At 40.0% G+C, this 134,930-nt stretch overlaps 4 protein-coding genes across 4 annotated transcripts; 3 read left to right on the top strand and 1 right to left on the bottom strand.

Annotated features, from left to right (window-relative positions):
- The first annotated feature begins 9,405 nt into the window (after window positions 1-9,405).
- LOC139715460 (uncharacterized) lies at window positions 9,406-20,994 on the top strand. Its single transcript, XM_071627033.1, has 7 exons — window positions 9,406-9,412; window positions 12,964-14,007; window positions 14,638-14,764; window positions 18,602-18,766; window positions 19,557-19,705; window positions 20,309-20,400; window positions 20,749-20,994. The coding sequence occupies exons 1-7, from the start codon at window positions 9,406-9,408 to the stop codon at window positions 20,992-20,994; spliced, it is 1,830 nt and encodes a 609-aa protein (XP_071483134.1).
- Window positions 20,995-28,633: 7,639 nt separating this feature from the next.
- On the top strand, window positions 28,634-34,402 carry LOC139715459 (uncharacterized). Its single transcript, XM_071627032.1, has 5 exons — window positions 28,634-29,348; window positions 29,693-29,819; window positions 30,567-30,731; window positions 32,142-32,293; window positions 34,260-34,402. The coding sequence occupies exons 1-5, from the start codon at window positions 28,634-28,636 to the stop codon at window positions 34,370-34,372; spliced, it is 1,272 nt and encodes a 423-aa protein (XP_071483133.1). The 3' UTR covers window positions 34,373-34,402.
- A 10,725-nt stretch (window positions 34,403-45,127) lies between these two features.
- LOC139715458 (uncharacterized) lies at window positions 45,128-62,186 on the top strand. The gene is made up of 8 exons (XM_071627031.1): window positions 45,128-45,218; window positions 56,503-56,637; window positions 57,193-58,233; window positions 58,565-58,700; window positions 60,396-60,560; window positions 60,803-60,948; window positions 61,407-61,504; window positions 61,947-62,186. The coding sequence occupies exons 1-8, from the start codon at window positions 45,128-45,130 to the stop codon at window positions 62,184-62,186; spliced, it is 2,052 nt and encodes a 683-aa protein (XP_071483132.1).
- A 6,519-nt stretch (window positions 62,187-68,705) lies between these two features.
- LOC139715523 (HEAT repeat-containing protein 1-like) lies at window positions 68,706-128,829 on the bottom strand. Its single transcript, XM_071627089.1, has 44 exons — window positions 128,685-128,829; window positions 127,690-127,906; window positions 127,119-127,260; window positions 125,460-125,561; window positions 124,593-124,877; window positions 123,947-124,032; window positions 121,816-122,061; window positions 121,026-121,133; window positions 119,884-120,001; window positions 119,446-119,551; window positions 118,781-118,872; window positions 118,226-118,314; window positions 117,469-117,680; window positions 116,289-116,395; window positions 113,404-113,607; window positions 111,592-111,817; window positions 110,388-110,551; window positions 109,234-109,426; window positions 108,083-108,267; window positions 107,452-107,679; window positions 106,803-107,039; window positions 105,931-106,062; window positions 104,766-104,857; window positions 103,856-104,023; window positions 103,045-103,160; window positions 102,168-102,289; window positions 101,565-101,693; window positions 100,661-100,906; window positions 100,045-100,168; window positions 99,326-99,513; window positions 98,693-98,745; window positions 98,008-98,131; window positions 79,230-79,373; window positions 77,579-77,794; window positions 76,574-76,701; window positions 75,745-75,844; window positions 74,834-74,989; window positions 73,626-73,760; window positions 72,952-73,056; window positions 71,959-72,124; window positions 71,059-71,219; window positions 70,115-70,273; window positions 69,190-69,298; window positions 68,706-68,794 (listed from the first exon to the last, which is right to left on the bottom strand). Exons 1-44 carry the CDS (start codon window positions 128,827-128,829, stop codon window positions 68,706-68,708), a joined length of 6,654 nt encoding a protein of 2,217 aa, XP_071483190.1.
- Window positions 128,830-134,930: the final 6,101 nt, after the last annotated feature.

Below are 134,930 nucleotides of genomic sequence, written 5' to 3'. Positions count from 1 at the left end.
TAGGTACAGCCGTACCTAGTTTTGCCATTTTTTGCTAGTCCATCCTGACAAAGTTACTGGTCTGACAGTGATTTTTACTGGTCAGGGACCGTCAGACCAGTGTCAGTGTGCAGCATTGGTTAAGTTGTCATAGTGATGGAAATAGCGTCTGTGTTGAATATTTCGAAAAGAAAAAAAAATGTACCCATAACCGTTGTATGTTCTAGTATGTCTTCCATCTAACATAGTGTAACATTGTAGAGTCTTTGTCTGTCTACCTCTGTTAAAAGATCTATAGTAGTACAGTATGTGTATTCATGTTCTGTTAGGTGCACAGCTTTTGGGTGGCTTCATGGTCATCTGGTATTTGCACTGTCCTGAAAGGCGAAGCTGCTAAGTAATTGAGAAAGCAAACAGTATGAGTAAATATGTGGAAACTTTGGATAAGGAGGTCCTTGAGGCAAGGTAATTTGGTCCTCACATCAGACATTTTATTAGATCATTATCACAAAATCATTCTGCAGTCAACTGCGAACAAGTCGAACATTGGCTGAGTGGATGAAAAGTTTTACCCCTGATGGATGTAAACATGTGTTAATGGTGCTATGTAAGTCGAAATTCTTGTAAGTCGAAAGATTTTCTGTGGTCCCTTTTGATTTGACGAAGGGGAGCTTGACTGTATGAAGACCATAGAAAAGAGCTTTTTTTCATGGTTGTGTTGGGAGGTTTATTTGCATCAGATTTCTGTAAACAGAGTTTCCATTGTACATGTGATATTGTGTGATTGATGTCAATGGTTGACCGCACAGTTGTAATGTATTGAATGTATCATGCGCACTTTTTGCCATACTCCTGTATTAAGATTTTGTAAATTTTGAAACTTTGATGAAAATGTGCCAAATATCTCAGCAGTTTTGACTAATTTTTATTTTTGCCTTCTTTTTTAATGGGGGAAATAGTGTGTGGATGGAGATAGGGGTAGGGATTGGTGGGACAGAGCGTGTTATGTTATTGGGCTAGCATGCTATGTGGATGCCTTGGGTCGTCAGGTTAAATTATAGTACAGTGTAGTGGCATTTCAAGAGATCACGCCAGGCACCAAAAACCTAAAAAGAAATGGTGTAGACAACACAACAGTTTATTACACCAATCTATAATTGGAAATTATGCCACGTGCACCACATAAATATTCCTTCTGTAAAATCTTCAAATTCTCAATAAATCCAAGAGACCTAGTGCAACAAGCACCATATACATTGTACATAGCCTCCTCAGTACAAAAACCCAATTTTCTTCTCCCTTTCACAAATACCACCACCAATGAAATCGTATGGTACTATGACCTAAACATAAACAAACCGTCAGGGACACTACACTTTCCAATTCAATAAAATGGGATTTAACCACCCACCTTACAATCTCATAGCGTCTAAGTGTATAAGCTAATACGATTTGACCACGTATGTCTGTGAATCTTTTTCATGAGCCAAAATAACATCAACTGAATAATTTTCTCTGTGTCCTGAAATTGAAAACATAATTTGTATCACAAAATGATAAACCTGTTACATACAGTGTATTGCTCAAGCACATAGAATGGAATGGTCATCTGTCCTACATGCACCTACTTTGTGTACGAGTCAGCTAGCTTAACAAGAACCATTACAGTAGGTAGAGAACATCTCTGTTTCCAGTGAGAATGCACTGCCAACGGATTGTTACCAATACCCTTTGATTTTGCTTGTCTCCATGGGTGTTTCTCACAGAATTCTGCTCCAACCTTATAACTCTGAATTTCTCAGAGCGCATGGATTTATTGCTATTCTGCTTTTCTAGATCTCCTACAGTGCTATTATATCTTCCAAATAAAAACATATTTTCCTCTAGTGTTGCGTAGAGTATCCTGGGTCCTCTCTAGAGGCCAGTGATGGTGTTTGATCTCCTTATGATGTAGGACCCTCTCCCTTTGAAGGTGATTGTGGACAACACACACTGGCCGGCCAGTAAACAGTTGCTTTGTTGCACAGGGCTACGGAGAAAGTCCCATTCTGTACATCTACCAAGCACAGAGCAACAGACATTCCAGGGAAAACTTTACCGCAGTGCTCAGGCTCAAGGACTGCCTCATTGGACCCGCTGACTCCACGACTCTGAAATTCTACAACTACCATCTGCTTGGCCATAGTACATGGGGGGGGGGGGGGGGGGGGGGGATCCCGTCTCAGATACGCCTTCCCCACTGCATCTCTTCTCTAATGGGTATGAATAGCCGGAAGTGCCTTTTGCCATACTGGACCCAGGGTGGGCCAAAGTATCTTATTCACGTGTTCCTGCTCAACACCTACTAACTGACCCCAAACCTCCTGCAGTATGTTCATCCCCAGTGTCCCTTAAATGGAATTCTGGCCGCGCCTCATGGCCATGTCATCTGTCAAAACCAAGACAATCCTGGCAGAGATTCGATATCCCAAGACAAGACATCAACCTCAAAACATCCCACATATTGGATATCCCCACTTGCTGAGACCAAGGAAAAGGACACTGGTACATCCTTCATCCGAATGCCCGCCATGCCAGTTCTAACTCGTCATTGAAGTATGTCTCTTGTATGGTGGTTCCTTGAGAGCTGGGGTCCAGGAGACAGGGCACGGTGACACCTCCAAACTTGACGTCTGCAGAATACTCTCCAGTGGCCCTGGACATGAACCCGTGCTCCACTCTGGTAACTGGGGACGACCTCCATCTCTGACACATGTCCAATTGGAGCTCCAAAGTCATCCGGCCTTGCAGAGGGATCCCCTCATCTGATATGGATCCACCACCTGCATGATCTGATGGACTCACATTCCTCTGGGTACTTGGGGTATCGGATGCCTTAGGAGCTTCCTGTCCACTGGAATCAGGTTGTCCTCTGGGCATGTCTTGCCTTTCTGGACTTCCAATCTGCTCTGCAAAATCAGGATGACCCCGGTACCTGTCTGGTCCTCCCTGGAGGTAGCTCATTCCTGTTCGTGGGTGAAAATCCTGCCGTCTACTGTCTCTGCCATTAGTCCAATGTGGATGTGGTGAATAGTTCCTGTTCGTATGCATCTCGTACTGAGGTGCACCATGCTGTGGAAACCAGTCCTGAGCTGCCAACTCTGGTCAGCAGGCCGAAACTGTGTCCCACAATAATCCTTACTTGGGCAGTCTCTAGCAAAATGCTTTAAATTCCCACATGAAAGGCAGGCACTCCTCTGCTACCTCAACCATGAGGGTTCCCTGTTTGAGCAGCTGGTGGTGCTGAGGGAGCCACGGGCATCACATCTCGGACAGCTTGGACAATCTTATCGCCCATCTCCTGAATAGTTGTTAGAAGATCTGACAATTGAGCTGGATGTTCATCCTGTCGAGCGCGCACGTCAGCCTGACTTGCACCCTCATGATCCCGTGTGCACCATTCCTCCTGCTCGTATCTGTCCCTACAAGCACTTCAAAGGACTGGGTCCTCTATCCCTTCAATGAATTGTTCGACCAGGATCCCATCAGAGTCTGCATACAGCTTTACTTTATGTCCACAAAGCTGGATAAACCTTCACTCAAAGTTGACAGCAAAGTCATGCCTGCAAGGTCAAGCCTGCTTCCGCGAGCCGCCGCATCACGCTTTCCAAAGCATGGAGGTGCTCCTCCCATGTCTCGGAGTACACGAGAATGTCATCAATATAATTGACAACAGTTGTCAGTCCCTCTAGCACGGTGCGCATGAGCCTCGAGAAGACGGCTGGGGCGTTTACCATCCCAAAAGGCCACACCGTGAATTAGTACAGTCCATCGTCCGTCACAAATGCAGTTTTCCCTTTATCTTCTTCACGCATAGGGATCTGCCAATATCCCTTGCTCAGATCAAATTTAGAGAAATATCTCCCCTTGGAGAGTGATGACAAGAGATCATCAGCATTTGGGATGGGCTCCGGATCGAACACTGTGATGACATTAATCTTTCTGTAATCGACACAGAACCGATTTGTGCCATCCTTCTTACGCAGAAGCACAATGGGAGATGCATATTCTGAAACTGATTTCTCTATTACTCCCATTTTCAGCATGTCCACTTCTTTTCGAATGGTCTCGCGCACAGCCTGTGGCATGGGATACGGTTTGCTGACAATGGGACTAGTAGTTGTCAGTTTCAGACCGTATTCCGCCATGTTTGTCCTCCCAGGGATGTCGCTTAGCTGTTGCTCATAGCGTTTCAGCACCTCGAGTGCTTGCTCGCGTTGTGCGTCGCTCAAATTTGTGTCGAGGCAGATATCTTCGATATTCTCTGTCTGAGAGAGCGTTGGCATATCTATTCGCGCCTTTGCTATGTCGGGCTCCTCATTTCTGTCTTCGAAGACAGTCGCGGCGCTTGCTTGAGCCACAGTGGCTTCGCGCTCCACGTAACCTTTTAGTAAGTTTGCGTGGTAGGTTTTCAACTTCCCTTCAACATCAATGCGAAAATCGCATTTCCCCACCTTTTGTTTGATCTCGTATGGCCCTTGCCACTGCATGAGTAGCTTGCTGCTGCTGCTTGGCCTAAGTAGAGGTACCTTCTCTCCGACATTGAAATGCCTATCGCGCGCCTTCGTGTCATAGTACTTCTTGTAGCGCTTCTGGTTTCGCAGCAGTTCATTTTGCGCGAGTTCGCATGTCTGTTCGAGCCGTTCTCGAAGATCAACTACATACTCATAGGTGGTCTTTACTTCCTCGTTTACATCAGTCCCTTCCCACATTGTCTGTACGAGAGAGAGGGCCCACGCACCGTCCTCCCATACAGCAGCTCAAAGGAGCTGAATCCGAGGCTAGCTTGCGGCACCTCTCTATACACGAAAAGGACTGCCGCGAGGTATCTATCCCAGTCCTTCGGACGCTCGCTACACATTCTCCGCAGCACTGTTTTGATCGTGCCGTTGAATCTCTCCACCATGCCGTTGCACATGAGGTGATAAGGGGTCGTCATGCGTTGTTTTACGGAAAGCAACCGCGCAATTTCCTTCATTAATTCTGACGTGAATTGTGCTCCCCTATCGCTGAGGATTTCCTCCGGCAACCCGAGTCTGCTAAATATCTCTAGCAGGGCCTCCGCAATGCGCTCTGTTTCTATGCTTCGCAGCGCGACCGCCTCGGGATAGCGCGTCGCATAGTCTACCAGGGTGAGAATGTATCTGTTACCGCGCTCCGTAATTGGATCTATGGGCCCTATCAAGTCGATCGCCACTCGCTTGAAGGGGGTGTCGATGAGAGGCATCTCCCCCAGCGGTACCCTCGGCATGCTGCCCTTCTTTACCGTGCGCTGGCAAATGTCGCAAGAGATGCAGTAACGCCTGACCTCACCCATCATCCCTGGCCAATGAAACTTGGCTTGTAATCTGTCTAGGGTCTTTTGAGTTTGAGGTGCCCTGCCATTACCCCCATCATGAGCTAGGGCCATCAGCCCATTTCGATACTTCTTGGGTACCACCAACTGCCTAACAGCTTGCCCATGATCAACTTTGGGAGATTCATACTCTCTGTATAGCAACCCTTGCTTGCACTGCAGTGTAGTGGGTCTCACTCACCTTACTCGTTGTCTTACTCCGCCCCTGCCTTGCATCCTCCCACATTAGCAAGTGTTTCATCCCCCCTTTGGGCGTCGCTAAACTCCTCCTTGTTGGATGCCAGGAGCATCGCTTCAGATACTGTGAGGGGCTTAAGAGGTTTTTCCCTCCTGGCTTTCTGCCCTCGGGTTTCTACTGCCCCACCCCTCTCACTGTCCATAACGGACTCGTCCCCTCCCTCCTTAGGAAAATCCCAATTTGGATCGGGGTCTCCGGGTGCTCTGACCCGCGCTATTTTTCCCAGAGTGAGGTCTTATAGCGGCTTACGCATAACTAGCGCATCCACCTCCCCTTTGTAATAAGGGGTATCTATATCGCTACGCGTGCGACCGGCACCTCGCGCACTGTCCCGTCGAGCAACACACACCTCTGTATCTTGCCCAGCAGTTGTCCTGGTGATGTCAAACTTTCTTTGACCACCACTGTGCTACAGCCACTATCACGTAACACTGAGGCTTCACGCCCCGAAACCACTCCCTTAACTACAGGCATGTTCCCACTGGCACTTGAGTGAGCTGCATTCACCACTGGCAGCTCACCCCCTGATGCTAACTTATTATGTGCCAGGGTTACGTGGTACATCATATTTGACGAGGGATGCATGTAGGCATGCAGCCCCCGACTCAGCACTCTTAGTGTTATCTACCTCTGCCTTTGTGTCGGTTTGCTTTTGCTGTAGCCCAGCTGCTCGGTTGAATTTGCCTGTTTTGCCTTTTGCTCGGCAGTCTTTTGAGATATGCCCTAGCTTTCCACAATTGTAACATCTTGGGGATGCTACTACACTGACCCCATTTTTGTTTTGGGTCTGAGTGTTTTGTCTTTGCTGGGAGTTGGGCATTGGTGAGCTTCGCTTTGAGTCGTGTTTCATTTTGGGATGAGCCTCGTGGTACTGTTGGGCCAGTGTGATAAGACCCTCCAGTCCATTTGGCTTTCTCTCTTAGATGAAGAGTTTCATTTCCTTCGGGCAGACCTTATACATCTGCTCAATGATGAACAATTCACAAAGTCCCTCAAAGCTCTGTTCAACTCCAGCGAACTCCACCCATCTTAACAAATACCTCCTCAGTCGTTCCGAAAACTGGCTGCAGGTCTCGCCCTCTTCAAGCTGAGAACCACGAAATTTCTCCCTAAACCCCTCTTCTGTGAGTTCATATCTATGGAGCAGTGCACTTTTAAGTTTATCATAGTCATGGGCATCCTCGCTAGGCAAACGTGTGTACACTTCCAGAGCTTTCCCTGTCAGGAGAGTACTAAGTGGAAGTGACCACTCTTCTCTATCCCACCCCGAGCTCTGGGCATAGCGCTCAAACCGACACAAAATGAATCCATGTTGTCATGCTTGTCATTAAACATGGGTAACCTTTGCATTCCTACTGCGCTTGGTCTCTCTGCTCGTGTTTTGCCTTCGGTAGCGATCTTCAATTCGATCTCTTTGAGAGTCTGTTGGTGCTCTCTTTCTTTTTGTCGCTCATCTCTTTCTCTATCTTTTGTGTCAACTACCTTTTGCCGCTCCTCCCGAGCGAATGCCAACAAATTCTCTCCCGAAAGGCCTACTTCTTTACCCATTTCCAGATATGGTTTCAAATCCATTTTGAAAATATCGGGCCGAAAATACCAAAACGTTATAAACACGAGCTGCAGCCAGTAGGATAGCTTTACTAGTTTAACACGTATAGCTATTACAATTACAAAAACCACATTTGTTTCCTCTCAGATTCAAGCCTTAAAATTTCCCTCTTTACTTATGGGCAGGAAATTTCACATGCCCGGGTTCTCCACCGAAATATGTCAAAGGGCGCTGCCGCCGCACCGCCCCGTAACTGGATCAAAGGCTTTCTCTTCTGAGAGTCTACAAAGTAGGCGAAACAAATGCTTCTTCAGTTCAATAATTGCGTGGTTTATTGTACTGAATTTTGAAACGTATTTACAACATTGAAATAAAAATGGCGATTAACAATCATTGACAAAACTGTTGCCAATTAAGAGATACATTTAGTTAATGTTATCGCTAAAGCCAGTTGGTTCTTGTTCTCGGGATGAGATCATCTGCCCTCGCCCATGGGTCCTAGTTTCATCAAACTTGAGTACCCCCTTAGACGGAGTCCCCTCGATCCCTCTCTAGTAGACTCTTCATTCCAATACAGTTGGAGTTTACTCCAGCCTAAAACTCCTTGCTCCAACATTAAACTCGGATCCTTGCTCCGACATTAACCGCCAACTTTCGTTGGCGTTTCTCCCCTTTCTGTGCAAGTTACTTTCTCCCTGGCCCCTGCCACAACCTCCTTCAGGTTGATGAGAGATTTCCTCTGCTCAGACTTTCAAACGTACTCTCTAAAAAAAATCGAGTGAATATATTCACTCTTAAAGGAATGAATAAAAAGAAAAGAGTGAATTTCGAGTGAATTTCGAGTGAATTGTGAGTGAAAATGTTCATTTTCACTCATTTTGGAGTGACCTCAGGGATCACTCGAAGATTTTGGAGAAGAGAGAACATTTTCACTCGATTTTTTTTAGAGAGTACACTGAATGTGGACTTTTGCCACCACAACCTCTTTCTCCTTGTTCCAAATTCATCTACCAAAGGGCAGACCAGTATGTCGGCGACACTGATGTTCACCGAACCCTCCCGACGAACTGGATACACACGTAGTGATTTCACAAACAATTTTGTGCTCTGGTCTGAAGAATTTTGGGTTTTGCATCCCGGTTTTGTTCTTCAAAATTTCCTTCTTAACTACACTTGTCTATGTAGGACCAATCACTGTATATTAATTTATTAAACAAGTTATCTTATTGGAGGAGGGGGTGAGATGGTTCAGAAAACTTTCTACCAGTTGGTCAGAATGGACACACCCCTATGAGTGACTTTTCCTTAATTTCAAAGAATTGTTTTTGAACATGATTTCCAAAGAAGGAGGATATTCCTCTGACGTGAGCTGACCACTACAGCTGGGTGTGCCTATCAATTTCTTAACCTATGCCTCTTTTGGGCTGTCCTCCCACTGTGGACATTTGGCAGGTTTATGACCCTCGCTCCTGGTAGCGGTCTCCACTTGGTGTGAGTCACCCTCTCCCTCTATGTTACGCTTTATTACACTCGTGCCCCTGACGTAATGAAGGGCTGAGGGGTTACTGCCCTCGTGCTTCCTGTGCAGTGTAAACTCATTTTAATGGATGCCTTGCACATAAACATAAATTTGATGTAAAAGGGCTGATGAGATTATCAATACCATGTCGTGTCAACATATACAGTACTTCTATTTTGTATGAAGGTTGACAAAAAAAAAAAATGTTCCTGGTACAATGTTAAGTTAACCTTTTATGAATCAAATATACTTTTGCATATTTTCCTAACATATTTTCTTACATTTGTGCTTAATATGGCGTGTTATTCGTTTATGTCAATATTTTGCGGAGTATGAGATTGAATTATATCAGTGTGGTCAGTCGCACAGACTTCTATCACCTGTCTGTGTGAGTGAAATCTTTTTAATTAATTACATCCAGAAGGTGGTGTCCGTCAACTATAGTCCGGTCTCAGAATATGGAATGATTATGTCTGTCCGTCCATTTCTATATGAGCACTTCATGTATTTGTATTATGAGGGCGATATTGACACGCATGTTATTATGCCTCTTGTACTTATGTACATGTATATGTTTCTATAATGCCTCCGCCACAAAGTGGCGCCGGAGGCATTGTCTCTTGCTTTGTTTTCTTTGTTTGTTCGCGCTTTTGTTTTGTTTGTTTGTTGTTGTTTTTTTAATACTTTTTTTTAGGGGGTGGGGGTTGGGTTATAAAGGGATCGGCATGCCAGGTCAGGAAGAATACATTATGAATGAGAAATAGCCCGCAAAACATGATTAAAATTGTATGTATATATAGCATACGCTCTTCCTCACCTCCCCCCCCCCCCCTTTCTTCACGCCCGATTTGCTAGGACTCATTTACTGCTAGGACGCACGAGTGGCTTTCCTGCGTATACATGTATTTCACGTTCCCTTGCCTGTCGTATAGAATAGTCCGGTAAGGTCGTGTAAAAAGGGATTCTATAATGATCACAACTTAATACGATCTCAATTTCCTTATTTTATACCACTCCTCCCCTTTCTCATGTGTCTCTCGTGCTCAATTTTAGTTTATAGAATAGTGACATATCATCAATATCATGATGATACCAACCGTCTGCGTGAATACTATGGGATAACACAATCCGCATTATAACGCTTCGACCGGATATTTTTAAAGAGCAGACGAGGTATGTCAGCTCTATTCCGAGGGTATTTGTTTACATTTCCTTTCAAAAGCATGTCAGTGATTTCTTGTGTTCCATGATATCACTGTGCATGTGTTTTCCCTTATAATGGCTAATACTGCAGATTCGCCGGGGCTTTCTGCCTCATCGCTGCCAAATTATTTCCATATTTTCGTCATAATGCACCAGGCGCTAAGATTATTGTCTGTGTTCGTGGCAATGGTTATATTGATGTAGCAGAGTTGGTGCGTTGTAGCTTCATGGTTGGTGTTTCCGAATGCGGAGGCGAAGTATTTTTGACGTTGTTTACGGAGGTCAAAAGGTAGCCTCTTTGTGTCCTCCCGGCGAACTGGGTTATTAGTCGGGTTCAGTTAAATACATGTATAGGCAAAGTCACTGAGGCTACGAACTCGGTAGCAGTATACTCGCTTCGACAGACGATCGTGAACATCATTTTCACAAAGGCATGTTATAGCCTATATACATAGTTGTATACTTCTGTATACTCGACCGCTGATTCGATCCCTGTGCAGTGAAGGTCTGTCTCCGTAATGTTTTTAGCCGGACGCGCGCTGTCCAGCACCACCTGCCCACAATATCATACATGTCGTATCATCAATGCTGATATGAAAGACTCTACTGCGACATTTATTTACTCTTAGCTATACAGGGGGATCTCAGGACATGTTTGGTGCATCACGCGGCCTACTTTTTGTCAAAGGCATAGGATGTCACAGCTTGTGATAGTCGGAAAGGGAATAAGGATCGCAAAAATCAACTGGCAGCTAGCGTAATTCGGCGATGGTACAAGTATGAAATCATCTGTATTGAGTCCATATCCACATTTTGATGTTGCCGAGTGTCAGGAAGTCAGACTTGTGCACATATGGGAACAGTGTTCGCTTCTTGTCGTGAGTCAACTTTGACCTTCATTAAGCTCATCACTTTGGAAAGTGTCGCTCCTCAATCTCGGCTCCTCGGACGTCAGCGTTTGCCGCACTCTAACAATGTCTAAAGCACTACCGGAAATTCAATCAGTATTATACAGTATTTGCGCTTCGAATATTCACAACTAAACACATCTCAGCCTCTCGATAATAGTTTGGACATTAAGTTATGCTCGTAAGTACGAACACACTGTCCCGCATTATAGTATAGTGACATACACACACACACGCACGATGAGGCCTCAAAGCAAGCTACGAGTTATAGGAGTGTCATGCGTATTGTTGTTGGTGATGATATTACACCGTGCGATATCGACAGGGGAGCTGCCCCTTTTTCCAGTGCTATGTTGGGGTGAGTAATATTTTTAAAAATATCTCGCAATCATAAAATGAAGAGACTACTATACTATGCATGTGAGAATTTAGGTCGCATGCATATTCTTTCCTCAAAGGGACATGAGTACATGTATTATGCGACCCCTGCAATGTATGCCTATACAGTATATGCCGATAATTAATGTATTATTAATGATAATGATACAAATCAAATCATGACATAATATGCGTATGACGCAATGTTTATTTTCTGTGATATATTTGCACGTTGCACCGCGGTCAAAGAGACGAAAACGCGATATAGTCGAACATGTGGCAAATACAAAGTTTATACATACGGTATAGAACGCTAGAACAAGCAAGCATGTACAATTCTTAGAGCCTACTATCATTCCTCAATATCTCCCCTTTACATCTGTAAAGTGATGAATGCCTTAATTGTTTGTGAATGTTAATTAATCTACACAGAATGCGAAACGGTGTGCTGGCTGCTGTGATATCTAAGTCTCATATTGGTATTGGCTTGTATTTGCTTGTGCTAAATAAAATCGATAACTGATACAGTCCGTTTTTACCATTATTATGAAGGATTCGCGTTTCAGAGTCTTTTGGGATGTGATAAAAGTAAAGTTCCTATAATAGGGGCGGGGGGGGGGGGGGAGGGGTTAGGCCCAACATGGAATCTATTCAGCAGATAGTATTTGAGGGGAGAGTTTCCGTGAGGAATGTATGGATGGAAAGGATAAATGTACAAGGCAAATCGGAGCTGCGGCATAATATCGCACAAAAAGGAGCGATGTACACACTGTAACTTCCTGCATAGTCCATGATTCTCACCTGCTCCATGTCAGTGTGAGCTGTCTGTAAACTCACTTCAGGAGCGATGAAATATTTGGAAGAAAAAAGTGTCACTTTGATAATCTTTTCATTTGAAAATCATACGTCTGAACTCACTCTTCCTCTTTCTGGTATGGATAGGAATAAGACTAGCTTTCTGGTTTTTATTTCATTTGCATCTCCAAGAAACGAACCAACGAAACTAAAGATTCCTGTTGGCGATCGCAATCAACGATCAAAGGCGACGAACGCAAGCAATGGTCAAATCGTTATATTCTCTGCAAAGTATATTTCCCCATCTTTCTCTCTTTTTGTTATGTATGTGTGCGTGTGTGTGTCTGTATCTGTGTGTATAACATTTCTGTCTGAACGTGTGCGTGTGTTGCGGGTTAGAAAGGGGAATCTTATGGTGTTCATACTGGGATTTTATCATCACGGGCACTGGAAAAGAGTCGATAGATGGCAAATTGTAATTTTTAAAACAAGTTTGCGAGTGTGTGTAAGGATATATATATATATATATATATATATATATACAAGTTTGCGAGTGTGTAAGGATATATATATATATATATATATATATATATATATATATATGATGTTGATAAGGTAGTCACGTGTTGGCAAGATAAAAAGATAAGTAACAAAACTGCAACAAAGTTCATGCTGTATTCACCAACGGTTTATTTCTTCACACAAATTTTCGAGCGTCTCGCCGCCCTTTCTTTTGCGATGATCTTCTCCGTAGCTCGTCTTTGCTGTATCAACACTTGAGAAAGGGCGGCGAGACGCTCGAAAATTTGTGTGAAGAAATAAACCGTTGGTGAATACAGCATGAACTTTGTTGCAGTTTTGTTACTTATAGATATGTATGTATGTATATATATATATATATATATATATATATATATATATATATATATATATATATATTAATGGTTAAGAGACACTGGCAGTAATGCTCACTATGTTTTCCCCCTATGTTGTATGTAGGAATATTGGTCGTCTGGTTAGCTGTGCTGGCGGTAATCTTCCTGGATATTTCTCATCTTACCGCCACTCCCTACGCAAATACAAAGCTTCTCGTCAAACTATACCTGTCCAACAGCCTCTATGAAGTCGTGGGAGCCTACTTCGCCCGCCGAAGGAAATATGATTCTGAGAATTTTCAGAAAGCGCAAGAGACATTCCTCATTAAGCTCTTGTCGAAAACAGCAAAGACGAGCTACGGAGAAGATCATCGTTTTAGCGCTATAAAATCAGTGGCAGATTTTCGTCTGCAGCATCCACTCACGAAATACGCGCATTACGCGAATTACGTGGAGCGCGTGGCGCGCGGAGAAGAGAATGTGCTGGTTGTGGGAAAGCTGAGTAGGATAAGCCTTACGTCAGGAACCACCGGGAACCAGAAACTCATCCCCGTCTCAAAAGAGAGACAGCTGGTGTTTCTCTTCAAAATCGGCGCCCTTGTGACGCATCTCGTGAGCAAGCGATTCGCTCGCGAGAGAAAAAGTTTGCAGACGATCTGCCTCCTTTACGTGCATTCCGAGCCGAAGACTTCCAAAGGCAGTATAACAATGGGCCCAATTTCAATGATGACGATATCGGATAACGTGTGTCGTCTGCTATTCAGTACTCCTCCGGCTGGGATGAAACTCAAAGACGAGCGTCAAGCGATGTACGTCCATCTCTTGTTTGCCCTCCGCGACCCGACAATCAAATGTATCTCCGGCTTTTTCTCCGCCAACATCTACCGCTTCTTTTCCCTGCTCGAAGAGCACTGGCCGACGTACGTCGAAGATCTCCGCAATGGTCGGATCAGTGATCACGCTGGACGACTTCCCGAACACATCAAGTCCGCGTTGGAGGCTGAGCTGCGACCAGAGCCGAAGAGAGCCGAAGAGCTGGAGGAGGAATTTCGGAAAGGTTTCGTGGGGATTGCGAAGCGCATCTGGCCTCACATGTTTTGCATGTACGGCATATCTTCTGGTGCGGCATCTGTGTACGCCAGGCGGCTAGAGAAGACGTATACACAAGGTAGAACATGATTCCTACCAACTGTCGAACCTAAGCAGCACTTTTATTTCACATAATCTGAGACAAGATAACGCGAATGTGATTACAGTCAGTCACGCCTAAATGCATCCCCAAGCTCTTATTTGTCTGGGTTTTTTATTCTGTTGTGTGATTCGGACATGAATTTACCATTTAGAAAGGGGACTATGTGCTTATTTTGTTTAAGAGAGGTGCTCGTAAGGGAAAAAATTGAGAGATCTTTTGGCATCAACCGCCCCTTTGTTATTTTTGTTTTAGATCGTTATTGCTATTTTTCATCCACGACGAAGTTTACTCCATTTTGAAAGGGGAAGACGTGGAGGGTAGAAATATATAAGCATGTCTCTTTGATCTGATGTTGAACCTACCCTTATACCATGTGACTGATCAATGTGTACTGAAGTGTTTGAGATATTTTAAAGTACTTGAGTGTCAATAGTAAGCACGCACAGTTGCTCTCGAAACGAGTGTTGCATGAAAGCATTCCAGCTTTTGAACCCGTTGAATTTTATGGAATCCACGCTCATATATAGCTTAAAGTGAATAATTTCTATATGTCAGTCACTTGAATTATTTTCCCCCCTTTCGACCCTAATTCTTTCTCTCTCTCAGGTATACCTATTGTTTCCACGATGTATACGTCAACGGAAGGCGTGCTTGGCACCCTCTACGGCGATGACCATCAATACGTGCTCGACGCAGGCAACATGTTCTACGAGTTCATTCCAATTGACCGTTGGTACGCATGATTATAAGTATAAACAATCAGCTATAGATTCGCGAGATAATCTGTTTTTGATTCTCCGATTGTCAAAGTTGACTATTATAATATCATTTCATAACTTTAAACCACTTTCCTGTTTGCATTGGAAGTTTGCATTAGAATAATTATCGCTATGAGGACGCGGTCCTAGCGATTATAGTATACATATACCTTGTATACCGTCAGAATTCTGAGGCAAGTCTTGCTTGATTAATGATGTAATACATGTAACTTACTCAGGCGATCCTGACCTCAAATCATTCTTGTTGTGATCATAACTAAATGAAATGCTTTATCCCATTTTTTATACTTTGGTGTATAAATGGGGAATTGGCAATCCTGTCCCCATTGACAATCCTGATGTGTAGTCAGGTTAGCATGTAGGACACGAAAAGGAGCAGGGCGCCAACATGGAAGAGGCTTGCCTTCGTTATTAAGACCATTTCATACTATTGATAATGTTGTAGTTATTCTATCATTGCCGTCATCATTACTAACACCTAACTGTCATTATTGTCTCATCACTATCATAATTAATTTTCATACAGTGTAGTTGTTATTGTCATATATAGGCAGAAGTGGCAGAAGTGGCAGATAAATTCTGATAGAAGTGGCATCATTGACGTCATCAACTCTGTTATTGCTATTAGCAACCTCATTATACGTAAAAAACGAAGGCATTTCGAGATGGTGGTCTGATTGAATTTGCGACTGAAGCTCTGCACAATGTGTTGTAGCCAACGGCGTAGCCAGGATTTCATCTTAGGGGGGGGGGCGGTAAGTCTGCGAGGGAGCGAAGCGACCGAGCCCGAGCGAGCGGAGCGAGCGAGGGGGGGGGGGGGGAGGGTGTGGGAGGGGGGTGTCCCCCCTCCCACGGTAAGAACTTTTTGCATTTTGATGTTGTAAATGGTGCAGTTTGATGCATGTTTTTGCGCGTTTTATCGACGTGAAACAGTCCCACTTGTTTATGGTAGCAGTTTATTTTGATGTAGATTATTATTGAACAATTTGCCTATAAAAGGGTTTAATTTAGATACACTTCTTGTATTAATTCTTTTCACTGAATATCATGAACGCGACTGAACCCAAGCGATCGGAGCGAGCGGGGGGGGGGGGGGAGGGTGTGGGAGGGGGGTGTCCCCCCTCCCACGGTAAGAACTTTTTGCATTTTGATGTTGTAAATGGTGCAATTTGATGCATGTTTTTGCGCGTTTTATCGACGTGAAACAGTCCCACTTGTTTATGGTAGCAGTTTATTTTGATGTAGATTATTATTGAACAATTTGCCTATAAAAGGGTTTGATTTAGATACACTTCTTGTATTAATTCTTTTCACTGAATATCATGAACGCGACTGAACCCGAGCGATCGGAGCGAGCGGGGGGGGGGGGGGGGAGGGGGGTTTCCCCCCTCCCACGGTAAGAACTTTTTGCATTTTGATGTTGTAAATGGGGCAATTTGATGCATGTTTTTGCGCGTTTTATCGACGTGAAACAATCCCACTTGTTTATGGTAGTAGTTTATTTTGATGTAGATTATTATTGAACAATTTGCCTATAAAAGGGTATAATTTAGATACACTTCTTGTATTAATTTTTTTCACTGAATATCATGAACGCGACTGAACCTGAGCGAGCAGAGCGAGCGAGGGGGGGGGGGGGAGGGTGTGGGAGGGGGGTTTCCCCCCTCCCACGGTAAGAACTTTTTGCATTTTGATTTTGCAATGGTGCAATTTGATGCATGTTTTTGCGCGTTTTGTCGACGTGAAACAGTCCGGCTTGTTTAAGGTAGCAGTATATTTTAGTGTAGATTATTATTGAACAATTTGCCTATAAAAATTAATGATATAATTTAAATACACTTCTTGTATTAATTCTTTTCACTGAATATCATGAACGCGACTGAACCCGAGCGAGTGGAGCGAGCGAGGGGGGAGGGGAGGGTGTTGGAGGAGGGTGTCCCCCCTCCCACGGTGAGAACTTTTGGCATTTTCATGTTGCAAATGGTGCAATTTGATGCATGTTTTTGCGCGTTTTAGCGATTTGAAACAGTCCCACTTGTTTAAGGTTGCAGTATATTTTAGTGTAGATTATTATTGAACAATTTGACTATAAAATGGTATAATTTAAATACACTAGTCTTCTTGTATTAATTCTTGCACTGAATATCATGAACGCTGTCTGTTCAGTAATCAAACAGAAAAAGCATGCACACGAGGGTGTAGATAGGGGCATATTCCCTGCCACACGAATGTGATTTTGCGTTTTCAGACCTGAAATTCAGCGATCTGGTGCAAATTTTTGGTGCAATACTCTTTCATCGAAGTGTTAAAATCACGGAATTTAGCTCTTATTCCGAATGTGCACCATCAACAGTGTGTATGTATAAAGTCTAGTGAGATAGAGCTTATAGGGGAAGGGGATTCCCCCTCCCGCTCGAGGAACTTTTGCGTCTTTAGAATTGAAATAAAGCGATCTGGGTATAGCCACAGTCTACTTCTATGCATGGCGGGGGGGGGGGGGGGGGTTGGCGAGCAGGGAGAAGGCGTGGGCGAGTGTTATATCCACCCTTCCCTTCCGATGGAGCTTTTGCCTTTTTAAGGTTGAAATTGAGATATCTCGTATACGCATATTTGATGGAATCAACATTTGGGAAATCACCAAAAAAAAAAAAAAAACTGATGGAGGGGGGGGGGCTGAGGGAGGAAAGGGTCGATTAAAAGGGGAAATCCCCCTTATACATGAGGGAACCTTGAGTTTTCGGAATATAAGTGATAAGTCTTGTGCACTCAGAATTATTCATAATTTTTTGTAAATCTAAAAAGTGTACTTAGCTAGGGAAAGAGGCACAGAGGGGGAGAGATTTTGCATATTTTGAATTGAAATTCAACGATCTGGTGCACACTTTGAGTGAAATATTCAAAAAAAGTATCTTATTTGATGAAAGGTTGCAAAGGAGACCCGCTTCATGTGCATGCATACAGTATGTATACACGCATTTTTTTTCCCGCCTCCCAAATCCCCGGTCCAAATCTTAGGGGGGGGGGGGGGGGGGGCGACCGCCCCCATCGCCCCCCCCCCCCCCTGGCTACGCCAGCGGTTGCAGCTTACACTCGGTCTGAACATCATCTGCCTCCTCTCCTTCCCATTTTAAATTGCCATTGCAAGAACAATAATATAATTACCTCCGCTTGTTTTGCGGTGATAAACGCTGAGATTACCGACATCGGTGATTTTATGCATCACTCAATGAACCCTTTTTGACCGTAACCCAAAATGCGTCATGAAAACCAGGTAATTGATAAATTACCCTGCATCGACGTAATTAAGTGCCGAGTCAAACAGTGTTTATTAATAGTTATTGTGACAATAAAATCATGGACATACAACCTAGGGCCGGATCCGAACCAACCACCTCCTGATAACCGGACAGCCGTCTTTTCTATCCACCAAACCACCGGGCTTACGCCCGACAGCCACTGTGCTGGTTTTGTCCTTATAGTGTGCAGAGGTTACTGCAAATTTATTCAAATTGGGGAAATTCTTGCGTCGAGTACTTTTTTTATTGCAACTGAGTGACAAATTGCCTTATATTGATGGAGGGCAATTTGTCAATCAGTTGCGATAAAAACAACTCGATGCAAGCATTTTGATTAATTTGAACAATCGCCTTTGCAATATTGTTCGACAATCACTTTCGCATAAATCATGGTGTGAAACCGAGGGACAAAAACATCTATGAGTACCCATGTACCTTTTGTTGTTGCTGTTGTTGTATTTTATTGCCCTGAACGGTGTAAATTCTTGACCCCAGTGACGAGGATCAGCCGGACACCTTGCTGGCGGAGGAAGTGGAAGTCGGGGAAACCTACGAAGTCGTCATCACGACTATGGACGCCCTCTATCGGTACCGTAACGGCGACGTCGTGAAGGTGACAGGGTTCTACGGAACATGCCCCATCGTCGACTTCCAATACAGGTATTAGAGTGGTAGACAATCCATGAAACTAATTTCTTCTAATGTACTAGAATAATCTGCAGACAGTCTGACAAATCAGAATCATCAACATTTCCACCTTAATCAGTGACTTATATGCTGTTTTATGATGAGTATGGGTAGAATACACTGTAAGCATCTGAGATGAATTAATGTTTTATACGCTGCAACGTGCTGGATTCTGAGCGAGTAATGCGTTGGAAGTCACTTTGTTCATGCTCATCAATAGCAGCAAAGACTGCTATGACACGGGATAAATCATAACAGTATGTTACTATCATCCTATGACACCATAATGATATACCATGCCAGTGGCGGATCCAGAGGGGGCGCACCGGGCGCGCGCCCCCTCTTTATTTTTTCTTGTTAAAACAAAAGAAATAAAAAGAAAAAGGGGGGGGGGGGCGTGCGTGCCCTTTATTTTGTAAATGCGCCTCCCCTTTACTGAATTCCTGGATCCACCTCTGCATGCGATGGAACATGAGACGAAATGGCCTTTGCTTTGGTGATGTGCAGAGTTGAAAATGAAGTAGCTACAAAAACTGATGTTTGACAGACTGAAGTCAAGGATAACATGAAGGTCAATACAAAGGTATCATGATTACACACGAATCCCTTCCTCTGTGCAATATCTATCAAGCGATTTTATTAATTTTGTTCTAAATCGACAGTTTTGATGTCCCTTTCTTCGATGGCTTTGATGGCGCTGATTTATCTTAATCCTTATCGTTGCCTTCTCAACTTTTGATTATCGTTACTTTTAATAACTCAGATCCGGAGAGTTTCTCAACTTGAAAGGAGAGAAGACTCCGGAAGTCAGCGTACGCACAGTTGTCATGGAAACGTTCTGTGATGACTTTCAGAGTGCTACACTCGTCGACTACGCATGCGTAGAAAGCGTCCTTTTCGAAGAAGCCACAGGTGAATGCGTTGATCAGATTATATTCGCTGCTTGCATGATATTCTTTTCCGTTTACACGTAATAAGTATTTTACGTAGATACGTGTCTACTTTTTCCTAATAACACTTAATTTTACTGTAAAACACGTTTATGAAATAAAAGTACATACAATATTTCATGTGATGTGATTAGAATTTAATGTTGGTGCAAACTTTTATTTTAAAGTTAACTATATCAGTGAATTATGTTGATAAGGGTGTTCATCGCACGTCGTAGAAACAGTAGAAGGACATACATATATTTGTTTACCGTGCAACGGGGAGTGATATCATTAACTTGTGATGAAGATGATAATTGAGTCAAACGAGCCTGGTGTGAACTTTCCATCCTAGCAGAATCTTCGTCAGAGGCAAAATGATAAACATGCAAGATATATATTCGAAGCGTTCTGGACTGGTTGGTGAATGGTCTAATAGTACATTTACAGAAACTACAGTATATGCTTTGATCCCATTGATTCGCCAGCCAGGCATGGTAGTGTGCATGCATTCACGTATTGCACAACTCACTCATTTTACAGTTGTATGACTGTGTTTATTCATGTAAATCATAACTGTGCACAGGTCCGACAAAACTAGGGCAAGATGCTTATTACGTCATCTTTATTGAAGTGGATACAATGGACAACTTCAGTGTCATCGACGATTTGGAGGAGGTACGAGAGTAATTAGAATGTACGCGTTTTTAGCTTTGAGAAATGTGCTTTTTTTTCCTAACTCTCCCGGAAGAGAGGTCACATAATATACATACTGCAATGTATTCGTAATGTACGTTTTGAATGGATAAGTGTAGAGCGCTTAGGGAACATTAATTTGGAACGCGCTATAGAACCCAATTGCGATCTTATTAACAAATATCTCTGTTTGATTGAATATTAAACGATCGACACCGAAATCACGCCTTTCTGTAAATGAATGACCTTTTAAATTCAAATACAATATCATTTTGCTTCAGACAGTAAAAAAAATCTTTGTGCTTATTTGTCCGATGTGTCTTAATACAGATAACAGCCAGTCTCGACACCAAGTTACGTCAAGTGGCGGCGGGCTACGACTATCAGCGGAAGCGCAACGGAATAGCGCAGCTGAGGCTGGTCTTCGTGCATCCGGGTTCTTTCTCCGCCCTGCGCTCTTACATCCTGGCGCATTCTGAAGCATGCGCGGTCCAAGTGAAATCTCCGAAGAAATTAGACCGTACTCAGTGGATTCGCTTTCTCGCCGAGAGAGAAGTGAAGTACGCCAAGATATAGCGGAGATGCATGAGTAAGGCATTGTAAATACAACCTGTATGACTCACTGCTACCTTCAATTACCTTCAATTGGCTCGACAAAGAACACGACTTCTAATGGGAAATTCTTAAAAGCTTCGTCTAACTAAGGGAGATGACCGAGCAGAGAGGTGCGATATAGTCACAAGCATACATCAGTCATGATAGGGGCATTTTGGTTGCATTATTCAGCTCTCTTTTGTTCTTTTACAACTTTAACCACCACCACTACTTTACTGCTCTTATTAACGCTAACTTCGGCTAAACTACGAATTCAATATCCAATAAGCCAGCCTATAAGAGCGTATTATTGTGATTCCCTGTGATGGTTCGTCGCCCCTCCCCCCCCCCCCATGTTATTTTTTTTCTTTACCTAATTTGCGTCATTTTCTTTCAAAAAGCTTGATCAAGGTTTGCAGGAATCATTCTCTGGAATATAGGTTATGCAGGGGTAGTCAAATGGTAGGGCGTGGTTCGCATGGGGTACGAGCAATAATTAACCCATCACAGGATGGCAGAGACCCCTTTCCAGGTCTGGACATGTATCTTTTTATCAAGAGTTTTACCATTCATGATCGCTGGTATCTACCAATTTCTTTAAGGTAGAATAAAATCTCTTATCTTATAGGCCCCATTTTCGTTGTAATTTATTCCAAGTTGCCAATCTGATGGGTACAAGCTAATGATTTCTGCAGGAAAATTATCCTTGGACGTGAAGGGTTAATATAAGGACCAAACCAGATTCCAGTCATCATAATTATCCTCTGTACCTCCCGGACTGTATATCATTATAGTATATATTACAAGTGTAGTGTATGTATAAATACTGGGCCCTCAAAGGTAAAATATTGCTTGTATTTGACCCCTGATGAGGTGGTCACATGTTAATTGATAACATACATGTACTCTCAAAGGGCGCCAGCTATAGGAGACTGAGGTCGCGCTAACGTTGAATTGCTCGACGTGGAGCGTAAGCCCACCTGGGGCTCTTCACTCTATAAGTACGGAATGCTACTGAGTTGGTGTGTTATATAATGGTCTACAAATTATCATTGTCCTAATACTTTCTGTCATCACATACCGTTGTCGTGTAATCGGGTTATTATCTTTTGTTTGTTTCAATCATGACTGCTAGATTCTACATTATGTTAGTATTATTTTGTTGTGCATCCAAGCTTGATGTCATGCATCATTCTATTTTGTTGTATCTAGGGTGGGGGTTTTTTTCGTTGTGAAATATGGAAATAAATTGACATTGAATCATCAATGAAATTGCCATTGTCATTGATCAGTTATAATCTTAATGTTGGTGTTATTTATTACGTATCTTGTATGTCAGTGTTATAAACATGTTAAAATGAAAATGACCTTCATAAGTCAATGACGGCGTGAAAGTGAATTTCATGGATTTTTCCGTCCTTCTGAGAGATGACGATGTTAAGTCAAAAGAGTCGAGTCACGTTATATCGCCCGATCACAGAAATATCCCCGTTATAGTCGACTTTATACACTGGTAAAATTGAATCATGGATATAATCTCGATTAAGTATACAAATCTGTAATTGCACATGGTTTACATAGAGACGCGTGACTCCTAGGGCAAACCACCAATATTAAGGCCTTGGCATACAAAGTTTATCGTACGAAATATAGTGCTTGTTTGTTTTATAGTACAAACGCCAAAGTTGTTTCCTCTCGCACTTTCAGTGAGAAAGAGATAACATGACGGTCATTACTATATAACAGTCGTCTGTCATTTCCTGAATTAAACTTTGAAGATCACATTGACAACCTGGTGGACCGTCTCGACACTGGTTGTTTTGAGGTAAAGTTACTTTGAGACCAGATAAGAGCGTCAGAAATGAAATACAAACATGACGCGACTGCCGAAGTTTATTCATTGATAGTGATCAGACATGGTATGATCAGAACCTGTAGAGTTGTGGTGCAAGTTATTTTCCCCCTATCGGAAAATCGTCTGCCAATGTACTTGAGAGTCAAAGTGCTGACGAATCATTAAAAATATGTCTTATTTTTGTCTGTCTAGAGATACTCAGGGGCGAATCCAGGAATTCCGAAAGGGGGGGGGGCGCAAAATACAAAAAAAAAAAGATAGGATCATGCGCCCCTTTCATTTTTCTTTTAATTTCTTTTTTTTTTAACAAAAAATAAAAGAGAATTGTATTTCTTTAAATGTAAACACAAAACACTGACACACACACACACACGCAAGTGGCGTTTTCAATGTGCATATCTCCATGGATATCATTCTCTTTTCATTTAATTCTTTATATGCCCGTCTTCGAGGGAGGTATTCATATGCATGACGTTTATGTTTAAACGTTTCCGTAAGCATATAACTTCCAGAGAAATTTTGGCCCACGATCAATTTTGCGCGGTGATTTCAGTCAATGTGAATTTCATATCGTATGAACCCTGCCGAACTTAATTGCTTGTCGAAGGAAAACATACCAAAAAAAAGAAAGTAAATACACTCACTCTATTTGCTCACAAGCGATTTAGTGGTGGTCATAATACTGACTCTGCTACTTTTTTTTTCCGCACATGTGAATGAGTAAAAAACGGACTTTGCTCACACTAGCCTGATGCGGTTGACACTGACGCTTTGAGCGGAAATGGAGAAGTACATGCATTTCAATGACAGACTGTTACCCGTTCCCATGCTTTCTGTGTACTTTATTCGGAGTGATGTAGGCCCTACAAATGTAGATGCAAAAACGGATAAGTATTTGCTGTGCTTTGATTGTTCAATAGGAGAAAATTGGCTTGGGGTGTATCCATATGAGCATGAACTCTTTCACAAGCTGACAGTATCTCTCGCATGTAAAAACATTTGGTTTTTTTTATTAAAGTAATCCTACCGTATGCCTCAAAGTTCTGCAAATCTGTCAAGTGTCAACACCGCAATGTTGTAAGCGATATCAGGAAGGTAATAGAATACTAGTAACGGTTGGCACGCAGATAATTGCATCCCCCCCCCCCTCGCGTGCACGTCAATTTCATTTGACCTTATTATATTGTATAGGATAGATACTTAAAGGGCCATAGAGTACATGATTACAGGATAACAAGGACAAAATTTAAAACCAGACACACTCGGAGAGAGCAAAAGTCTACAAAGGTCAAACCAAGGTTCACAACCCCCATAACATTATAACTATGCTAGCACACACACACACACACACACACACACAAATGTATACACAAATACATAAACGAGGCATAAGCCAATTGTCAAAGCAGGGAGATGGAAGAGAAGTCTCTTTTCAACCACCCATTCCCCCCCCCCAAAAAAAAAAAAAAACAAAAACAAAAAAAAAACAAAAAAAAACATGGTCAACGGCCCTCGATCCCACTGCAGTAATTGCAGGAGGAGCGAGCAGACGGTCGTCATAGCAACGCGACACCTCCATTTGCAACCTTTTTAAACGTGAGCGTGATTTCATTTTGGGAAACAGTGACCTCCCCCCCCCCCCCCCCCCAAAAAAAAAAAAAAAATAATAATAAATAAATAAAAAAAAACAATATATATATATATATAATATATATATATATAATAAAATGAAATAAAACAAATTAAAATACCCTGATATCCTAGTACAATATCATTACCCTTTTGTGCCTACTCATGATCCAGGCACAAAGAGAGCTACATTCTTCAGAAGATTTGGTCGAGTGGTCTGGGTGGCGTGGCTGACAAGCCATGCTAGGTAAGCCTTTGTCAAGGCAGAAAGATGGAATGGATGGGAGGTCTCTTTAAATTTCAACTCCATACATGGTCAACGGCCCTCGATCCCAATGTAGTAATTCCAGGAGGAACGAGCAGACGGTTGTCATTGTAACGCGACACTAGACACCAACGAGAGTGTAGACCCAGCGGGAGGGGGAAGAAAATATCGTCTGTGCAGGAACTGTCCCCTTTGAAGTAGAAACATCATTTCTTCGTCTGTAGCCTCCCCTCTCCATTACCTCCCCTCGGCTTTCCCTTCCTCTCCACCTGCCACTCCGCCTTCCCACCCCAACCCCGCCCACATTGTCCCAGCTCAAACCTTTTTCAAAAGGCTAAGCCTTTTTCCAAGGCCCTCGTCACACACTCGAATTCATCTCGAGATCTGAAGCTCAAACCCCGGGTCATATGTTCCGTGAACTCTTCTATTGTTGCTGCTGAAATAATCCCTTGTTATTACTTGTACTCTATACCCCTTCTCTTTTTTTACGTCCCAACACCACAGTGGCTTGACTATTATGGCCTCTAATTTACTGTTTTATACGTAACATACAACACACATAAAAATGAAAGAAAATGAGCTTTGGTTGTTATAGTTTGACAACCTTCAAAAACAACCTTCACGTTGAACCCGTCCCGGTATAATGGAAGGTCAATAGGCCACGGCAGGCCGTCACTCGACTTTGATCTTGGTTCCGTACACTCATGTGGGAGAGACAAGTGTTCAGACGTGTACACTGTAAGCAGAACCTTGTGTCGGGGTATTATAACCATGACCATGACCATGACGAGAGCTCAGGTGAAATTACGCTTTGCTGGCCTGGTGAGTCTTGGCCTGGCACTGGCCATTATCCATCGCTGGACACAAGTCCAGGACTTGTCTCTCACCTCGACAGTCTTACGGGGTAAGAACGAAATCTGTAATGTTGTTCGTCTCATTTCGTTGACTGTACAATTAAAGGGATGGTATAGTACTGGTGGAGATGAGAATAAGGCTTTTAAGATAACAAAACAAAGATACCAAGAAACCATTTATGAAATAATACAGATCATATCATTTTTAGAGAAACTCAAAGTTTATTACATGAAAATCGGTTTTGAATGGCTAAGACTTCCAAAAACAGAGTAAAACAAGGCGAAAAATCCTCATAAAAGGTGGGTCTCATTATTTTTATATATACTTCACTATATTATCTATTTCGGATATCTCAGCTATTTCAAAACCAATTTTCATGAAATAAACGTTGAGTCCCTCTTGGAAGTACATGCTCTTTCATATTTCATAAGAGGTTTTTCATTATATCACCAAAAGTGTTAAAAATCTGCAGTCAGGTCTCAACCAAAACTATACGATCCCTTTAAGATTGACTGATTTCGAGCCCCCCCCCCCCTTTCTCCCTGTCTTTGTCCGTCTCGCTGTTACTCTCTTCCAATTATACCTTTATGCAGCTTGCCAACATAAAGCTTGCCCATGGTTTCAATGTTTCCATTTGTTGTGCTGAGAATATAACAATCTGCGTCCATTTTAGACGTTGCATGCATGCACTAAACAACCGCAAAATTATTTTTGATGAGATTACACCAGATTTTATGTATAATAGGAACTTGATGAAATAAATTGAAAAAAAAAATAGAATATTCGACTTGATAGAATCAACATAATATTTCTTATGTGTTGATCTATTTTGACTAAAGCCTTAAGTTCTTTTGTTTCACTGTTTGTTAGGTGTACACCTGAGGACGGGCTTACTTTACTACAACACACATTTCCCGTAGACACCCGAGTATACTCTGGACTCGTCCTCAACGGGTTAAAACAACTCAATAAAAAATGTCAAATTACATACCCACTAAGTAAATAATCTTACACACGGTCTCAAACTTCACTGAAAAAAAAACCAACTGTTCCTTTTATATATATATATATATATATATATATATATATATATATATGAAATGTATTATATTATATTGTATTATATCATATTATACATTGTATTGTATCATATTATATTATATTATATTATATTATATTATATTATATTATATCATATTATATTATATTATATTATATTATATTATATTATATTATATTATATTATAACAGAGAGGGAGAGGGGAGATGGAGGGAGGGAGGGAGATGAATTGACATCTTTGTTGGTAACACTATTCTCATATAGGGCTCAGTCTCTCACAATTACCAAGAATGACCATCTAGGTACCAATTCATATCTGTCGGATCAAGACAGACCTATAGTTTGCGTAATGCATTTGTCAAAGGATACCAACACAATTCTAGGTTTGAGCTCGGGATCTTAATTCAATCCACATTGTACTCAGCTTTCCACCTGCCCCAGCAAAAGCTGCCGTCAGACCTTCTGTATTCTGTTGAAAGGAAGCTAGGGAAAACCATTAAGATAGGACGAGGGGGCTACATCTTATAGAAATTAGCAGACTCAGACATTATGTGCCGATAAATGCTACTCTTTTTAGTCAATATCACATTCGTGACAATGCATTAACATATATGTGTGCATATAGTACAAAGTACAGTACGCCCATGCAGCGGAATCAACTATAATAAACGTAATGGTGTGTGAGATGCATATTCTAAGCTTGAATGTGCCTTCTGTTATGTTATACAAGGACGCGCAAAGTTTACAGTAAAGAAGCCGTACCGGTCCTTGACCATGAAAAAAAAAAAAAAAAAAACTCACAAAGATTTTGCTGCGAGCCATCCAAAGCAGCAGCGTCTTATCCCCTGATCATCGCAAAGGTTGTCTGGCCAAATATTCATTCAAAGTATGAATACCATTCAGACCACACTTTGGCTAATATATGATTCACCATGCTCGATTCAAGGCTCAAGGGAAACGTTTCCACTTATACCAGAATCATATTTGAAATAGAGTCGTGGTTGATCCGCCTGGGAGAACGAGTTGAATCATTATAGGGAGAAGCAGAAAACGTGGCTCTTTGGGATGAAATCATGCTAGTAAGTAGGGAAGACAGTCGACTGTTAAATTTGACGTTTTATATGTCATGACGTCAGTTTCCATGCCAAATAAGTGGAAAACAATAAGTAAAGATAATAGACATCCGGCTAGGCGTAGAACTTGCTGAACAGTATAAGGCATACACAACCTGTGAATAAACTGACGAGAGATAAAGAGATGGGCTAGGAGCTTGTGAAGGTTGCATCACAGCATCTATAACACACAACTTCGTACACATGACGTCGAATTCTCTAAATAAAATAGATTGCCTACTCATGCACATTCGCGTATCAAATGTATAAACATTAAAATGAACATTTGTATATCAAAAATTACGTGGTGAATAATTACATACAAATTTGGTTTCCGCTTTGGAGGCATATCAGGAAGTTATAAATTGAGGCAGAACTTACAGATCCGATTTTTTTTTTTTTTTTTTTGTTACGAAAAAGACGGGTAAAACTTTGAAGTATACGTTGGGAATAAGAGTCTTGTTGGTTTCGCTTGACTTCATGGTTTAAATTAAAGGTTTATCCTGTTTTTTAATGCAGGTCTTCTCGTCTCCTTTTTGGCGATATCGGCCTTTATCTTCATTCGAGTCTCGCTGCTATTTGCGCCACGGTATGCTGACGCGAAAGTTCTTCTACTGCGATACCTGTATGTTGTGATAAACGACCGCATCGGGGCCTACTTCGCCAAATGCCGCGAATATGAGTCGGCACATTGCCATGAGACGCAGGAAAAATTCCTCCTGAATCTCCTATCCAGGCGGGCTAAGACGGCCTATGGAAAGGATCACTGCTTCGCTGACATCAAGTCGGTCGCCGAATTCCGCCAGCGGCACCCTCTGACCAAATATGCGCACTACGCGGAGTACATGGAGCGCGTCGCGCGCGGAGAGAGGAACGTGGTGACAGCCAGTAAGACGACCCGAATTGGCAGAACGTCGGGGACGACGGGGAAGCCCAAGCTCATCGCCGTCACCATGGAGAGGCAGCTGATCTCCCTCTTCAAAATGGGCGCCATGGTAACGCACCTCGTCGAACAGTGCCACGCACGGAATGTATCGCCTCTGCAGACGTTCTTGTATCTGTACGTCCACACCGACTCGAAGCTATCGGAAGGTGGAATCAAGATGGGACCTATAACAACGTTAGCCCTTCCCGATCTCCTCTTCCGTCTGGTGTTCGTAACTCCTCCGGCAGGAATGCGACTGACCAATGAGCACCAAGCCATCTATGTCCACTCTCTCTTTGGTCTCCGTGATCGCACCATCAAGTCCCTCGCGGTCATCTTCGCCAGCGCCCTCCTCTCCTTCTTCAACTACCTGGAAGAGAACTGGCCTAAATTGGTGGAGGATCTGCGCCAAGGTCGCATCAGCGACGACGTCGGTCTCGACGCGGAGATCAAAGCGGCACTGGAAGCCGAGCTAGAGCCGGAGCCGGAGAGGGCTGCGGAGTTGGAACGGGAGTTTCAGAAAGGTTTCGATGGCATCGCCAAGCGTATCTGGCCCCACATGCTGTACATCCTCGCAATTTCCTCCGGACCACAGGCGCCGTATGCTAGGAGGACGGAGAAGACTTACGCTAAAGGTTGGTATATGACACACATTTTGATTATCTATTGTTCGGCAAAGTATTCAGTTTGCTTTTGCTTTGGATTACCGTGTTGAGCTATGTTTTGTTAACCCTAGAAATCAATAAAATCAACATTCTACTCCGCGTATAGCATAGTTTAAAGCTCACACACCTTTGCAGACGACATGTTCCTTGAAGAGGGCATGTACACAATGCTAAATCATAACAGTTTAAAACTACAAGACAGATCAAAATAAACTTGCTCTCATCAATAATGGTTTGGTAGAAAATGGAACAGTAATCCCATACCCACTATACAGTATAGGGATCATTTGCTAATTTATCTTATGTTTCGCCAGGTTTACCGATTGTGTCTCAGGTGTACAATGCCACTGAGGGTGTCATCGGCACATATTATGGAGACGAATACCATTACCTCATCGATGTCGCTGATATCTTCTACGAGTTCATCCCAGTCGACAAGCGGTATTCAACAGCAAATATGTTCAAACCTGTCTTAGTGACCACGTGCATGATGCGGTCACCTACCCCCCCCCCCCCGATATAACGTGTCAAATACCCTAGCTATGCATAATGGCGACATGTCGGATAGCAGAAACAGTAGCCCCACATTTCAGCTTTTAATTGCTTATGGCGGCCACCAACGCCTTTTCCGGGGGCCAATCCGATGAAAAAAGAAAAAAATCAGCCCCATACATATCAACAACAAGAGGAACTGCTGAATTTCATAATCACCCGTTTTTATTTCCATGAAAATTAAATATCTGTAAACAGCAATTAATGTTGACAACATGCATGTACCCGTGCATTTCCAAGTCGTGCAGCAAAATTAAAATGGCCTCCAATCTGTCTGTATAGTAGAGGCCACCTATCTTTAAAGGCCACTCTTTCAGCTTTGATTGAGTGGCCGCTATTGACAAGTTCGAGTGTACTAACACCTTGATTAACATTTTCATCTTTAATATTGTTTTCACATCTGAAAACAGTTTAGTTCTCACTTGATTCTTCTTAAATTTCTTTCCATATTATACTTTTATAACCCCTTACTTTTACTGTTTGCTTGTGTGATGATGTTGAACTAAAGTCAATATTCTTCAACATTAGAGTTCACTTCTCCATGCCATCCATTTCCGAGAAAAGGGGAAACTTTAAGTTTTTTTTTTAATTAATGTTTTTCTTTTCTATTCCCCCCTTGTTACTCAATCCAATCAGGGAGGAGGACAAACCCGACACCCTACTGGCTGAAGAGGTGCAGGTAGGCGAGTCCTACGAACTGGTGGTGACGAATATGGACGCCCTCTTTCGGTACCGGATGGGAGACATCGTGAAGATCGCTGGCTTCCACAAGAAATGTCCAATCGTTGATTTCCAGTACAGGTAAAAGGTGAACTCGGCACGGTGACAGACTAACATTGCCTAGAATATGGCGGAAAACCAGATAGACAGTGGCGACTGAGACACCCCGACTGATATAGCCGTTTTCCAAGGACCTCTCGCTGTATGCTGGTGAGCGGATGGGTCGAATGAAGCTCAGCTGAGTTGGACTGCGTCGCGCTCGGCTGGATTCGCTTCGCTCGCACGTTATAGCCGTCATACAGCGAGAGGCCCTTGACAAAAGGCTACGACTAATATAGAGAAGGCATATGGGAATGAAAGTTAAGAGTTTGATGGGCACCAGAAAGTGTACCTTGCTTTACTGCTAGAAAATCTGATTCGGTGGTGATTTCGTTCAGTCGGCAGCGCGTCTGCCTCCAGAACCAAAGGACGCGGGTTCGATTCCCCTAGTCCAACTGAGCAGTGTTGTGCGTAATCCTGTCGTCCCCTCACGTCTTAAGAGGCGAAACCGTCTGTCCCTTGGATAGGACATAAAATGGAGGTCCTGTTTATTAGAAAGTCACAACTCGTGCACGTAAAAGATCCCTCTTCATTCATTCATCGCAAAGAGCAGGATGCATAACCCGAAGAAGTGGTCCCGCTTCACACCAATTGCAGCAGAATTTTGGCTATCCAGCCATCTTCTCACTAGACAGGTGGAAAAAAAATGAACAAGTTGTCCCGTTGTCAGTGGCTAGTTATCAACCTCTACAGAACAATATCATTCACATGAATTATACATCCCATACAATTCATAGTCGCCAAATTTCAGATTTTGGCAGTCGTCTTAGCGGCCATTTTAAAACCATGTTTGACACGTCTACCTCAAATTTGAATTATTTGCCATATCTTTCTGTTCGTAAGTGACACATTTTCATTGCTTAAAAAGAATATGAATCTCAAACTTTACAGTGCCCGTGAAAAAAAAAAATAAATATTTGTTATGTATATAGATATATACAGATATATTTTGTCAAGATAACCATTTTGGCTGGTTTGATGTAATTTGATATGTATTTTGCTTGAAAGAAGTGCGAAAAAAAAGAAGCTCTGGTCCCCTCGTTGGGCATAATTCCCCAAATCACTTTAGATAACAATACATAATTATAAACCTTTCACCCAGATTTAGCGGCCATTTTGGAGGTAATTGTGTTTTGTTTTGTTTTGTTTTGTTTTTAAGCATTGATAGAGTTTTGATGCATACTGATAATTTCTATAGCTAAAAAAAAAGTTAACATAATTTCGTAGTATGCTGCTGAACACTATGATCAGCTGATAATGTTGCAGCTGTTATTGTGTGTGATATTGTGGGCGTCGTTCTATGTGCGTGTATTTGTCTTTCTGTTGGTTTGTCTGTTTGTCAGTTTGGTTTTTGGTATAGCTTCAATTTATTTCGACCTATAACCCATGTAGATCTGGCGAACTGCTCAATCTGAGAGGGGAGAAAACCACGGATATCAACATTCGAATGGCCGTCATTCAAACCTTCGCCTCGGCTTTGGGCAATGACGCCTCGCTGGTGGACTACGCGTGTGTTGAGAGCGTCCTCTACGACGAAACAATGGGTAAGAATTTCGATTCGCTCCAGACCAAGTCATCTTACAGTCTGTGTCCTCAACAGGGCTCAAGAGATATATTTCTTATTCCAAAGTACAATGTATCTAAAATAGGAGAAAGTGTAATATGTTTCCTGTTTTCTCTCCAAGCAAAATGTTTTCTTTCACTACATTTTTCACATTCTTCCAACTGGGATTTCTTTTTAAAGGACACGTCCACCTTCATATACATAAGGATTGAGAGAATGCAGCAATATTAGTAGAACACATCAGTGAAAGTTTGAGGAAAATTGGACAATCCGTTCAAAAGTTATGAATATTTTAAGTATCTGCGCAGTCACTGCTGGAAGAGAAGACTAATACAGTGTATGATGTCACATGCGTACAACTACATAAGAAAAATAAAAAGAGAATTTCACAAAACTTTACTTTTTGAATAAAGTGCACAGTTCTTTGACTTGCTACTAACGTATGTTAAGGGTATTATTATTCCCCCTGCCTTCTGAAAGAGAGAAGTCGAGTGTTCTTTTGTTATGCTAGAAAAATGGAAATATGTTGAATTTTCTTTATTCTTTCTTTATATCGTTGTACTCATGTGACATCACAAGCTATAGTAGTCTTTTCATCCAGTCGTGACTGAACAGAAACTTCAAAAATTCATAAATTTTTAACGGATTGTCCGATTTTCCTCAAACTCTCACTGATGTGTTCTACTAATATTGCTGCGTTCACTCAACCCACATGTCTATGAAGGTGAACGTGTCCTTTAAACTCCACCAAGAGGTCTATGCGTAGACTGCGGTTTCAGCGGCCGTTCACAAACTTCATGATTTTTGTGACCCTATTGCGAAAGAAATATGTTTCCTGTTTAATACGGGTACCATGTTTGATTTATAATACCGAGCAGTTTGTGAAGGAAATCATAGACATCGACCACAGCCATTGCTCTGTTCCCGTGTGTATTTGTGTATGGGGGGGGGGGGGGGTGGGATACGTTCTGATTTATTTTGTTTGTGAAGAAGTATTATTATTATCATTTTATTATTATTATTTTCATCATCATCATTATTATGATTATTATTGTTGTTATCATCATCATCATCATTATTATGATTATTATTGTTGTTATCATCATCATCATCACCACTATTATTTACTACTACACGGCTACTCCTACCGCTGCTATCGTCACCATCTTCAATATTATCATTACTATCATTGTTGCCGTGGCAGATAATAATATTTTGTACGGTCCGTTTTGCAACTTGAAGCTAATGTGGAAATGAAGACATAATCATTGTTTCAGAAATTGAAATATTGCAATCGTAGCTCGCTCAAGCTGGGCTGAGATTGAGTCTTAAAAAGTTATCTGGTCTTTTTGTATTATTTCTTCCGCCACATCTTGTGTGTTTAGCCAACTCCCAGACGTTTACACGAAAGACTAGTCTGATGTCTGATTAAACTGGCGGTACCATGAGCTATTGAACTAATGACCCCCTCGATGTATTGACAGTAATGTTACGTCGTTGCGTCTCTTCGATGTTTTCTATCACTATACTGGGTCCAAGAAGTAAACACATCGCAGTGAAAGTGCTGTCGCGGAGAAAAAAGTCTAAATGCACAGAATGACTTGCGATGTTTTTTTTTCATGAATTTGAAGGTTCTGAATCTGAATTGAGAAGGATTTTACTCTTTGCTGAAGAGTTTGCTGAAAATCAGACAATTCGCAGAACACTTAATGCTCTGCATTACGCACGTGTGTTTAAATCTTTACTTTGATTCTATGTGAGAAAAAATTTTTCCAAGCAGTCGCTTGATTTCAGCTCCACTTAGCACCCTTAAAGATAAAAATCGAGAAAATCTGAAGCAAATGAATTCAAATCCACAAGAGCTATAACCATACTTTATAGAATTATAATGTCCACTCTAGCAGACAATAGTGTTATATGCATGTTTATAATTTTGTTTGTGATAGGATTATCAGCAACAGATCGAGATGCCTGCTACGTAATTTTTGTTGAGCTGGATCGAATTGTTGACACCTGTAAAGGGAAGAACAAAGAGGAGGTAAGATCGTCAATTGAGTAATTTGCGTGCATATCGATGGGAAAGGTCATTTGGATTTCAGAACAGGAGCAAAATGTTACATGGAGGATCTTATGCCCCCGGCATGTGTGTCGAAGTCATCGTATGAAAAGTGCAAATAGATTATTTATGCAGTTTCTTATTGTGGCTGTTACTCGTCTATTTCTTATTCATATTCATATTCTTCTTCTTCTTCTTCTTCTTTTTAATCCTTGTCGACCTCCTCATATTTTCTTCTGATTTCGCACGAGTGATATTTTTTTTTTAAACGAGGAATTTTTTCAACTCCGAAACTTTTTCACATCACTGAATCGCAGGTTTCCCAAACGCTTCTGATGGCATGTCATGTAGGTACAACCATCATGTGCTATCATGGCAAGACATATCGTAACAACCAGTTGCAGTCAATATTTTGCATGATTATGACGATAGATAATTAATGTAGGCCAACACGTCACTCTTTCTTCACACTTCGTATAAAAAATTTGATATTTCGCTTCTAAAATGTAAAGGCATGTCCATCAATTAAGTTGGTTAGACGCGCCATTTAATGAAGGGTAGGATCCGTCTAATCAGTGATATATTTATTTTCGAATACATTTTTTTTAGGCATGGATTTGAAATATGTCGGTAACTTCATTGTTGGCGTAATCACCCCCCCCCCCCAAAAAAAAAAAAAAAAAAACCACACACACACTTTATCAAGATAAACTAAATTCCCAAACAAATCTGAGAAAAGCGAAAGATCCATGGTTGATTTTAAAGAGGTCGCACAGTTTTGGTTGAGACCTAATTTCAGGTTTCTACCATTTTTTTTTGTGAAATAATGAGAAACCTCTTATGAAATATGCAAGCGCGTGAAATTCTATGTGGAATTCAACGTTTATTTGATGAAAATTGGTATTGAAATGGCTGAGATATCCAAAAAAGAGTGATTCTAATAAAGTGTGGGACCAACACTTCATTACAATCTCTTTGTTTTACTTTGTTTTTGGATGTTTCAGTCATTCCAAACCCGATTTTCATCAAACAAACTTTGAATTCCTCTTAAAATGGTATGCTCTGTACTATATCATAAGTGGTTTCTTGGTATCTCGCAAAAAGTTAAAAGCCCAATTCTCATCTCCACCAATACTGTACCATCCCTTTAAGCATGTGACGAAGCCTTGGGAAAGAAACAACCGTCAGTACTAAATGTTCCCCGTAAGTGATCAAAACAGTCCCCTATAACATTCAGCCTCAGGAATTTCAAGTGGAAAATAGTTCATTTTCCACACACACGCACACACAGACAAATAGTTTTGTATGTTACTGAAAAGGAGTTACAAAAGAGGCTGTTTGTCATCTCGTCATGTCTATTTTTAGAACATGCTTTGCCTTTGTCACGGCGTGTTTTGTCGGAGGTCTCTTTTGTTATGTGGTCCTTGTTTTTGATTGGAGGAGGCTGCAGGTATCAGCCTCACCTGTAGAAGCATGTATTATTGTGATAAGTGTCCTTTCCTTATCTTCCTTTGAAAATGTGTGGGTGTGTCGTTTGTCTTGCTTAATAGTTTTAATGTTTGTGTTTTTCCCACTGTTTTATTTTTTAGTGAATCCATGACGACTACTGCGGATTAATAGCCTCATTGCGTGTATTGTATCGATGCTGTGATGTGGAGGGTGTAAAATGCAATTTACGACAATGATACATATATTATTGATGTATAACGACCGAAGAGATTCCAGAATTTGAATGCTTACCGCAATGAGAAAATGTCACCCCATATTAGCTCTGACTTTTATAAACGATCTCGAAATGGAACGAAACTAATGGCGGTTGCGATTACATTCGAATTGCATAGGAAAAGTTAAGGAATGAAAAAGTTTTGCGTGATTCACAACAGAGTGATATTGGCGAATTATAAGAGGCAACGACGTCATATTCTCACGAACCTCCCGCTGATATGCTAACAAAAAACCTTGTGAAAAAATTTATGAAATATGTCTGATTTTATTATGATATTTTTGGATCACCTAAATGTATTCCCTACCAACTACAACTCTGTCCCCTAAAAGTCTCCAGTGCTACTTAATGATAACCGTACGTTATGTACATTAACTTGATGGAAAGTAAGAATCTATGTGCAGGTTAGTGGGGAAATGCATGTAGCAACGGTCATCAAATTTGCGTTGGTGTGCTGATGATGAAAATGACAATTACTGAAAACATTGTGATGCTTTAAACTGTCATAAAACTGCGAAAAATGCTGACAATTTCGTTGCTTTTCTACTAAAGATCTCACGGGGTAGGTCGAATTTACATGTACAGAGACGGAACTAAAGCAGCATACCCCCTGTTTCAGAAAGACAAAACAGCGTCACGACTTGACTGTTATCAGCCTGGCACACCACTTGATATTTCCTTCCGATAGATGTAGGTCTACAAATTTTGTTCGAGTTTAGAAGTTCGACCCCCGCCTGGCATCGGTTAAACCAATGGACCACAAAGACGTTGACATTTTTTTTTGCGCATGATTTCATCTATCTGTCTCTGTTATCTGAATGAGAATGCACCTTCCCCTCGGTATCATATTTTTTTTTTCGCATTTCGCTCTATTCACTCCTCTTTTTTTACAGTTTCAAACGTTTTCCTGTCATACATTGTGTTTTCAGTTTCCTTCATAAGCGTAAGTATTAGTTTTCTTTGGCAGATGTGCATTGTATGGCTAGGTAGGCCTACATCATCATGACGACTTTTTCCCCCCTATATTGACAGGTGGCGTTGAAACTGGATGAAACTCTACGCGCCATTGCGTCTGGTTACAAGTTTCAGCGCAGCCGAAATGCAATCCCTCCACTCAAGCTGATCTGCTTGCAGCCGGGTTCTTTCGAGGCCCTGCGCGCATACGTGCTTGCGAATTCCTCGGCGACCGCACAGCAGGTCAAAATCCCGAAGAAACTGCTCAAAGGCGAATGGATTCGGCTTCTTGCGGACAGGGAGGTGCAGTGAAGACGTCTTTAAATCTTCTGAAATCCTCTCTGACAATGCGTGTTTTTTTTTTCAATTTTCTTCTGATCAGCCTGTTTCATTTCTTGCTTGAGAAACCAAGCAAACAACGCTGCGATACCATACATGTACTTGAATTATCACAAGTTTCTCTCATGCGTATAATGATTTTATCATTCAGGGTAAGAACAATAATTTTGTACAACTGTATGATTTTGTATCCAACTATGAATCCCACTTATCTACTATATATGTGACAAGGGAGTGCGTTTGTTCGTGTAGTGTAGTTAACAAAACTTAAGTTAAGTAAATGTATAAACCTTGCGTATGCATCTGTGAGAATATAGTCTTCTACCGCATGTGATCTTAGCAAAAAGTTGGCCGAAAATCGGGTTATTAATCATCATCTGATTACCTGTTGGTGTCTATCTCGGCCCTATATATCTGCCTATCTATCTATCTATCTATCTATCTATCTATCTATTTATCCATCTATGAACTACATATTATACTCCTATCGACATCTCCCATATCTCCTCCCCCCCCCCTCTCTCTCTCTCTATTTCTCAGTATACAGTATCTTTCTTTTCCTTTTCCTTTTTGAGTCTTTTCCTGTGTTCAGACAATCGCACGTAATCATCACTGCGTTTTATGGAGTTTTGGAACTGATAGGTTGTAAGTGTTTTATGTATATACAGTAGACGTTAAGTAATACATATCAATCGCAAGTGTTACAATAGCTGCATGCATATTGAGTTATTCGCGGGAAATGATATATGGTATAATATGGGAGACAAAATGGGCCTACATCCTTTCGAGAAATCCCAGCAGCTGTATGAAGTAACAAAATGAGTGGAACTCTTATAGTGACGTTCTTCCTCTCACTGAACTGTCTAGCCTTTGACAAGTACCATTCGTCTGTGTTTACTTGACGACTTAAGACACGTTTTTTGTATCTAAGGAAATAGATGATGGGTTCTGACGGATTATGATATAGTAGCAGATCTAATCTGTTTGTCTGGTAGTTCAGAGAGAAAACCAAAAACCTGGTTGTATTCCATGTATTAGAACTGTCGCATAACGTCTGCTTGCTGAGATCTTGCGCGGGCATTGAGTATAGATGTTGCATTTGGGGCCTTCAGCGGGAGTGAAGAGAAAACTTAAGGTAGCTGGCTCCTGCATTTTTGCCCTTTTGTCCTTCGCAATGATAGGGCCATAAATCCCTACTTTTTTCAGATGATGAAGTGTATGTCCCTTACAAAAGTCATTGATTTATGATGTTACAATTATGTAGGAATATACTTTTGATAATATTCACCTTCCATTAAATGCGAAGCGTTTATGTTTACATATTGCTTGTGTAAAAGATGACATTCTGTCTTTTAACTATTCTTACCTGTGATGTATGTTTTGAAAGCCTCCCTTCCCGAAGAAACAATTTCAGATGATGTTTTAGGATCTTCTACCATTGTCACATATAATTCTTATCTTAATTTGTTTGTTTATTTACATGAAATAAAAACGAAATGTTTGTACATGCACTTCACTTCAAATATTGTGGAGGTATGATTGTTTAATTTCGTTTGATTTGATTTCATTTATTCATTTATATCAATGTTTCACTAATGAAGACACATTTAGATAATTCATGCAACTGAATAGGCTCTACTCTTATGGAGCGTTTGAAAAGAAAAAGAAAACACCGTCAATGACATGGAGATTAAAGTTGGACTCTCGAAGGAATATGAATTAGCTACGTCATTGACGAAAAACTGAACATTAATGCTGTTTATGTGTACAAAACAACATAAAAAGCGTGAGATGATGACATCTCTTGGAATTAGCTTCGGTCGTTACGACCAATTATAACTATACAAAGAACTGCTGAAACATGCAAAGCTGCTAACCTGCCACATCATTATTTTTGTCTTAATTTGTTGAAATTTCTACCATACTGCTGCTTATTCCACTGTGTGTTAAGGTAATGAAATCGCCGTAGAAGAAAATGGATGCGTTAATCAACAGTTATGTTGATTGATTATTGTAGGTTGGATTTACAATCCTTGTCTGTCAGCTGTTTTCGTGACAGAGTGGAGTAAAAAATAAATCATTTAACGTTCAGAAAATAAGACACAATGATTGTTACTTTTCGTTTCGTGATTATCTGAACTGCGGCTGGCGTTACGAAGCCGAGAGCTTATCTGGCCTGGGTTTTTGTCCGTCATAATCAACTTTATTACTTTCTGCAGCGCTATTAAGGATAAACGATGGAACAATTCAAGCCACACAATAGATGTTCTGTCTCGACTTTTCAAGAACAGTCCTACGTTCACACAAGCACACACACACGCACACTTTTTTTTTCATTGATCTTTATTTATTTCATTCACATCATCCATGGATTAACATGTGAATAATTCTTAAAATTTGAATGTATCCTCCACTTCAAATCAAATTCCAGTCCCACCAACCCACTCCGATTTACCCAAAGCCAAAAGCACATATTCATCAATACACACACAAACACACACACACACACACACACACACACACACACACACACACACACACACGCCGATGGCATATTCATTCCTGATAAGCCCCTTAATGCCTTAATTTAACTTTCAATATTACACAAAAAGAGCGCGCGCGAGCGCGCATACACACACACACACACACACAGAAACACAGGAAGACAGCAACAACAACAATCAAACTTTACAGACATTCTTTCTGCTTGTGTACTTGATGTACCAATACTTCTGCAAAGAAATAACAATAAATTGCCAGTGAGTAGATAGATTAATAAATGAATAGATTAATGAGTGAATGAATTAATGATATATAAAATGACTGACTAAGTTAATAAAGACAAATCACATGAGAGCGCAGCAGCCTTTCTTGTTTCTTGCCTAGGCAGAAAAACTGTTTTCTTCTTTGCAACCATAGAAACGTAGGCTTAGGAACCGGAGGTGTCACTCTCCTTGGTTTTTCCGAAAGAGCCACCTGCAGCGTTGAAGTGGTGTTAGGGTTAGACTCCACTGATGGTGGGGTTAGGGATCGGATTAGTTTGTAATCGTAGTCAGGTAGTGGTCTTCCTGCGATAATAATAACAGCAAATTCACATACAACGCATTTCAGACTTGAAAAGAATTTCAGTGCGTTTTACAAACAATGATAATGTACCGCTGCGTCACTAATACGGGATTATAAAATTGAATTCAAACAGGTCATATTTGGAGATTTGTAAACCTTTGAAAGGTTGAGATGTTATTGAGGCTGACGTATGCATTCCCCCTGTTTGCCCTGCTTTCCCCACCTCCTTCCCTCTCCAAAATGGTACCACTCCGTTCCTCACCCCTTCTCTCTCCTCTCTTCTAATCTCTGAACTCTGTTCTCTCTTTTTACCATCTCTCATTTCTCTAATTCCATTCCCTTCTCCCTCTCTGCACGTCGCTTTTATGTTTCCTTAACATTCTGTGGACATATGGAATCTCAAAGTGAAACATCTCTCAAGCTATCGCGACAATTCACTCCCTCCTGTCCCCTTTAAGTTTCGCTTTTCTACCACAGTCAAAGGGCTCCCTGAAATAGCGATGGCATCAGTATATATGAGTGTCATCACAGATATAAGCAGCGGACGGCCTTATCGCACGTGGCTATATTCCAACAGGGCGGTGAGACGAAACAAAATCTATTATGAACAGGAAATCTTATGCATGTAACAGCGATCTGTATAGGGTCCATTGTTGAGAACCTTTGGAAAAACGCGTGTTTGTCTGGTGGTTTATAGTGACTTAGAGTGAACATAACTGTTTTCGTGTTGAGGGGGGTGGAGTTAGATGATTTCGAGAAGGTTTAAAAAACTAGATCAGAAATTGAGACATTTTTTGTTGTTTTAAAGAATATTTTACTTTTCATCAATGGGAAACTCAATGTACAAACAAATTTATACAAAACACTTTACATCAACTTCATAATCATTTTCATCCATGGAAACAAAATTTATACCAAAACTTCACATCAATTTGATACATTTTGATGCACTCTTATACATTTTTTCACAATCCATATACATATCTCTTTTTACTATTTTTACACTACTAACCCCTCATTCTCTTTTTAATTTTATTCCTTCATTATATTACGAATTTATTATCTAAATCACTAACTCAAATATACTTTCTTTTCAACATTCATTCAAACCAACCTTAAAGGGTGTGTACAGTTCTGGTCGAGGTAAGGATTTACCTTTTAACGTTTTGTGAGATATTCAGAAACCACTCTATAAGATGTCAAAGAGCATGCAATTCTAAGGGGTATCAAAAGTTTATTTGATGAAAATCGGTTTTGAAATGGCTGAAATATCCAAAAACAAGGTAAAACAAAGAGATCCTAATAAAGTTATGGCATGTCGCCTTTTATTATTAGCACTTTTTTTTGGATATCTCAGCCATTTGAAAACCAATTTTCATCAAATAAACGTTGAATCCTTCTTAAAATTACATGCTCTTTCTTTTTCATAAGAGGCTTTTCATTATCTCACTTAGGAATGTTCAAAACATGAATCCCCACCTCAACCAGTACTGTACAGTCCCTTTATGTATCAATATCCATTGATTGAAGTTTATTCTTTTAAGAGAGAGAGAGAGAGATAGACATGATCGATTCCGTCATGATCGACTGCGCATCGCCAATATGCGTATAATGCTTCTTCCTTGTACGTCATCATATGCCATTTTTAATATGATAAAATGTTTGATGTCCTTACGTCTTTAAAGGTTCTATAATGGGGACTGACACGATAATGGAGTGAGTCTTTCCACTGTTCAGTGAGAACTTTAGTAACTACAACTGTCAATGTAAGTTTCATGAATGGCGTTTTCCGGGAGAAATACAATTTCCTTTGTGACCATCTTACCAAATCATCATACGCAAAATCTTAGCTCTTCTAACTGCAAACAATACACGTAAGTTATAGACAACAGGGCACAAAATCTAGGCAGATATATAAGTGACCGCTTGAGTTTTCAATTAAACATTAGAGAAATTGATAAGAAGAAAAGAAGTTGCTTAATATTGTGTAGAAAGTAGGTTTCAATATCGCTTTTGTGTTTGATTCCAAAATTAGCATAAGTTTATCTTTTAACATAGCATTATCTTATCTATCTATCTATCTATCTATCTATCTATCTATCTATCTAATTATATATACCCCGTATTTATAGGATATGTATTTCAATTCAAATCAATTCGATTATACTTCACAAAATATCCCAATAACATACAAAATAATCTAAGAATGTACGGTTAAGGCGTTTGATAATTGATATATTATTTGATGCTAATGATTTAAACAAACATATCCTAGACAGTTCTTTTTTAAAGTCCAAGAAAATGTAAACTGAAAATAACAACAATGTTACGGAATAGACACTTCATTGAGACGTGTAAATATGCTAAGAAAACATATACATACAAACATATATCAAAACATACATGAGTACGCTATATAGAAAAATACTTAAATTCAAATGAAAATAACTAATACATAACATAAATGAAAGGAAGCGAGAGAGTTGGGGATCTGACGATAATCTACCATGAAAGCATGGATCCTAACACAATTTTGCAATTTAATTTTTACTCATGTAATCGGCATGATTCATTCTCAAAATAAAGTTGAGCTTCTTGAAATGATATGAACTTATGCTGCGGTTATAATATAGGCTTTCCCATTCATTTTCAAACTTTTTTCATTCAATTTCACACATTTTTACTTCAATTTCGTCGCGGAATGTCGAGAGTAGGCCAATCTTACTTTCAAATTCGTCTTTCGTCGTTCATTTTCAAATAAAGTCCATTCAATTTAGTCATTTGGCATACATTTTCGTCATTTACAGTTCAAATTCGTCAGTCTCACTCGCAGCACTCAAAACAGCAGGATCGATTTCGTCTTTTGTCAATCATTTTCGTTAATTTTTCATTCATATTCGTCTCATATCTCTACCCGGCGTGATTTTCCAGGTTTTCATGGTTTTTTTTCCTGTAACCGTTCACATTTTACATTCAGGAGTTACACCTAAGTGCCCCCCCCCCCCACACACACACACAGAACCACAGATACAGACACACACAACAGCACAAGCAATCCGAGTACACACTGAAACAAACATACATGTACCATGTGTACGTATACCGTCTCGTAAACGAAAACACTGACAAACAATTTCTTGACAAACAATTTCTAGACAAACATGATTAAAGACAAAATTTAAGTGTAGAATTGTCGCCTGTTTAATGTCAAAGAATGGATAACATAATTATGTTTGCTGCTTTCCAGGGTATAAAGTTTAAACTTTGCTTCATGCATCAGGCCTATGATGCAAAAACCTGAACATTACGAGTTAAAGTTCAAAATGTGACACTGACATGGTAACTGTCCTCGGTTATGACGTTTGACTGTCGCTTATCCTTCAATCATTTTCGTTGGTTGTCTTGTTTTTTGTGTATTGTTAAAGCAAAATTAGGGAATAATGTGTAACCATACAGTTTACGAGAGAAACTAAAAATATGTCGGCTTAAAGTTGGTTCACCATCAAAATAAAAAATCGACAACATCTGACTAATTTGAATGAAAAATTCATGAAATTGTGTGAACAAAGACGAATTTGATCGTCACATTCTGCGATCCGTCAGCGGGAGGGACGAATTTGAATCAGTGACAACTGACGATTTTGAATGCTATGTCTTCGAAAATGTTTGACGAAAAACGAATTACAATGACAATTGACAAAATTGAAGTTAGAATTTGCGTTCCACCTGCTTCTCGGGACGAAAATGAATAATAAATCTTCGAAATTGAATGACAAAAGTGCGAAAATGGATGGGAAAACCTATATTCGTATCCATTCGTCCAACTGCTGCTCTTCAAAACATGCTACCAATTACCTGAAACAAGACCATAGTTCACAAATTCTCCGCCTTATCTAACAGTCAAAAATGTAGTGTGACTAATAAACGCAGTGTAGTTATGAACAAAATTACGGAAAAAATGGCGTTGTAACTCTTTCTGGAAATATCCGTCTCCCTCTTTCCACGCCATTCGTCTTCACAGTTATTGTGAAAAAAAAATGCTATCAAAGAGATTCACACCGAAAACAACAAAACTGGAGTGAGATCAGGACGATCGGTAATCAGAATTGCTAATAGACTCATCACCCTCCTCACGCACGAGTGAGGTTATGGAGCTACAACACGGGGGGACGAATACAATCTCACACGCTGAATCAAAGACGAGCAAATATTCGGCGTGTTTGCTCGCGACAAACCGTGGTCACGACATCACTGAGTGATCGGGGACCGTATTGGCTCAGGGCCTTGACCAGAACGGCGTGGTATCACACAAGTGCCCCGCCCACAGCCGGGCGTCGGTATTATGACTCCCCAACCCCCCCCCCCCCCCCCCCACCCCCACCCCATGCTAATGAGACTGCGCAGACAAACTATTGAGAACCGCGAGCATAGACCTCAACAGAATGAATGGACTGAAGTTAGGGTTAAAAGAATGAGGTTAGGGCATCACTTCGTCCGTGGTTCGTCGGAGTAACCGGAGGCAGGGCAGTCGGAGCTAACGTCGTCAGAGGTGCCCATCTTGGAGTAATCTTACTCAGACTCCTTCATTCATTCCATTTCTTGGCTCATTACTTCATCTTTTCCAACGAGGGACAACTGTCTCTATAAACCTCAAGTACAATATGTCATCAGACAGTATGTCTACCATCGAAGTCTCCTACATCCTCAATGGGGGGCAGGCTCACACCTCCAAATCGTCTGTCACACCGTCTAGACTCTCTCGCCGAGGTAAGTCTTTACCATTAACGCGCTATTCCACATCATGGTGACGTTGACTTAAAACATTAGGGAAAGTGAAATAAAAGGAATGGAATACTCGTATTCTATTGAAATTACACGTGAATGTTTTGATGACATTGCACGTTTCAGTGAATTTCATCATGTTCAATTCGTGTGTCATCACCTTGCAAATTTACTATAAGGTGGTACACAGACAAGTGACAGAGAAATAAAAGTCATGCTTTAAGCCGATAATTGAGAAACATAATACTAACCATTTCAGTTCTGATTGATTGTTATCATTTTGTCAAAGCCAATTTGAAGTTGGTCTTGTAACTAGGCCACTTCCTTAGACATGACTGCAACTTAAAAAAAAACTTTGGTGAGCGGTATCACTGAAAAACAGTTGAAATGTATGTTGTCTTTATGAACAGAATTCAAATTCGTCTAATCAGCCAAATGTTCCATCACCCCATTGCTTTTGTACGACCGGTCCTGTTCACCTGCAAATGGGAGCCCGAAACTGCGGTGAAACCTTTCAGCGACGTAGTAGTATCTGAATTCCGCTGCTACTGCAACCTTTAGTGGTATTCTTGCCCTCAGGCGTACCGGGGTTGAGTGTAAATAGAAGCTTATTTCAGCAGTACATACACCAGTGTCCAGTAGGATTCATTTTCATTATATATATATATATATATATATATATATATATATATATATATTTTTTTTTTTTTTTTTTTTTTGGAAGGCAGTGAACATCCGAATAACACGTTTTAAAGTTGGTGTATGATTATAAACGGGTAAGCCTCTAAATATTGCGCTGCATGACGAGAGAAGGAAACATAAGTTCTGCGAATTTTGTCCAGCTTACCCTTGCTGTAAGACATCTACTCGTCTTGCAGTGAAAGATAACACTCATTATAATGCACGGTGGTTAATCTTGTACAAATATCAATGCATTTACTTCCATAGATCCTAAACCATAGAAAACTATAATTTACACCATCACAAGTACATTTTCACGTTGCCCGCGATGCAGCTTAATGCATATTGACATCTACTTTAGAGTTCATATGATAGAAGAAGAAGAAGAAGAAGAAGAAGAAGAAGAAGAAGAAGAAGAAGAAAAAGAAAAAGAAGGAGGAGGAGGAGGAGGAGGAGGAGACGAGAAAATTCTTTGTCCCGAGTTTTGTTTCGACTATGCAATTACATCTTTATACGCTGAGAATGCATTCTTGTTCTAGTAAATAGAATAATGACGTTATCATAGTAAACTCCACGCTGAACATATTGGTGACTGTTGAGTGTATTGACAATCAGTATTTACCTACCGTATTTATGATTATATGATTATCATAATCATTAACAATATCATTATCATTGTCATAGTCATCGTCACGAGATAAGGTGGAGGACGAAAATCGAAGGCAATTGCACAGAGTCAATGACTGATGAGGTGTATCACCTAGTAGCTGTAAAAATGTCCTTCAAATGGAAAATACTTTTAGAATAATCAGAATAACGCACTGATGCACCAATCCAATTTCGTGTTCTGTCATCGCATGCAATCCGGAACGAGCTCTTTTGAACGTATTCATGCTCTATTTCGCTATACAAATGCTACCCTATTCATCCCGCGTGCCCTGTGCTCCCACCAACCACCACCACCACCACCACCATAACCAAACTCACTGAGCATGCTGAGTAAGCGTTGAAATAACTCTTTAAAGGTCCTGTTAACCTTTGGGAGCAGTGATTTAAAAAAATGTTCAAGATATCACATTTGATGCATATGTGCCGGTCTGTTGTACCATAAAACATCCTACCGAAAAAAAAAAATTCGCAATAAAACCTAGAATACAAAGAAATATCAGGGTGGTTTTTTTCTCAATAAACCATAACTGTAGACAGTTTAGTCTGGGAACATTTTTATTACAACTATTGCTCCCATTTTGTGCATTTAAAAATACTTAATATACGGATTCAAATTTTTACAGTGGTTGTTTCTATCCCTAACTCACATTTGAGAACTATTTTGAAGCACTGAAGCTGGGTTTTTGTTTCATCTGCAAATGGTAACATATGCCTTTAAGACCTAGATGCATTTCCTGTCACCTCCATTTATTGCTGTCTCAAGAGGTTTCGATGACTTTCTTTTTCAATAAATTATTAATTTCAATGTGTCCAGGTTAGCATGCCTGTACAGTGTCATGGCGTTCGTTAACGGCCCGTTAATGACCGCCGCGACACTGTACAGGCATGGAAACATTGAACTGCACATTACTTGAATATGAGACCATTCTGAAGCAAATAATTTTCACACAACAATATATATATAATGTACTCTTAAATGAATCCCACAAGGATTGGAACAATCATCCCCCAGCATTCCCACTGATTCTCACTGATCAGTTACTAGCCATCCCCCTTTAAAAACAAACAGTTCTAATAATCTTTTTCTACAATTCCTATTGGTAGTAAGGACGACTAAGATTTGATCAGAAACAGAAATACTTCACTCAGAAATGGATGAATACGAGACAATAAGGTTGACGAAACTAAAATTTGATAATCCATGATGTACCGACAAAGATAGCAATGACGACCTAGTCACGGCCATCAATGATGACAAGCAAAATAGGCGACTAAAAAGTATAGTACGAGAACACGATGAATGAAAAATGAAGGAAGGAAAAGGAAAACAAGAAGAAGAAGAAAGAGGGGAAAATGTGATGAGGAAGAAGAAACTGCTACTAATGGTGATGATGATGATGATGATGATGCCGATGACGATAGATAAGTAGCTGACTGTACCAAAATCTGACGTTTCCACACATGCTATTGCTTATACTCTTCGGTTTGATAAACAAAAGTTAAAGGAATGTACTCGGAAACGTGCCCCCACCTCGAAATTGTCTCTTCTTGGGATGATCACCAACATCACAACTTTGAGTTTCAATTCTAAATCAATATTCCGCTAAACTGAATAAAAGAATAACAACATAATTATACAAATTCATGAATTTCTTCCGTCGAGATGTTTTCATTGCAACTGATTGACAAATTGCCCTACATCGACGTCGATGTAGGGCAATTTGTCAATCAGTTGCAACATAATTATAGTCTTCAATACTTTCATCTGATTATCGTACTACAAAGGAGAAGATTTGTAGTTGCCGACTTGCCCGTTACTAAGTGGCAAGATTGACACATTGTCTGTCTACGAACATGATACTGTCACGCCTAAATCATCAGTGCTAAAACATGCATGACGACTGGACATCTATAGCACACCTCATGAAACCGCGTGTGTTACACGTGATTCCAGCAGAAAAGCTTTCTGATACGTCAATCTCATGGCCCATATCACCCCCCCCCCTCCTAGTTTGTTCAAGAGATTACAACACAGGGCTAGAATGACGTCACGCGTCCATTGTCCAATCGGAAAAAGGTGTCCTTTAGAGACGGCATCGCGCCGTTTACTTCGCGTTTCTGTAGCCCAAGGGTGGAAAGTCAGAACTTAGTCGTTTTCCTCTTGTTCTTCGATCTCCGAATCCCTATTAGGGACGTAGTCTAAAAGCAGGGAAAGAGCGCGACAGTACATTATTTTTCGATCTATATATGTGATTACAGACATCTCTTGAAAACATTCCAAATGAATAATGGAATATTCCAACCGAGACAGGAAATCAAGAAATGACGTCACATACCTTCGTCTGCGTTCCTGGCTGGTGTCTACACGAATTCCATAGATGCGGAAGAGGCAACGAAGGACAAGGTACATTATTTGCCTTGTTGCTATGTGCCCGCCTTCTTAAAGAGAAGGTCCCAGCGAGGCTTGCTCACAAACCCACAAAATAAAGAAAGCCCTCAAAATAAGCAAAAGGGGACATTCAAATGCTAATTTCTGTGTTTAGGTTGACATAATTGGAATTTACTTAACGGAAACACTTTCCTTTAGTATGACAGAAATAGACTCATGGGGGGGGGGGGGAGGAGAGATGGAGAGAGGGAGAGAGAGAATGAAACAGTGATGTAACTGCATGACTTGCAGTTTTCATAGCAGTGTGGCAAAAAATGAGCAAAACTCAAATAGATCGACCTACGTTGTGACTTCAAGCTTTTGTCAAGGTATAGGGCCTACACAAGGTTTAAGATTCATGAACAGAATGCGAGCTACGTGGAAGCTACCATCATACTTTTTACTAGTATTTCTTAGGTGGTATGACTAAAACTGACATGCTCACTCATAGATTCTGCGAAAAATTGAAACTAATTTCTGTTGCAACATACGGAAATCATTTCGGAGGGTCCCCATTAGCTGCAGGGATGAATAGATCGGGTTGTACCTGTTAAACTAAATGCGATGTTGTAATTGTCGCGGTCTCGACAAAATAGCGAGAGGACGCAATAATCCACTTACTTGGTACGTGAAAATCTTATGCATACCATTAGTGCTTTTAAGAAAGGTTCTGTTCGCTTTTTGTTACCGTTTCGAATGATACTTTACTAGCAAAGCGTGAAATCACAGTGGGAAACATTATTCCATGTAGTATATTGATTTCTTTCCGCGTTCCACAGGGAAACAAAACCTTGGAATCACACAATAACCTACTTTGCCCTCAAATAGAAGGTTATACTCTTCTGTTTCTTCTTTGCAGCCGTTTGTAGCTAATACTGAAGAGAGAATATACTACATAATAGGCTTAGATAAACAGGCAAGATAGGTAGATAAGATAGATAGGTAAATAGATAGATAGATAGATAGATAGATAGATAGATAGATAGATAGGTAGGTAGGTAGGTAGGTAGGTAGATAGATAGATAGATAGATAGATAGATAGATAAATAGATAGATAGATAGATAGATAGAGATAAGTAGATAGATAGATATAGATAGATTATATAGATAGATAGATAGATAGATGGATGGATGGATGGAGCTGGAATTCTTAGATAAATAGAAGGAATGACACACACACAAAAATGCATTGATTATCTATTGGTATCTTCAAATTTATAAAAACATATCTTAATCATTCTACGTGTGGTAAGAACTTGAGTAAGAGGGGTATTATATCACAATTACCCGAGCTCCTTGGAGAAAATAAGAGCAATATTGTAGCAGGAGCAAATGTCGTGTCACTATACTTTTCGAACACCATTAATTCTGTGGTTCGATATCTCTGGCGAGACGTTTATGACACTTTTCTTTTCTTTTCTTTTTTTTTTTTAGGTAGTTCATCTATTGAATCTGTATTCCCGAAACAAATTTTCATTGTTCGCCTCTAATGTTCCGGATAAAATGCAGAAAATAAAAAAATTGACAAGTAGAGCTATACGATTAATAATTTTAATGGCGCTCTGCACTTTGCAAATGTATATCTGCGACGATTAGAATTCTATTGACATTGTGTTCGACTAAGGAGGTGTGATATTGGTTGTTGGTATTCTGCCACGCCATCTGAATTTCTTTGCAAAAGAATAAATGAAGTATAAAGGGAAAACAAACAAAACAAAATGAGACAACTTCTTTGACCGTATAAGTCATTTACACGGGAAACACACTTAGCACACTTAGTGCAAACTCAAGTGAATGGAGTGACTATTGGTCCCTTATTGATCTTCTGAATAGTTGTACTAGAGATTTGAATGAGAACGTAGTTGGGCAAACATTGAACTCGATAAACATCTCGTGCCCCTCTCATGGTCGAACTTGAAGCATTTTTTCACGCGACATTATTATTACGTAAAAGAGGTTTGCGGAAGGCGGATGCTGCAAGATCGTGGTATAGTACACCTTACGGCGTACACGCCGGCCGGGTTACTCAGAGCAAAGGCGGGGGAGTTACGCAATGCTCACAGGCAAGGACAACATTCCTGAATGGCAAATTTACTCACGTTACAGTCATCGTCAGGTGCGACTGCAACAGTTGTGTCTGATATATCTGACCATCGAATTATTGAAGACTTTGTTCGCAAAAACCGATAAGTCCATTTTTTAAGATTTTGAAGTACGATCTCTGTCATAAGTACAAAATAATACCTTTTAAATGATATATTGGTCACTACATATAAAGGTACATTTTTGAAGTTATGGTCAAAAGAAGCAAAAAATTTCTTATTATTCTCTTTATTTTTCTTGACCTTTAATCGCAAATATCTCCATTTGGCAAATATGGACTTATCGGTTTTTGCGAACAAACTCTTCAATATTCTTTCCCGAATGACTTGGTGCCACTTTACATTCATGTAACTTTGACCCTTGTTTGGTGGTGAATACAAAGTTATCATGGTGGCATATTGATATTAGCGTAACTGTCTCTTCAAGCTCATTTCGGATGAAGCCCAGCGATGCCGTTTAAGGACAAGTCCACCCTCACATACATAATGATTGAGAGAATGCAACAATATTAGTCGAACATACAGTGAAAGTTTGAGGAGAATCGGACATTCCGTTCAAAAGTTATTAATCTTTAACGTATCTGTATAGTCACTGCCAGATGAAAAGACTGTTACAGTGTATGGTGTCATATGCGTACAATGATATAAGAAAATAAAAAGAGAATTTCACGAAACTTTACTTTTTGAATAAAGTGCACACTTCTTCGACTTGCTACTAACGTATGTTAAGGGCAATATCATTCCCTCTGACTTCTGAAAGAGAGAAGTCGAGTGCTCTTTCGTTATGCGAGAATGATGGAAATAATATTCATGTTGAATTTTCTTTAATCTTTCTTTGAATCGTTGTACACATGTGACATCATAAGCCAGGGGCGGATCCAGGAATTCTGTAAAGGGGGGGGGGGGGGGGGGGGCGTGACTAATATTTCTGGTGGCACTTGCGGGTTTCATTTCATTTTTTTTTCTTTTTATTTCTGTTGTTTTTCACGTAAAAGAAAGTGGGGCGTGCGCCGGTTGCGCCCCGCACTGGATCCGCCACTGCAAGCTATAGTAGTCTTCTCATCCAGTTGTGACTGAGCAGAAACTTCAAAAATTCATAACGTTTGAACGGATCATCTGATTTTCCTTAAACTCTCGCTGATGTGTTCTACTATCAATGCTGCATTCACTGAACCCACATGTCTATGAAGGTGAAATTGTCCTTTAAGGACATCGCTTCCGAGCACGATAAGTGAAGGAGACTGAGATGATGGGGGGATAATTCATGCTGTGATGGCGCGGCATCGCTTCAGAAGTCCGAATCATTGGCTTCTTTGATAGTTGCTTCGTCTAATTCTTTTCAACGGTGACAATCGCATTGAACAACAATTCCTTCTCATAAACTATATTTTAAAGTACACAGGTTAAAGGGGCTGTACAGTACTGGTTGAGGTGTGGATTCACATTTTTTACATTCCCAAGTGAGATCATGAGAAACCTCTTATGAAATATGAAAGAGCATGTAATTTTAAGAAGGATTCAACATTTACTTGATGAAAATTGGTTTTCAAATGGCTGAGATATATCCAAAAAGTGATAATAATACAAGACTACAGGCCACGCCTTTTATTAGGATATCTTTGTTTCACTTTGTTTTTGGATATCTCAGCCATTTCAAAACCAATCTTCATCAAATGAACTTTTGATACCCCCTTAGAATTGCATGCTCTTTGACATCTCATAGAGTGGTTTCTGAATATCTTGCAAAACGTTAAAAGCTAAATCCTCACCTCGACCAGAACTGTACACACCCTTTAAAGTTCATGATAGAGTTATACCTTTTTGGAGTAACTCTATAACGTTTAAGTAAGAAAGGGAGGGAAATATGTGTGTTAACAACACAAGGTCTGTTTGGACATGTGATCACCACGAACTAATTAAATGATAACGGCTGAAGGGCAAACCCCAGACTACTTTTTGTTCGAGTGCAAACGGTTGTGATAGAGTTTTCTTGTCATACTTGCAGAGAAAGAAATATGTCGCGTATCTACACCAGAGTAATATCGTATGTCTGTTGTATATTACTGTGCATAAAGATTGTGTAATGACGTTGTTGTTTTTTTTTCTTCTTGCTTTGTATGGAGAGACACATTTGAACCAACTACCCCTAAGGGAAACTCCGTGCGATTGTAATCATTTAACTGTGACGTCACAGACGAACGCGGGGGTGGGGCATCGATGTAATGTTGGGCGTGGTGCATTATTGTAACGTTTTTACATCAGTATCATGGAGAGAACACACACACACACACACACACACACACACACACACACACACACACATTTATGTACATATTTATGTTCGATTGCTCTCCAACTTCCCCGTTTCATAAAGCTGCTCGTAAAGACAGTCAGGCATGATTTTACGGACGGCTGGAATATGAAGTACCAATATGTGTGCCCATTTGTTTTCTTTACATTTTAACAAATTACGACAATATGTTAATATTTCATCTACATTGGGGCAAACATAATATTTTCAACTAAAAACGTGTGCTAACTTGTAAGAATAATCAGTATCATCTGCAAATTTCAACTTTAGCTATTGAAATTAACAATGACTATAGAAAACCCACTTGGCTTGGCATATTTAAGTCGTTCGTAAAGTCGTGTGTAACTTTCCGAACAGCTTTATGAAACAGGGCCCAGGTATTTCAAAATTCTTGACTTCCTCAAATCTGAATTACAATATTATTTCAAAAGTATATATATGATGCCAGGTAAATGATGACTTAAAAAACATATTATCAGCGTGTTGAAGAAACGAATCCTTGGTAGCACGCATATAGGATGGAATTAACAGCATTTTTTTCATTTTGTTTGCTAGCCTCCTATCAATTCGGCAATTGATTTATCTATGTATTAACTATAGTTTGTTCTTTATTTGCTAGTCACGGCCTAGTTTTATATCTCCAAGAATGAAAAGTATTGCAAATACCATGGGCATGACCTTTTATGCGCCAATAATTTTTGTTGCAATATTTTCGATTGTTTGTTTGTGGTTTTTGTTTTAGAATGAGAGAGAGAGGGGCGTGGGAACATGGAAATTACGTTACCACCAGTAGGATTGGATTCATCAATATCCCCGTATTTTCCCATTTTCCCCTCTTTGAAACTCATCTTCTGTTGGCCTGTGGTATCTGCACAGGATCTATCCTCCTCAGAGCTTAGGAATGCGGTATATCCTGAAGACAAACAATCCCCTTTGCAGTTTGCTTTACCCTTTTTTAAGTTCAGCACACTTGTCTCCCAGTCATACAATCAGTTATACTATAGGAGGACACGTGTTCTTCGTATGTTACAGCATGGAACTATGGAGCTGCAGCTCCACGATTACATGTACTAACAGTGAATTCCCCTTCAAGGTATGGGCCTATAAGCAGCATTGTATAACAGGACATATACACAGACCGGATTGTTGGGTACGAAGAATTATAGAATGAATGTAGATGCAAACGTAACTCAATAAAAGATGTCGTTTACCATCAATTTGGACCTCTTAAAGAAACCGTTTTAGAAGTCATTTAGTAGCAGGCAACCGAATGACGTTACATATTGAAATAAACCATAATACTTATAAATGAAACAAACAAACCCAGGAGCTATGTACTATGCAGTATAGTATTTAACTCTATACCCTTGAAATTAGCGAGGATATGCGAAAAAAAAAATACGCGACTCATGCTCTCATTACACTATGTGATATTTTCAGGAAATTTCATGTAAAACTGTCTGATACAGGGGTGTTTACAAAGTCAGGGCCCCCAATTCTATTGCGAGAGCGAACTTCGATGTCAAAATATATTTTATTCTGTCACTATTCACGCTGCCACATTTTCCAGTACAGTGCACATAGCTTTTATCTGATACCACCTCATAAAAGAATGAAAAAAAAAAGGTCCAGAAAATAAAAGAGAGAGGAAGAGGGTAGGGGAGAATTCAAAGTTATGGAGACAGACCCAAAGAAAAAAATAGTACTTATTGTGCAGTCGTCTGTTTGTCAACGTAATGGACTCACTGCAGGTATCATAGGTTCAATAACGTCCCTGCGTGGACGAACAAAAATCACCGTGGGAAAAGGATCACTCCTTAATGCACTGAACTTTTCTTCCTCCATATACGAAAGACAAGACAAGTGTAGAGAAGAATCTTTAACATGATCCACTTCGTAGGACGAAGAGTGAACGTGCTATTCTTTCCACTTTCGCTAATACCCCTTTTTGTCCTTCACATATAGGAACAGACAAAATGTTGACTGAAAAGGGAAGCCCTATCGCCCTCGAAACCTTTTGCGCTCCTCAAAAACCCCCTGTACACACATACGCACAAACCTAAATTCGCACACAAGCACACAAACGCGGCACAAATCACTTTGGTCCCCGACATCAACGAGCGATACATACTTAAAGGGATCGTGTAGTTTTGGTTGAGACCTAATTTCAGGTTCTAGTCATTTTGGGGTGAGATGATTGGAAATCTCTTATAAAATATGAAAGAACATGTAATTTCAAGTGGAATTCAACAATATTTTATTTGATGAAAATCGGTCTTGAAATGGCTGAGATAACCAAAAAGAGCGATCGTACTAAAAGGTGGGACCCACCTTTTATTACGATCGCTTTGTTTTACATTGTTTTGGGATGTTTCAGCCCTTCCAAAACCGATTTCCATCATTTAAACGTTGAAGTCCTCTTACAATGGTATGTTCTATACACTATTTCATAAGTGGTTTTTTGGTATCTCACAAAAAGAGAAAAGCCCAATCCTCATCTCCATCAATACTACACTATCTCTTTAACAGCCAACTTAATTGTTGCTGACACATGTAACATAATGATACCATACAAAATTGTTTAAAGCATATGAGGACCTCCATCCGGCCCCTGATAATAAACAATATCCTACAACATTTTAAATGAAGTTTCAGACGTTGATGTTTCAGTAATGAGCTGATGTTGCAGCTCACTTTGTTTCCTTTTTCTATGGTGATAATAATTACTCTACACTGAGGTTTCGATTCATTTGATTTGAGCATCTGTGTAGGGTCCAGCTTTACAAGTAAACATGATTAAAATTGCCTACAGTGAGAGCTTGGAACCATGTGTAAAGAAGTGTACTATCGACAATGTAGAATCTCGCAGGAAACCTGTTAAATCTTACAATCTGCAATAGTGTTTGTGTAGTAGTGATGAACGTGATAAGCATGTTGAATGTTGCAATGATTAAGATTTGACGATTCTAATCAAAGAGGAATTATTGGTGTGATTTTTTTTTTTCCGAAGAAGACGTACATCTTCGCTAATCGAATGATAATAATGGAGTTTCCTATTTCTTTTTCTTCTCCTTTTAGATCTGAAGCGATGGCGCCTATCAGAGAAAAACAAAATTCAACTTCTGGGTCTGTTTTTTGCTGGAGTTCTGGCCTACTTTAATGGACAGCTGTTCTTCGGCGAAACGACGACGTACTTACTCCTTTTCAGTCGAGGTATTAAATTCAGCATCTTTTTTTTTTTCAACACTGTTGAAAGGCCGAAAGTATTTCTGTGCATCTGCCTCTTATTACCCCCCCCCCCCGTCTCTCTTTCTCCCATTCTAGAAACAAAACAAAACAAAACAAAATCAAAAACAAAAACAAAAACCCAGCAACAAATTATATCTTTCTTTCATTTAACTAGTTATAACATTATACTTCATTAATTCATTAATTATGTATATAGCACAAGACATGTGTTTCAATGACAGGTCTGTGAAATATGCCGGTTCTACAAGTAAGAGTTCTGTTTCGGTCCCATCATCTACGGACTTATCCTGTCATTTAATTATCCTGTCCTTTACGTATAGGTACATGATACCTTAAAAAGAGATGAAAGAATGTATCATTGGCGGTTTAGCGTACACCCATCCGCACAGATGCGTAAAAACTAATCAACATCAAAATCCCGACAAATGACTGGTACACTGCATGCTATAAGCTCAGTCTTAGAGGAATACATATGTGTCATTGACTAATTCTCCCGATGTTTCTTTATTACTCTCCTAGCGGTCGGTGTAATGGTATCGCTGCTGGGCGTGGTTATTTCACTCCACATCTCCATATCAGTGGCGCCACACTGCACCCCAGCCCACATCATGGTGATCCAGTACATCTTCTACCAAATCAATAACATGATGGGGCTCTACTACCGCATGAGGATGGAGCAAGACAGCAGGGATTGCGCGGGGAGCCAAGAACGATTCCTCCTGCGGCAGATGAAGTTGCGCGGCCAGTGCGAGTACGGAAGAGACCACCACTTCAACTCCGTCAAATCCGTAGCGGACTTCAGATCGCGACATCCGCTGACGGGCTTCGCACACTACGAGAAGTACATGGCACGCGCAGCTGCCGGAGAGCCGAACGTAGTGATTCCGGGAGTTCCTTCGAGACTGGGAATCACTTCCGGCACGACAGGGAAGCCGAAGTTGATAGCCATCTCGAAGGAGCGGAACGTCGCCTTCTTGTTTAAGATTATGCCTTCAATATTTCGGATGGTCTACCGCGAGCTCACGCCCCTCTTGAGTCCAGTCCAAAAGAAGTGTCTGCTCTACGTTCACCACGACGCTCCCAAGTCAGAAGGAGGTATCCCCATAGGACCTACCACGATGCTCGTGCTTCCAGACATTCTCCACAGGATACAATTCAGTACGCCACCTGCAGGGATGCGGCTTACCAACGAGCGCCAGGCGCTGTACATCCACGCCCTTTTCGCGCTTCGAGACCGTTGCATAGGCAACCTTGGTGGCATCTTCTGCTCCACGATGTTCACCTTCTTCCAGAGCCTTGAAGCGGACTGGTGCAGCCTGGTCAATGACCTCAGACACGGACGCATAGCCTCGCACATCGGCCTCGATGACGACGTGCAAGCCCAACTGGAATCGGAGTTGGATCCTGAGCCGGAGAGGGCTGACGAATTGGAGAGGGAATTCAGGAAGGGGTTCGAGGGAATCGCTCGTCGCATCTGGCCTCACCTGCACGCTGTCTGGGCCGTCGCCACGGGCGCCATGGTTGTGTACGCTCGGCGACTGGAGGCAAAATATACCAAAGGTAGATCTAATTAGTCATCAACACCCTCACAAGGTTTATCTTCATTGTAATCCCAGTAGGTCTCCTAAAATAATCATCAGGGAGTCTTTTAATTAAGCTGTTTATCACCGTATTTTTTCTCACATTACTATCATAGCAACCTCAAGACTGCCTCTCCTTTAGTTGGGCAACTGTTAAAGTTGACAATACTTATCACGTCGACGGCCAAATACCTTTGATGTGCTTGAGGGTCTGACGCTTGTAACATCAAATCCATTACTGCAAGGCAAATTGAGGACCAATAACACACAGAAGTCACAGGTTCTTGGGATTCCTATTTCCCATTTGACAGGCATTCAAATCATATCAAGTGCGTACAGTTCGACGGAGGCAACCGTGGCCGTTCTCTACCAGGCCCAAGGACTCCACTCTACCTACATGATGCTGCCGTCAGACATCTTCTGCGAATTTATTCCAGTCGAGCACAGGTGGGGCAATATGTCGTCCTCTTCCACTCTTTCCCCTTCACACTGTCATCTTCCTTATATACCATCCCCACTTCTATCTCTCATCGCTCCTTGTCCTTTCCTCACTTTATGAAATTTGGCTGCATGTACCATTTTGCAAACAATATTAAAGCAACACCTACGCACTTTACTCTTGATGACAGCTCTACTTCGGTAATCTTCGGCAGTATCATCAACAGCGCCATCTACACTACCGGGACTATGCCCCTTTAAAGATGAGATTCAAAATTCGAACCAGCTACATACAATATCTACAATGCATTATAGGCCCGAATTCACGAAGGTAGTACAATCTTTGTCCATGGTTAAAAAGGGGCGGATCCAGGAATTCCGTAAAAAGGGGGCGCGTTTACAAAATTAAAGGGGGGGGGGGGGCGCACGCACCCCTCCCCTATTTTTTTCTTTTTATTTCTTTTGTTTCAACAAAAAATAAAGGGGGGGGGGGGCGTGCGGCGGTTGCGGTCCTCCCTGGATCCGCCCGTGTCAAAGACCTTAGTTTTGTATGGGGCGCCAAGACTATAATGTCGCATGGCCTATTTCGCTACGAAATCAGTCATTTCGTCGACGAAATGTTAACATTTCGTTACGAATTAGGCCATGCCACACTTGGCGTCCAATACAAAACATGGACCTACTACACATATGGACATTCATCGCTCGTTAATTAATTCGTGCACCTGTTTCTGTCAAAAGCGTCACAAAAACGTTTTGAACATGTTTTCCTGCTTAGATCCAGTCTTGTCCACCGACAACCAGCCTGGATAAAAACCAAGACGGCGCTTTCAGAAATCTAAAAACTACATGCGCAGAAGATAATAACTCTCTTAAATCAAGAAAATGCGTGTGTACTTGTAGACTGTGTATATTGCGAAATCATCGCTGTAAAGCAATTAGATTTGCGAAATACAAGTACTTTACAAGAAAAAAAAAGATAATTCGGTAGGTTGACTGTGCTTTGTAATCTAGTTTTCACAATCTATCGCACATTGTTTCAGAGTAAACATGGACAGTCACAACAGACGACATACTTGTCTCACTATTCAGGGACGTTACATGCGTGGCCGCACGTGTCCGCTTCAGTAATTACCAATTTTATGACACAAAAATTTGTCCTTGTTCGAGGTTTGCTGCTCCCAATCATTGGTGTTTATTCAAAGGCAGTTGGGTCTGAAAAGGTACGGTTCTTTTGTCAGCGGTGATGCACAATTACACAATCGTCATTGGCCCAACGTCTGAATGTACTCATTAAGATGCACATAATCAGGTAGCGGTGGTGATGATGGGATCAAAGAAAGACCTCCGTTCATAGTCCATTATGTGTAGTAGGTCCATGTACAAAACTACGGTTTTTGTCCATAGCTTAAGCCATGGACAAAGATTGTACCACCCTCGTGAATTCTGGCTATAGAGTTCCGACTATTGATACCAGAGAAAACCCTATCAAATATAATTTAACACAAACATCACACAATGTATAAGCAAGTACTGTCGATGTATGTACTATTTAAAGAGGAGACATATTATTCCCTTGATCCCATCTGTGCACTGTCGACGTAAGCGAGGATTGAGTTCAGAATGACGTAAAGGCAGCATAATAATATGGCTGGTGGATATCCACTCATTTGTAACACTCGACTCGGTTTTTCTTCCGAACAGCCACGAAGACCAGCCCGAAACACTGCTTGCCGAAGAGGTCGAGGTGGGACAATGCTACGAACTCGTCATGACTACAGTGGATGCCCTCTATCGGTACAGAAATGGTGACGTCATCAGGATCACCAAATTCCACAACAAAACGCCAATCTTCGAATTCCAGTACAGGTACATTGTCATCTATTGCAGAAGTGCAAGGAGACCTTCTTTTCATTCATTCATATACCTTCATTCATATACCAAGGTATTTTATTTTTTAACTGACGTAATTCATGGTAGGACGACGTTAAGACGGTAAACTGGATCGGAAAGCTTTCGAGGAGGCAGGAGATGACATCCGGATAGTAATCGTACATGAAACTTTGAATTCACGTTTGCTTTAAATAATGCGATAAACCCCTTAATTTCAGAACTGGTGAGGTGCTCAACGTCCGGTGCGAGAAGACGCCGGAAGCATCAATAGCGAGTGCAATCCACGCGACGATCCAGGCATGGGGTGACCTCAGTCTCGTTGACTTCTCGGCTGCTGAAAGTCCCATCTACGAGGAGGCCCTCGGTAATAATTAAGTGATCTCAACCCCGCCCCCCCCCCCCCCCCTGCATTTGGAAAACTGTTTTTGTTTGTTTGTTTGTTTGTTTGTTTGCTTGTTTGCTTGTTTGTTTGTTTTAGTCTGTTTAAAACAAAACATATGCTCGGACTGGGTTATCAACTATCATATAATTGGTTGGTGCTTTTCAGTCTTTGCTGTGATATACGCTGAGAAGGAAGATGAATCGATTAAAACCGTTGCAAAACATTTTCCACAGACCTCAATTTCTACCAAAGGGAAAATATTAATATGGCAATGCTAGCACCTATGCACGTGATAGGACCCTCTACTTTGTCGCTTCACATGTTCAGAAATAAGTTGATGCATGCTCCTCGTTTCATACCTTACGTTTAAGATGGCCTCCCTAGATGTTGACCTAAGGTTTTCGATCATAAAATGATGTCTATCTTTGTCTTCGTTATAGATATTACGAAGTGGAGCTCCTTTGGGTACTACGTAATCTTCATTGAAGTGGAAGACCCTTTCGTTAAGTTTGGAAAAGGCATGAAGAAACGAGAACAGGTATTTATCTGTCATCTGTAAGACTTTTAATCCACAACCTCTCTCATAAAAGTAACTTTGGTAACTGATACCTCAGTAGCCATTGTCTCCTGAACACTGATTTAAATGTCTTTTCACTTTTCGCTCATTTCACTCCTAGGGAAAGAAATACACATTTAAAGGTAGTTGTTGCTATACTCAAGGAAGTCTCCACAAAACGTGAGATACGTTCTGTATGTATGGTTGGGGAACAGCTTCCCGTTTGTTATAAAAAATGAGTAAAATGTAAATGTTCTCAAACATGAAAACAATGAATTAACATCTGATGCTACAAAGGTTACAATAATGATGGTGATGATAATACACATTGGGGCTATCGACTTCTCAGCGCTTGCTATAGACACGGCTGCGGCCGACTAGTCATTTTAACAAAAGAAATGAATTCTGTATCCGCCCTTTGCAGTTTGCTGCTGATCTTGAGGCTAACCTCCGGGTGTCTGCCCATCGATACAACTACTATCGGGCGAACAATGCGATCGATCCTGTGAAGGTGATCTTCCTTCAACCGGAAGGAGTCAACGACCTGCGGAAGTACATCCTGGAACGCTCCACGGCCCACAGCCAGCAGCTGAAGCTCCCTCACAAACTGCGCAAAACCGAATGGATCCGCGTGCTTTGTGATCGCGAACTTCCCTTGGAGTAAACGGCAGGAATGCCTTTGAATGTCATTCCCGGCGCCAGAGTTCCTACACACGTTTTGACGAAAATGCGCATAGTTGTCTGACGATGTAAACGCAATTCCACATTTCGAAACATAGGATTCCGAAATGTGCAGTTGCAATGCCAATTCTACACGCGATATCCACAATGTACATTCAAAACATGGTGAGGAATTCCATTAAATCCGTTGTTACACGACATTCTTCCTACCCTGGGCTTCCTACATAGAAGATCCAATCGCTATTTGAGAATGCGCCAAAAAAGTTCAGGTGGATATAGCTGCAGCCACGTCAAAGTCGAAGAATTGACCACGCCCTACACACGGCGCCATACTACAGTACCTTGGGACAGAAAGTTTGTCCTGTTCACTGCCCCATGACCGACATAGACATAGGCCTACACTTCGTTGAAGTCTTCCAAACTAGCTTTCATTAGCACTGGTGCTAGGAACATCCGCTACATGATTAATTATTACGCAGACAGTAGCCGTAACAAAGGTCCCTGAGGATCAGCTTGATGGTATATAGAATATCCTGCAATATCTCATGGCAACGCAAGTTATTTTTTTCGTGAACGCGACACATAGAAATATATCGACTTATATGCGACGCATATCGTCATCACTTGCTGCCTTATGTTGTGACGGTCCATGCTTTCGCGCCAAATTCAGATATTACAACATCTTTGCCTGCACTGACTGCACTGGAAGATGAGCTGACCATGCGGACTGACAACACACCTGTAGATAGGTGACGTTCTGTTACAGCTTCGCTATCTCTGGTGCGTTCCGTTTAAAAGTGAATGTCATGGTTGACATACAATCAGCAATAGTGTCTTCCACATTCCAACAATCATTTGATTCTAATTCGTCTGTTTTTATTTATCTTATCTATATTTATTCAGTCATTTATTGAAGAAGAGTTAAAGTACGACCTCTCTGAAATCAAAAATACGCCTTGCACAGTGACACAACAATGTGTACTTTTAGCTGCCCGATGGCGCCACAAAAAGATAGCCCTTTATGGAAATTCGGTGCCTCGACATCAACTTTCTGTGGCCCCGGACCACCGCTGATGTCGAGCCCCATTTTTTTTTTTTTTTTTTTTTTTTTTTTTTTGGTTGGCTGGTTGTTGTTGTTGGGTTTTTTTTACATCTACTTCATGTCTTTCAGTTATTGTGTTCATACACATCATTGATGGGGATGAGTATACTCTGTACATGCATATGTGGCATTGAGTTTAGTGTTACTCGATAGAATAGAATTACACACTACAAAAATTATGACGATGTAGATTCGAAGTTACGCATGAAGGTGCACTAGTCGATATTTCTTATGCTGGATGAGGTTACCACTGCTTTCTACCACCGTTGTCTACATACACTCTACAGTAATGTTAAAATAAGGTGTTGCATGTTGCGTCGTTGCAGTCAACTCGGCAAAATGTATCGATGCGCCTAAACTGTTATTTTCTGGTTGGTCAAACGGGTCATTTCTACACGTCATGTCATAATGTGCAAAGACAATTTTGTGTGCTTGGTGTCATCCCGCCGTGTCAATGTTTGTGTATGCAGGACGCATCTCTAAAAGATTACGTCCACTGATCTCCCTTCAATGAAAATATACTCAATCACTTTAAAACACTGAATTGTTTAGGCTTTATCAGAATTTGTTACAAGTAATTTGTGTTATTCAGAGTTAACATTTCTTCAATGGGCAAGGGTATCTGTTTTCCGCTACAAAAATCTGCACCCTTTCGATTAAAATAGATAAAATGCAGCGATGAATGTGAATTTGTGTGTATACCTGTCTATCTCTATTTCTCTGTTTCACCCTGTTATTAGTATGTCTTTCCTAGAGTTCTTTATTCTTTTTTCATCATCGCAGTTCTTCCCATGTTTTGGTCAAACCCGTTCGCTGTGCCTTCTTATGCCATGTTTGTTGTTGTTACTGTTGTTATACAGCACCATTGTTTCTCTCGATCTATCCTACTTTCAAATGAAAAGACATTTGAACGCTCTTGTAACTTGTGCATGTAAGATTGCTAGATTAATTACATATTCCATAATTTATCTGATGAATGAGATTACAAATCTATACATTCAAGTTGAATGACAAATCAGGTATATATATTTTAATTGCTGTATACACTTTTGTGTAAATGTTCTACCATGTTTATCATTTAACAAAAAAAAAATTACATTTCGAATCAAGATGTCTGCTAATTTAGTCTCTGTCAATCCATTAAAATGGAGTCTCACTAAAGAATATATATATATATATATATGCATGAGTTGTAAATAAATTTTTTGTAGAATTTATCAAAAAATGGCATGTATCTTGTGTTTCATCTCATTTTCTGTGTCAAATTATCGGCAACCAAGCGTAAGTGTGATACCTGACTATTTCAAAGTTGGCTTTTCATCAATAGAGCAAACTGAGAATGGTAGAAGTGTCATGAAAATTGGAGAAGAAAAAAAAAAGTTATTAATGCAAATTCGGAGGTATGATGATGTCATCACTTCACAAATCTCCCAATGGTTTGTTTTCAGAAAAAAAAAATCCCCAAAGAGCACACTTTGTGAATATTTATGTACAGGTCATTGGGAGACTCATGATGTCATGACATGACAATTTTCTTCAATTTCCATATGAGCTTACATTTTATATCATTGTTTCTCAAAACAACAAAAAAGGGAAAATATTAAAATGTTTCTTCCTTTAGCCGAATGTCAGGGTTTTTTTTAATGAACCTCACACCACTTTGCCATGTGTCTTTATTATATTCTATTCATTGGAGCTGACTAAAATCTGGTTTGAAATTATACTTTCCATTAAGAGAAAGAGTCATGGGAATGGGGGCAAATGAGGTATGTAGAATATGATGGGGGCTAAGGCTTCTACCAACCTTTAGTTATTTTGTTGGCAAGCTTTCATCTACTCCTGTGGACTACCTCAGGTCAAGTGGTCACACAGTTTCTCTAGTACTAGTACTTTCTGCTGGTTTCCTGATCACTAAACCAAAGATCAGTGAATAAATGTAACCTGAATCTCTATTGAGTGTGGGCTCGATTTTCTTAATCCAGAGGGATTCTTTCACAGATTAGTATTGTCACATCATTCCATTCAATATTGTGGCCTGTGTTGAAGGAGTGTTCAGCTAGAGCTGAATGAGATGGGTTGTTTAACCCCCTAAGGGCTCTTTTGTGTTCCTTCAGTCGGTCATGGAGAGTTCTGCCAGCGTCCCCAACAAGACAATTAGAACAATCTATTACAGGTCACCTTGTTCATAATAGCTGTACTTTGCTCTCTTGGTTCTTTATTTTCAGGGTGAACTAACCTACTTTTTTCATAGAGTGTTGGGTCCTCTGAAGGCAACGCTAATCACATTGTCTAGGAATGCTTGTTCCAGAGAGGCTCTCTACCATTGAGAAAAGAAGAACTTGGGTGTTTGGTTCTTGTTTGTCCAGGCGCGGCGATACGGTGCAATTAACTCGGCCAAAAGCATAATACTAGTATTTTTGATATGATCTTGAAGCCTCCTACGCATAAAGTAGACAGCTTGTGTACGCAAAACCGCTGGGGAAGTGTTGCAAGACAATCGCAATATCTCACCTTAGAAGCCATCAACGAATAAATCTATACAGCAAATTTATGAGGAAACTATTCTCTAACTCGCAATGTTATTTATTTTGGGTTTTATCAAGGATAAACCTGTGAAAATAATGTTGAAACTTGGCTTCCAAAACAGAAAATTTGATCTCAAAACACATTTTCCTTCATCGCTCCAAAATGAAACTTTGGTATATGACACTTATGGTAGTATATCCATACTGTGTTCAAAATATTTTTTCTGTATCATTTTCACACATGCTCCCAGTCCCCCCATGATATGGTGGAAGTATGCTGACGACACCTTTGTCATCAGAGATCGAGACCACATTGATGAATTTACAGTGCATCAATAGCATAGACCAGCACATACAGTTCACTGTTGAGGAAGAGGTGAAAAGGTCATTGAACTGTCAAGATACCAAGGTCCATGTGAAGATGACCTTTCAATGTCCATTGCTGTGTACAGAAGATTAACACACACCAATTCTTACTTGAACTTTATATCGGGGGGGGGGGGGGGGGGCATTTCATGAAGCAGTTTGGTCGGATATTTTTCTGACAAACTGTCACAAGCTGCTGAAATCCTTGCATCTGATTGGCTGAGAGCAAATTTGTCCGACAACCATGTCTGACAAAATGCTTCATGAAATGCCCCCCTGATAACCCCCTCAACACAAAAGTGGGAGTTGCTACCTCTTCGGATTTGAGAGCTCCTAATGTCATTTCACACAGTGTTGCACTGCAAAGCGAATTTCAAACATTGACCAGGTGCTAACATCATGTAGATACCCACCATGGATAAGACAAACAGAAAAGGATGCAATGAGAACCAAGATCTCCCGAAAGGATACACAAGGACCAAACATCCGAGTTTTTCTTTCTTTTGCCAACAGTGGAGCCTCTCGTCTGGAACGTGCATTCCTAGACAAGGGGATTAGTGTTGCCTTCGGGAGACCCAACACTATAAAGAGTAGGTTGGTTCAGCCCAAAGACAAAGAATCAAGAGATCAATCTCCAAGATGACTTGCTCAGATTGTTTTAATTGTTATATTGGGAAAGTGGCAGAAACCTACGTGACAAACTGAAAAAACAAAAAAGAGCCCTTTGATTAAAAAAAACCCATCCCACTCAGCTTTAGCTGAACACGCCTTCAACACAGGGCACAATATTGGGTGGAATAATGCCACAATACTAGCCTTTGAAAGGAATTTTTAGCCAAGAAAAGTAAAAGGGCCAAGAAAAGTAAAAGAGCTCATCTGGATTAAGAGAATCAAGTCCACACTCAATTGGGATTCTGGATACACTTTATCACCAAACAAGCAGAAAGTCCAAGAGAAACAGTGTGAGACTTGGCCTGAGGGAGGCCACAGCAGTGGAGGAAAGCTCAGCAACAAAATTACTAAAGGTTGGTAGAAGCCTCACCGTCCCATCATATGATCTTCCCCAACCGATGAAAGTTTTCATCATTTGGAATATGTATACAAGTACTTCACTGTCCAATTTTCTACGGGAGATTTCTGTCACACGTTTGGATAATGGTGTTTGTCTCAATCACAAATAGGTCATTTTACTTATCAAGCCACTATCAAAACTGTCACTAACTCAGTCATCTTCCCACACTCATGATCACACATTCACTCTTACAGAATCAATTAGAGGTCAATGTTGAACAGTCTTTCATATGCAAAGTAGATTTATTCAATTAATCTAATCATGATACCTGCCTCTGGAATTTCATTCAAAGTTCAAAGTTCCATAAAAAACCTGCTATCGATGAATTTATGGCACACTGAAGACTATTAAAAGATTTGTGTAATAAGTACAAGTATCAAATTTGGAATGCACAAAGTGCTGCTGATACTCTAAACACTTCTAAATTACTGTTATTACTTTTGGAGATTATTATGATCAGTCACTGTATAAAATAAGAATATATCAAAAACAGAACTTTATTGATTCGAAAGTATGACTGAAATCATTGCCAGCAGATAGCTACTCCAATGCAAATCTTTGCATGAGACTGGTAAATACAGAAGTGCAAATATCACCAGAGTAGAAAGGTACGTGCAAAAGGCGCAGTAGATAGAGTAAAATCTCGTATGAAACTACTTGTTCTTTCTCTTGCTGAGGTTGACTGGATTGTATGTCAAAAACTCTGTTGTCAACCTCATTTCACTGAGGAAAGTGGTCACCGTAGAAGAAACACCCTTGCATTTGTATTTCTTTTTAATCAGGGCTCTGGGTGGAAAACTGACAATAATTCAAGTCAGCATCATGACACTGAAAAAACAACAACAACAAAATGATCTCCATAAGACACTTCGACACAACACAACTCCCTAAATCTCCTGATCAGCCATCACCCTTCCAGTTCTAGCATCACCACACAAAGCATCCTTTTAGCTGAATTATTTTGTCAAGAAAGCCTTTTGAATGCTTTTCAGGTTTCTAGAGCAAAGGCATCTCGCATAAACATTGCCCTGGTTCTCCAAATTTGACATTTTGATGCTTTCTAAAACAGAAATGGAATAAATAAATAAATAAATAAATAAATAAATAAATAAATAAATAAACAAATAAATAAATAAATAAATAAATAAATAAATAAATAAATAAATAAATAAATAAATAAATAAATAAATAAATAAATAAATAAATAAATAAATAAATGAATGAATAAATAAATAAATAAATAAATAAATGAATGAATAAATGAATAAATAAATAAATAAATAAATAAATAAATAAATAAATACATAGATAAATACATAAATAAATAAATACAGGGCAACTTGTCAAAAAGAAAGAAAGAAAAAAAAAGATGTGTGCAAAGAGGATGCAGTGAGTTGATTGGTTGACTGATACCGATGGGGAGAATCATCCTCCATCTTAGAAGTACTTCTGAAGCGGTTCTCCCAGCGTCTTCTCCAGCTCTGCCACAACGTCCTGGCAATGATGCTCCACCTCCTCCGATTCATCTGACAAGCAAGAGAATACAGAAACAGATGATCTTCATTAAGGAGTGAGGGGCTTACAGAGAGGCTAGGATTGTGATGAGCAAGAATTCCCTTCCTCTTAGGGAGTCTTCAACTAATATTTCATGCCACAATTGTTGTCACATCTCCCATTAATTTTCAAATGAATGCTATTTTACTTCAGAAAATAACTCATGCAATCATACATTGTGCTTGGTCACAAATAATGCACACAAAGGAAAGAGTCAAAACCATTGGCGAACAGGTGGCTATCACAGAACATTTGGAATATAACATTGATGATAGTATGGATGACAACAATGATATCAATGATGATGACGATGATGACTTGGGTTTCATACCCCAATAAAACTAAAGAGGTATATCTCTCAGTTTACCTTCCATGAGTTCAGCAAGGAACGGGATGGTTTCCGGAAGCAACGAGAGGTAGTCCTCTCCCAGCTGCCGGTGGAGGGACTGGAGGACTGTCAGGGCTGCATAGCGCACCTGTGCACAGAGAGGACACAGAGAAAGAATCGATCCTTTTGTGATGCATTCGGCACTAGCAACTTTTCTGCTCATGGATATGCCACTTCAATTTTTTAGGTAACATTTCACTGAGCCTCCTTCGATCTTTCCCTCTACAAACAAATTTACAATGTACAGTGTACGTACACACAAATCTGCAACAAGTTGGTTTACTAGTATATTCACAATTTAACCTGTCAACCTCCCCCCCCCAAAAAAAAAAAACACACAAAAACAAACAAAAAATGAAAAACAAAACAAAACAATAATAATGATAAATAAACAACAAACTGGAAATGCCTTTTTTGATCTGTAGTATCACCGGATCTCCAGGCAATTGCATCAGATAAGGCTGTATGAAAAACATGCAAAAAACTTAATTTTACTGAACCTATATTTCCATCCTTTTTTTCAGCTGAAAAGGAAAAATAAAATGTCAGAAAGTCCTTTGAAGAGGGGAAGATTAGTACAGTCAACGTCCCCTAAGTCGAATCTATTTGGACTGAAGAAATTGCTTCGACTTGGAGAAAATTCAGCTTATGAGGGATTAATATCAATAGGATATAAAGAGAAGTGAACTTGAAAAGACCTCTGACTTGGGCGATTATTCAACTAATGCGAGGTCGACTTGAGCAAGTTTGACTGTAGATTGTTGAGAGTAAACACGACTCTTACAACTTCCTGGCATGAGCAAGGCACAAAAAGCAAGTTAACAGCTGCATAAGTTTCTCATAGAGGGTTAATAACTTGGCAATGACCACCCTACACAAAAAATTCCTCCTCTTCCAGACTCACCTTGGGAGAAGAGCTCCTCGTCTTGAGTAGGACCTGGTAGTTGAGTGGCTGCCAGGTGGAGGGGTCTCTAGCGGCAACCATGAAGTGCACCAGGCAGGGGGTCAGGTGCCCAGTGATGCGGTCCTGGTAGGAGTCATCACCTCCTAGTGTGTTATCAATCTAAATGGGAAAGTAGACACAGATGGGCAGATTGAAGTTAACAACTGACAGCACAGATGAACAAATGGATGAAAGAATGGATTAAAAAAATCAAACAAGACAATGCAGTGAGGCATTTAATTTCATATGCACACACAAATATATCGCTAAAATTTACTACAAACACACCTATACACATATTATGTACATATATCAATGTATGAATGAAAAGCATGGCCTTTTGGTGAACCCAATGACAATGGCAATGGTCCACTTAATTCATAGTACACAACATCTTTATCCCACAGAGCAAAATTTGTATCTCATTCTATGATAAATGTATCATCACAATACATCTACAAATAAAAATTCACTTGCTAGTCAAAAGAGACAAAGTACACTGATCAATTATAATTTTTCTGTGAGTAAAATACACAGAGATGGTAAAACCACACATATTGGTGTGCATTCATTCCACAAATTTCATGAGAGCCAGGATTCACAAAATCGAAATGTATGCTAAAGTTTTTATCTACACTACACATGCATTAAACGCCGGTGGCAATTGGCAAAAATTTCATGCCAAGAAAAAGACCGTTGGCCCCCATTCGCGAAAATTTCCTGCCGCGAAAATATCTTGCTTTACAGTAATTTCTTACATAATGGAAGGACATCAAGGTTGATCCTAACCTGGAAAGAAAGCTGCAAAATATTGTTGCTTAATTTCTTCAAAAATCATAATGCTTTTTCTTCTTAGGAAATGGCTAGTTCGTCACTTCTAGGCTTGATGAATGAAAAAGAAATACCTGGTCTACCAAGGGCTGCATCAGCCTCTCAGATCTCTCCTTGGTCACAAAGTCTCCCTTGTCATAGAGGAAACACTTGTGGAGACAGTCCAGGATGTATCCTAGCAACAGGGATGCCTTCCCGGTAGCACTGGCTTCAGATTCCTCGAAGGATGGTTTGTCTGACAGAGGTAAGGATTCACAAATGCACAGAGGGGTTTGATGCTTCGGCTCACAGAACATTTGTACTATAGCAGAATTAACATCCCGTCAACAAATTGAAAGAGGCAATAAACTAGTTGAGATGCTCCACACTTCTCCCATAACTGAACTTTTAATGATGTGCCATGGATCATCACTGTCAATGGCAGACAAGCAAATCAAATCAAACTCAAAAGACACTACTGAAGTCTTCATCGATGAGAGATTCCAAAAGAGATTTTCCTAGTTGTGTGAACTTGGCCTTGAATAGGCTGAAGAAAATGGTGAAAGCAAATTTCCCTTAGTGTTATGGAGTTATTCTCTGTAAACACCAGTGAAACATTGCTTTTAAAGAGATACCTGAAAATAAAATTTCTTCAAATGACATTCATATTCATGTCCTCTCATATGCTTTGTCAAGTTGATGAATAGATACCTTCTGTTGTCGAAATAATGACATACAAATATGTAAAATCACAAAAGGGCTACAGATTAATACTTGACACATGGTCCATGATACCTCTTCACATCATTCAGTATACATCAAGAAACTTGATGAATTGCTAAAGGATTACATGAAAAAATTCAAATTCCATGAACATGTTGCTTAGTTACTGCATTTCCCCTTGTAATGATTAAAATTAAAAAAACAAAACAAAACTTTCTCTATACTCTGAACGGGTGCAGTGCTTGCATGCATTGTAACTAGGCTGGACCTACCCTCCTTTGCCACGTTGTTGGCGTCCAACAACTGAGCCATGTTTGAGATCACATGACCGGCGAAGAGCGAGAAGAGACTCTTGAGGCGGTCAGCGATGCTGTCCGACAGGCGGTAGAAGGTCAGCAGGCGGTGTGGGGTGTGGCTGCGGCTGGCCCACTCGTAGAGCTGTGGAGACGAGAATCAGGGGTGTGGTGAGGGGCACGAATGACACAATAGATTAACTTGTTGAGGACAAGGTGATTTTGCTATAACATGCATTTTCCAGACACCTGCCTGAGCATTCTTGGGACTCATCTCCAGTGGGTTAACTGGGGAAAGCTGTGAAGTCTGATCTTTGATTTTCTGCATCCTATGCGATCCACAGTGTAATCTCCTGCTGTCCATCAACATCAGAATCAGTTACTTATACAAACAAGTGAACTTTCTGCGGGTAAGTTGCTACCAAGTTTGCATTATTTTGTGACCTCAGAAATGAAATTGTACATGCCTTCCAGCATCTATAGGCATACACTCTGATTGAAACAAAGAAAAGAGATGAAGTGCAGGGAAATTTCACAAAGAAATAAGCACCTTTTATTCTGCAAATCATTACAATGATTCTGAAAACTAAAATTTTCACATGGTATCACAAACATATCATGTACAATTTCTTTATCTTCTTCTTTGACGGACTAATAATCGAGACTGGTCTGTGTGGGGAGAGATAGAGAGAGCATCATCCCACAAACTTTGAGACGCTTGGCACTTCACGAGACCTTACTCTGAGGTAAATTAGTCTACATGTTTTATTTGAGAACAGTTACTAATCCTGCCATCATTTTTATTACATAGCTAAAATGCAGAATAAGAATATTCTTCTCCTCCTCTTCTCAAAGACGATCACTCTTCATCTCCTTTACTCTACTTGTAATAAGGTCTGCACGAAAAGAGACAAGAGAGTGCTATCCCACAGACTCTCCCATCATCTCTCTCGGCACACTACGGAACCTTACTTTGAGGTACATTGGTCTGAACGTCGCCTCGGAGAGTCTGAGGACCATGTCCAGCAGGGCCGCGATCACGTGACCCTCGATGTCCGCCACCTCGTCCAAGGAATCCTAGGAAGGAAGCAAGAAATCAACAATGACTGACTCAATGTCAGAGAGACTGCTAATTTTTTTTTTTTTTACCGACAAGAATCTCAAAGGTGAAGAAATACTCACTTAAAGACAGAAAGTAATTCTGCATGACAAGTTGATTGAGGCTTTGGCAATCTCAGACAACTCTCTGAAAGACAGATACAGCCACTAAAATGCCAGAAGAACATTTAAACATGGCATCCTAAGAGCTCCTGAAAAAAAGCACTCAAGCTCAGTGGACATAAACACTTTTCACACAATGATGCTTATTCAGTTAATGCACAGAACAATAACAACAAAAAACAAACAAACTTTTTTATAACAAATTCAATGTGAACCTCTTCAATAACATAATTTTTGGAGAGAAAGAAAGTATTTGCTTATTTTCTTGGTAAGCAATTATATTTGTGTATTCTCCATTGGAACAAACTTGGTGGTGGATTTAGAAAGCCTGTTTATGCAGAGTCCTCATCAAAGTCTGATTTTTCTATTCATATGTAAAGTGATCAGCTCTGCAAACAAAGGGTCACATCTCTCATGAAGCTCACCTCTGGGTGGCTGGACCGGTAGTCCAGTGCGGTCAGGAAGAGGTTGACCATGGCATGGTGATGAGCCAGGAGGTCCTCTTTGGACAGGTGACCGAGATGTTCTCCCAGAATGGACATCAGAGGGCCGATGCTGGCCTAGAGGGACACGAAGAAATCCGAATAATTACAAACATTACCATTTGACTTCTACCAACAAACAAACAAACAAACAAACAAACAATCCATTGATTTTTTTTCCTCTTGTGTCAACTAGAAGTGTGTTACCATAACCTTAGGTCATATATTTTGCACCATCCGTGCATGACCTTTTACATTGCAGTTGTAAACAATGGGACAATTTCATTCTGATGGCATCTTTTACTCTACAATGAAGTACATATGAAAACGCTGAAATGTAAGTAAAAACAAACAAACAAACAAACAAAAAAAGCTCAGAGGTCTTATTCATGTGCCACCTTCCTTCCCTGCTTTGGAAAATGTCCGGGTTTGTAACTTCAGGAATTCATACATGTAATGACTGAAGGAGGGAGAATATGCCTTTCTACTTGGTGTACACACAGTAGAGACAGTGGAAGACAAACATTGATTTGACATACAAACTATGCTGCACTCTCATAGTGAGGGAGTCAGTGATGTGACACTCAATTGGATTAAAAATTCAAATTACTTTATGTTTATTATATCACAATACGGCATTATTTACCCAGGGCAACCTCTTCAGTTTTAGCACAGTTCTTCCTGACGACCTTGCAATCATTATCATTACCTGGACATTGCCATGTGTCCCTTTATACACCTGGGTAGAGAGGAGCTTTGTGGGCAGAAACATCTTGTTCAAGAGCGTGAGCACATGATAGGATGTGAACTCCAGACCTCCATTTGAAAGTCACGAGTCTAATCTCCAATACCACATTGCATTCTGCCAACAACACTTTTACACAAGTAACACTTTGGAAAGTTTAAGCACTATTAAGTCCAAACTGTAATAGAATCTTCCTTGGATTGATGGATGGATGGATGGATGGATGGATGGATGGATGGATGGATGGATAGATGAATGAATGAATGAATGAATGAATGAACGAACAAATGAATGAACGACGAACGAATGAACAAATGATTGATTCATTCCATTCATTCATTTATTCATTCATTTTTTTTAATTATTACTATTTTTTTTTTTTTAAGGGAAGGTCCCTGGCTCTTACCTTGTTGGTGTCCACCACTGTCTTGTAGCACCCCACCACAGCTGGGATGAGGACCCTGGAGGGCAGGGCGGTGGCCAGCTGGTGGCGACATGCCTTGAGGCGGAGAGTCAGCTGAGCCTTCTCCTCCTCCTGTCTGGCAGCTGACAGCCGACACACCTAGCAAGCAGAGAAAAAGCACATGGTTGTCATGAAGAGTCTCTAGACTCAAAAATCTAGAAGGTCTGTCATCGCCCGGGTCTAAATAGGATGGTGTTTACTGGTTGGTATGTTGGTAAGGGCATGTTGGTGTGTGGAAATATAATTTAGTCTCATGTTATACACACAGCAGACAGAGTTACGGAAAACATCAAATCAAGACTTGTACATAACATGGCTACCAACATGTACACATCAAATTCTAATGGAGGTTCAAAGAGCAAATCAATGTCATATCATCTAATCAGGAATAATAGGATATTTAAGTCTTCAGGGAGCCTCGTGCAAAATCAGGGGATTTAGAAAGTCTAGGAAATACTGTACAAGCTGTTCTTTTGCAAAGGTTCAATTTTTGCAAATATTGTGGATCACTGCTGGGACACAAATCTAACACTACACGTAAATATCACCACCTGATCCTGATCACATTCCAATTGTGACACGAAAATATAAACATGCTGATTTCGCAGCATTTGGCACCTTCCGAGCTGGGGTGAAACCATATTCATACCTGGCCGGATACATATGCGTGGTACATACACTGGTGTGCAGAGCCAAGTGGATTAGTGCACTGTGAATAAGGGCGTACATTACCCTGTATGTTTTCTCTCAGTCTAGTCGTGACTGCAAGAGTATCTGTACATGAAAATAACAGCTTTTACAGAACACTGATACAACTAATTATTGTGGGGGAGTTTGAGAGAGTTCCGGCTCACCTGTTCCAGGAGCTGTCCAAGGTAAGGACTGAGGAAGTGAGGCAGAGTCTCCAGGGTCTTCTGGACCGCTGTCACTGTACTCAGCAGGTGGAGGTCAGAGCTGTCGGGGAAAGGCAGAGAAAAATTCCCATCAGTTCTCCCTTTAGCAGACACGTTGAACAAACTGCTTCATTAACGCTTGGGCATATGTAATGATGCTTATTGGTAGATTATGTTTGGTACATTTGTATGTGTGCACAGTGTACACAATACTCCATCTAAAACATGGCGCACTGCATCATATATCTTGGAGGCTAAACAGAGATCTGCAAATACTGCCAAGTTTCAGTAATTTGCAATCACTGCTATACAGTGAAGCAACTGGAGTACTCCTTGCCGATTGAAGGATTGCTGAGGTGTTGAACAGAGAAATTACAAATACATTCAAGTTGTTATTTTACATCAGGGCTGCCAACATTCACCAAATCAAAATCAGGAAAATTTCAGGGAGCAATCAGGGAGATACTTGCACATTACATGCATCTCAATGGGTGAAAATAATTCCCAAATCCTGGAAACTCATAAAGATCCCATTACCCAGATGCGAAGAGGTGTTGAGGTTTTCTGGATGCCTTCTGCGTAATCATAGCGGCTTGTCATAGCAGCTGTGGTTCCTTGTCTCTTTGTAAATACATTGGCCCAAGGCATTTGAGAAGCATGCACAGAATTACTTGACACCAGAAACACTATAAGAAGAGTGCTGGTGCCTGTATTTCTCTAGTTCCATCATGGCAGTTGGCATGGAAATGACTAGGTGACCCCGTACCCCCTTACAAAAACTCAGTCCTACCTGACAATGTGTGTCTTGCTGGAGAGCGATTCCAGGAGAAGGGGCATGAAGCGGCTGAGGTAAGGGATGGCGTGGGCGGCCAGGGTACCGACAGTCTCTGCCACACACAGCAGGCCACTGGCCAAAACCTGATGTCAAAGATTGAAAAGAATGTTGAAACTCAGAAGATTAGTAGACAAAGACATTCTGAATACTACAACGTAACATAAGGATTTCAATCCGATCTATACCTGTTGTACGTACACATCCGTATGTTGTGTACATTGGATTTCATGGATCTTCAAAAAAAAGAAAAATCCTAAAAACATCAATTTCAATGCTGCCATTTACATGTAGCAATTCACAGCACAGTAATTATATCTATTGTCTTGAAAACAATGTTCATAGACAAATAACACTGTAATACTGAAAACAAACATGAACAAATGCAAGCAACATACATACAGAGTAGCCGGTGATGTGACAGTATCCAAATGTTACATTATAATAGTACTGTCAAAATCATTATATTAAGATTTTATAGGTTCTGCGCCCTTGTATTATGGTGTAATACTTTTCAATAATTAATCTTCATACATTAAAACAGGATTGTAATGGAAGACCATAGTGCATATTGTAGTTTCTCACTGTATGACTTTTGCCTGTTCTGAATGGTGCAGAAAGAGAATGTAGCTTGAAATTGAATACAACATTTCATTATATCCTACCCCCTTGATCATGAAAACAAACTGTTGATTAAGCAAACTCAGTAGAAAATCATCTTTGGTTTCACTCTTGGACAAAGTTAAAGTCGGGTCATACCTAATTCAATGGGCTGTCAGTATGACTGCAGCCGAAGAAATATATGGAGAGAAAGAGAGAAGGCAAGAACTAGTACACATAGGAGAATGAAAGATGAATACATATTTTCCATCAAGAACGAAGGATGAATACACATTTTTTTATCACAAATAACTTTTACTGCCGATTTCACTGAACAAAAACTTAAGGAAGTGTATTACATACTTGACTCTTGTTGTTGGTCTCAGAAACCACGGAGAGGGCGACCTCCAAGACGCTGGTGAACTCTCTGCGGTGGTCGCTGCCGAAGAGCTTGCACAGCAGCTTGAGACTGAAGAGGGCGGTCTGGCGATTGATGTCCAGCTCGTCTGCAGAGTCTGTGCTCTCCCGCGATGATACGATGGACACCAAAGTGTCCACCATTCCCAGCAGCATCTTAATCTGGTTCGTTGGGAGAAAGAGTACAAAATTAGGAAATTCTATGATTGACAGTATGCTTTGATTCACCAACATGTGACTACCAGATGGCCGACAACTTAGTGGATACATCCGAAACAAGAATAATGATAATTTGCTTTGCTCACCAGGTGTCTCCAGGTCTGCTTTATCACGGCCCAAATTCCAATTTTATCTAGTTCAGCATACTTTACTACATTTCAACACAATAATTATTATGATGAATATGAGAACAAAACATAAAAAAGGAAGGTTTTCATAAATGAAAGCAGATACTTGAAATAAATTACCCTACCTGATTAGTGATGTCAGTACATGTAAATATGACTTTCACCTCTGTCTTCCCTGAATTTCTTGTACAAAACTTGCAAACTTTTCCATTTTCTTCAGCTATATGAAACATACAGGATCATATATGCAACTCCTCAAAAAACTAGAAATGTCGCTGTACCCATAAGCTTTGGTCAAAACAACATTTCATAAGCTTTGGTCAAAAAACTGAGGAAGTAGTTAAATCCGCAAGATCTTTCCTTGATCTTCTGCCATTAATATGCCGTTACCATGGCAACGTACTTTCAGGTACTGTCGAAAAATGCGTCTTGCACATCTACAACCAAAGGCACACATCTGTACCCAGTTTCATGGAAATTGGGCAAAAACTGAGGAAGTAGTTTGCAACACAAAATTTTCCATCATTTTGGCTCATAATATGTGAGCTGTTACCATGGCAACATACTTTTTGTCACTGTCAAGAAATGTGTCATGCTGACCTATATTCCAAGACAAACATTCAATATGAATTCCATGAGAATTGGAAGAACACTGATGAAGCAGTTTTGCCATGAAGCATTTTGCCCTATATTTTACCAATAACATGCCGTTACCATGGCAACGCACTTTTTGCCACTGCGGAAATATGTGTCTTGCACATTAACATATTCAGATGAACATCTGTACCTAATTTCATAAAAATTGATCAAAAACTGTGGGAGGAGTTCGCGACGCAAGATTTGTACCCATTTTTGCCCATAATATGCCGTTACCATGGCAACGTACTTTTGGGTACTGTCAAAAAATACGTCTTGCACATCTACAACCAAAGGCACACATCTGTGCCAAGTTTTATGGGAATCGGTTGAAAACTGAGGAAGTAGTTCGCGATGCAAGATTTGCAACGGACCGACCGCCCGACCGACCGCCCAACCGCCCGACCGCCCGACCGCCCGACCGACCGCCCGACCGACCGTCCGCTGATTCCTATATACCCCCTTCAAACTTCGTTTGGCAGGGGTATAAAAAGACCATCAAGTGACCACACACACATAGAAATCCCATAATTCAGAATATGGTCGATGAAAGAAATATAACTTAGAAACAGAGATGATTTGTTTTTTTCTTCTTCTTCTGATGGAAAACCAACCTCTTCGTCCTGGAAGCCCTCCTTGTGCTGGACGAGTTTGTTGTTGAGGAGCTCCATGGCTTTCCTGCGTATGGTTGGGAGACGGTTGCCTAGGAGACCGGACACCACCTGGATGAAGACCCTGGCAGGCAGCAGTGAGTTGACCTGGGGTGACACAGAGAGGAAATAAAGCGTTAAGTGGGAAGTATGGCTGGAAGATATCAATAAATAATGATTATTATTTAAATTCTCCCAATACATCTCTTCAATGATTTTTTTTTTTAAATCTCCTTCAATCAAGGCACAAGTATACACTGAGAGATTATGAAAATGCCTACTTTTCAGAGGTAAACTAGATGTGCTATTGATGTCTGTAAAGTTGATCTGACCACAAGAAACAGAATATGATTATGTCTCATCGAACGCAATAGTGTAACAACAATAACCCAGTCCAAAATAAAAAGAGACTTTCCGAAACAGTCTACAAAAAAGCACTCGATTTTGGGAAAAATTTGTTAAAAATTGATCCATCAATGTGCAAAAAATGGCATTTTCCACTGAAAATTATGCTCCCAGGTTCGCCAAAAAGCGAACCTGGCCGCCAGGTTCGCCAAAAAGCGAACCTGGCCACCAGGTTTGCCAAAAAGCAAACCTGGCCGCCAGGTTCGCCAAAAAGCGAACCTGGCTGCAAGGTTCGCCAAAAAGCAAACCTGGCCGCCAGGTTCGCCAAAAAGCGAACCTGGCTGCAAGGTTCGCCAAAAAGCGAACCTGGCCACCAGGTTCGCCAAAAAGCAAACCTGGCCGCCAGGTTCGCCAAAAAGCGAACCTGGCTGCAAGGTTCGCCAAAAAGCGAACCTGGCTGCAAGGTTCGCCAAAAAGCAAACCTGGCCGCCAGGTTCGCCAAAAAGCGAACCTGGCTGCAAGGTTCGCCAAAAAGCGAACCTGGCCACCAGGTTCGCCAAAAAGCAAACCTGGCCGCCAGGTTCGCCAAAAAGCGAACCTGGCTGCAAGGTTCGCCAAAAAGCGAACCTGGCCGCTAGGTTCGCCAAAAGGCGAACCTGGCTGCAAGGTTCGCCAAAAAGCGAACCTGGCTGCCAGGTTCGCCAAAAAGCGAACCTGGCCGCCAGGTTCGCCAAAAAGCGAACCTGGCTGCAAGGTTCGCCAAAAAGCGAACCTGGCCGCCAGGTTCGCCAAAAAGCGAACCTGGCTGCAAGGTTCGCCAAAAAGCGAACCTGGCTGCAAGGTTCGCCAAAAAGCGAACCTGGCTGCAAGGTTCGCCAAAAAGCGAACCTGGCTGCAAGGTTCGCCAAAAAGCGAACCTGGCTGCTAGGTTCGCCAAAAAGCGAACCTGGCTGCAAGGTTGGCCAAAAAGTGAACCTGGCATACATCACAAAATCCTTTTCAAACAAGAGAAAATGTTAGGTGCATTTTGATCTCCAAAAGGCTATTCTAATTGTTTTCATCATATTTTCCTTCAGTAAATGTGAAATTATCACTCTTGGTTTTGTGTATGAAGAGTTTAGATAAGTGAACAAACATTTGTCAGTGACAATCAATTTTACCTGTGTAATTACTCTGTACCAATTGTTAATTTCAGCCCATTGGGCCATGTATGTCCGTAACAAAAAAAAACATGTTTTTTTTTTAAGTTTTACAAATTAAGCACTCAGTAAAGAAGAACACACTAATTAAATGCAAAGCAAGGTCATAACCCTCTTCTGAAACACTCATAAAGAAACTTCTGCTCTGTAATAATTAAGTAGTCAATTATTGTTAAAAAGTGTATATCTGTAACAGACACATATAGTGTGACTGTATGTGAGCTTTACAATTTCATGAGGATTGATTTGTTGATTTTATTTTCTGATGTTTATTTGTGATTTAATTGAAAGGTAGCATGGAACATCTTGATAACTACGATTAAGTTGGAATACTTGTTAATCAAACTAATTAGCAGTGTTTGTTTGTTTGTTTTGTTTGTTTGTTTGTTGTTGTTTTGTAAATCACATTGCACACATATTCAAAATTTCCGAGAAAGACCTAAAGTATATGGAAATGCTAAATTGCATAGATCTCTCATCTTTTGGCCACGGTGTATCAGGAGACACAGAGTAAAACAAAGAGCATTGTTACTGTGTCAGATGAGCTATACAACACAAGCAAAACATCTATACATGTAGATCTATATAATTATGGAGCATATCTTGATTAGGATTAAACAAAAAATACCTTTAAGAACCCACAATCCATGTGGTTTCAGATGTACCCATACCCAGTTCAAGCCAAGTCTTCCTTGATACAAAAGTAGAAGGAAACTATCAATGCAGATAATGATAAAGTGGCTTTTTGTCATGGTAAGGGTGTACAACGAAAGTGTGTTTTCAGTGGATGGACAAGATAGTGAGTACTGTAAAAAAAAAAAAAAAGAGAAAAAAAGAGAGCAGTTTGGAGATACATGACATATGTGTAAAATGGGCGGGCAGCTACATCAACCCCACAAACAACCTATGAGGTAGAAATACTAAGAATCTCACAAAAGATGTGATTACTAAAGGAAATGATATCAACTGAGAGAGAAGTTGGATTCAAAGGCACCCCTATTTGCAAATAGCTGTACCTGTACCAAATGCTCACACAGTCATTAGGCCTACTAGTATATAAGAAGCATAATGTGAGTATCAAAAGTACCATTGAATGCTTTAGAATACAGGAAAGTCCAATTAGACAGGTTTAAGATCTATGATTCCATTGTCAGTCTAGATGAGAAACCTGACGATGACACGTCAGTGAATGATAAACTTGATGTAAATGTTGGGGATTTAGTGTTTTAGATGAATATCACATGGAAACATTTCCTGGTGAGGTTCTTTAAATAGGGGCACTAAGGGCAAGAATCTCAGGATCAATGTCAAGCATCCTGCAAGTGGTCACCAGATCACCAGATCAAATATTTTCCTTAAAAAAAACAAACAAAAAAAACCACAAAAAAACATTGCCAGAAAAATCACACTACAAACAGTTGATGGCAATCGTGGTCAGTTTACACGTAGCTGGAGTCTGGGACTCGCATTCAAACTCTTTGCTCTGTAAATTATGTCCTTCATCGATTAATATCTCAATCATTCCATGTTACACTATTTTTAATACCCCCCAAAAAGTGAAATTATTACTTCAATTTTAACCATACAAACCAGTATAATTTTGTTTTTAACATGCTGAGAAATAGAAGATTTTTGGAATACTCACAATTCATAGAGCAAGGGACACCATGACGTGTTTTGAAAATCCACATTTTCAAAATCCACATTAAGATTATTATTCTGGTGATCATGATAGTTTACTGTCAATTTGTTTTTATGTACAAATGTATCTATTTTTTTATTTATTTCAAAACTTTGATCAGGTATAGAGTCTACAATTCAGATATGTTTGAAAGGATTTTGTTTGAAATGCTTGCAAAATATAGTAGGCCTACACCATCAATTTTTCATTTCTGCACTGCTTTGTGTGTACTGCATACATGAGCAATGGATCCCTAGATAGTTATATGGTGGCATTAATTAAATCTGATTCCAATATTGAATTAATTTCTTTTCTACAAATTAATATTCTAGACAATAATGTGTTTGTCAAAATGAAATAGGCTACAACATGACCAACTGACAAGCTAATTTACCATGAAAGGATATTTCTTTGGATAATGTAATCATCCTGTTGCTCAGTGAAGCATGAACTGTATGCAAGGTGATGATTTGGGGAATGTTTTTGCAGATTTCAGTAAAAAAGTGCAATTGTCATCTCATATTATTAAGATTAAGACCCTACAGCATGAGAAGTCACTGAATTCTGGTAAAGGGATCTTAAAATAAATCCATCAAAATAATGAAATTAATAACGATTTCAAAACGTACGTCTGTAATGGAAATTTTGTACGTCTGTAAAATACTGTACGTCCGTAACACAAAAAGGGTGCAATTAATTGCTAATTTTCAAAAAAAATAATTCTTCATTTCTGCACTTTTGGGTTGTAAACATCTAATTGAAATGAAAAGAATGAATTTGCTGGAAAGTACCCCACAATTCACAGAGTTTTCCACTTTACATTCCAATGTCAGAAATTTCAACTCATGCGAGTACGTCTGTAACGGCCCTATTTTCATCATATCAAGGTCAAAGCATTGATCATATTGAATATAATTTTGTGATCACTTTACCTTCGAGATGGATGTTAGAAATTAAAAGTATCAAATCTTGTGAATGAAATCAAGTCTAGTTGTTAGAGCTTTTTAAAGTGAACGAAATGTATACGTTTGTAATTATGGAATTGCCCGTAAAAGACAATGAAAACAAGAGAGAAAGAGATAGATGGCGTTTCTCAGCTCAAACACAAACTTTGATGCACTACAGATTGAAAAGTAGTGACATTACTTCAAATTTTTTTTAATGTATCCACAGAAAATATACTTCTGCTGATATTTTGAAGCCTGATACGCAGTTTTACCGCTGTGATGTGTCTCCTTAAAATGAAGAAAATGAAAGGAAGGTAGGATTCCCTCCATAGGCTCACGTGTTATGAAGCTTGCGGTTTCATTACTAAAATGGCCGCCGTTGGGCTCCATGTGAGGCCCCATGGCGTACTACATCCATTTTTGTGCGAAATGGCGAGAGTATACACCCTCTTAGCCTAGCTACAATGTGTATACTATTTGCTATGAATTAATAAACGCAACTTTTCTGGAAGACGTTTATCACAGGGCTTTGGAAACGACTTTTGATAGTGGGTATGCATGGAAAGCCTTTTTGTAATTTGCAGAAAGATGATAAACGCAGCCTCTAGGCCTATGCTTCTTCTATATTTTCTATATCGCACCTGAGAACTGGATTGTATTCGGCTATTGATAGATAGCCCTGCTTGTGGTGTGTGTGTGAGTGTGTGAACATACATACATGTAATTATTCATACATGGCCTTGCACATGCAAAGTTTGTATGTGCTAGGCTTTGCATTATGCGTAAACAAGTTTGAATATTTTGCACACTACACAGCATGCACATGAAGTGGAACATTATCATTTAATGCAATTTACGTGTAATGGTAAAGCAAGAACTGTAACTACCGGTACACAATCAATGTAATATTTTGCAACAACATTCCCGCATGCATATTGATCAGAAGAAAGGTATATAAAGTTATAGGGCCAGTACCAGGTATTGTACAAACATTTAATACGTACAGTCCAAATAACGTCATTGACAAACACAAGTAAGTCAAATGCTCACAACTCAAAAAAGGATATAGTGCTGGACACTCTATCGAAATGTTTATGCACAGCTCCTAATCATTGCATGATCGCCATCCAGTGCACCACTGGCCTCATCCTGTGAAGTAAACAGTTTACAAGAGAATATTGGATAGACTTACAGTAACTGTTGTACAAACTACTCTGAAATCCGTTTAACAATATTTGTGAGTCAGGACACCGCTCTCTTATCACAGTCGTCATCTTATGGCGAGTGCTCTCCTTCAAATGGCCATGTTCACGATGAGCAACATATACATGCTGGTTTCAGAGCATTTATATTGTGGGGATAGAAAGTGTGGAACGATATCTGGCCTATGTCCATCAGTGCAGGGGTCAGAAAAGGTCAAGACCTAGCCAACTGCCAAATCCGCAGAGGGTTCAGTAAGTGGAATGTGATAATTCAGACACACTAGCACAGTGCCTGCACTACATTGTAGCTGTACAGTTCTCATTGCAGTGTGTCTGCAAACCAAGGCCATAGACAATGTTTTGGTGGGACAAAGCCACTTGTATGAAATATATTAAACTAACAATCCCACCTCATCCCTGCTGGTGGATATACAGTTCTGTATCATACACTTGAACATTAAAGGGGATGGCTAGTAACTGTTCAGTGGGAATCAGTGGGAATGCTGGGGGATGATCAAGGATTGCAACAATCACCCCTCAGCATTCCCACTGATTCCCACTGATCAGTTTGGTAATACAGGCTATCCCCTGTAAGTATGCATTTCAGTTAATTAAAACAGGTTTGTTTAGTATTTGTTAGTTCATGTGTTTGCTTGTTTTGGTGATCATGGCGATCATGGAAATTTATACACGTCATGAAACACAACTGAAACATGTTTATTTTTTGTGGGCTTGTTTTTGGAGATGGCCTGTGTTCATGGATATTTGACAGAACTACATAATCATACCCAATTTAAGGATAACTGTGAAGATAAAGGCAATTTTGATTTTGATATTTTACATAGAGATTAACATGGTTTTGCTATTGTCCTGTCGCAGATATAACTTTAATTCCCAGTAATTGGTCCTTTTTAAACCTGGTTAAACCCACTTGTGATGTTACTCTATTCCAAATATCGAGGATACTCTTGCATTTATGCATATGTCAGTGTGCTTTCACTGAACAGGCAGGTCGCGGGCGCAGTGCGGCTTGCTGTGGCGAAATTAGTAGTCCCAGAATACTGTATGGTGTCTTCAAGGAGACAAATTGAAAACAGCATCCATATCCATTATCGGCCTGCAATAAACATATGCCTTGTATCAAAACATTGTTTGGGCAATATGCTTTTGGTGAAAAATGATTTAGATATTTCAAAAAATAATGGTTTGGGTAACTAACAGGAGAATAAATTGGAACTATGAGAATGGTGCAAATTGTACACTACTAGGGTACAAAATGAGTGCTGAATTCACAAATATTATGAAGGCATTAGCATTCAAAATGGGGATCCCATGCAATTGTTTAAACAATGCAGCAAAGATGTGTCGTGTCCAAGATCCAATTCGTATTGGAATTCATGAATGACTAATAACTGTTATGGAGATACATTTAATGTTTTTACCCTCAGGCTGACCTAAAAATCATGATTCAAAGTGGACAGAGGGGCTAATATTCATTATAGACATTGCTTCTGAAAGCTTTGTTTACAAGAGGAGATTCCTACAGTACGTGTCGGCCTATACTTATTCGTAATCTGTATTTTCTGACATCCAGCAGTCTTAACTTTTTTGTGTGTGCGTGTGTTTCTTTTACTTTTGAACACCATTCTGCTTTCCTAAGTTGTGTGTTTGTACTCCTTATAGTATCTCCGTTTGTTGCAACTTCAATTTTTCTTGATACTGAAATTTAATAGCATATCATAATGACTTGATTCTTTGTTATTATTTGATAGTTAACAAGAATTTGAACGTCTACAGTGTAAAAAAAAAATCATAGTAAATGAAAAGCTCTTCTTGGTTTTTATTTTCGGGCGATGAGCTTCCAATCTGTGTGGATGTAGCTCTTTCTTTTTCTTTCCTTGCTGTCTATCTTAGCTTATCCATCATTTTCTTTGTCCATTCCTATCTCATCTTAGGTTGATTCTGATTTCAGTTCGATGAAGCAATTTGGAGACTGAAGTTGTTGTTTTTTTGTACATAATAGTCATCAATGGTACCATTTAATGGAATTGTTCAAAAAAACAGATAAACACACCAATTTTCTATCTTACTGACATGAGTTCATTTTTCTTTTCATATCTTCAAGGTAATTACAGCAATGTCTGCACGGAGTTATACACCTTGAGCTATACCTTGTTAATCTTTATCCTTTTCTCTAATTATGTCATTCTGTCTCATTATGTGTTATATTATCTTGTCATATTTTCCCACTGTTCCTCCCCTTATGTTATTTCCAGTATTGTTTTATTTCATCTCATCTTCCATCTTTCCTCCCCTTTTATCCTATGTCAATCATCATTTTCCCTCTTTATGATTCCATCATCTTCTCTTCTTATTCTTTGTTAAGTGTTATTTCTCTCTGTATATCAATTCGAACGGTTTTCATCCCGTGATATGGGCTCTTTTTGATGAGTCCCCTTGAAGACACGCGTATAAAGCTTTTATGGGCTAATTTTGCCCCAGCTAGCCACACCGCACCTGTGATCTGCTTGTTTAGCAAAAGCCTGTTTGGAATACGAGAAGTACAGAGGTTACACTCTAGAAAGATATGTTCGTACAGGGTGGGTCGTGGCTCAAAAAAAAAAAAAAAAAAAAAAAAAAAGCCCTAACCAGTTTCCCATGGTCAGTTTCTGCAATATTTGTTATCAGTAATTTAGATGCGCCATTTTCAAAGAAAAACGATACCAAGAATGATCGTCAATTTTGGTCGAGTAGTTTTTGTTTTATGCTACAAATCATACTGTGGAAGGAAGCCCCACCGCCATGCTTATCTACCGATGAACGCCATGGTGAATTCACGAGTAGGTTTAGGCCTATAAAGCAGGCGAGTCGCCGTAGTATTAGTACAGACACGCAGTGGTGGTGGGGCTATCGTGAAATAGGCCCCACCGCAGTGCGCGTGCACCGTACCCGTGTGTTTATAGCAAGCAAAGGGTAGGTCCTAGGGTTTAGGGTTAGGTAGGGTTGTATTTATGGTTAAATTGGCCGTAAAATTAGTCGAGGGACATATTAGGAAGTCATTTTCGCTGCAGTCACGAGTATTGACTATGGAAGGCAGCCCCACCGCCTTGCTTACCTACCGATGAACGCCACACGGTGGGGCTGAATTCACGAGTATTTAAACAGGCGAGTCGCCGTAGTATTAGTACAGACACGCAGTGGTGGGGCCTATTTCACGAGTTTGCCGAAAATTATGGATATCCAAGCGTACCACAGTTGTAATCTGTATTATTGGCAGTATTCAATCTGATACAATTCATTAAATATTTTTTTGTCTAAAGGCTTGGCCAATGACAATAGTGCAGCGCCTGCTATGCGCTTGCTAGCTCGCTCCCCCGCCAGCGCTAGCCGCCGGCCGGCTGTCGCTGTGCTGCGCTAGCATAGCCTTGCTAGCTCGCTGGCTATCAACCAGATAATCAATATCGATGACTCCGTTCTTAGACGTCATCACAATTTAGAAGTGATAGTGCCAAAGTATAGAAAGTTTTCCAAAACCGAGGAAATTGCATCCATTATGTTAACAAATGTAGAACAAAATTCAGAACAGTAAAAAACCCCGCACGACCATAGAATTACTTAGAATTTAACATATATTATTACATCATTAAGAAAAAAATGTCCAAACCATTTTATTAGGTCTTTAATGTCAGGCCTTGTTTGATATTTTGTATCAAATTATAATGCATGTAGTGTTTTGTTCTTGTTTGTATGTCATGTGTTTTCTTCAATAAAAACATTGAAAAAAAAAAAGTTTTACTAATCAGACTGCAATCACATACCCTTTCTTGGGTGGCCGGAAGCAGCATACTTTGACCTGACCTTACCCAGAGACTCCAACCCCAAGCACCTTCTGATCTGGAGATTCTCCCGCCCGAAACCCCTAACAAACGGGAGACTCCTAGTTGATGTGTGCGAAGCGCGAAGTTCCTAGGGTTTTAGATGTTCTCTGGTGCTATCTAAGGCTTATTTTTTCAACATACGATAGCAATAAGTAAGACATCCTTTCCACCGGGAGACACAGAGCCAGGGCGGGAGAAATCAAATCTCAATCGGGAGAACGGGAGATTTTGCGAAAATGGGCTTTCAGCGGGAGATCTCCAGTCGAAAACGGGAGGGTATGGAGTCTCTGCTTACCCAACCCTTTGTATATTAGGTCATGTTATTCACGAAAAGTAGGTAACGCGTCCACCTGACACGAATATGATCGCCTAATGAAACAATGTAAAGCCTTATAATTGAGGTTTGTTGAAGTCAAGGGTAAATCAAGAAAATATTGATTTCAATTTTAGGGCATAACAATATTACAATGCCAAAACAGTTAATTTAGAACTCTGCTATTAAAGGAAAAAGGGGTAACTGAAAAAATTTTAGCAACTAAAGTATGGAACCTGTCAACAATATTCTTAATCAGGGGTCCTAAGTCAAAACTTGTTATCCGTGACATTAACTACCACATTTCTGTGACAAATTTGTTCTGCGCCAATCCAATCATGTAAGGATTTCATTACAACAGCTATAATTGCAATTTGGCACTCATAACAAGTTTCATGAAAAGGGCCCTGGACACTATACTTTCTCAATGCAGGAAGTTGTATGTTCACAATGAGTGCAGAGATGCCAAGTTCAAAAAACTTTATGAGTGAGATCTTTATGACTCGGCATCTCGGCGCTCGCGCGCATGCACACGCGAACGAGGAGGGTGTCCCACTCCCATGGTAGGGAGTTTTTTTTAATTATTAGCTCTTAATGATGCGATCTGGTGCATACTTTAGTGACTATTTTTTACTAATTTTGAAAGGCAAAAGGGAAATATACCTTCAATTGCAACTATCACTTTAATCCTTTGAGCTACATTGTATGCTCCTTATTTTTGGCCCAAATTGCAGACTTCACCAGATGCCTGAGAAAAATGGGTGCCATGCGTGAGATCGTGAGACAGCTAGACCCTAAATGCTCAAGTCTCACTTTGTGAGTGTCCAGTGTATGCTGTATTGTGGGGAAAGTATTTAACTTTTGCCCCTGTACAGTTCAGGGGTCAAAAAGAATGTCACCTTGATAAGACTTGGCCAAAACATTCACCAGACTCATGGTCAGGGGAGAGTAAAGTAACATTAGCCCACTGTATCTGCACTTTGCTGTGTGCACCATACACTCTGTGTGCCACCAAGTTTGGTTGTCTTAAAGGGACCCTTAACTTTTGCAAATACATTCATTCTGGCATAGGCCTGTACAAACATTATTGTTCTGTCACCACAGCCAGATTAGTGATATCCCTAGGGCTTACAATTAATCAATTACATGGCAGTATAGCTAAATTGGATGAAAAGGATGAGGACCTCAAATCAAGGTGACTTAAAAAAAAACAGCTTTCTATAAAATAATACCAGACGTTCTAGACATAAAAAAAGAAAAAAAAAATCATGGGTACATCCCATCATCTTTGCACTTTTCGTTTAAATAATTCTTAACACAAACGCAAAACACACACACACACACACACACACAAAAAGAAAAAAACTTAAAAGAAATTGAAAACACTTGGATCAATGTATAGGACTGCCTCTCCACCTGAAAACTTCATAAATAACTTTTTTTTTTAAAAAGGTGCCCATTTGCATAAATTGAGATTCTATTCCCCTTGGGATGGATGCTACCTGCCAAGTTTGGTGAACTATCAGTCATGGGGTTTTCAAGAAGAAAATGAAAGTACAAAATTAACGCATGACGCACATCACACACCGGACAAAGAGCACACGCAATAACTCAATTGAGCCTTCAGCTCAGTGAGCTATAAAAAGGATGTCAAAAAATACAGATTATGAATATCAAGTAGGGCCTATGGGTTTCCTCCTGTTATCAATGTCTGCAGATGAAATGTAGCCCCTCTGTTCACTTTGAGTAATGATTTTCATATGTCAATTTGAAGGTAATTGCTCTCCATAGCAAATGTATGAGTCTGTATGTTGCTTGAACAAGGGTCCCAATTTCATTTGTGATCTTATAGTCCTCATCAAATGCTAATGAATTTTCATTCATTAATTGAGTACTTATCTTAATGCACTAGTATACTTTTGCACCATTCCTTTTGAATTTCTGATTTCTCCTGTTTACGTAATACCCCGCTCATTATTCTTTGAACGGATGAATTAAATCATCTCTTACCAAAAACATAGGCCTACAGGGTACTGCCAAAGCAGTGTTATTGCTGTGTAGGCCTACATGCCATACGATCGTTGCACTACCATTAATCATGGATATGGATGCTGTTTCAACAGGCCCGTAGCCAGGGGGGGGGGGGGGGGGGGGGGGTGCGTCGGGTGCGTACGCACCCCCCCCCCCCCAAATTCTGAAAGGTCCACTTTTTCATAATAACGGTTTTTAGCAATTCTCAAGATAACAATCCAAATAAATATAAAGACACATTATATGCTACGTAAATGTGGAAGAGTACGTTTAACAATGTTAAAAATAATTGTACGAAACCCTTTTGTTGTATGAACCATCGGATCGTCCCCATGCACACAAACACAAATGTTATGTATCAATTTGTGCGAGCTATTATTATATTGGCACTGCATGCCATGGCCCTTGGCGCGTGTGACCGGTGTTTTTTTTTTCCACTGGCCGCCCGAGTACGTGCGATTCGTGGATGACATTGAGGTTGACACTTGCATTTTTTCACAGGTACAGAGGTAAGTGGATGAAAATCTAATAGCCTCAAGTTTACATATAAATTATGATAAAAATTAAAGAAATTCCTCGAAATTACTATAATCGAAAACCTGAGACATTTTATCTCTACGTCTCACATATAGTACATGTACATATAAGTACATGTTGGCATGATAATGCCTGGGGATAGATTATTATGTCAACTATTTTCCATTATGAATGCATGCTCCAATCAAATTGTGAAAAGGTGGTCATGAATTAGCATTTCTTACGAACGATCAGGAGAGACGAAACAAAATGAAAGGCCTGTCTTACTCCAGTTCTCTATTAGTTATACATTTTCTCATGTTGTGACAGTTCGATTGGTTCTCATTTTGAAGTGAGCCAAAACCTAAGAACATTCTCACTTATAATTTCCAAAGAGTATTATGCAGGCACGCAAACTCAATTTAGTTGTATTTCATTTAAATGTAATGGGTAAGAGGGTATGAGAGAGAATGCTGAGCTATGAAGTAAAATGGTAAAGTATAAAAAGTTTGTCAGATAGTATTACAAAAGCCTGAATATTGCAAGAGCTCCGGAGTAAAAACAGTCAGGGAAAAACCCTATGTATGATAACATTGTGAGAGCGTTAGACTGCATTGTGACGCGTCGTTATTTAATTTACATTCTTTATTCATCTTTTTCATAAAAAACACAGGTAATGAGCCGGATTGGGTTAAAATTCTTACTTACAGCTTTGTAGAAGTCTGAGTCAACAGTATCACACAGTACTTCAAGACGTATTAGTACAAACGATTTCTTGAGCCTGCACCGTTTCAGGCTCTGTTCTGGATACGGCGGTAGAAACTCATTCTTTTTTGTTGTTTATTTTATCATTATTTACTAATCTCTTTTCTAACTTACAGGTAGCGGATTTCTTTGCAGGCCAAATTCGGAAATGTACTGTTGATTATTACTTATACATTTTCTCATGTTGTGACAGTTCTATTGGTTCTCATTTTAAAGTGAGCCAAAACCTAAGAACATTCTCACTTATAATTTCCAAAGAGTATTATGCAGGCACGCAAACTCATTTTAGTTGTATTTCATTTAAATGTAATGGGTAAGAGGGTATGAGAGAGAATGGAAAGTGCTGAGCTATGAAGTAAAATGGTAAAGTAAAAAGTTTGTCAGATAGTATTACAAAAGAAACTCATTCTTTTTTGTTTGTTTATTTTATCATTATTTACTTATCTCTCTTCTAACTTAAAGGTAGTGGATCTCTTTGCAGCCCAAATTCGAAAATGCTTAGAGACAGCTAGTAACCAAATATGCTACTATAATTACTTTAATAAATAAGAAATAACCATTCCAGTATGTATCTTAGTGTGCACAGTAAGACAGATCAAATCAAATAGGATAACATCTGAGCACTAAGCCTGAGGTCTGAATTTGCACTCAACTTCTTCCAATGGCTAACGGATGTTTAATTTTTGAATTTCACTGACCTCCAAATTTCACAAAGAAAACCTTCTTAGCATGATGGTTAATATGACATTTGACTGATATTGGAGATGTTTGCGAATCGGATCTACTACCTTTAATATTATTAAATCTAAAATGATTATTTGAAAGTTCGGAAATGCTGGAAATATCCTACCACAAGGAGGCAAAATATAAATGGTTCACATTTACAATTCATTTTGTTTTAAAAATTTTCTTATTTATTTTCGTTTTTGACAAACTCGCATACCAACGGCTGATATACTGTATAGTAAAGTGAATGTTTCATCTTCCAAACAGCATCCAATGGGATGGAAAACTCCAACTGAAAGGTGGACACCGTGACCATACTCGCTAAAGAAAACGCGTAATAGGGGTCGTTTTTTCTCACGGATTAGATGGAAAGTGTGATGTACGAGCGTATATAATCAAAGGGTATCAAAAAGGCCGAAATTTGGGAAAATGGTATATTGTTCAATCATGATGAAGTACTTCTTTAGGGTGCAGGAAACATTTAAGGAATACTTGTTTTTAAGGCCCAAAAAAATCATATGATCATTACTCGTTTAGGGGCCATTTTGAAAGTCCATGTATGAGCATGGTGTCCACCTTTTAATTGTCGCTACCCCTCCCGGGACAGTATCAAAGGACCGTTTTGTTAATTAACGCAATCCCCCCTTCCTTTAAAAATCCTGGCTTCAGGCCTGCTAACGCGGGTATACAATAGAAAAAATAAAAGTTAAAACAACACCAGGAAAATCACTATTCTCAATTTTGCGGCGCGCTACGCGCGCAGAGTCTCGAACACAATTAAACTTTGCAACTTCCTGGCAAAATGAGTTTTTACTATTTCCTAGATGAAATACCGTAACGCAATTGCATGCAACAGACAAAAATACAAATTTCCTCGATACTTTAAAACGTCATTAAAACAGTCAAAATTCACAATTTGCGGCGCGCTTCGCGCGCAAATTCTTATACAACTTTTGTAGTTCGGTCGTCCAAAGAATATATATATATATATATATATATATATATATATATATATATATATAATTGTGTGTGTGTGTGTGTGTGTGTGTGTGTGTGTGTGTGTGTGTGTCATCATTGGTATTGGTACCGAAGGTCCATTTTTTTAGTGACCGCACCCCCCCTTGAAAAATCCTGGCTACGGGCCTGTTCAATGTGCTTTCTTGAAGACACCATACAGCTTTTTTGGGCTATGTATGCTCCAAGCAAGCTGCATCACTATCTTACAAGAGATCAGTTGCCGCACCATGAATGACACACCCACGGCCCAACTGTTAAGCTTAAGTTATATATACGTCTGAGAAAAAGAGTATCCTGATATTTGTATGTCTATACGAAAGAAGCGGGTTTTTAGAGGCAGCTTCTAGGACAATAAAGAAACCATGCAGCTCACTATAATTCTTATTAAGCTTCCAGCATTCACATGTAAATTATCAAAATCATCTAAATTGCCTTAACTTCACAAGCAACATAAAACTGGGTATGTTACTGTGGAATTCTGTCAAATTTCCATGTTCGCCATGATCACCAAAACAAGCAAACACATGAACAAACAAATACTAAACAAACCTGTTTCAATTAACTGAAATGCATACTTACAGGGGATAGCCTGTATTACCAAACTGATCAGTGGGAATCAGTGGGAATGCTGAGGGGTAATTGTTGCAATCCTTGTGGGATTCTTTTATGAGTATATTATATATCTATTGTTGAATGAAAATTATTTGCCTCAGAATGATCTCATATTCAAGTAATGTGCAGTATATGCCCCGTCACTGTCAGGCATGCTAACCTGGAAACATTGAACTGCACATTACTTGAATAATAATTAAATACGAGACCATTAATTCTCAAGCAAATAATTTTCACACAACAATAGATACCAGTATATAAAGTACTCTATCCCACAAGGATTGGAACAATCATCCCCCAGCATTCCCACTGAACAGTTGCTAGCACTCATTTTGGTCCTTTCTCACTCTAAAACTTTATTTCATTTGCATGCATTTCTATTGATATCACTCATTTTGACTCCTAAACTACAGCATTGGCCTATGGGAGTCTCACTCTCAACTAGTTTCCAATTATGGCAGCCCTGTACTAGCCATCCCCTTTTATAATGTTCATGTGTATGATATATTCACAAGCAGGGATGAGGTGGGATTGTTAGTTTAATACATCTCATACAAGTGGCTTCCCACCAAAACATTATCAATAACCTTGGTTTGCACACACGCTGCCATGAGAACTGTATAGCTACGTGTAGTGCAGGCACTGTGTTAGTGTGTCTGAATTATCACATTCCACTCACTGAACCCTCTGCGGATTTGGCAGTTGGCTAGGTCTTGACCTTTTCTGACCCCTGCACTGATGGACATGGGCCAGACATCGTTCCACACTTTCCATCCCCACAATATAAATCCTCTGAAACCAGCATGTATATGTTGCTCACCGTGAACATGGCCATTTGAAGAAGTGCACTCGCCATAAGATGACGACTGTGATAAGAGAGCGGTGTCCTGACTCACAAATATTGTTAAACGGATTTCATAGTACGTAGTTTGTACAACTGTAAGTCTATCCCATATTCTCTTGTAAACTGTTTACTTCACAGGATGAGGCCAGTGGTGCACTGGATGGCGATCATGCAATGATTAGGAGCTGTGAATAAACATTTCGATTGAGTGTCCAGAACTACTGTATATCCTTTGATGAGTTGTGAGCATTTGACTTACTTGTGTTTGTCAATTTGACATTTGGACTTCATCAAATGTTTGTGCGATACCTGGTACTGGCCCTATAGCTTAAACTTCTTCTGATCAATATGCATGCGGGAATGTTGTTGCAAAATATTACATTGATTGTGTATACCGGTAGTTACAGTTCTTGCTTTACCATTACACGTCAATTGCATTTAATGATAATGTTCCACTTCATGTGTATGCTGTGTAGTGTGCAAAATATTAAAACTTGTTAGTAATGTTAGGCATAATGCAAAGTCTAGCACATACAAACTTTGCATACATGTGCACGTCAGGGCGGCCAACTCTCATGCATTGAGGTCCTTTCTCACTCGATCTAAAACTTTTTTCATTTCCATGCATTTCTATTGATCTCACGCATTTTGACTCCTAAATTATAACATTGGCCTATGGGAGTCTCACTCTCAACTAGTTTCCCGTGTTGACAGCCCTGGCATGTATGGATAATTACATGTATGTATGTTCACACACTCACACACCACATGCAGGGCTATATCTATCAATACTAATAGCTGAATACAATCCAGTTCTCAAGTGCGATGTAGAAAATGTAGGAGAAGCATAGGCCTAAAGGCTGCGTTTATCATCTTCATGCGAATTACAAAATTACAAAAAGGCTTAATTTCCTTGCACACCCACTATCAAAAGTCGTTTTTTAATATATGTGTGCAATGCAATCTACAAAAAACAAAACAAACAAACAAACACTGCTAATTAGTTTAATTAACAAGTATTCCAACTTAATCATAGTTATCGAGATGTTCCATGCTACCTTTCAATTAAATCACAAATAAACATCAGAAAATAAAATCAACAAATCAATCCTCATGAAATTATAAAGCTCACATACAGTCACACTATGTGTCTGTTACAGATGTACACATTTTAACAATAATTGACTACTTAATTATTACAGAGCAGAAGTTTCTTTATGAGTGTTTCGGAAGAGGGTTATGAGCTTGCTTTGCATTCAATTAGTATGTTCTTCTTTACTGAGTGCTTAATTTGTAAAACTTAAAAAAAAACATGTTTTTTTTTTGTTTTGTTACGGACATACATGTGGCACAGTGGGCTGAAATTAACAATTGGTACAGAGTAATTACACAGGTAAAATTGATTGTAACTGACAAATGTTTGTGCTCTTTATCTAAACTCTTCATACACAAAACCAAGAGTGGTAATTTCACATTTACTGAAGGAAAATATAATGAAAACAATTAGATAGCAATTAGATAGGCTCATCAAAATGCACCTAATATTTTTTCTTCTTTGAAAAGGATTTTGTGATGTTTGCCAGGTTCACTTTTTGGCAAACCTGGCAGCAAAGTTTACTTTCTGGCAAACCTGGCAGCCATGTTCGCTTTCTGGCAAACCTGGCGGCCAGGTTCGCTTTTTGGCGAACCTGGCGGCCAGGTTCGCTTTTTGGCGAACCTGGCGGCCAGGTTCGCTTTTTGGCAAACCTGGCGGCCAGGTTCGCTTTTTGGCAAACCTTGCAGCCAGGTTCGCTTTTTGGCGAACCTGGCGGCCAGGTTCGCTTTTTGGTGAACCTGGCGGCCAGGTTCGCTTTTTGGCGAACCTTGCAGCCAGGTTCGCTTTTTGGCGAACCTGGCAGCCAGCATCACTTTTTGGCGAACCTGGCGGCCAAGTTCGCTTTTTGGCGAACCTTGCAGCCAGGTTCGCTTTTTGGCAAACCTTGCAGTCAGGTTCGCTTTTTGGCGAACTTGGTGGCCAGGTTCGCTTTTTGGCGAACCTGGCGGCCAGGTTCGCTTTCTGGCAAACCTTGCAGCCAGGTTCGCTTTTTGGCGAACCTGGCAGGGCAGCCAGGGTTCGCTTTCTAGCGAACCTGGGAGCATCATTTTCAGTAGCAAAAGCCATTTTTTGCACATTGATGGATCAATTTGTAACAAATTTTTCCCAAAATCGAGTGCTTTTTTGTAGACTGTTTTGGAAAGTCTCTTTTTATTTTGGACTGGGTTACTGGAATTTCCATGCTACTCATTATTTTACTTGGAATTTCTGGACAGCAGTCACATACACTTTGCAGTTTCACTGTATATCTTCATGACACTATAAACTTCATGAATTTGGTGTGATCTTCATATGGCATAAAGCCATATCTGTAGAATATACAGAACAAAACCACACTAAGACACAGGAGAATATTTCTTTTAATAAATCAGTCTGTGACTCTGTATTTTACTTTGTATTTACTTCTTTTAACTTTATAGTTTATTAGTTTCCGACTGACATTAATGGGTCCTATTCTAAGGCAGAAAATACTGAATGCTAGGAGCTCTGTAGGGCTATAGATATTCTGGCCCATGATACATCTTCTGGCTGGAAAGAAAATCTAATCTTGAATATATTTTGGTAAATTTACCTTGTCAAGCACTTCATAGGCCTTGTGAAGCAGAGCCCTCCAGAACTTGGCGGTGTTTGGATCTGTGTTGTCGTGGATGCACTGGGCCACATAGGTGATGTAGCACAGCGTTTGCTCCAGTAACCTGAAATTTGCAATAGCATTTCGGAAAAGGGGGTGAAAGTTTGGCAAAAATACAACCCTTTAATACAAGCTACTTGACAAGCATACAGAACATACTACCTACAGGATTATCATATGTAGAGAAATACAATTCTATTTAAGTCACTATTTAAGCATTTGCATATGAAAAAAAACCAGCTTTAGTGCTTCAAAGTAATTCTAAAATGTGAGTTAGGGAAAGAAACAACCAATGTAAACATGTTAATCAGTATAATCAGTGTTAAGTATTGTTAGATGAAGAAAAATTAGAACGATAGTTTTATCAAAGTAATTTCTAGAATAAACTGTCGACAATTATGGTTTATTGAGAAAATTAGTGATATATCCTTATATTGGTGGCTTTTTTGCAAAATGTTTATAACAATAGGGTGTTTTGTAATACAACTGAATTATAAATTTATGCATCATATGCAATAACCAAAATATATATTTTTAATCACTGCTCCCTATGGTAAACAGTGGCTTTAAAACATATACCATGCATGATGAAAAATATAAAACTAGAAAAAGTGTTGAGACTTACTTCTGATACAAGGATTTCATTTCAGCTGACTCTGGCTCTGTCAGATCCACAAGCTGTTTGGGGAAAACGTTGGAATAAAATGATTCTTAGAGAGCAGTGCATAGAACTAACAATAACCCAATACCTAACACTCCTGCTTATGTGATTCTAAAAACTACAATAGGCCACACTTACTATCCACAGCATTAAATGTGGCACTTAACAAGAGGAATTTGTTTGAAACATAAGTGTGGATTCAGTGAATGTAGAAATACTAGTAGAACACATAGTGAAGTAAGGAAAAGTGGACAAATCCATTACAAAGTTATGAATAGTTAACATTTTGGTTAAATCCATGTGCAGTCATAACAGGATACTGAGACTACAACAGTGTTTGATGTCATAGTAGGGCAATTAAATAAAGAAAATACAAGTACAAAGCGAATTTCACTAAATTTTCTTTTCTAATGAAAACTGCACATTCCTTTGACTTGTTGCTAATGTTAATGAAGTCTGAAAGAGGTAAGTCAAGTTCCTCTTTTATCACGCCAGAACAATGAAAAATATGTTGCATCAATGAGCCAGAACAAAGAATACAAAATTAAGTGTGAGCACACAAACTTGTCACAAACACATCTGCCAGCGGATTTGTACCTGGCCAATGAATGTGTCCGAAGTGAGTAGCTGCGACAGGTATCCAACGGACGTAAACTGGAAGTGTCTGAGCTGACGGGGTGTGTGGTGCTTTACGTCAAATATGAGGTCCTGTGGTGCGACCTCTGACCTTTGAGCTGCTCCTGTTGACCTTGTCGACCTGGTGGTCCTTGACGGCGTCTTGGGGGCTGTGACTGCATCAAAGATGGAAAAGTTGAAGAGATCTTTTTTAGTCGGTGTGTCTTAATGATGTAACATTTCACCACAGAAGATAAGTTACTTCCGGCCTCACTGGCCTTGCAAGATTTGCTCAAAGTATTTTGATGAATTTAACCCACACTACAATGAGAAAATGGACTGCAATCTCAATAATCTAACATTGCTCAAAGGGACCTTCAAAATTTCAGTGCATAGACATGCTTGGACGAACGCAAACACACAAACGATTCTGCAGTCTCATCAAGACAAGTTAGGGAGTTAATGTATCAAAGATAATGAGCTTGCAGAGAAAAGATGCATGTGCAAATTAGTGAGAAACATATACGAACAATAATATTCATCCATAACATCAAAACATGCTAATGATTATCCAAAGGCATTAAGGGTATCAAATGGGTCTTAAAAGTGGGGATTCTATCTATTGCTTTTACAAGCAAAACCGACAGGTGGAAGACAAGAGGCTTTGTGAAATCTTCCCATTCTGGATGCACTGTCTGTACCTTCTGCTTTCTGCTCCTTGAGAGTTGCCAAATACACCAGGATATTCACCAAACTGGTGACCTGTGTCTTGGGGTCAAAATGATGACACAGCGCAAGCCAGAAATCCAGATTTCTCCCCGGACCCTGCAGGTGAAAACAGACATAACAATTCAAAATGAAGGTGTTTCCTTTATAAGAATCATGGCCAGTTTTTTTTTTTTTTTAAGTATAAGTATGAGAAGAGTGCAAAGAGTACTGATCTTGAGTTATGCATAACTGAAGACTGAATCTGAGTGCATCTCTCCAGCAAGAACTAGGAGAAATGATTTTCCATTCATCATTCATCTTCTCCACAATCTGATATGGCTCTCAAGAAATAAATGGGGTGTGCACTTTCTGAAAAGCTACGATGGTAATTCTGATTGATTTGACACACCGCACATATTGTGTACAAATATTTCTCTGCTACAGCAGCTCACAGGTAAACATTTTAGTCATCGTGTCTTCTCCTTTCCTTTTGCGTCCTTAAAAAGATGCCTTCCATCTACTGACTGTTTTGCACAAGTTCTTGAGTCTCTGATGCTAAAAAACACCAAGGGATAGTGCTCATGGACCAACTGAACCTCATTTTCCTACCTTGGTCTCCGTTTCCTCAGGCAGCATGGCAGCCCCGCCCTTGGTCACGTAACCAGTGATGAGAAGCAGCACCACCCTCCAGAGGTACTCCGGCCCGCCCACTGACTCCACCATATGGGTGAAGAGGGGCAGCCGCCGGTGCTCGGGGATGTGGGGGAAGGCGTCCACAAAGGTCTGCATCACCATGGTAACCACATCCTCCAGGTTGTCAGCCAAGGATGATGGGAGTGACTGGTCCTTACTGGCCTGCAAGGAGAAGGAGAAATGATAGACAGGTTTGCACTTCAGGAAATGCATTGTGGGACAAAAGTTGGCTTGCAAACTGCACTGGAAGTAAAGATTAGACACCTTTTTTCTGAATTCTAGGGAAAACCATTTTTCAGCAGTCATCTCATCTGAATCTAAGTACAAAAGACAATACACCATGGTATGGTGAGGAACCAGTATTTGAAAGGCAGATGAGTAATTAAAGAAACATTGTAATGTACCAGAATGAGAAGCTTACAGTAAAATCACACTGATGTGTATATGCACACCTTAAGCTTCAAAGTATATGTGTGGAGGATTTGGTTTTTAGATATTCACATAACCCTCTATTACGTTACTACCACATAGTTGCTCAACACAAGAAGATACAATTACACCATCACAGCATCATTTGCCAGATTATGACTTCAATGATTAACTACTACAGGAAAAATATAGTACGATCACTAAAGATGTGACGAAGAATGCTCTGGTGCATTTTACTCCAGAAACAGCAAACTATGTCTGTGAACACAGTCTATTTTGAACTTGACATTATCAAGGAAAGATTTTAAGACCAACATGGTCATACTTTCCCATTTACTTGGTGGGTTATTTTGGAACCAATGCTCATCAGGGTTCCACTGGGTCCACTCACCTTGACCAGGGCCGGGATGACTGTCTGGACGGTCTTGTGAATGACCTGGAAGCTGTGGCTGTCGTCCAGGCGCAGCAGACTCGCCCCCATGAAGGTGAAGATGGCCATGATGTTATGTAACACATGTTCCTGTTGATCAATGAAAACACATGCACATTAGCAAGGCACTGAAATTGGTCATCTCCTTGAGGCCATTTTATCAAGTCTTGTGCCTGTGACTCTCACTGGCAAATATGCGCTGAGCCAATCAGATGCAAGGATTTCAGTAGCTTATAACAGTTGTCAGTGACTGACAAGTTTCAGGATACGCTGCCCTCTTCTTCTCTCCTTAGAGAGCTTCACAACAACAGCTCTAGGTCTCTCTCAGAAACAGACAGGTAACCCTCATGATGAGGGCACAGAGGCATCTCCTTCCATAATTTGCACTTGGAAATACTCACAACTAATCATTTGACGTGTGACCAACATACAAATCTTTAAAAAAAAGAAAAAAGCTTTCAAAGTAGTAGCATATGTTTTTTAAACAGATCATTATGACTTAACACTCCTGTTGCAGTTGAATATCAAATTTTGAACTTTTTTTTTTGTTGTTGCTTAACTCACCGGAAAGATCTTGGCTGCTGTTGCCAGGAGGATCAAGGCATGATTATGTGTCTGGGGACTGTCAGAGGTTCTGATGCACTGCACGACCAGCTCCACATTAAACTGCTCTTCCTTCAGTTTCCCTGAAACAAAATGACAAAAAAGCAAGCTCAATTACGAGGTCACTTAGAACAGATCCCAGTATGTTATTTGTATGGTGTACTTTATCATGCTGACAAATGCAAATAATGTTCCATACCACCTGCGACCTTGTAATTCATGCTACGTTTACACCATTGTTCCCAGCAGCCACGGAAGTCATGTTTCAGGTCAACAGGAACAAAATGGGATGAACGTGAGACAACGTGAGGGGATGGGATGGGCAAACGTGATTTGATATCTGACATATTGCTATGATTTTTATAATGACAAATTTTATAGTAACAGTGCAAAAGATGACAACCATTAGCCCTATGTTGTATGTCACCTGTAAAGCAAAAACGAAACTGCGTATTCCCTCAAATATTCAAGATCCCTTCTATTTACATGTCCCAACCTCTGCATTATTTACTAGACAAAAGCTGGACTGAGCTGTGATTCTTCGCATGCCTTAAATTTCCCAAGACTGATCCTTCCTGAATTCCAGGCTCAAAATCAACACTGACCCCAAATCTCCTCACTTTCCGAATAGTCTCAGCAGCCCTGATAATATGCGACAGAAAATCACTTCCTTCACCCCATGCTTGCTTAGGAAGGCTCTACCCCCTGCTGGCTTGTGAAGGCTCCACCCCCTGCTGGCTAGGGAAGGCTCCTCCCCCTTCTTGCTCAGAAAGGCATATTCATGAGCTGTAAATCTACCAAACAGTGATAGTAACACAATGACATCAGCAAAAATTACCTAATTGTTCAGCTCCTTCTGCCTCTAGATGATTACAGATGTTGGAGAGAGTGGTGAGAAGGAGCTGCTTGATGTATTCACTGGATCCTTGGCCCGCTGCCGGCAGGTCCAGACACCTTGTTCAGACAGAATCAAGATGAACAGGCAGGTCAGAGTTAAACTAGAGCAACATGTCCCTTACTGTCACAGCCATTATGTGACAAATCCTACAACCCACTGTATCAACTCATATCTTGTTGCTTTTTTTTACATAAGATTGAACAAATTAAACTCATTTCATTTCAGTTCTGTATAATCACATCAAGACATTATATAAATGTGTTGTTGATGTTGGTTTTTTTCAAAGCTGCTTGGTTACAGACTTTTTTGCAGAACATCAACTTTCTGAGTGACAGTTATCTCAGGTACATGTATGCAGATGATCTAGCACAGAAACAAAATAAACAGCATGTATGAGCGCAGAAAACACACTGCTGTATTCTGCAGAATTTACCTCGTATGCATAGAAAACTTTCTAAATTTGCAACAGAGTTAATTAAGGTGAGATCTGAACAGATATTCTAGGGACTTTCTAGGTGAGAGTAGACAGAGTCTGAAATGAATTTGAAGCACAGAAACACATTTTACATTCCATAATCATCATAAAATCACATGAGAGATTGCTTTGATGAAACATGGTGAATAACACTTCAGTAAAGAATTCAGGCAATGAAAGCTTTGAATATGGCACAACACCAAACTTTAATTTCTGGCAGATGTAATTTTATGGTCATATCATAAAGCACATCAGGATCTCTCTGATTGGACTCACAGACTCAGGATGGTGAACACCGTGGGAACGAGAGTCTCCAAGTCTGCAATCTTTCCCAGCTTCTTCTGCTGCAGCATCTCCAAGATGGCCGTCACCCGTTGCCAGGGGCGACCCTCGATGTTTACCGCCTGGGCGGCCTCCTCTTCACTCGCCTGCCTCTGTTTCTGTCTGTAAGAGCAGAGACCATGTAAAACAAGGCTGGAATTGTCACACCAAGATTATTCTCCAAGTAGGTATTAAAAAATAATCAGTGACGTTTCCAGTAGCACTTCAACACCTCTATGCTGTCAACAATCATAGACTGAACATACATGTACATACATTATGAGTATGGCTGCCCTCTGTTTCATACATCACAGCTTAAGATCGATGGTATTTTCTAAATGCGCTATACAGTGCACTCTTGTTACAACAAACACGGTTACAACGAAGTAAAAATTCAGGCCACAAAATTACCCGATCTTTGTTCTTCGTTGTTTATTTGCTCGGTTATAATGAAATTTCGATATAACGAAAGAAAATTGCCGGTCCCGAGGACTTCGTTATGACGGGAGTCCACTATAACAGATAAGTCACGCATGTATGCAGTACTTTACGTAAAATTCTGACCAAAAGAGAACCCCTGCCATATGCTTTGCTGTTTTGACTTCATTAATATTTTCACTGGAGCTTCACATCGACTGAAATGTTATCTAAAGTCTATTTACTATGAAGTCTTCAATAATGTGAAGTTAGTCTCTACTTTTTCTACACACAATGTAGATGCATAAATGACCTATTCCCACAATCTAAATTTACGACACATCTTGAGACCTGTGATGTCTAAAAATCTGTGGTAACACAAATGCCTGGAAAGAAGTAATGCACAATTTCACGAATGTCAATAAAATGCGAAAAATGAAATGCTTACCTCGCTTTCTTGACTTCCTTCAAACTTTTTGGTTTCTGACCACCACAGATCTTGCTCAGTTCAGTCACAATTTGAGCAGCAGTGAAGGGCAACTGGGGAGGTCAAACGGTCAAAGGTCAAAAATTGATGTCTTTTAAATCCCTGGGAGGATCAACAAATTTTACTCATCAAAACTGACACTTAATTACCTCACCTTTACTGTCATTGCATGCATTACATTTGTATATGCACTATATGCATGATATGCATAATCTATACAAATACAATTGTAAAATACCATGTCTGCATTTCCTAAATGACTTTCCCACCCATCTCACAATTCATTCAGGGTTATGAAAACTGTGATTGATTATCAAATGATGTCAGCCAATATGCAAGGCAAAAAGTCAAGGACTTTGTCCTACATACATGTACATGTACATTCCTAAACTCTAATCCCAAGCTATAACACACACTGGCACAAACATACACACAAACAATTACGTACAATAGATATAATCTCTGAATACCACAAATAAAAACAGATATACTGGATACAGCTACTCTTGAAAACACCTTAAAGGACAAGTTCACCTTCATAAACATAAGGATTGAGAGAATGCAGCAATATTAGTAAAACACATCATTGAAAGTTTGAGGAAAATCGGACAATCCGTTCAAAAGTTATGAATTTTTGAAGTTTTTGTGCAGTAACCGCTGGATGAGAAGACTACTGCAGTGTATGAATAACTTAGATGTCACATGCGTACAACAATATAAGGAAAATATAAAGAGAATTTCACAAAATTCCATCTTTTGAAAAAAGTACACATTCCCTTGACTCGTTACCGACATATGTTAGGGGTAATATTATTTCCCCTGCCTTTAGAAAGAGGCAAGTCAAGTGCTCCTTTATTATGCGAAAAAAGTGAAAATATGTTGAATTTTCTTTACATTTTCTTTATACTGTTGTACCCATATGACTCACAAGCTGTAGTAGTCTCCTCATCCAGCGGTTCCAACACAAAAATTTTAAAAATGCATAACTTTTGCATCGATTGTCCAATTTTCCTCAAACTTTCACTGATGTGTTCTACTAATATTGCTGCATTCTCTCAATCCTTATGTTTATGAAGGTGAACTTGTCCTTTAAAACTGGGCATATACTATTCATACACAAGCTCACCTTTTTGATGACCTTAGCTATACGACCAGCCGTAGCTGACCTCTCGGTGTCCACCTGAAGGTCAATCAGCTTGCTCAGGACTTTCTGCTGGACGTCATCTGATGGTAGGGCCAGGTAGAATGCTGGAGACAGCTGTAGAGACAAATGGACACACATGACACACAAACACATTTTTATTAACAGGTTGCAGTACAATAATGCAATTTTCACCTGCACTGTCACTTCAAAAACTACACGACTACAGTACTTCTCTTCCAGGGTCCAACTTGCAGTTACAGAAAATAAGCAAAAGTCCTCCAGTGAAACCTAAAGACTGTAGATCTTCAGTCTCTCTACGATACATACTGTATATGAATGTGCACTTACACAGACAAACAAACACACACAGCCACACGCACTAACACAAACACATTCTGCCTATCCTGCTTTGTAAATCTTAATCTCCTCTTTCCCTCATTCTAATCTCCTTTTGTTTTTTTGTCTTACCTCATCAAACTCAAAATATCATTCAGATATAATGCCAGTACTTCTAATTTGCATTTACACATCAGTCTTTTAATTCAATGTTCATGATTTTAACAATTACACATTATTGTTTCACTGTTACACTTTTAAGTTTGCATAGTTGTTCTATCTAGTTCTATGTTAGGTCAAATGGACCCCTTTGGAAATTAGTCATTGTAAAAGATCTAGTCATCAAGAAATGGAATAAAGACTTATTGAATGTCAAAACAGAACAGAAAGTCACAGCAGGCATCTACAGCAAGAAATCTTTAACTACTTTCCTCCAGGTAAAGAGACAATATTCAATCAAGAACCATGACAAATGGAAGAAGGAACGACTAAACTTTTGAGAGAGGAACAGGTCTTACCTGCAGCAGGGCCACAGTCCGAGGAGAGTCCATTCCTTGTGTCGTTGGGTCCTCCTTAGAAAGAACTCTTAGGAATAGGTCCAGAGAGTCACTGTTGGCCATCTCGTCTGCCGTCAGTGGGGTCACATGACCAAGAATGTGGTGGAGGGATCGAGTTTGCGCCTCATCGAGGAAACCTTGGTCTGTGAATTCTACCAAAAGATCCTTGAACATGGCCAGCACCGATGACAGAAGAAGCTATAGAAATGAAGCAACGAGATTTGAATTCTTGAGTCATACATTATATCAATCCAAACAATAGGAACACATCAAGGATAATCTGATCTGCTCATGTAAATGTTATTGTATCAATTCACTATAGAGAGTAGTTAAAATTATAAAAGCAATGTACATCAACTACCTGGGTAACTGTATTATATACTTTCTTCTGCTCCTCTTTCTGGTGTGAGGGAATGTGTTCATCAAGCCCTGAGCACCAAAGGTTCGTTGATAATGTCATTTCAGGACAACTTTTCCTGACTTTTCAGCAAAACAACAATCACCAGCTTCAAGCACAGAGTAGTTTACTATATATTGACTCAAATATCACATACAGCTGTATGTCTACACAAACACATTCACATGAGAAAGTTATAGGGTGAGGACTTACCTTGCTATCCACTTGTTGAAGTAGTCCAAGTAGAGAAGTTTGAGCATGGTGTGGAATCTCCCCTTTCTCTTTCACACAGTCCAGCAGCCACTCGAGGCAGAGTTTGGCCTGCGTGGCGCTGTCTACTTTCACATCCATGCTGGTTGCAGCTGCTGCTCCCCTCTTCTTCTTTGACGGTGTCTTGACCACTGGCGCTCTATTTGCTTTCATGAGGAGATTCCCCAGGGCCTGTAGAAAATTAATATTCAGGAATTATGTCAAATCAAGAAAATCAGATAAGAGCAAAGACTGAAACCTGCTAAATGATATCAGCTGTACTTGAGGACCATCTTAGAGATACTTTGAACTATAGGTATATTATACCTTGATGTTATCTGTAATGGAAACAGGTACTGAAAGGATGTACTTCACAAGCTTAAGCAGCTGTAACATTTTGTTTAATCCCATCATCAGACTCATTTTCTTTTCTCTCTTTTTTGCTAAATTTCTGACAACTAAATCCAAGACTTTCACTCATGAATTTCGTCTTGACATCTAGCCTGGACTTCAGTTTGATCTTGGGAAATTCCCACACACAACGAGCCAAACACAATGCTGTATTTTCTTGTGACAAGGTTACCAAATCAAGTACCTGTTTGACATAGTCTGCATCCATGGACAGCTCCTCCTTCTTCTTGAGAAGACGGTGAACCAGCCAGGAGTATGGGGTGGGGCCGTTGCCCTCGTAACTGTCTCCGAGCGCTGCCAGGCACTTCAGGGCCACCACCCTCACTGGTTCCAGTGGACTTGACAGTGCAATCAACAAGGTAGGCACAGCTAAATAGGGGGAAGAGATGCAAAATCATCAATCACATCACAAGCTGGAGGTCATAGGTAGATGTGTTCTCATATTTATGGCTCAGCATGGCTGCAAATTTGATCAAATTTGATCAAATTTCGACAAGGATCAGGTCTCTGTTTCACAGTATCCGTGGAGAATAAACCAACTGCTAAGAGTTAATTCCCCTTTCACAGAATTAGCTACAGGGTAGACAATATTCCTTCTCAACTTCTCATCTTACTCTGACGATGCTATTACAATTCATCTGTCTGTTTCAAGATCTTTCACACAAAATTGTAATTTAGATGTACTCACAGAAATAAAATGTTTCTCAAGATAATGAAATCATAAGTTCACTCTTAAGTGAATCATCATGATTACAATACTCCAACAAGTACCAAACACTGTACTAGTTCAAATTGCTGTGGGCAAGGCAGTTTGGTAGCATACAAAAGTATGCTTTTACCAGTAAATATTATATTCAAGGAAATAGATTAATTGACAAAATCTAGCCCTTCTTAGCTAAATAGTCTTCCAGTTCATTGGTATATTCTGAATACAAATTCAAAATCTGCAAATAAGTTAAACTCAAACTGAAATGAAACTAACACCTCACATATCTTCTTTTTTTTTCCCCCTCTGCAACAAAGACTATCATTGGAGGTACACAACAGCATTATCCTTTATGGCTTTACAACAACAAAAAAAGGAGAGAGAAAAAAAAAACTTCTCCATTTCAGTTTCACTACACAATTATTCTGTCATCACATAAGTGTTCTTTTTGTCAGTCTTTGTATGAAAAGATGAAAGCGAAGGGGGAAAAAGAAAGGAGGAAATGGTGTGAAATTTTGACGAATCATCTCTGCTTTTTTATTTTTTCTTATGCCACTACAGATACGTGCTCTGTCTAAAAACAGTAAAAACCATAAATAGCTTGCAAACATTCAAAACTGTCAATTTACTAATGCTCTCCTTCTCCAGTAGCTTGAGCACAGCATCTTGTGGTAGTGACTGGTGGAGCACTGCCCCCATGTTGAGGCACCTGACCTGGAACATGGGGGTCGGAACGAATCCCACAGCTCTAGGGGAGGTCACGTGACCCATCCAGCCTACTTGCAGCAGATTCACGAAGTGCGGCAGATTGGGGAAGTGGTGCTGTTGAAATTATCATGAGAACCACAATCACAGGTTGTTTGGTGTTTTTTCAAAGTAAAATGTATGTCACACACACGCTTCACTTCAGACGATGTATAGTTTACATATTCAATACATGACTCCCTTTTAGGGATGCTCTTCACATTTGCAAACTTCTTCACTGGACTGTTATTTCTGCAGAATTTATGCAATATCTTGCCAAAGGGGTGTTATGGAGATCATCATTACAACACTACATTGTTATCACATATATATTATAAATCACTTTACCCAAGTTGACTGAATGATAAATGTGGTTTAAGAAGCTCCTTTTATGCACAATGGTATTGAATGGCAAACTATAGTACTGGCTTTCAGGGCAAGGTGATGCTATTCATGACACTTGATGTATCTTTGTTCGCCATTTTGTCAGAATTGTACAACTGAACTATCATGACATCACAAAGAATACAAAGGCTATTTTTTCCTTCAGTTGACATTTGATACTTATACATCATTTTATGTTCATTACTTTACGATTAAAATCATGAAGTTTTGTTACAGGCCAAGAGCTCCTGTGATGGACCTACTGGGTCCTTGTAACTCATAAAATGTATTTCTTTCCACCTACCCTGGCACTTTCCTACAATAAGACAAGAAAAACAAACAAACACATAAACAGGCAAATTCAGGAAATAACAAAACAAAACAAAAGTTTCCAGTGATTCTGGAACAAGATAAGGAACCACCTTTACATTGAGTGGAGCTCTGGGGGTTGTTTCATCAACGTTTGTCAGCGCAAAAAAGTTGTCATCGCTGACAATCACCATGATAGTAACAGTCAGTGACCAGAGCATCTCATCCAATCAAAACCAAGGATTTTGCTGAAATTGTCAGCGCTGACAAACGTTGATGAAACACCCCCCTGACTTACACTGATGATGGCATGGCATTATGTCATAAAATCACCAAGTTATTGTACCTTCATGATACCCTGGACAGCTTCTCTAAATCTTGGGCAGGGTCCACTCTTTATCCTGCAGTCCATTGACCCTTCCAGCAGGATGTCCAGGAGTTGAAGCAGGAAAGTCACATACTGACCTTGGAGGTCATCAGTCCCTGCACCGGGGACCCACCACTTAGTGCCTGGAATGACATCATGAATAAATATTTTGATGTAGGACTTTTAATTGGTATCAGGCATTAGGCATGAAATACCAGGTGAGTTTGGTATGAAGCACTAGAGACACAAGGTAGAATTTAAACGGCATAGGGTGTAAGGTACATCATATAAGTGTCTGGTATATACGGTAGGATGTATGTGTTTGCAGAATGATGTATGGGTGCAGGTCTGAGGTATGAAATGTAGGCATAAGCACAAGTATTGGTTTAAGATACGAGGCATACGTTGTAGGTAGAAGTACAAGGCATAAGGTATAGACAGAAGTATTGATTTCTGCATTTTCCATAGGCTTCTGTCTTCTGTTAAAATACTAGTAATATACATGTACAACTTAAGTGTGTGTTAGTTTCAATGGCAACATTTACTACTGTTCTTTCAAGTTGACTGCTAGAACTGTACATATGATAGATTTTTTTTTTCAAAGAGAGAGAGAGAGAGAGAGAGACAAAGTGCACATCAAGCATGAGCCCAACATGTTTGCAGACATCGCTATAATAATAATGATAATAATAAAGTACATTTATAATGCGCCGTATCTATCATTACTGATACTCTCGGCGTATGAGAGCCTGTAAGATTCAACACATGCTGTGTACACATGAACAGCTAATAGTTTAACCAGTACAACCCTTCAAACCCAATCCATATCACACACATTTATGGGTTATCTCCACTCATCATCCTGGTCTTTTACTGCACCATATCTTCTGACATTAACAACAATTATAAAATATTATTATGTCATTGTGTTATAATTTGCAGTTTTGAGTGTACATTCCACACTGAAATGTTCCTTCAACAAATTGGCAGGAAATATGAGGCAAAAGCTCTAATATATAAAAACCTCCATTTTTCTGATGTTTTCTTCAAAACTAAAACCATTCTAGGTATTATGAGTTCTTCACTCTTGACCCTGTATTCACTATTTTATTGACTTTCCTCCTAAATAACAGAAAGAAACAAACAACGCCAAGAAATGGCACCACAAGAAAGTGCATCTCACCTGGAGTAAGCTGCTGGGACAGCGGTGCCATTGAGAGCACCAGGCTTTCCAGCAGCCAGCCAATGGTGTGCACCTGAGCTACATGGAGGTACACGGTACCGGCCACTCGGTGCTTCTTCCTCAGGGTTAGCAGCTTCACCAGCTGCTGGTGGTAGTCTGTGGGGAGGGGATCCGTTGCCATGGAAATAGGCTGGAGGATGGTCTCCTCTTCTTCCACTTGTTCTTCCTTGAGTGACAAATTTGTAATACAAAGGTTTTACTGTAAGATAGTTTGGTTCCATAACTGCATTAACATTGAATACTGAAACATCCATGTCAACCTACGACAGATCACAATTCTTCTTTTTTTTTTCACTTTACATGATGAATATTTACAGAGGCATATACATGTACATTTGCAAATATCGAAAATGCATATCTCCTCTACACAAACAGCATAGGACATTGTGATATAACTACTGATTCTCAGAACTAGGCAAGTGCCAAAATATGTCTCGCCCATTTGCGTAGAAGAAATTCATGTTTTTCTAACTCCCGGAAGCTCATTGACCCCACCTATGACCTCTGACCTCGTGGTGACCTTCAACTCCCCAAGGGACATTCACCAGCCAAGTTTGGTCACAAACAGACATAGGGATCAAAAGTTATGAGCCATAATCGAAACGCGCCGTAAAAACTTAACATTGGGCCCTAAAAGTTTGTTAACCCCTGACTGCGACCTTTGACCTTGTGATGAACTCCAACTCCCCAAGGAACATCTACCAGCCAAGTTTGGTCACAAACGGACATAGGGATCAAAAGTTATGAGCCATAATCAAAATGCGCCGTAAAAACTTAACATTGGGCCCTAAAAGTTCGTTGACCACTGTCTGTGACCTTTTACCTTTTGGTGACCTTCAACTCCCCAAGGGACATCTACCATCCAAGTTTGGTCACAAACAGACATATACATCAAAAGTTATGAGCCATAATCGAAACGCGCCGTAAAAACTTAACATTGGGCCCTAAAGTTCATCGACCCCTGCCTGTGACTTTTGACCTTGAGATGACCTTCATGTTTGGTAAAATGTGTAACTTTGTATAACCACTCTTCCCTCCAAGTTCGATTGAAATTGAAGTCCTCAGTAGAGAGTTATTCAAGTTTTTGTAGTGTTACAGACGGACGACGGATGGACAGACGCTGCAGACGATCCCTTAGTCTCCCCGCACCTCCGGTGGGCTCGACAAAAACCAACAGCAATTTGTCTTCCTTTTTATTTAGAGTGCTTATAAACAAAATATTTCCACTTTTATCAGATCATACAATGTACCATAAATATCATAACATAATGCCTCTTGTAACACTTTGTGGTAAAAAGAAAAGACACCAATTAAGAAATCTGTTAACTTTCAGTAGTACAAAATATTGATTGGTACAACAATATATAATGGCAAATGTATCATTAACAATGAGCCCCTTGAATATATTGGAAAGGTATGAATGAGGCCAGGTAGTTTCAGATGGAAGACAGTGCTTGGTTTGATAGAGGTATGACATAATCTCCTAATTTACATTACACACAGTGCCCTCACTGTGGGACTGTAACACTGATACACTCAACAACACAAGTGATTTTTTTTCTCTCTAATATCACAAATAAGCTGGGGGGTTTTGGGGTATTTGTTTGTTGTTGTTTGTTGGGAGGATTTGTTGATGGTGGGTGATTTTTGGAAAAAAAAAATTAATGAAAGTGGGTTGGCAGTTTCAGACATGAGCCTGGCCCATTCAAAGTTGGGTGGAAAGGTAAAAAGAAATAGCTGATAATTCCGTACCTGAAGTAGACCCAAAAGGTTTAACTGTTTCTGACATGTCTTCTTTACATCTGCCGCCAGCAATCCAAGCAGCTTGGTGCCCAGATCCAGCTTGGCTCCTGCCTCCCCAGTGTGCTGCAGCGCCCTCAATAGGATCGTCTCGACCAGGAGACAGTAGGCCTCGGGTCTAGAGAAACTCGTCATATTGGATAGGAGTGCCAAGATCTGGTCCAAAGGGACACAGAATACAGCAGATTACTAGAAACAACACATGCATAGTGTGCCTCATAGCATTAGTGAGTAAAAAGAATAAGAATAAGAATATTTTCAAAATGTAGAACAAAATGCAATAAACAAGGATGATGACATGGCAGAGTCACCATAAGAATTTGTAAGTTGGGACTCAAGGAAGCAGAACAAAAGAAGAAGGCATGCATAGATTATACACAGGTGAACTTGCAAGCAAGCAGTATTGTAATGGAATTACACTGCTACATTTCTGAAATACGTGAACCTCCTATGTCATCATTCTTGTTCAGTGTAATTTGTTTACGGTTTTTCAAAGTATTGTTTCTCTGCTCAAGAACCACAATAAATTCCACAAATCTATTCATGGAGTTGTTGATTCATGTGCTACATGACGTGAAATTATGAAAATTGTGTGGAATGTCCCTTTAACCCTAAAGAGACTGGGTTATTTTGATGCCTCGTAGGACAGGGGGGGCTCATTGGGCCCCCCCTAAGATCTCGGCCGTTGACCGCGTGATCTTGCGATTGGAAAATTGGCAGGCACGTCACCCACAAGGTAATCTACAGAACTGATTAGGTAATTAATTCACAAATATTCAAATTTATTTTTAATAAATTAATTATGCTAATTTATGCATGATTTAAAAAAATGGCTGTAAATCTATAATAAAATGTCCAAAACTGCTAATTTTTGGTTTAGGTACTCGGTGTAGGATTTTTATTGAATGTACATCAAAAAAAAAAAGATTTTCTTGTATATTGTATTGTTTTTTAAATTTCTTATGTATTTCATTGTTTTCGAATTTTTTGTTTTTTTCAATGGAAATCATCAGCAACATTATTTCAATCATAAAGAACACAAAATTAATTGATTTTGATAAGTAAAAGTTAAAATAATGATACATTTATGAATTTTGGTCAGAAACAGAATTTGCATTGGATTTGTACATGAAATCACGTTTTTGAGCAATTTCGGGTCTGACATGCACTTACAAAATATTGCGTAACTTTAGAACCGCATACCCGGGCGTCGCGAATTTGGTCTCAAAAGTTGCGCAAGACTTAAAAGAAGAAAGTCATGAAACATCGCGGTGCAAGATTTTTTCGTTCCAGATTTATCATGAACTAGAAATGTCGCTATAGCGACTGATGCCTCCGCCATAATGCATGATTCTCCCAATAGGCGTATAGTACAATGTCTTTACAATGTGTGATCCATGACAGTTTCACATAACTGGCAAAATATTAAAATGACAGGTTTGTCAGAAATGTCTTGAACTGGGTTTGCTATAATTTTAGAAGAGTGTAGGTACACATATTTGGGGAATTGAGAATATTTACTTGAATTCTGATGGACCTTTTTATAAGTTTATGCATTGAGTAATTTCCAAGGTATGAAGGAAGAGTGTAATGATTGTACAAAATAGATTTTTTTTTTTTTGGGGGGGGGCATTGAAACCTGGCCTTTGACCCTTAACCTTTGACCTTTGACCTTCTGGCTGGAAATTTCCCAGAGAATCTCCATTAGGTAATGCATGTATTAAGTTTTGAAACTAATAATGCAAACATTGCATATACTAGTATATGAGGGAAATAGTAAAATTTTGAGGAGTTGACCTTGACCTTTGACCCCTGACTATTGACCCATGACCCCTAAATTCCCTAGATAATCCCTGCCCGTCAGTACATGCGTATGTACCCAGTTCCACGAAGATACATTGAACCATTTGCGAGAAAAGTGATATTGCAACATTTTCACCTAACCTTTGACTTTTTGACCTTTGACCTTATGACATGAAACTCTCTCTGGAGAATCTTTACGCAGTAGTACATGTCCACACCAAGTTTCAAGAAAATACCTTTGGGCATTGCATAGATATGGGGGAAATTGCAACATTTGTAGCATTTGACCTTGACCTTTTGACCTTTGACCTCTTGCCAATGTCACTAAAATCTACTCAACTAATTGTTGTCCCATCATACATCATCCTAGGACCAAGTTTAGTGAAAGCTGCTTCATCCAGTTTTGAGTTATCACGTAAACAGATAAATTTTAGGATTTGACCTTGATCTTTGACCTTTGACCTCTGTCCGATTTCACTGAAAAACTAATCAAGTAATTGTCCCATCATACATCATCCTCCAACAAAGTTTGGTGAAATTTGCTCCATCCACTCTTGAGTTATCGCGTAAACGGATACAATTTCATGATTTGACCTTGACCTTTGACCTTTGAACTTTAGCCGATTTCACCCAAAATCTAATCAAATAATTGCCCCATCATACTTCATACTTGAACCAAGTTTGGTAAAATTCCAGCAAAATATTACTCAAGTTATCGCGTAAATGAAAGCAGACGGACGGACGTACGGACGGACGGACAACCCGAAAACATAATGCCTCCGGCACCACTTCGTGGTGGAGGCATAAAAATGTTGGGGGGCAAGGCAAAAAAGCCCCCCCCAGTCTTTGTAGGGTAAACCAGTTTCCATTGTGCTAAATGGCTATGACACCACACTTTGGTACTCTCACAAGAAAATGAAATTGACATGAATACTGTATATCATTAAGTGCAGAATTCTTTTGGGACCATCTCAGCATAAGTAATATGTAAATCATGTCACATCTTTAATGTCCTTATTTTACCAAAATCTTACCAATTTATCTCTATCCTCCTGCTTCAAGTTGGCAATGTTTTCACCCAGCAGGTCAACCACCTTTGCTGTTTTCTGGCTTTCGTCTGCATCTTGTCTTGGAGTCAGGACTGCAAAGGACACAAATAATAAATTAATCAAATAAAAACAAAAAGGGAACACAGTGACATGAAAGAGATTTTCATTACACCAGCACTAATAGGTGATATTTGGAAGCTTTCAATTGAGGACGAGGACAATAATTTTTTGAATGCCATGTGCAAATTTCTGCCACCAGCATAGTTATGAGCTTGAAGTTCTGTGTCCTCTCGATTCTACAGTGGTAGTAGGCCAACATAACATAGTTCTAGAATCACTGACAGAGCTAAAGCAAACAATGCTGTCTATGACGCAATACACACTTGGCAATAGCAGCACGTTTACACTATGCGAAACTACGCTTAGTTTGCTCTCCGATATAAACATTGAAGTTTGAGCTCACGGCCACACAACAGACAAAACTATGAGGGGTTTCACTGGCTACATGCATAAATTCATGTCAGTCATGCATTTTCCATAACCAGGTTGAGGGAACAATATTCTTTGTGATGTCACATGCACATTTCAACTTGGGACAGTCCACTCGACTGAGCTGCCATGGTGCACATTTTCGAAAGCACTTGTTAGGAATAATGGACAGAAGGATGCAGACTTTCCAGGTTGGTTGCTGCCTGCATCACAGATTTAACTGCGTCTTCAAATGAAAGCTCCCTAATGTAAAGTTTATGTCCCAAACTTCACTAACCATATCCCACACATGGAGACACAATATGTACTGACAGAATATTCAAGGCTTTGAGAGCCATCTGCAGGTGGATCTCTGGCTGTATCTGGTACTCATTTGTAGCTTGGGGCCATTCAGTTGAAAGGCAGCTATGCTACCGACTGAGCCACCTTACTGCCCTTGTACATCCATCCAAATACAGTCAAACCTGTCTATAGCAGCCACCCAAAGGAGAACAAAAAGCGGCCGGTATAGACAGGGTCATTACCATGGCTTTTCCCTTGAGGGGGGGGGGGGGGGGGGGGGGGGGGGGGATGTACGGCAGGTAGCCCCTTCAGACAGGTGGTCCCTATGGCAGGTTTTACTGTGTTCAGACTATCTACATTCATTAAATTCTTATGTTGGCAAGATGTACCCTACCTGCTTTGAGACCCTTCAGGGCGGGGTGTACGGTCACCAGGTAGGATTCGGCTAGTCTGCTGATCATCAGGTGCTCTGCCACCGCATTCTCCGGGACGCTGGTGAAGAAGAACGGGATCGTCATGGCGATCGCCTCCTCGACCAACTGCCGTGTCCTGGAGCTGAATGTGCAGCTGGTGATGATGTTGAGAGCTCCTGAGATGGCTACATTCCTGGTGGCACAAGGATGGAGTTTGTGAGGTGGTATTACGCATAGTTTTACTTGGAAAACAGGTCAACATTATTACAGCTTTTGGTGAATTCATTTCTCACTCTTTCAATTCTTCTGTCTGTCTCTCTCTCTCTCTCTCTTTCTATCTCTTGTCACCACCCTATCAATACCTATCTATATTTATCTAGTTATTTATATACCCACTTATCTATTCATCTACCTACCTACATGTATCTCTCTTTCTATCTATCAATATCTTCCAGGTTTTTATCTACCTATGCCTAGTTTTCTTCCTCCTCTTCTTCATCTGTCACATCATCACATTTTTTATCACTGTCTTCTCTGCTTTTGTTTTACTTTTCTATTTCCTACTAACAGCTATCAATATTTCTTTTTGGATACATCACAGCTAGAATCCATCTACGATAAAAAATGCCCCCCTCCCCACCTAAAAAAAAAAATAAAAAATTAATTTAGACTATGCAGACTATGCAGACTGTGACACTGTATCTATTATAGACATCTGAAATAAAAGTATGTGCTCACCACTCATGTCCTGATTTTCTCCTGAACTTTCGAATAAGTTTCTTCATGGCCTCAAAGACAGGTTCAACTGGGAGAATATAACACAGATACTGAAACAGAAAAAAAATGCATGAAACATAATTTTATCTTTTGTTGATGGATTATGTATAAAAAATGAACAGGTAGATATGCAGTGCCCACTGCTAAAGAGATAACAATCACCAATGGCTATCGGGGGGAAGCTCTGTAATCTATTGCAAGTCTAGTGAATATGACGCATGTCAAGCAATCAGGAGGTTGTGGGTTTGACTTCCATCCAAGTGTGTGTGCCTATGATGATTTTGTTTTTAATCATGGCTATTGCTCTAAAACACGAAATAATCCATGCTTATTTATGTCAATAAAGGTCAATTTGTAAGGTAGTTGTAATTAGCAATGTAGGAGCTGCGTGGGTACACCATACTACAGTGTACACATGAAAATTCAGATTATGGAACTGTAGTAATTCGGAAGGCATATGCAAAACAGCATGACTTTCCTGAAAAATTTTGTAAACCACACCCCTCATGCAGTTACCTCATCAATCTCCATGACAGCATTGACCACGCCCACTGAGTCATCCTGCAATCTCTGGAGCAAACTTTCTCGCAGAAAGGAATCCACATCATCTTCGTCCAACTAGAAGCATACATGATAGAAAGAAAACAAAATGAATAAAAGACTTCATGTCATAAATTTGGAAAGTACATGATTAATTGCAACAAAGCCAAATGCAACTCAATTTCCAAGGTGGTTATCTGTACGAGAGCTCTTTTGTTATTGCTCATTCGTTTACCTTTTCTGCAGTAAATACAAAGTCTTTTAAAGGTCTTTAAGGATTTCATTGCCCTTATAATATCATTATTTCATGTCCTACAAGCAGTTAGATAGCCAGAGAGAGAGAGAGAGAAATACATAAATATAAACATACATTGTACATACAGCTGAATGCATGTCTAATATTTTAATTTCCTTTGACAATTTCTTAATTTTGTTCTTTTTTATGTTTTTCTTTTAATCCTGGTTAACATTCAGACAATTATTTTTCATGTGAGAACCAGCTCTCACAAACTGTAACAGCAAGTAACAGGCTGATCCTGGTATACAGTTTGTCTTGATCAAAAGAGGAAAGAATGAACTGTTGTCAATACACAACTTGTATTGATCATACGCTGAAAGAATAAATTGTCACTAGACTGGACTGACCTTTTTGATGAGTGCCCTCACATGGTTGACTGCCATTCTCCTGACGTCGGGACTGGCGTGATTCAAACTCAGTACCAGACTGGTGTTGCTTTGTGGAAGGACCTATGGAATAACATGACATCCGTAAACATTGGTAACGTGACACATGAAATCTTTGAAGGCTTCCATGGTGGTAGAACATTGGGTGGTGGAAGGTTTCACGGTGCACCATGTATTCTTTCTAGGGTAAGTGTGTGGCCCTGAAAAGGGCCTACCCAATCCGACACATAACAATCAGGCAAGAAAGAGAAGGGCAGGTATATAAGATGCATGAAAATGTATGCTGCCACCAAGCTGCACAGCCACACATTTCTAAATCTACTTGAATTACATACCATGAATTATATGGGGAAAAAAAAATGCTTCAAATTGTCTGTAACTTAGCAACCACTGACCTGGTACTTTGTGCTCCCTGAGTACATGGAGACAAAGTCCTGGACTGCCTCTTGTCTGTCTGGCTTCTCTTCCTCAGAGAGATAGGTCTCTAGAACAAGGTCCATGGCCTCTGGGAATCTAGGAATGTAAACAAGATTCAAAGTTAGTTGATAGTTCATTATGTCGACACACACAAACATTGTACATCGTAAAAATGGCTTCTTTCTGCAAGTATGTATGCAACACTTTGGATGTCCAAAATGAGGGTGTTACTTTAGCAGAGAAAGCTGTTTAAGCTTTGACCATATTATATGTATTCTTTCTTCCTAAAAGAGTGAAAGTGTAAAAAAAAGTCCCATCTAACCTGTAGGACTTCTAATACACACATGCAAGGACTACTCGTACTTATTTCAGATACACTGTATCATACGAAAATATACACATACTGTATAAGCTATATATTTCGCGGGGGTTTTATTTTCGCGAGTCGGGAGCTATTCGCGAAATTAACAACACGCGAAAATATTACCTTCCAAAATGAATCCCTTGCCTTGATGATACAAACATTTCAGTACGTTTGTATTAGTATACCATGTCGCGGCTTACTGAACAGACCATACTGGCTAAGCTTGTTTACGTACATACAGCACGTCCACGTCTATACTTACGAATACTGAGAGAGCCAATCCATTATCGCAAGGGGACCACTCGTCAGAAATCTAGCGCGATGGAATTAACCACTTCAAAAATGTTGAATTCTAACTTACTAGTTCGCAGAGTTTGGTAGGTTTTTTTCATGCAGTGTATAACTAGTATCATTCTTATTTGCTAGTAAGTTGAAAATTCACACTTTCTTTGCCACTTCATATTTTCTCTGGTCCCCCAATCGCGAATTTAACCACTCGCGAAAATGTGTAACAGCGGCAATTCGCGAATATTTATGTACGCGAAAATTATAGCGTATACAGTACCCAATACTCAAGAAAACCTGAAGAGCAAGTTCCTCAAACATTCACATCTATTCAACTCCGTTTCAAAACTGCAGCAAAGTTCGAACTTTTTTCAAAAGTAATTCTTTTTTTTCCCATTGTAAGACATATCCACTCTCTACATAAGAATCTTGTCATGCAGAGAGTGCCATCTTGATGATTACTTGACTTACCTCCTCTCAATGGTTTGGACTATAGGGGATAACTTTTGCTGAAGTTGACCTTTGACCTCTGCAGGCATACCACCAGCACATGCAGCGACATAGTCACACAGAATGCTCCTGTACAGTGAAATAGAAGATACAGGTACAGTTCATCAAAAAGTGAGTTTCTTCATTCTTTCCACTGACAATATTGATAATTCTGGGCCCTGTTTTTAAGAAGAGTGAAAATTGACTATAAAGTTGATTTCTATCATAAGTCTACGGCAGCCTGTGTGTCAAGTATATTTAAAATCAATTATATCTTCTGATAAAACAGGGCCCTGGATAAACAATTCTGGGTAAACAATACTGTAATCTCCAAACAGAATTAAGAGTCACTGCATCAATTTCTGATGAGCATGCAGTTTACACTGATATCTAGAATCCAACTGGGAAGTGGCCCTGCAAACTACAAATGAATGACAAAGTGTACAGACACAATGGTGAAACTTAGGAAATGAATGAGAATTCTAATAATGTTAAGGATTGAAAATTAATTTCTCCCGAGGACACACAGTTGCAGCAATTGTTGAGTTCTAATGATCATACTGTTATCAATGATGCATCCAAATTCTTACCCTAAAGAACGTTTGTAACTAAAAACATTGGGTACAACTTATTTAAACTGAACATATGATATACATTGTTTTGCTTTGTTTCATATGGGGTTGGGAAGGGAAAAATACCCCACACAAATACACAAGATGATAAATTACTATTATCATCATTTTAGAAAATTGATTTCAATAAAAACATTCACCTGGCAACTTTCACTACGATTTCACTCTCCACACGAATGTCTTTGAGGATTCCAGAAAGCATGCCAAGTAAATCCACTTCCTTGCACCCCTCCGGAAGATCCTCCCTCCTGGTGATCTCTGCCTGCAGTGCCATGCCAGTCAGCTGGGGCAGCAGGGCAGCCAGCAGGGGGAGGGTGTTGTGAGACTGTGACAGCTGCGTTAGGGATTTCAGGAACTGTGGCAGTGCACAAAGCTGAAACAAGACCCTGCAGAGGGGCAAAAAACATGTTTAGGTAAATTAGAGATCTACCTGTTACTATTAAAAGTCAGGGGCGGATCCAGGGAGGACCGCAACCGGTGCACGCCCCCCCTTTATTTTTTGTTGAAACAAAAGAAATAAAAAGAAAAAAATGGGGGGAGGGGTGCGTGCGCCCCCCCCCCCCTTTAATTTTGTAAACACGCCCCCTCTTTACGGAATTCCTGGATCCGCCCCTGAAAGTGGTATAAAAAGATGGATTTTTTCTTATAAGGTAGACAAAATTCAGGTTCTAAATGTTCTTATAACGCAGGAGTTGCATTATTTCAAATGTTACAAGCAAATGTCACACTGCACTATTTTTAAATTACTTCTTTATTTTGTGTCTGTATTTTTTTTTTTTTTTTTTTTAGGGGGGGAGGTAGTGCCATTCTGTTTGGCACTAAATTCATATTACCGATACATTAATTCTGAACAAATTACTTCTTTGTCTGACAGAAAGACAAATCTTAAATGTGCCCTTCTAAGAAAGCAATAGGAATTCCTTAATCTTTAAATAAAAGAAAATGAGAATTCCATGGCATTCAAAACAACCTGTGATGACACCAGTTCAAAATACCATCCCTGCCCTTAGCAATCTGAACAGTCACATTTCTGCATTCAATTTTCTCGCTATCGCCAATGATGTAAAAAGTACCCGGATGTGGTTTTTCGTCAAGATTTAGTGCATTTCGTAGCAAGGGCACTTCCGGCACGGGGCATAATTTGCACAGCACTAGCGTGCGCGTACGTGTACCTTACCTATAGCGCCGCGCCAACCATGGATACTAGTACAGTATATAGGCGACTGTACTGCCAGAGCAAGCGAGTGGCCAGGCCTGTCATACTCGTACACTGTAGTCCCCGCATGCATTGCCCTAGGCCGGTGGCCGGCCTTGCATAGCATGCACCACTGCACCGCATAAGCTAACACATACCGGTACAGCGTACTGCTTGATCATGCGATCGATGTGCACATCACAGATCTGTCATCTCTGCATACGCTGAAAATATGCTGGAAAATATTCACCCACCTGGATATCGTCATGGAATATATTGCCCATCTTTTTTTTTTTTTTGTTCTCTGTCGAAATGTCGCGAACACAATCGGGAATGAGCCGTGATCTTGAACCTATCCTGTCTCCGAAGCAACTTCTTCCAAGTAAGTACGTAGGCACTAGGCCTACTACCACTACTAGTAAGTCGCGCGTGCACGTACTGCGCTGTGGAGTCACCCGCAAACTTCACCCACGCGGCCACGTCACGTCTCCCATGCCAGTAAGGGTCCTATTTCTGCAGATATTTTTCATTTATTGTCGTGCGAACAACACATGGCAGCTTCGCAGCAACAACCAATAGTCGTATTAACACCAATTTCTTAAGAATGGAGAAATTTCATATCATATTAAAGCTGTAATTCAAGTCGAGAAAACAGGATGTACACGAAGAATACAGTTGGTTGTGTGTGTAAATAGCATTACTCACGTATCACGCGCGTACGAATGGAAGTGACTTTGCTACCGGACTATCCCTATTATGCACCGTAAATGACGCTTAAATCAACATCCGGGTACTTTTTACATCATTGGTGATAGCGAGAATTGTAATGATCCTCTATTATTGTTTACTTTTCTGGCAATTGATGAAGATCACAGATCGGCACTTCTGAAACCTAGCATCTCTTACACAGTTACATCCAACTGTAGATTGGCATTGCTTTAGTTTTGCCTTATGTGGTCCATGGTATAAAAACAAACAAACAAACACTTTTAGAATGCACATAAAACATGCTGTTAATATTATTCCAACTAAGGTTTTCCCAAAGATGTTAATAGGCTTTCCCAAGTATGACTTACTTTCCTGGCAGCTGCTTGAGGTTTTGAGTCTGACACAGCACTGTTAGGCAACCCAGCATCTCTTGTATCATCCCAGATTTTACTTGCTACATAGTGAAAGAGAAACAGAAATTGGTTATATCATGATAAAAGTATTTGAGGGAAAATCACTCATTTCAGATATTCTCTTGGTCCAGCTGGTGCAAACAACACAAAGGGAAGATGGCCTAATAAGGACATGCATAGCAGCCCTGCATATCATGAGTTTGTTTTTCATGCACTGAAAAGCAATGATTGATAAGCAATGAATAGCAGAGAAATTCTCGATACAAGGATAGGAAAACCAATTACTTCACATGACCATGTGATATTTTCAGGTCACAGAAAGGGTTCACCTACAGTACTGTGTGTTAGAAATTGTGGGGTCAGAGTCAAGCACTTTTATGCACACTTCATTCTACGCAGTGCTTCAACATCAAATGAAACCTTGGACTGAATGAAACTCTATAGACAAGCAAGAGACAGCATCCTCTCACAATGAAACTTTAGACTTTCATTCAGAATGATCACACCAATGGCTAATACTGAACAGGAGAATAACTTCAAAATTCTTGCACAGCATTGGAGTATAAAGAAATATCACTAACCGTCACTAAAAACTACATACCTGAACCATGGCTTCCATGAGTGGCTCTAGCAGTGAGTTCTTGAGAGCAGCGGACACTCCCAGCTGGCAGATGATCATGTAGGTCGCCCCGTTGTAGTCAGGGTAGCTCTGCTTCAGGCCACGGAACAGGAACGGGACGAGGGTGGCGAGGAAGGACTCCCCCACCCTGGTTGGGGTGGCAATAGCCGAGACGACGGTGGTGGCATAAAAGGAGAAGACAGTGTGGAGGGGGGCATCCGAGGGCGGGGCTTCCGTTTCCATGGCTGCCGATGTCTTCTTGTGGGCCTGGTTCAATGTGTTTGAGAATTTGGTAATGCTCATTTGAAGATTTGTTAGAAAAAATATGAGAAACAAATTTGGCACCACCTGTACTTCATTATGCAATATGTATATATACTGATGCCGAAAAGATCGCACTTGTTAGTGTGGAGCCTCGTCAGTATACACATTAATCATGGTATAAGACCATGAATGGTAGCAACAACAAGTAGGAACAACTGGACAATTAGTTTACTTCTCCAAATACTATTGATAATGATCAGTGGGCTGTGATTTCTATGATTCAATCAGTAAAAATTTCTCTAGGAATATGATGCCATTCAAAGTCATTTTTAAATCAGGACCTCATTAAGGTTGGTACATACATTTTATCTATCTAGTCTGCAGCATCTATCAAACACTCTTTAAAGTCATGAAAAGCACAGGGACTACTGTAATTCTTGACAATGCATGTTTCACACTTGAATAATCTCAGTAATCTTCAGACATCTCCTAAAGGTCAATGGACTTCAATTCCCACACAATTAAATTTTCATAGTTCAGAAAATCATAGTTCAATATGAAACCCAAACTACAATCAATACTCACTTTGACAGCCAGGATGGGGAGCTCACAGATGAAATGTAGGAAGCTATGGTCAGAGAGACAGTGAGTGACCAGTGTTTGTCTAGACAAACTGACTCCAGGTTTCTAGGGAAGTAACAGAGTAATGCTACCATGAGGTTTCATAAAACTAATTTGTAGGTCCATAGCATTCAGCTGAAGTCATAATGGAACAATTTTTCCCCATCCTTTTAAACCATACATCATCATACATCAGAATTGTTTTAATTATCATACTATTTCTAGCTGTTGGATTACTAATCATAACATCATAACTCAGTGAACACTAGGTCCTTCTATAAAGCATATTATACACTGTCAGTGCTGGGGGGAAATAATGTATCCAGACACCGGGGTAATAATAGTACAAGTGTATGTATGCACTTTGAGCACTCTACAGAGTGAATTTAGCGCAATATACAGTGTAAATCCATATTATCATTATTATTATTATCATTATTATTATCATTATTGTTATTATTATTATTATTATCATGATTATTATTATCATGATTATTATTATTATTATTATGATTATTATCATGATTATTATTATGATTATTATGATTATTATTATGATTATTATTATGATTATTATTATGATATTATGATTATTATGATTATTATTATTATTATCATCATCATCATTATGATGCAAGAATATTGTGACAGTTTCCTCAAGTATAATAACATGTGAATGGGAACTGACTATCCTTTACATTCATACATGATTAGCTAGTAGTTTTTGTTTGTTTGTTTTTTTCTACTGGTGTTTCTTGCTCACTTTAACACACATCACTTTGCATCACATCAAATATGTTATTCAAAATGAGATCTGGCCTGTTGTGTTTCAAAAGGACAAACACAGGCAGACTTCTTTGTTTTATATTTCTACAAAAATGTATTCTACACGCTTGCAATAAGCAAAAGAGAATGCTAATTCTTTGTTGGACTATTGCTTCGTAATGTAAGTATTACTTCTCTAAAATAAGTTTCAAAAACAAACAACAAAATACCCAATAATACTAATTACTATCCGTGACAATTTACTGGTACTGATGTCATATCTGATCAATGTTTAGAAGAAAACAACTGGCACAAGTGAAGCCCTATGGTTTTGGCAAGAAAGCACACATGGTATCGTAACTGTGTGTCCACGATGCCAGGACACTGTATAACATGGGCGGATCCAGGAATTCTGTAAAGGGGGGGGGGGTGCAACTAATATTTCTGGTGCCACTTCCGAGTTTCATTCCATTTCTATCTTTTTATATCTTTTTTTTAACGAAAAATAAAGGAGGGCGTGCACCAGCTGCACCCCCCCCCCCCCTGGATCTGCCACTGGTATAATACAATAAATGACACACAAACCTGCAGATACTACTCTCATTATTCAAGCAGTCTCACATAACTTCATATTCAAAGAACATATTCTCATATGATCCATATCTATCGACAATTAAGGTACATTTTTACAACATGAGCATTACAAAAAAAATAAATACAAAAATACAAAAGACATATTACATGGATGGCTGTGACATGGAGAATTTTGAAAACAACTTGCTGAACTGTCACGTAAATGAAGGCAAGTAATTCTGAAAAAAGAAGAGGCAAGTAAACCAGACGTAAATCCTCTCCTACCTGGATTGGTTGCATCCAGTGCCATTTGTGCTGGCTGCTGCGGAGGTTGAGGAGCTGGACGGCTCGGACGAACACCTTGGTCTCGTGGTACGGCAGCACACACATCATCAGCTCGTCTGCATTGTACTCATGGATGCGGAACCTGTCATGGATCGTGATACCAAATATACATATTTCTCACATGAATATTCAAGTGCATTCACCAATTCAATACCATTATAAATTACCGCGGCTAAGTCATGTTACTCGAATGTTACTTATACTCAGCACGAAATCTTATTTAGAATGAAGTTGTGAAGAAATGTAATGCCCTTCATGTAAATCATCTTTTGGGGGTAATGTGCAAGAGAAAAACAAACCAAAGCACACTTTACATTCATGCAAAGCAGCACAAAACTTGAAAAATAAAATTCTCACAATAGCAAATAGTGTACAATGTAATTCTAGGATTTCTATACCTGAGGTCAATCATAAGAAGTTCTGAACATCTCCTCTTTGCTAACTTTCATTCAAGCTGAGGACTTGGGGGAGGGGAAACTGTCCTCCTAATCTTCACAAGAGCACTGCTCACCTGAATACCAGCCATTCAATGGCCTTCTGGGCTGGCTTCAGCAGGAAGTAGGGGGAAGCGACCAGTAGGAACCGCCTGATCTTCTTGTCTAACTTGCTGTTGACATCTTTGGTCTGGACGGAGCGCTCCAGCGACTTGGAGGCCTCGTCAAACAGGAGCCCCTCAAAGTCATGGAACCTTGGATCAATGCTCTGCAATTCCTGCAGTCCATTCACACCTGCAAGTGCAAGGAGAAGATACATAAATGTACATAAATGTACACCAACAATCAGCAGACGACTCATGCATTGATGACGCAGGTTACTAATCCTAGAAATAATACAAATATGTATTTGCATGAAAATGTCAGAAGCCTATAGAGTAATTAGCCCTGTTTGCAACAGTGTGCCTACTGTATTTGCCGTAGGGGCTGTTCATTCATCAATAAAACAGCTAAAGACCATCAAGTGTGCTTAGTCCCACTTTAGAAGAAAAGTGGGAGTTTTCAATACTCGTAGGTGTTATGGGAAGTGAGAGTACTCTTGCGCCTGATTGGGCCTTTTCATCAATGAATGAAACAGCCCCTGCTACAAATACTGTAAAAGTGGAAATTTTTTCGGTGTTGAAATTTTCGCGCATTTTGCGCAACCAGAAACAAGCGCGAAAATAAAAGCATGCAAATATTTTTGCTTGCTATATGTTCCTGTACCTGGTAGTTGATATCTTGATCCCGCGGAATTAAAAACACGCGAAACTCTTCTTACCCGGCCGAGCGCGAAAAATTAGTCACGCGAAAATATCCACTTTTATAGTAAATTACCTGTCACAAACAAGGATGATTACTCTAACCATTATTTCCTTTAGAGAAATTACATACTAGATGTACTTCAATTCTTTTTGTCTTGTTTTGATGATTTAATTTTGAACTCCGAAAAAATAAAATTACTACAAGTACAATTTGTATAGAAGATTTTTGTGGGCATTGATATGATAACAGTTCCGATGTGATCATTCACCTATGGCGTAGAAAGTCTCCTTGTCAATTCCTGCTGCCTCCGCTGGATCAAACAGTAATGAAACCCTCTGCTTCCTGTGAGAAAAGTCTGAAGCCCTTGCTTCTGGGACAGCCAACCGCTGGAGCTGTTCTGCCAAAGATGACATGATGAATGCCGGTTTCCTTTGTGTGCTTGCACTATTTGGGACCTGAAAATGGAAATATACAAAATGAAGAATAATGGGGGAAGGGGCGTGGGAGAAAGAGAGCTGGGTCTGATACACTACTAATCAACGAAGAAGTCTTAAAGCCCGTGTACAGTAGTCGATTAGACACCTGAATTGTCGCCAAAAGTCACGAAAGCGATTGATTTTCTCAACGAGACATTATAGAGTATTATATAGCATCCTGACATTGATCAACATGGATTTTGAGGGTTGAAATTACTGAAATTACCTGATCACCGAAGTGCTTCAAAATCTAGTTTCGCCAGTTTCGTGGTCAGTTTTTTCTTTCGAATAAGTACGATCGGCCGTTACTTCAACAGCACCACCATGCGGTGTGTTTGTGCCATCCACAAACTTTCCTCCCGATTTTCCGCCCGATCGAGAGCGAGTGAGACACGACGGTATTACAACTGTACGCATAGCTACAGTAACAAAGCAATCGCTGTCTGTTGTGTGACCGTGCGAAGTCGCGCTGCGCACTCAACTGCCTCTGGCCGACCAGACGCTGTTACTAGTGCTACTGTACTACGCTGTTCGAATACTAGTACACGTACAGCGACTGGGCTGTGTATGTACAGCCAAGGAGGTATCTCATACACTGTGGCACACCGCCGTGGGCTACACCTCCACAATGTGCAGTTTGTGACACGTACACGTTCATCGGTGGGATCAGTCAGTCCAATGAGAATATCCAACTCGCACGCATGACCTCGAGTTGACCCCACAGGTCATGGTATGGGAGAGCGCGATTGCAGAGTCGTTTTGAAATGCTCATATCTCGGTCACTGAATTACATTTTCACATGATTTTTCTTTTATTTGATAGGTAAAGGTTAAAACTTCGATGTCATCTTGTTCATTTTTCCAAGAACGACATGAAAGATTATCAACTTCGTGGCTAATTAATTGCCGATGTTCCGGAAATAATGGATACAGATATTCTTCTAAAATTCTCCTAAAAGTCTTCTTTTTCATCGTATGGCACCAACGAAAGTTATACCATGTAAAAGAATAATTATTCAGCTTTAAGATGATACCTAGAGTGTAATGTGATGATTTGTGGATGGGTCAGCAGCCAGCCGAAATCATGGGGATGTCATTCCTTTTTTTTTCTCGGCACGAAATCGTGAAAATACAGTAATGTCCCACATATAGAAATTGACGTGTGTCCTCGATGCCTTTGTTCGTGTGTTACGAGCGACCCCATGCAGCATGCAGGCAATGTACTACATGTACTGGACATGGTCAGTTATGAGCGTCTAGCTGTGATATGTATACTGTACTTGTGTCTGTCATTAGACATTAGGTACTAATAGTCTACTGCCTCTTGCTTGGCCTCTCTCCCACTCCCTCTCCCTCTCTTTCTTCGATTACATGGAAAGAGTTCCTTATGTCCCCCCCCCCCACTACTCGTAGTTTGCGCAAAATGGATAGATTGCTATTTTTTTTTACTAATAATGGACTAAATAAAGGTTATGCTATTTATGGAAAGACTTCCCATAACCTTTACTTAGTTTATTATTAGTGGGGGGGATGGGGATGGTGGTCTGTTTATTTTGTTTAAATTGGTGGGGGGGGGGGGGGACATAAGGAACTCTCTCCGATTGCATGCCTTCCCTTGTTCTTGTAAATCATAATACAAAATGCACAAGTACATGTATGTTTATTTGGTTTGCTTTTGTCCACACTTCTGATTTTGTAAACAGGAAGTGCTGTCTGATTCTCAGTTTCATTCTGCCATCAATCATTCAGATCACTCTCTCTCTCAACTCAAAGCATCCTAAGCATTCACTCAAATATGCTATAACCACTAGTTATACCCTTTACTCCCGTCAAAGTGAACACACAGCTATGTACATTATATCAAAATTCCGCTTACAACATTATCCACTCTTTTTTTTTAAATTTGCTCAGTTATAACAACGGGTGCTGTTCATTATTCCGAAGGTCACTGTTCAGAAGGTTCGTTATTCCGAAGGGTTGTTCATCCGAAACACGCAAATTCCCTATACAGTACCTAGAGGTTCGTTAATCCGAAAATTTGTAGCGTTATTCCGAAGATTGGTCAATCCGAAAATGAAATTCGAAACAATGAAGCTTCGGAATAACGAATCTTAGGAATAAAGAGCCTTCGGAATAACGAACCTTCGGAATAACGAGATGTTACCTAACAACATTTTGATATAACAAAAGAAAACTGCTGATCCTAAAGGACTTCGCTACAATGGGAGGCCATTGTGCCTATTCTCTCTATTACTTTAGGAGGCCTACCTAACTAGGCAAAGAACTTTTGATACATTATTGCACATGTCATTTTCATCAATTAGTAAAATACCTTCTTTATTCATTAATAACAACAGAGAAAGGAGCACAATCGACAATTTATTTTTCCTTGATATACATCTCCACATATTTATTACATGTAGGTGTTGAAAGAACTACATTGTAATTAAGTTTCAAGGTATCCATCACTCTTCATGGCAATGTATCACACACAAGACAAAAATATGTACGTTACCAAAAGCAAGAGCTGCTTATTAAGCAGTCTACAGTTTTATCTATTTTTTAGCATTATAGTCAAGTGCGGTTTAGATTATTTTATTTATTTATTCATCCATTTATTTATTTATTTATATACAACCTGTATATATATATATATATATTGGTGGTGGTCTTGGTATCAGTCTCAGGCCAAGTCACATGTAAGAGACCTATGAAAGGTACAACTGTCAGCAGTCTTGTGAGTAGGAACATGAGTAGGAACAGTCTGTCTTGACTGTGATGTACAGTGAACACTGATGAACTTGGAGTCTCCCGTTTGCTAGGGGTTTCGGGCGGGAGAATCTCCAGGTCAGAAGGTGCTTGGGGTTGGAGTCTCTGGAGTTGACCTTGACCTTTGACCCATGACCCCTTAATTCCCTACATGATCGCTGTCAGTCATTACATAAGTTCCATGAAGATACCTTGAAATATTTGTTCGATATGGAGAATTAAGTGACATTTTCACTTGACCCTTGACCTTTGACCTCATGACTCAAAACTCTCCCTAGTAGGAATCTTCATTGGTAGGTATACACCAAGTTTCAAGAAAATACCTCCAGGCATTGCAGAGATATAGGGGAAATAGTGAAATGTTCAGCATTTGACCTTGACCTTTTGACCTTTGACCTTGGGTATGTGCACCCAAAAGTTGACAGGCACAACTCCACCCACTCATACAATCATATACATGCAAAGTTTCATTTGATACCTCTAACGGTTTTTTAGATACAATGTCCACAAAATTGATTACAGACGGAAGGATGGACGGACGGAAGGACGGACAGACGGACAACCCGAAAACATAATGCCTCCGACGACACTTCATGGCGGAGGCATAAAAATATAAACTTGATCAACAGACCAAACAGCAGAGAATGTTTTGAAGGTGTAGATGTACATCATATGCCCTTAATTACATGTACTTTGAAGGCAAGTATCTATTGGTCACACTGCCAATGTTTCAAACTCATAAACTGGCAGCTGCATCAACAATTCAAAACTGTACGTACATGTACATAATATGAAGTACCAGTATGCTTATTGGAAACAAGAGACCCGCGGGTCTAGCGCTCACCTGAGTATCGCAAGTTCACCTTTCACGCAGTCACTTATCTAAATTATTCACAGCTCTACCAAAATTTGACCAGGCATTCTCAAGTAGAAGATGAAAATGTACAATAAGGGCCTAATTTTTTTAAGATTCCTTAATTTGGGGGGGGGGGGATTGGGGCCCCCTGGGGCCCTCTGGGTGGGGCATGGTGCCCATTTTTATGAATTGAGATCCTGACCCCCTAGGGATGCTACCTGCCAAGTTTGACGAAAATACATCAAGAGGTTTTCAGGAAGAAGATGAAAATGTACAATTCAGGCCCCCATTTGGACCTTCCCAACCAACCAACCCCCCCCCCCCCCCCCTGCCCCCAAGAGGGGCACCCCTGGATCTCCTGTGAACAAACTTGAAACTACAGTAATTAATGTACTCACTCATAGTATTATCTTAGCTCTATAACTTCTGATTCTAGAGAAGATTTTTAAAGATTCCTGCATTTTGGGGGTTTGGGTCCCCCTGGGGCCCCCCTGGGTGGGGCATGGTGCCCATTTTAACAAATTGAGATCCTAACCCCCTAGGGATGCTACCTGCCAAGTTTGGTGAAAATGGGTCGTGGGGTTCTCAAGAAGAATGTACAATTTAGGCCCCATTAGGACCCAACCTCATCCCCCTCCCCTGGGTCCCAAGGGGGGCACCCCTGATTCTGCCATGAACAAACTTGAAACTACCGTCATCAATGTACAAACTCATAGTATTAACTTAGCTCTATCACTTCTGGTTCTAGAGAAGAAGATTTTTACAGATTCCTTAATTTTGGGGCGTTTGGGCCCCCTTGGGGCCCCCTGGGTGGGGCATGGTGCCCATTTTAACAAATTGAGTTCCTAACCCCCTAGGGATGCTACCTGCCAAGTTTGGTGAAAATGGGTCATGGGGTTCTCAAGAAAGATGAAAATGTACAATTTAGGCCCCATTAGAACCCCTCCCCACCCCCTCCCCTGGGTCCCAAGGGGGGCACCCCTGATTCTGCCATGAACAAACTTGAAACTATAGTCATCAATGTACTAACTCATAGTATTAACTTAGCTCTATCACTTCTGGTTCTAGAGAAGAAGATTTTTACAGATTCCTTAATTTTGGGGGGTTTGGGCCCCCCTGGGGGCCCCCTGGGTGGGGCATGGTGCCCATTTTAAAAAATGAGTTCCTAACCCCCTAGGGATGCTACCTGCCAAGTTTGATGAAAATCGGTCATGGGGTTTTCAAGAAGATGAAAATGTAAAAAGTTTACGCACGACGCACGCCAGACACCGGACGAAGGGCGATCGCAATAGCTCACTTGAGCCTTTGACTCAGGTGAGCTAACAAAACAGATACAACATTTGAATACACTTCAAAACATCAATATTAATAGAAATCAAAGCAGACAGATCAGAACTGGCCCTTATAACATCTTGCAAAACATCTACGTGAAGAAATCTTTCATCCCCAACTTTAGCATTGGCTGTACAGAGTTTACACATGTACAATCTGATCTGAAATGTCCAAAGGCAAACTAATCATCCCAACATCTCTGTCAACTGAATACATTTGTACACATGTATCAGTACATCAGGGCTGTCAACACTGGAAACTAGTTAAGAGTGAGACTCCCATAGGCCAATGCTATAATTTAGGAGTCAAAATGTGTGAGATCAATAGAAATGCATGCAAATGAAGTAAAGTTTTAGGGTGAGAAAGGACCAAAATTATATATGCGAGTCTCAGGCTCAATGCACGAGAGTTGGCAGCCCTGCAGTACATGTGTACAAGCAGCATCATACACATTTAAAATATCTGTGTGTCACTCCCTTCATGGTTATAAATGAATGAGTGAATGATATTCAACCCCCTTACCAGTAACAATTCACTCGACCACACTAGTGTGGAGTATTGGCCAACATGAAACCCCCCAGGTGGTATAAAAATCTGCTCATCTTACCTTTCACAGGGTCCACAATTTTTCTTGATAGGTACAGTGTATCTGATAAGAGCATGCTCGGTCATGTGAACATGGAAAAGTTTGGCCGATTTGGTGGAAGTGCATGTTGTATCATCATCTATCTAACTGCTGTGTCAGAATCTTCATCTTCCTTATCCCTTCCTGACCATTCAATTCTTTTTGATGACATACCTTGTGTATCTACCTGATCAAACAGAATTCTTATATCTTTGAAACCTTTTCTGAAATGGGTCACGACCAAAATATCAACAACAAAACATGTATACTCACTAAACCTCTTATGGTGCTTCAGTGGTGATGTACAAATTAAATTGATACCTTCAGCGGCAATTAAGACATGCCCCCTGTTGAGTACTGGCTGGACATCCAGATACTATTTCATACAAAGTACTTGGTTCCCTAACATTTATCAAGAATATCATGAAGGATAATATCTAATTTAATCAGGGCGGGC

Source organism: Diadema antillarum, unplaced genomic scaffold, assembly GCF_040938485.1.
Source record: "Diadema antillarum isolate AM-2024a unplaced genomic scaffold, OU_Dant_1.0 scf00000049, whole genome shotgun sequence".
NCBI lineage: Eukaryota > Metazoa > Echinodermata > Echinoidea > Diadematoida > Diadematidae > Diadema > Diadema antillarum.
The sequence above is the reverse complement of the archived record's forward strand: the minus strand, read 5'-3'. Positions and strand labels throughout refer to the sequence as shown.

Bases quoted from the DNA above. Each gene is read 5' to 3' on its own strand.
- LOC139715459 (XM_071627032.1), top strand. From the start codon at position 28,634: ATGGAGCGCGTCGCGCGCGGAGAGAGGAACGTGGTGACAGCCAGTAAG. The intron at 29,820-30,566 runs GTATTCAACAGC...CAATCCAATCAG, and splicing joins TTCATCCCAGTCGACAAGCG to GGAGGAGGACAAACCCGACA. The intron at 30,732-32,141 runs GTAAAAGGTGAA...TAACCCATGTAG, and splicing joins ATCGTTGATTTCCAGTACAG to ATCTGGCGAACTGCTCAATC.
- LOC139715523 (XM_071627089.1), bottom strand. From the start codon at position 128,829: ATGTCATCTTTGGCAGAACAGCTCCAGCGGTTGGCTGTCCCAGAAGCA. The intron at 122,062-123,946 runs GTAAGTCATACT...GCCCCTCTGCAG, and splicing joins CTCAAGCAGCTGCCAGGAAA to GGTCTTGTTTCAGCTTTGTG. The intron at 69,299-70,114 runs GTGAGTCTGGAA...CTCTGTGCACAG, and splicing joins CGAGGAGCTCTTCTCCCAAG to GTGCGCTATGCAGCCCTGAC.
- LOC139715458 (XM_071627031.1), top strand. From the start codon at position 45,128: ATGTCTACCATCGAAGTCTCCTACATCCTCAATGGGGGGCAGGCTCAC. The intron at 58,234-58,564 runs GTAGATCTAATT...CCCATTTGACAG, and splicing joins GGAGGCAAAATATACCAAAG to GCATTCAAATCATATCAAGT. The intron at 58,701-60,395 runs GTGGGGCAATAT...TCTTCCGAACAG, and splicing joins TTTATTCCAGTCGAGCACAG to CCACGAAGACCAGCCCGAAA.
- LOC139715460 (XM_071627033.1), top strand. The intron at 14,765-18,601 runs GTACGCATGATT...TCTTGACCCCAG, and splicing joins TTCATTCCAATTGACCGTTG to TGACGAGGATCAGCCGGACA. The intron at 20,401-20,748 runs GTACGAGAGTAA...GTCTTAATACAG, and splicing joins TCATCGACGATTTGGAGGAG to ATAACAGCCAGTCTCGACAC.